At 46.6% G+C, this 115,546-nt stretch overlaps 4 protein-coding genes across 10 annotated transcripts; 2 read left to right on the top strand and 2 right to left on the bottom strand.

Annotated features, from left to right (window-relative positions):
- The first annotated feature begins 253 nt into the window (after positions 1–253).
- Positions 254–9,791, top strand: LOC108928791 (TRPM8 channel-associated factor homolog). 2 transcript variants are annotated; one of them, XM_018742932.1, is made up of 8 exons: positions 254–317; positions 4,387–5,074; positions 5,537–6,528; positions 6,636–6,730; positions 6,872–7,085; positions 8,015–8,251; positions 8,363–8,700; positions 9,089–9,791. In XM_018742932.1, the coding sequence occupies exons 2-8, from the start codon at positions 4,467–4,469 to the stop codon at positions 9,329–9,331; spliced, it is 2,727 nt and encodes a 908-aa protein (XP_018598448.1). In that variant the 5' UTR covers positions 254–317; positions 4,387–4,466; the 3' UTR covers positions 9,332–9,791. The 2 variants fall into 2 exon arrangements, with proteins under 2 accessions (XP_018598448.1, XP_018598447.1); XM_018742931.2 differs by lacking the exon at positions 254–317 and adding an exon at positions 1,410–2,837.
- An 8,391-nt stretch (positions 9,792–18,182) lies between these two features.
- Positions 18,183–51,585, bottom strand: dpf1 (double PHD fingers 1). 2 transcript variants are annotated; one of them, XM_018742666.2, is made up of 13 exons: positions 51,465–51,534; positions 48,063–48,153; positions 42,170–42,199; positions 40,920–41,080; positions 39,031–39,138; positions 38,799–38,929; positions 37,082–37,171; positions 33,722–33,800; positions 33,096–33,227; positions 22,109–22,228; positions 21,333–21,445; positions 20,089–20,170; positions 18,183–19,772 (listed from the first exon to the last, which is right to left on the bottom strand). In XM_018742666.2, the coding sequence occupies exons 3-13, from the start codon at positions 42,178–42,180 to the stop codon at positions 19,702–19,704; spliced, it is 1,098 nt and encodes a 365-aa protein (XP_018598182.1). In that variant the 5' UTR covers positions 42,181–42,199; positions 48,063–48,153; positions 51,465–51,534; the 3' UTR covers positions 18,183–19,701. The 2 variants fall into 2 exon arrangements, with proteins under 2 accessions (XP_018598182.1, XP_018598181.1); XM_018742665.2 differs by lacking the exon at positions 48,063–48,153 and having other exon boundaries at positions 51,465–51,585.
- Positions 51,586–54,989: 3,404 nt separating this feature from the next.
- Positions 54,990–64,678, top strand: LOC108928613 (zinc finger FYVE domain-containing protein 1). Its single transcript, XM_018742614.2, has 11 exons — positions 54,990–55,258; positions 55,965–56,469; positions 57,306–57,523; positions 58,534–58,640; positions 59,725–59,833; positions 60,080–60,177; positions 60,851–60,968; positions 61,411–61,581; positions 61,851–62,040; positions 62,430–62,528; positions 62,934–64,678. Exons 1-11 carry the CDS (start codon positions 55,112–55,114, stop codon positions 63,164–63,166), a joined length of 1,995 nt encoding a protein of 664 aa, XP_018598130.2. The 5' UTR covers positions 54,990–55,111; the 3' UTR covers positions 63,167–64,678.
- Positions 64,679–71,442: 6,764 nt separating this feature from the next.
- numbl (NUMB like endocytic adaptor protein) lies at positions 71,443–114,619 on the bottom strand. Of its 5 annotated transcripts, none has more exons than XM_018742892.2 (9): positions 114,330–114,619; positions 82,377–82,518; positions 80,922–80,996; positions 79,201–79,275; positions 77,463–77,603; positions 76,870–77,074; positions 76,280–76,552; positions 75,058–75,231; positions 71,443–74,932 (listed from the first exon to the last, which is right to left on the bottom strand). In XM_018742892.2, the coding sequence occupies exons 2-9, from the start codon at positions 82,500–82,502 to the stop codon at positions 74,148–74,150; spliced, it is 1,854 nt and encodes a 617-aa protein (XP_018598408.1). In that variant the 5' UTR covers positions 82,503–82,518; positions 114,330–114,619; the 3' UTR covers positions 71,443–74,147. The 5 variants fall into 5 exon arrangements, with proteins under 5 accessions (XP_018598408.1, XP_018598405.1, XP_018598406.1 ...); XM_018742889.2 differs by lacking the exon at positions 114,330–114,619 and adding an exon at positions 91,483–91,801; XM_018742890.2 differs by lacking the exon at positions 114,330–114,619 and adding an exon at positions 91,483–91,801 and having other exon boundaries at positions 76,280–76,549.
- Between the last annotated feature and the right edge of the window lie 927 nt (positions 114,620–115,546).

Raw genomic sequence — 115,546 nt, 5'->3', positions numbered from 1 at the left:
TGATCCAGGATCAGATGCCAAACGCTTGACGTAATTATTTCAATTCACCTCTACTTATGGCAAAGTTAAAAGGCTGATTCAGGATCAGTACCAATGTGATCTGTGTGTGTGTCAGTTGAAACTTGATACTGGATTTAGAGGAGAATCAGATGACTGATTCTGGATCAGTTCCTGTATGAGAACGGTATGGAATTTTAAATTTTTAATGACGTATTGAGGAAAGTTGACTGATCCGAGATCAGATGCTAAGCACCTGGTACAACGACTGCCTTCAGGGACGGGAAACGAGCAGGATAAACAGGGAAGCGTGGATTGCTGTAAGTCGTGTTGTAATGCTGTACAGCGGCCTACGAGACTTTCCGTGGCTTTTGGGGTCATATTATATCTATCGACTAGACCGTCTTTGTAGCCGCAGTGAACCTTATTTGGCTTTTAAATTAAGTTGTCCTTGTCAGTATTATGATAATTTTGTTCGTCTGTCTGTAACGACGTTCTCCATGAGTACTTACAAAACTATACTTAAAGAAACAACATGATTTGTTGAACAACAAGAATAATTATTACGTGAAGGCACAGGACCGACCTAGTGTTTGCCTGCTAAAAGAAAACGGTTTGGTGTCACGCAAATATCGACTGATGTTGTTGGCACTATATTCATGATTTAAACAGACAGCATCGCACACCTAATTGTACAAATTTACATTTGTTTGAACGTATTTGCATCGGTAAGCAAACTGAATTGTGTTCATCAGGTAAATACTTGGCCAAGTTCAGTTCATACTGGACTGGAGCAACTTCAAAGTCTTGTCTTGTAGCAAATTGTTTTCATCATATATAACAGCTGAAGGAAGGGGGGACATTTTAATTTTTAAACTAAGCCATAAATTAATATTTCTTTCTTTCTCTCTTTTTTAATCTGAAAAGTTGTTGTTTTTTTTGAATACCTGACTATGTAGCAGTAGTGAGTACAGAACTTGGGAGGGAGTGCAGTTGGGGGCAGTGATGGTAAAAAAAAAAAAGCAGTACCGTTACTGGACTTCTGTCTGTCTTTCTCTCAAATTGTTTTCATCATGTTCTCTGGCCACTATGCCAACAAAAAGCCAAACCGAACAAAATAAATCTCTTCTTTCCACAAAATTCTTGCCTTACTGTGTTTCCCCTACTGTCAGCATTGCCCAAAATGCTGTACAGATGGTCCCCGTTACACTGATTGTGTGAACCCATCGTAGGTCAAAAATATCGTAAGTCAAAAATGCATTTAATACATCTAACCTACGGAAGATCAGCCTAGCATACGTGCGATGGCCATTACGGGCTTGTCTCCTTCATGCTGGGCAACTATCTTGAGTTTCTCCTTAAGTTAAGAGTAATTTCCCTCCTCTTCTTCTTCCCACCAGTAGCAGGAGACACAGATGGACGTTTCTGTGACATTATGGATGCACAAAACACCCCCCGTATCTACGTTGTATCTGTACAGCGACCGTGTGGCAAGTGGGAAATGCGGATCGCTGCCGCTGTCCAGCACTGCGAGAGAGTATCGCTCCGCATATTGTTTGCACGGGGGAAAAAAAAATCAAAATTCAAAGTACGGTTTTTACTGAATGCCTATCGCCAGCTTACCATCGTAAGTCGAGGAGCATCTGTATTACTTTTTGACTTTAATATTGTCCCGTTACCACCGTGTCAAGTTCGAGTCCAAGTTTCAAGTTTAATTATGTGTACTCGATGAACATAATGATGTTCTTGTGCTGCACTTCTCTCTTCCTACAGTAATGTCCATTGGCAGTGGGAAGTACCAGGGGGGTGCAGTAGAGGGGTATAAACAACAAGAAACAAAACAACAGCGCAAAGACAGTATTTCCAAACATACCTGGCTATTAAACTGTTATTTTATGTCATCTAAATAGAAAGAAATGTTATCTCATATAAGGAGCCAAGGGCCAAACTGTGTTCCTCACAGCAGTGTGTGCGAGGATTCCAGAGACGTATCGGGGGTCTGTGCCCGCTGCGGTCTGAGAAGCTCTTTAGATCGGCCAGTCTGCTTCGTCCAGGTAGGATAAAGAAAAAACAAACCACCTCCACCTTCCAGCAGGCTGACTAACTAGCCTAGTGAGTCAGAGCGGGGAGGTCCCAAGGCAGAGGCGTCCAGCAATGTGTGACGCTGCAGTACCACAAACACCATGGGCAGCTGTTGTGGAGAGGAGCCATGGTTCAGACTCCTGAAGTGGATCACTGAATGGGCTCCGGGCCTGATACTAACGATTCGCACCGAATACCTATGTTTATCATGCGTATATTAAGTCCTGCAAAATTACTTTCCCAGTAGCTCTTGGATACAAAGCAAATTTTGAACTGGCTTCAAAGCAGGGAAAATACTCAGCAGTGGCTCCACAGTGAAAAAATTAACATACTTATTTTAAAATCTTTTAAATGAATGGTTTGCATGTAAGTAAATCCTAGTTATTCTCCAGGTTTATGACATTAGCTAAATTTAGTATCTCAGTTTTAAAAAACAGCTGGCATGTAAAATAAACAAGCGTTACATCAGCTGGAGCACAGCACTGTGTGCAGTACAGGATTTCTAAGTGCGAATAAAATGTAAATGTTTGAGAATTTTGAATGAAATGAATATGAAAATTTGTGCTGCGCAATCCATAAAATGTGCTTTTAGCTCAAATGACTGCCATTCCCACTACAGGAAAATCAGGTTTGTGACGTCATACAGAGCGACAGAAGTACAAATACTGCCTCGCACACAGCCGCAGTTATGTGTGTGTGTTTCGCTTTCTGTGGTCTGTTCAAACTAAAGAATCACACATAAACTTCAAAACTCTGAGGTAAGGCATCCTTTAGCTGCGTTAAAGAAGACTGACGGTCATTTTGTGACAGCTTGTTGTTCAGCACAAAGGTTTTCGCCTGTGCTTCTACTGCAGCACCACCTGGACTGTTGTGTAAATATGCTTTATTTGTTTTTTATACTGAAGCATTGTATGCATTTTATATGTATCATGTACAGGTCACATTGTAGGACCGAAGTTAAGGTCCTGAAACACTGAACATACTTGTTTTTGGTGTTTGAAAAGAGTGTAATAACTATTCATTTAGGTTTTACAGATGAGGGATATTACATTTTCTTAGAAATATTCTGGTGGGCCACCATGCCCTTGAACCATGTTTTACATTGTCAGGGAGAACAATGGAGCAGTATGTGAAAGAGAAAGGAGATGCTACGAAGTAAATAGCTCCATAGGAAAAAAAAAAATTACTGCACTCTCATTTTCTCTGATAATGGAAAAACTGATTTATAAAACAAAGAAAAATTACTGGAAGACGTGTGTGCTTTAAAGGAGTAACATTGCACTGAGTGATGTCTTGCAAGGGTGAGGAAGAATTTATTTGAAAGACTGTCAAGTTAGTACGAGGTGATCTGAAGCTAATCTGTTGAGCGACGAGTGTAAGGCAGCGTACGTGGCTCTTAAAAAATAGTCTGAGGTGATGCTTTTGTTCATAATTCTCTGACATGACAAAGGATTTGCTATGGTGTTGATCTGCATACAATTCAGTTATTCTGGTTCATAAGTACCTCCCCTTATTATTAGTCTCACACACACCTATTCGCTGATGTTGCAACTGCTGACTGCTCTTTCTGTCTCAGTTCTGTCCCTGCCTCACTCAGAAAAGGGGAAATACACTGCTTTGTGTGAGCTGTGCAGTCCTCCACCCTTGTGTTCCTGCTCTCTTTCACATGACTAATCCCTCTTCCCCGTCTACGATTCTCTCATGGTTCCAGAGTGTAATTATGGAGATTCTGTTTGTGTTTGTGTTCAAGGTGGTTAATGGGTGAAACCCGGCGGCACACCCATTTCAAATTTGTTCAGTCTGTCTGGGTATAGACAGGAGTCAACATTAAACACCTCACGTTAGTAAACGCAAAGTGTGTAGTGTATTGTCATCGCTTCTGCGTACTCATTGTTACACCTTTGTAATAACAGAAAAAATGTGTCAAAAGACTGAAATTTGGGTGTTTGTGTATTTAATACTGTCTTAACACGGTCATTTTTGTATCACTTTTATGTGGGTTATTATTGTACCATTTGCTTATTTTGCCTAAAAATGTTCTTGGTAATAACCATTATAGGATTTTGCACAGTTCCATTTTATACATCCTTTAATTATATTAATTTATAATATGCTAGCATTTTCTTGCATTTATAATCAGGCTGCAGAAGTTCCTTGCTGTGGTGATTCCCCTTTTCTATAAACCACAGGTTCAGATGTGACTGGACATTTTTTTGAATGCTGTGACAGTTATGTGCGTCGGATTTTTAATAGTGCAATCATTTGTCCTGTTGTATGTTGGCTAAACGGTCCTCTTTCATTCCACAGCGGTCCCAGTGACAGTATCCACATAAAACAAGTGGTAAATCCTTTAGCCTCTGATCGACCGTACCGCCCTTCTAAGCAGCATGGCCCGTGAGGCAGCTTACGCAAAACTCATGGAAGGCATCAACGAACTGGACTTCCGTGGACCCATGATACCCAGTGACTTAGTGCTAATTGGAGACCATGCCTTCCCTTTGGTCATGAATCCCCGTGGCCAGGTTCTGATGGCTGCCTCCAGCTATGGTGAGGGGCATCTTGTTGCGATGGGCCATGAGGGCTGCCTCACTGCCTTCCCCAATCTGGTGAAGAACACACTCGCCTGGCTAAAACCCCCAGGGGAGTCCACAGTGGGCATCCACCAGTCCTGCAAGGATGTGGCCAACAACCTTTGTCCTGGCCTCCAAGCAGAGGTCGGCGAGTTCCACAAAGGCCTGGGGGTCTATGTCACCGATGCCTACGGTGTAGGCCCAAAGGCACAGGATTTGGTGAGCTTCCTGAAGGAGGGAGGAAGTCTGCTTGTGGTTGGGCAGGCATGGCATTGGGCCCAGCAGCACCCAAAGAGGAGTGCCCTCAAAGGTTTCCCAGGAAACAAAGTATGCGGTGTGGCTGGGATCTACTTTTCAGAGCACCAGGGGGAGCTGGGTGTGTTCCCCATCCCCAGGCAAATTCCCTCCAGCTGGCTCGCAGTGTCGTAAGTGCTGGGGCTGTATGCATCCAACCGGGTGAAGAGTTGAAGGCATGAGGGTGGGGAGGGAATTTCTCAGCGTATGGCAAAGGCACCACAAAGGGATCATAATGCTTGGATCTGCTTGCCTGTTTTCAGTTATCTCTTTTTTCGAGTCAGGATACTCCTGATCCAGAGTACATTCTTGTAAGTGTAGTGCATAAGGTGGCGTATGCTCCAGGTTACATGCTAGCACATTCCAGGCCACTGACACATAGACACAGTCACTCTGGTGTTATGGTGTTCTCTGTTACCACATCCACTTAACACCTTTAAATTAGAGAAGAAAGTTTAACCCAACAACTCCTCTGCTTTAATTTGAACAAGGATTGAACAGGTGTAATTTTGCAGAGAATATTTTGTGTTGCTGCTGATGTACAAAATGAGGCTTCTTTTATGTGGGTTTCAGACCATATTTTCCTGTTCTAGGATTGGAAAGGACTTCAAGGAGGACCTGGAGGAACTTCTGGAGGGGGTGACTGAATTCAATATTCAAGGAGGTGCCATTCCCTCAGAGATCCTGGTTCACGGACCCCTGGCTTTCCCCATTGCCACCACCGATGACGCCAGAGCCTTTTTCGCCGGGGCCTACTATGGCCAGGGCCGTATCGTCGTCGGTACTCACGAGGGCTTTCTGGGCCGCCAGGAGCTGTCCCGCTTCTTGATCAACGCCTTGCACTGGCTTGACGAAGGCCGCAAGGGGTGCGTCGGCATCCAACCTCATCTCGACGGGGCATATTCCTTGCTCAGCCAGTCCGGCTTGCCCTGTGAGAAGACCAACATCAGGGAGGGGTTAAGTGTCTTTGTCTGCACCTCCTACAGTGATGAGAACTGTGCCAGAATTCAGGAGTTTGTGGCTGAGGGTGGGGGCCTACTCATCGCCGGTCACGCCTGGTACTGGGCTCAATGCCACGTGGGCCAACAGGCACTGACCGAGTACCCGGGCAATCGCATACTGAACAAAATGGGCCTCAGCATCTTGGGAAGCACCTTGAGCTCAGGCCTGTACAAGGCCCTGAAGCCCGATAAAGCCAGCTCGGAAATCTACCACTTCCGTCACATGCTGCACCGCTTTGCAGACCATGTGACCTGCGGAAGGCCCCTTGAACAGCACGAGGAAGAACGTCTGAAGCGGCTGGGTCACGACTGCGCCACCTATCTGCACATGCAGGCCCACGACTGCCCTTCCTACACCTCCATTTTGTCTGTGCTCACTGACGTGGTGAAGCAAGCTGGGGTGCCTCAGGTGGGCTCAAAGTCTCCTGTGGAGGACGCTAAGGACCATCTGCTCCTCAATGTGGGCTCCCAACTTTACAAGGTGTCCCCCAATCCAGACGAAATTGTGCCTTACATCATCCAAAATGAGCCCAGGTTTCCAGTGGTTGCGAACACCAAAGTTTGCATTGATGGCAATGCTGCAGGTACGAACGGGGTCTCATATTCGAAGCCAGCCAGTGGCACAGTCCAAGAGTACGTGTCACTTTGGAGCTGCAGGACACTTCTGTACCAGTTTGTCCCTTTGTTTCAGGTATGGGAGAGTGGAAGAGCACTGGCCTGTATCTCACTCCAGGAATGAGGACTTATATTTCGGTTCCTCCCCAGATTGTCGGGAAAGGCTGGGCAGTAAGCAGTTTGCACTTTGATAACGTGCTCATGCCACATATCACACACAACCTCTCACTTCTCTTGCCTTCGTGTGGAGACAGTTTCATATTTTTGCACTGCAATGACCTGAGCTTCCTCACACTGATGTGACTGCTCCAGGTCCAAGTTGGATGCCAGACAGACAACATCGGCAATTTGGGCCAGCTGAAGAGGGCACCGGTGGTGCACGAAAGCTTCCCCGTCGACTCGGAGATGATGCTGGTGTCCAATCTGTGGGGCGGCCTCCTCTACCTGGTGGCCCCGCCAAACAGCAGCGCGGGGGATCTGGAAATTGTTGTCCAGTGGGCTGTTAAGGCCCCTTACTACAAGTTTGGTAAGACACTTGCATCGCAGCACCAGAAAAGAGCCTTGGAGATGTATTTTTTTGTTTTTTTTTTTTTAGACAAAAGCAATAAATATTAATGTGCATAATGTCCCCAGTTGTTCTGATCACTTGTAATTGTCTATTATCAGGAAGGGACATGTCAGCAGCAGGCTGTCACTCTCCAATCAAACTGCTCCACCCTGTGGCAAATGTGTACACTTGCCCTTAAGGCCCTTTGGAGGAAATCCAAGTATTTGTTTGTGCAGGAATTGTAAGAAAAACAGCAGAGTTTCAGAACCTGTTGTCAGCTTGCTTTAGTGATATTCATTCATTCATTCATTCATTCATTCATTTTCATTTTCTTCAATTTGGCTTTAACAATTAGGATAAACGGTAATGAATTACTGAAACGTGTTGGTGAGACTAATACCCCCCCAACATTGTGCGCTCTGAAATAAGCACATTTATATTTACATTGATGGTTGGACCGCAGTCCTGCTCTCCGGTGGGTCTGGGGTTCGAGTCCCGCTTGGGGTGCCTTGCGGCGGACTGGCGTCCCGTCCTGGGTGTGTCCCCTTCCCCCTCCGGCCTTACGCCCTGTGTTGCCGGGTAGGCTCCGGTTCCCCGTGACCCTGTAAGGGACGAGCGGTTCTGAAAATGTGTGTGTGTATTTACATTGATGCTATTTTTTTTTTTTACACTTTTGCATTAAACTACTTCAAAGGAAATGCACATAACTACTGCGTTACACTGGTGTGTTATCGGCCTAACAGAAATCTTGTGGTTTCAGGTGTGAGTATGAGCAGTTCATTGTGTTGTACTTTTAGATGCTTGGCCAACTGTAGGAGAGTGAAATTTATTTATGTATTTATTCAGCAGTTAGGATGAAACCCCATCCTGTGATGGTCCTCACTGGAATTTCCTTATGACTTTGACAGGCAAGACCACGGTGGAGGAATGGGTGGGCGGCTTGCGAGATGCCCCAGCCCCCTGGGCAGAGTTGGAGTTTGAAAATGTCATTCTCACAGTGAAGTCCAAAATGGTCCGAAACCTAGACAGGCCCGACGAAGTGGCATCCCTGTGGAATGAAATCATGAGATCTATTGCTGATCTGGCTGTCATTCCTAAGTTCCCACGCAAGGAGCGCTTGGTGGGCGACGTACAGATATCGCACGGCAAGTGTCCACGTCCACCTCCATCACCCCCGTTACCAATTGCACCTTTGCTACACCCGAGTGATATTTACCTTGACGGCTGACCAGTGCAATCGACTGTTCGTTCACCAGGGTTCATGCACGCAGGGTACCCCATCATGATACACTCTTACACAGCCCCTGAGCTGCTGAACGTCAAGGACATTCGCAACGGTGGCATCTGGGGCGCCATACATGAGTTAGGCCACAACCAGCAGCGGAGCGTCTGGGAGTTCCCCCCTCACACAACTGAGTGCACCTGCAACCTGTGGTCAATCTACGTGCATGAGGAGCTGCTGAAAATACCACGACACAAGGCCCATGAGGCTATCATGCCAGATAACAGGAAAGAGAGGCTGCAGCAGTATGTGAATGAAGGGAAGCAGCTGGGTAGCTGGGAGATGTGGACGGCCCTGGAGACATACATGCAGGTGAGGAAGCTGATGTGTTGAAGAGATGAGATGTAGCAATTGTACCTGTACTGTATGGGTGACCTTCAGACTGAGGTACAAAAAGACAAGGGTAATATGCTAGAAACCTACATGGAGCTCATTAAAGATTGATGAGTTACAATGACATTTAACCACTTGAAGATGTGAGGGTTTCTGATTTGGACACTTGAATCTTGGCATGCATCACTCTGTACTGTGAGATTGTACATTCTGTTCAAGAAGAGTTGTTAAAGCAGGAAATTCCTAGACACTGTGGTCTGTATGTTTAAAATATAAGGGATACCCAACAATATATATTTGCAGTGAAGGACACCGGTGTGTCATCAGACATAAATTTGCCTTTTTTTTTTTTCTCTGTGTACACCAGCTCCAGGAGGAATTTGGCTGGGATGCCTTCAAGAAGGTTTTTGCTGCCTACCATGAAATGAACAACGTCCCCGGTGACAGGGACGGCAAGATGAACCTGTATGCCGAGACCTTCTCCAAAGTCGTTGGCAAGAACCTGGCGCCCTTCTTCAAAAGCTGGGGTTGGCCCATCAGACCCGACCTGGAAGAGAAACTGGCTGGCCTACCGGAATGGAGCAATCACCCCATGGCCCAGTACGCCTGAGGCTGATGCTAGAAGATGGAACCAGAGGCGTGACTCTTCAGCCAAAGTACAGGGATAAAGCAGGGGTCAGGTGTTAAAGAAGAAGCCAAGGGTCTGATCTACTGGGTCAGCGAATCAGTTGGGTGGTCTTGCCAGTGCTTTCTATCGTCTTCTGTTTCTAATCATGTCTTAAGAGTGCCCTTGGAAAGCATATGTGTCACTTGAAAAGGAAAATATTACTCATGTATTACCACTAAGTTTCTGATAAGACAGCAGAACTCTTTATGCGTAAAAAAAATTTTGTTTTCCAAAGGAAAATATATGAATAAACATGAGCATGAAGGACCCCAGGGGTTATCATTTGTAATTATATAACCATTCTACAATACGTTTCACGCCTTTTCCTCTATACGTGTATTTGCATCACTAGACATGGAAGAGATGACTTTGCAAGTGTAAAAGACAAGTATTGTGCAGACACTCTTTCCAAACAGCAGAAAGCAAGATTGTTGTGTAATATCATTGCATTCAGTGCTTGCACTCTTGCCCCTTTCTTTAATATCACACATTCAATAGTCTCGTGATATGTTATTAAAATGACATAAACCATTTTCTTTTTCCTATTTTCCAAATCCTACATGATGTTTGCACAATAGGCCTTTGGATCATCCAGCAGACTAGGCCACACCCCCTCTCTTTGAGTGACAGCTACACCCGCATGCGGGCTCAGTAATGGAAACGAGCCCAGTGCAGCCATTGAAGACTGATGGTTACTGGACTGTTAAGCCTTTTATGAGTTTTTGTTTGTGTTCTTCTGTTCTAGCTCATTCTATCCCAGGTACCGTTTCCCGGTGCGCTGAAAAAAACCGTCCTTTTGTCCTTGTCCTTTTCTTTGCTGCTTTTGTCGCAACTGTCAGAGTATTGGTTTCTTCTAGTGTTTCTTTGTTCATTTTTATTTTGTTAAATGCACTATACTAGTCAAAAGTTTGAACACACTTGCTGGAAACTAAATTTAATTCACATTAACAAGTCAGGAAATATGCAGACATCTTTCCCCAGCTCCTCTACAGGAATTTTTGTTGGGCACCTATGGGTGGCTTTACTTTTAACTCAGTTCATCCCATCAGTGTTGTCCATTATGCATAGGTGTACTTGCACTTTTGATTGATACTGTATTTATGAAGATTATATAGAATATACATATTTCCTAGATAAGATTAATTTGACACACGTGGCATTTCATTCCATGCAAATGGACCAAATATCACTAGCCAGAGCTTTTCTCACTGCTGTATTGCTGTACTGCAGAAGGTGAGTTGTAACCTCTGTGTGCGTGGGGTGGTTGCTCCTGTTCTTGCATTTTTGAGGGCAATCAACAGACCCATTTTGTTTAAATCAGTTGTCTGATTTCCAGTAATGATGCTCTGAGATGCTTGCTTATCTAATTTTGTTCTTGGAAAAGAACTCTAGTTATTCTTGTAAGCAGAAGGTATTTCATCCATCTGCATGTGGGGCTACAACACTAGGTATTGAAGAGGTCAGTGAGCTGAGACTGACAGAAGGTCAGACTGAGCCTGGAGCTTTGAAATGCCATCCTGATCATAGCAAAGGTGACACCATACGCTTGTGAGAGGATGAGAACTAAGATGACTGGCAAAAGCATTAAGACTCACAAAACTAAACAGATTAAGCAAATTAACTTTGATAATACTACGGTGTTGCATTGTTAATAAATACTGTAAATAAAGCCTGAAGCAAACTTTCAAAAGCTAGCCACAATGAGTTACAAAACAAAATTACAAATACAGAGAAATAAATTCAAGTTATTGCATGACCAAACCTATTGTAAGTCTAAATAATGGAGCCTTAATACTGAAAAGCCCTGCTGCTCTCTCTCTAGTCAGCCTCCTAAATAAATGCTCACTTAAAATTAGATTTAATCATAATATCCAAAATCCGTTTGGCAATAAAGGGGGAAAAACGGCTTGGAAACAAATGCAGGAACGGTGCTAACAGAAGAGCTGTGGTTCCTTTAGGGAGGGTACCAAGACTGAGGTGTAGGCCTCATAGAGAGGTTCACTCTGGCTTGAGTACCTGCCCTTGTATTGGCACAGTGAGACTATAAAAGGGCTTCTCAAAAGGCAGCTGTACAGCTCATGTGATGTAGTGTGCAAATCCTACAGGCCCCAGGAGGTCCCCAGCACATGCCGCTTCTTAGAATCACTTCTAACATCTGGCCTATTCAGAAACATCATCTGAGCATTAATCTCTGTATATTCTTTTGTATGATAAAGTAATAGTTGTTTATCTCTAAATACATACGAGTTTACAAAAAAAAAAAAAACATCTGACAAATTAGAATTAACGCCTAGGGTGCAAAAGTGAAAAGATCTTCCAACCGTGTCTTTGTTCAAATTATCGGGAACGTTATTTAGTCTTCATTCCCCTTTCCATTACATTTATTTAAATCTTGGGTTGAGCCTGAGTGAGATGACAGGATTTCCTGTGCACCATATGGAGAAGCTGTCAATGTGTCTAAGGCATGACGAAGTACCGATGAAGACATGACTAACAAGGAAATGCAGAACATGCATCATACGTCAGAGAGTCGTACTGTGGTTAAGGATACTCGCTTGTATCCTCAGGGTTGTCCAACCAGGTCTTTGGAATGAGCTGCTGTTGCACCTTAAAAGCACCAGAATTGCTCCAGCTCCATACCCACCTGCATAAATGCATCAGATTATAAGTTGTTTTATATAAAAGCATCACTTTGGCAACACAATAATGAGAACATATTCCTGCTGATAGCACTTCTTACTTACTCCTTCACTGCACCTCAAGCCCTTGTTATTACCTTGTACCTGGAAACATCCAAAGGCTCCAACTGCGGTTCAGCAGATGAACATGGGACGGGTGGAGATATAGTGGGAACACGCAGAATTTTTGCCATTTAGCAGAATCTCTTTAAGCCTATCTCACACATCAGCGCTTCTCCATCATGTGGCTATAGGCGGGATATTGGGGATGTCCCCAAAACCGCTTGTCCACCGGTGACAGGGCAGCAGCGGTGACCGCGCTGAATTACATAGAGCAACAATCGATTCGGACCGTTGTCCTTTCGTCCGAGTGGTAACTTATATTCTTACGTCCTTGTGAATCTGCTGGTTCACAAGGACTTCAAGCAGAGACTGGCAAGGGACAGCAGGTGACGTACACATATCCGATCTCGAGAAAGGCACAGATCCTGTGGCGTCGTCTCCGGGCCGCTCGTACTCCCGAAACGATGCACTGACATACTTGTGAGCCACGCTACTTCGATCGCCGCGCGCTCTTTGGGCAGCCATGGGATAGCCGTGATCATCACGCAGAGACACGGCGCACCTCGCCACGCATTTTCAGCCCAATTTCGGTAGTCTTTCGCATTTTTTCCACAAATGACTACGAGGAACATGAAGCTGAAACCTCTGCTAGGGCTACGGTATACATACAGTAATTCAAGTACAGATGTGGCGACAGATTTTCAGACTGGGCTCCTCCTTCATTCTTTTTTTTAACTCATGCTATTCCAGAAAGAGCCACTAGATGGACCAGTTGATTAGGTATTTGTGCCGCTGAGTCCAGTTCCAGAGACTGCACATCTCCTTCCCTTGATGAAGAAATTACTCAGGCAAGCATGGCATTGCATTTAAATTCTGCAAAAACTGTGGGTATATCTCACTCGTTTATTTTCGGCTGGAAAACCGTCCTCGAAATAGCTGACCTTTCCTAAAAGTCAGGGCCTCCTGCTCCGTCCAGCGTGAGCGCACCGCTGTGAATGACAATGAGTGTCTGTCACGTTTCACTGTTTGCATTTGTTGGTTCTGCAGAAGGTGGTGTTTGAGGAAAACCCAGAAAAGAGACGCTGCAGCAGAGCCACAGTAACACGCTGGGAGAGCCGTCGTCTTTTCTGCCGCACCGTACCATGCGGCCGAGGGTCACTCTATTACCCACAATGCTTCGGAGACGCACGCCTCCTCCGTATTTTTTGCTCAGAACCAAATCTCAGATCACGCTCGCGAAGGGCGTGTGGATTTGAAGGGCTCGTCTAGCACGTTTCCTGACGGGGACCATATGTTGCATCTGTCTTTAACTTTACGGCAGAAAATAGGCGCAGGAAGATAAAAATACAACGGTGATAAAAATGAATACTACACTGACGGCGCTCGTACGAAAAGAGGTGCGATCCCTGGTTTGTCTGATTTTCTCCACACTTTTTTGCCAGAAGTGAGTCACGGAGAATAAATTTTCACCTTTAGTTGCAAGGCATTAATTTCGAAGGCATTAAAAGCCTGCGCGAAACGAAATGCGTAGATCTCCGAGGTGACTGATCTGGGCACCGCGGTTCACTACGGACTGGGTACGGGCTGGACTAAACCCGTCTCTGGGCTTTTGTTTCCACAGCCTGAAAAGAAATACTCGCCACATGCGGCAGCCAGGTGTCATAGCGTTGCAGCTTTATTGGCAGTAGAATGGATGTGAAACAGTCGTGCAGTGTGATTCATCCTACTAAATGTGTGATAAATTACTCAATTTCACCAAATGTGCTGGGGGAGTGAGGCAGTGGGGGGGTCTCTAAAATTGGACGTGCACCCCGGGGACCGCAGAGCTACAGGATCATTCTAACCGAACAAGGCCGCGTTTCCGGCACAAACGTAAAACCAGGATGGCGGCGGGGCCTGATGGCGAAATGTGGCCATGGACTCAGCGTAGCTGCTGGGGGTACAAGCAGAAGCCCACGGACTACAGGGTTAGACCAGAATCTGTGTTTCTCAAGGGCAGATTTTGGAGCTGAAGAGGGTCGGCTAGTCACCTTGGCACAAAGGGCCCTGTCTGAATCCGAGACTTCAGGCTGTTCACTTTCTGTATCTCTGCTCAGCCTCCCAAACATCATGCATTTCAGATTTATTCATATATTTCCTAATGTATTTATTTATGATATTCGGTGCACCCCCACCCCACCCAGCATCCCAAAGTCCATTACCGTAATCCATCACGGTGGCATCCCCTGACACACAAACAGCCCCATTACCATGGCAACCACCTCCGGCCCAGCTATGCGCAGCTTCACTCCGATTGGCTGGATGCTGGGCAGTCTAAGCCCGTCTGGGAGAAGTGGTAATTGGCTGGGAGTCTCCAATCATCCACCTCCCCACCCGCCCCTTTCATGCTGTGGGAGAAGGGGCAGCAGGGTAAGGGTAATGAACCCAAAAGGGAGGTGGGTATGTGTGATAGGGGTTTGGGGGTTGGGGCTGCAGCAGGGTTGGGGGGGGCAAGATGTCTGTATCCCAGGGGAGTGGATTGTTATGTGTGCGAGGAGGGGTAGGGTGCCCTTTCTGTAACTGCATTTTCACTGTACCGCTTAAAATGCACCTAGAGTGAGAGGGGAGATACTGTACGGAACCGATGCATCACGGCGTGAAGAACTGCAGGGCCGTCTGCATTAGGTCACTCGCTCGAGACCCTTTAAGCATCTCTCCATGGACTCGCAATGGAACTCTAATGGAAGACTAAAGTACCTGTTGTCCAAACAATGCTGCGCACTTACATTCAAGTGCGATTTTGTTGTTATCGATGTTGTTATTGTTTGCGTTACACGTAAAGGTCTTCCGTATTATAAGATGCTGCTGTGTATCAGCTGATGTGCGTCCAAACAATCCGCACCAAATTCCTGGGCCCTCTCGGAGATGGGTTCAATACTCTCCTTCTGTCTGCTTTTGAAAGAGGATCAACAGTCCTGGATCATCGCTTCTGCAAAGGGTTACTCTTCTAGTTCACTTCCAGACAGAGTGCGCTCGTGCCAGCATTGGTTGCCTGCAAAAACACTGACCTGTTTGACCGTAGGAGGGAGTCCTATCATCTCCTCAACGAGCCACCGCTCCTCTGGCTATACAGGGCAGGCATCAGAGTAGGGTCAGGAAGCGTAGGCCAGCTGGTGCTCCCAGGCAGATGGCGATCCTCGAGCACTGATGCAGGATCAGCTAACCCAGCCCTGGGTGTGAAAAGCTGGACAGGATTCCTGGTCAGAGCTCAGGGGCGCTGTCTGGGCTTTGCCAGGGCTGGAGATGCCATCTCTGTGCCAGCTCCCATGGTGGCTGGCAGCAAAGCAGAGCCAGGGCTCTTCCTGCCAGCTGCCACCAGCCCAGTGCCCAAACCCCCAAATGTGTGGGCTAATAAAGATTCATTCTGCACTGCACAGGAAGGCCCACATACAGCAAACTGTCTCCAATAAATTTTTGTGGCTTTTCCCCCAATTAGCTACAACGGTTTTTAATTATCTAGCTTTCGAACCGAGGGCAAAGTTGTACCATTTCTAAGATTTGATTAAATCATTTCTAATGCACGTCAAGGTCACAACGAGGCTTTCTTCAGACTGGGGAGAGCAAATGAAATGAGAGTAAATGAAATGGCACAGGCTTGTGTTCTTAAGCACCATGACACCTGGTGCTTTAGACGCTCTTCCTGCGGTGGTATTGCGTCAGTGTAAACCTGGGAAATGACTCTCTTTCACCTAGTTGCCGCTACTGTCCCCAAGCAGCATACAGTCCGGCGGAGCAGAGTGTGGACCTACTCCACCCATAGACATAACCTCAGACTGCACAGGAGTAACAACTTTTATTTCTTGCTTTGAAATGGAAGGGCTGCAAAAAAAGAACAGGAGAAAGTATCAATTGAAAAAAATCGAATATTAGATCAAAAGACTAAATGGATTTACAAAGGATGATGATGATGATGATGATGATCAGGATGATGATGATGACAATTTATTCATTTGCAGTTGTCATTTCAAAGCATTCCCAGATAGGAGAAACAAAAGTAAGTCCAACAAAAACAAGGCAGGAGATTTGATCCCCCAGGCAGAATACAAACAAATTCACTTTTTTCCAATTTTCCAATTTTCCAACAAACAGTTACAAGAAAGTAAAATTCACACACGCTCACACACAGGAATTCTTTTTTTTTTTTTTTCTCAAAAGTGCAAGCAAGATATCACAGCACGATAATTTACAAGAAGACAATCCTCGCTTTTGCTGAGGACCGGGCACATTCGCCAAGATGCCGCCACCACCCCACCCCCCCACCCCCCCACAGATCCCCCAGCCCATGCTGCTCCATCAGCTCGCCGTGACCCACCGGACTAAAATCTGAAAAGAAGGAGAGAGCTGGGGTAAAAAAAAAAAAAAAGAAAAAAAAAAAAGAAAGAGTCCTGATTGTATTACAGGAGAGACGGAATGATGTGCTAGAACAACAGGGAGAGATCCACGTTTCCAAGCTGTGCCAATCAAACAGAACCGCTGCAATGAGCTCACGCACGCAGCATCCTGTTCCGCCTGATCCCCACCTCCCCCCGCTACTCTCCCATTCAGTACTCCCCCCCCCGACTCCACCCATTAGAATCTCATTATCAACATTCATATTAACAAGTAAAACAAAAAAGCATATTGAGCGAGACTTCTTATCCACACAACATGAACAGTAAGTGCTGGTTTGAGAATTCCCTGTCGGAAAGACAAACGACTCCAGCTCTCAGAGAATAGCTTAAAATGGGCATCGTCAAGAGGAAAACACGGCATTTCCCTCTAGAGAAATTCTTTGGCTCTCACGGGTCGTTCGAGGCAGATCCGGGGATGATATGGGATCAGCCTTACAGATGTTTTACGCCTTGGTTAGTGCTTGCCTTGTCTGTGATGTGTCCTACTGCCGCAAGTCATGGCAACGAGACCTTTCATGCAGGTGTCTATGGATCTACCGCATAGCCTACTGATGGCACTTCAAGGATTGTACAAGTTAACTGGGGATCAGTAGCAGGGGTTGGGGGGCAGGGACACATTTACGTAACCCACGGTAAGGATGGAAATCTACCCCTCCCTGTTGCGTGTTTCCAGAGAAGAGCTTCAAAACGTATTTCACAGAAACAAGGCTAACAGCATTAAACCTTATTAATGGATCTGCAAGCATGACTTGCTGACAGAGATGCAGGCAAAACTACTCGATCTCACCCATAACCTTTTTTGCACAGGTCTGAAAGGTACGCACAAAAGCAAACACACCCATGGAAGTACACTCCCAGACCCCACCCCACCCCCAGACCCACCCCCCGCCCCCAAACCCACCCCAGACAATCTCAGTAAATCTAAGAGAGAAGCAGAGAAGATCAGAACGTTCACACTGGGACGTAACACGTAAGCAGCAAAGGCTGCTGCTCTCGGTCCGTACAGCAGTTAGTGACGTATGTGGCGGGGATGCGTCAATGTTACAAGTTGCCTAGACGTGCTGGTTCGGATGTTTCTGGAATGATGGCAGTTGCTGGGAAGTGGAATCTCATCCATCAGATGACACCGAGACTGGGGAGCAGCACAGCATGAAGGACAGCAAAGTGTCATGATGCCCCAGGCCTAAGGGTTCCCATCCAGTTTTGTTTTTCTAAAGACAATTCTGGTCTCGGTGTTCAACTCCAATTCGGTCCCAGTTCAAAAATGACTTTTTTAAAAATTGTTGTCCTTTCCAGCACGAAACAACACGTTTACATCCCTCTTGCTCATCCCTCAGCAAAGCTAAAGAAAGCCCAAAAAGGGGCATATCAACTACATGTGAGTCACCTCTTTGGATGGCACAAAACACGGGAGATGGAGGACAGTCCTTTCAGAAAGGTCATCGAAACGATTGGGCTTTGGGTTAAAAACAGACTTGTTTCAGTGCAAGCTTGTAAACACATGCTGGCTCCCCCAAAAATACTCTTCTGGCTTCAGTTGACTTCTTTATATAGCACATTTTAATTACATGTCCTAGCACACAAAGCAGCCTGACAGATAGCAGTGAGCTCATTCTACTGTTATTATCGGTACATTTTTTTTTTTTTTTGCTTTTTTTATAGCAAAAAGTTGTCTTCCTTCAAGTTATCTTGGAAGGAAAACTGCACAAGCTGGCTTAAACTTCGATCTGGCTGACAAAAGAATTAAATCCGTTGTGACGGCACTGTTAAATAAACAGAATAAAAACAAATGACGTCATTTCTAAAATTCGGATTATTTCGGAAGCCCTCCCGCCCCTCCCAGCCCCGAATTCCCACAAAGCACCTGTATGACTACGACCTCTCTTTTTTCCACAAAGATTTAAGAATGCACTCAGAGATTTTTAAACTTCTCTGGAGCAAGTTACAAACACGTTATTGCAAATAAAGTGTGCTTTTTTTCCCTCTTCTTTTCTCCATAAAATGTCTTTTGTTTTAATAACACCTAACACCATGCAAAGAAAACAAAATTAAAAACTGTATGGGCTGTTTTTAAAACAAGGCCCAATAGATAAAAATCTGCATTGTTCACACGTGTATATGTACACACTTTCGCATACGCACAAACGAACTGAAGCATATTAAGTCCCCTTCAAGTCACAGCAATCCGATATTGGCTTTTTCAAAACAAGGCGTAAAATACAGTATGTAATACTCTGCTTGATGTAGAAGTCGGTCACAGAAGCTCACCCAGCTTGTAGGGTGTATCTCTGTTGCTTTAGTCTGCTGTCAAACCCCACGTACCAGGATCTGAGTGACAGGCCTACAGAAGGAAGTGCCCGTTCTGACTGGTCGGCACTGGTGACTGCGTGCGCCCACTCTGAACGCTGTGGATTTCATTATTTCGAGCGAGAACTCAGACTGCCTTTTTATGCTCTCCTACATTTCCTCTGCGCACGCCCACAGTTTGCCGCGCAGTCTTTGCCTTCGTTTCCCCACCCTCCACCCCCTCGCCGCTATGAGGGAGCAGGCGGCTGTGATCCGGCCTCACAGTCACCAGTGCCGGCCGTAAACACTCGACGCGACCCTGCCCTCCACACAGCTCGGTTCGGCGTCTGCCCCTGCACCCGGCCGGTACGAGGAGCACGGCCCCCCATCTCAAAGAGAACTAACACGGGAGTAGATGTAGCCCTTCAGAGCACAGCTTGAGGACACTCTGCCTGGTAAGACCCGCTCGAGTGCCCTTGTGCGCCTGGTGTTAAACGGCAGTTCGTTAATGGAGTGCAGGGGGCAGGCAAGCGTCTGTACCGGGCTCGTTTGGCTCGTTGTTAATGAATCGCAGTGAGAATCGCGGTGAGAAGGTGCTCTCCACATTGCCGCTGAAGCTGAGCACGGGTGAAAGAACGGAGTGCCTGTTTGAGGGGGCACCTTTAAAGCAGTGCCTTCTATGATATTAGCATGGGGGCACGCGCTGAGCGGTACTGTCGTTCTGCTCAGGAGGAGACCTGTGCGAACACGGAGGAGTTCCATTCGTTGAACAAGGGCAGTGGCTGGAGACGGAGACGGAGCCTGAGCAGGTGTGGCGGGTGGGACCAGGTGGAGTGGGTGGGGTGCTGGGCGTGGCTTAGGTCAGGGTGATGTAGGCTGAAGCCTTCTCTTTCAACTGCCGCAGACACAGATGGCAACTCCAGCTTCCTGGAAGACCGACCAGAGAAACAAACAAATCTGACCTCTCTGGTATAGGGGCAGATCAATAGCTGACTAACAGAGAGCAGAGCTTAATAAAACATCCACATTATCCTCATCCACCGCTACTCTGCCATCATTATTTATAGAGCTTGGACTTATTCATACTCGCATTTAATTAAACTATTTGATTGCAGTCCACGTCACTGTATGACTTAAGCAATCCACTATTACAACATTTCTTCCCTTTATTTGTATCAAATCAACCAGAGCTCAGAACCCTGATTTAAGCTCCGCCCTTTGCTCGAAAGCAGATGATCCCTACCTTCCGGGGGCTCGGCCATGGGGGGGCTCAGGCAATACATGTGGTATCCTCTGTCACAATCATCGCAGAACAGCAGCTGGTCCTGCAGAAATGGAGACACGCAAGCAGACGCCAGATGAAAAACGTCACCGACGATGTCTTTTATCGAATCGGTTGTGGGTCGACTGAGGGGCCGTGGCCTTGAAGAAGTTTCACTTTCCCAGAAGGCTTTCTGTAAGGAGCACTCCACAGAGCTAGGACTCGAATGACAAAACAGCAGCGAGTTCCCTTGGTGAATTGCTCTGTACTTCATTCGGCAGAACACACTGAACTCTGTCATTAACAGTCAAATGGGTCTCATTCCATCTGCTTTGCGAATTAAAAAGAGCCTTGAATTAAAATGCTATTCAGGCATCTTAACTTTAGTGTCTGATCCATTTATTAAACGCTAAAAGACATGAAACATCAGTGTGCTGGGCAGGCAATCCAGCAACCTGAAAGCACATGGATTGGGTTGCATTGGTTTTGAGGATGAGTGGAATATTGCAGGCTACAGTGATCTCTGATGATCATAGCTTGGTACAGGACATTGGATAGTGGCTGAAAGTAGTCTGGAATCAAATATTGTAAGCTATAAGGGTGACTAATGACCATAGTTATGTACAGTAGACTAGGCAGTGGCAGATGGTAGGAGAGGTGAAATATTGCATGTAAAAAATGAATTCCCATTCATTCTATATGCGGTTATTCATGTAATTTATGCAACTAAAACAGTGGTATTGGACCAATGACCTAAACTCAGAGAACTGCAGGCATATATCTGCATTACTCCATGTGTTGCTAAAATGCACTTTTGCTTACTCTGCTTACTTACTCTGAGCTGTACATCGCTCTGGAGAAAACTGTCTGCTAAATAAATAAATGTAAATACAAATATACATGGTTGCAGATGACCATCATTAGGTACAGTTGGCTAGGTAGTAACTGAAGAAAGAAATGGTCAAACATGGTAAAGTACAGGGTTTTCTGACAACCATATTCGAGTACATTAGACCGGGCAGCAACGGGGTCATCAGAGAAAAAGCAGTACGGAACCGACCTGCCATTAGTGCCTTACTATAGTGAATTATTGGGAAAGGCAGAAGGGAGTTTTACTGAGAAATGAACTTTGGGGGAAAGTGCCACGTTGGAGAAATGGTGAGTAGGTGAAGTAAAGGAGGACAGATGAGGCAAAGTAGGCATGGATGATGGCTCTGGGCGCTCACGTCATTCTCCGAGGTGCCACAAAGGCTGCAAGACTTGCACTCGATGCACTGCCAGCGGTAGGTCCGTACAGCCGCCGTCATGTTGACTGTGAACTGCAGGCATGACGGATGCCCTGAGAACAGAGAAAGAAACATTCACCCTAAACGAGGAACGACACACCCATCATCATCATCATCATCATCATAATTATGTTATCCACAACCTCTGTTATCCTAACCATCACTGCAACCATGGTCATTATCAGCAATCTCATGGACCACACTTATCACCATATTATTTTTACTACTCTGATTATTACTGATGCTAATACTGATTGAGGACTTATGGCTGGCAACTCTCTGAGCCCATGCACAGCTCTATTCCATTCTACAGCTAACTCAATTCTTCTTGATTCATCCTTGATAACATATTCAATAAATCTGCTCAGTCTGAATTATGTATTCCACTATAGCTGGGATGTGAGCCAGCATCACCCCACCCCCACCTCCTTAGCCCTCACCCCCACCCAAATGCACATGCCCAGTCAGGACTAGCCCTGTAGCTCTAAGGGACATGAGCTTGAGACAAGGCACATGAGCTTCAACAGACACAGGAAACACTATTTATTACCAGTGTTCTCCCTTCCGGGTCTGACTTCAACCTCCTCTTCAACCGACCCATCATGAAGTCTCCTCCCTGTTGAGAGGCTGTAATGGGCCACTCTGGACCACTGCCACCCCCCCCAACTCCTGGCTGCCTCCTACCCTGAACATTCGTACCCGCCCCAGTACCATACCTGACCGCCCACAGTCTGCACAGGAGATGAGGTCCTCAGGACATCCTGTCTTCTTGGAACCGCCCAGGCAGAAGTCGCAGTATCCATTGGGGATGACTGATCCGTCAGGGGCCTTCTTGGCTGAAGTAGAAGGACAGCGGGGAACTCATAAAGACTGGAGGAATTCCTTTGCTGTGGGGCAGGACATCACTTGTCTATAGACACACACTGGTATTCCTCCATACGGACCCTCAGGCATGGCATAGCTGGGCCAGCTATTGGCTTGACAGAAATGCCAAAAAATAGTCTTTTTCTTGTCACTTTTTCCTTTCTCCAAATACACCTGTAGTTTAACAATAGCGGGAATTGTGGTGAAAGGCAGAATCGACGGACGAGACATAAAGACACAGAGGTGTCCCTGACATGAGCAATATTATTATCCTTGTTCAGACACAACTTATTTGTCACAGTCTAAGTTTGTATGGAAGTATTACAAAGACCAAGGACTTCACGCACATGTTCTGACGACCCTGTCATGAGTCTCAAATTCCTTTATATTGTACTATAAGAGCCATAAAAACATTAAACAATTAACACGAGTGAACGTTACATTGCACCATAATGCTTTGTCATATTTTTTCACTAATTTCACAGATTCACATTAAATCGATTCTAATGTAGAATATAAACGCAGTGCAGTGTTACATTTTTGAGTTGTACTAAATCATTCTAAATCTGTCTTTCGTGTCTTCGTTTCAGCACCACCAGAACACTCGCTTTTTCACTTGCTATCCATTCTAAATGAAACGTAACTTGAGGGGAACCACAAGCTGGAAGTTTTGTAAAGAAAGTGCAATTGCTGCAAGACACCCAAACACAGACTGAGACCCAAACAATAAGAAATATGGTGCCCCGCGGCTGCACGGCCGGTCGATGTTATCGTACGGCAGATAGAGTGGCTGTTGTTCGATACCATGACCAAATGCTGGGACCCAAAAAAAAAAACAATTACCAGGATGGCTACAATAAGTCCAGGTTGTTGTAAGTTACATTTGTCATAAGTTACTTGTCGTAACCCTAAAAAATTTCTCCAGTAAAAATTACAAATTAAAAAAAAAACAAATTTAATAAATAAAATTTATTAATAAAATTAATACATTTTTAAAAAAATTTATAAATTTGTAAATAATTGTACATCACTTAGGAGAAAAGCATCAGCTAAACGAAGTAACGTAAAGATAAGTAAAGAATGAACTTCCTTACCTTTACTGAACAACATGACCTACGAATCTAAGAATTTTTACCACGGTCCAGTCATGTTTAAACGTTTCAATGTTTATTTGTGTCGTGAATTGTGATTAGGTTATAGAATCAGCAGGCAGGGAGGGGTTTTGCGGCACATTGTGAGGATGTGAAAAGTTGCTTCACAGAGAGCAAGTCCGGAGCTGTACGCTGGAGGTATTTGTGTTGGGGGTGTTGAGTTTTTTTATATGCGTAAATATTCATTCCACCTTGTTCACTATAAATAAAACAGTGACCCTCACTTCAATATTTACTGTACCCTTACTACGTACTTGGCGATTCCGTGTCAGGAAGCACCCGTATTAGTACGTTCCCACCGAAGGCTGGAACAGAACACGGAAGTCATTAGCTGCACCTTGTTCCAGTGGCGCTCGGCAGCCCGACCCGCCGCTAGCAACAGCTACGGCTCCCCAGCCGCCGGGCGCCAACAAACAGGCATGAAGAGTGCGCGTGAGAAGGAGAGATACGTATGCCAAGACGGAGGATGCGAGAGGGGGGAGAAAAATCGAGAGTGAGGCAGAGAGAGCAGAGTGACGCCAGAGGCAACCTAGCCTGGAGACGGAGTCCCTGCCGCACGGGGCTTTCCCCGGCCCATATGTTTGTTTTGCAAAAGCAAAGCGACGCCACCCCACGGAGGGCCGCAGCCCGGGACTCTCCTGTTTCCGCTCAGCCGGCAAAGCGTGCGGCAGGACGGGAACCGCGAGCTCCGCCGGGACACCCCCAGGCCACTTAAATATTATCACAGCGGCAGAGGGAGCCTCGCAGACAGGCGCGGGGAGACAGATGAGCCGGGCCTCGAGGGGTAGACAGCTGCAAGGCGTGACTCGCTGCATTATGGGTAAAAGGGAATGTGAACTTCTTTTTTTTCTTCTTACTTTTTCCCAATTTTATAGTGTACACACCCTATGAAGTAAACATGCTCAGTTTATTGAGTTAGACTGCATGTGCAAATGCCTGTTCAAATGGATTCCTTAACATTGCAAAACAAAACACATGAATAAATATCCACCTACACACAAATGCAGAAACATAGACAGCTCTGTCAGACCCATGTACACCTACCCAGAAACACACAGGAAAAGCAGCCTCACACCAAATTGCCCACCCCACTGACACACACACACACACACACACACACAAGCTTTGCGGCAGAGTCCTGTGCGGTACAGTAATCAGCACTGGTCTGGTTTGCGATTTGGAAAGCTCGGGGCCACTCTGAAGTGGTTATTAATCCCACTCTCCCTGGATGGTGACGGCCAGGGGGGATGGGAGAGCGAGGGGGGGGGGGTTGTGCTGGGAGGATTGTTTTTCTCCAGAGGGCTGCTGTATAATCCCTGAAGAAATAAAAAAAAAAAAAAAAAAAAAAAAAAACCAGCCCTCTGGTCCCGACTAACAGACAGGCGCTGTCCGTGGTACTAATGTACAGTGGCCCCCGAAGCACCATCTTACACACAATACAGAACAAATATCCCTCATTCATCATATACACAGATACAAAGTCTCTAACCTTTTACATGAAATGCCAGCTAATTATAAATGGTGAACAACAGAGCACTGCAGGGGTTTTCTATACATATATACAAAATATATGCACGCACACTTTTTTTTGGAGATGTACTATAGCAAGCCATTGGAAAGAAGACTACGAGATGAATTCTGAGAAGAGCAGAATGGAAATGACCTGATCGGACTTCAGCGGACAAAGGCGGCTGCGACCGGAATCGGGAAACACAAGCATTGCAGAAAGCAAGCGGCATTGATACTCCATACACAGCGGGAACTGGGAGCTGTTGGGACGGCACAGCTTACTTCGGGAAACAAACACAGCCCAAATGCTGGGCATTATGAGATCAAGCAGGACTGTTCTTTCGTCGTTCCGCAAGTGCCGTGCAGAGCACCCCTTCCCGGTCCTGCCCAGCTTCAGATGGAGGGATAAAAGCCAGAAGTGGAACAGCTGGGAGGTGAAGGCAGCGTGAGTGGGCACTTTAGAGTCGAAAGTGGTTCACAAGTAGACCAACGTAGACGGACAGACCATTATTCTACAAGCTGGGAGATAATTCGTATGAGTCGAGGACTTTCAACAAAGAACGCTAAGGTGAAGTCATGCAGTGGGGAACTACACAGAGGCAGAGCTGGGCTCAGCCCAACACTGCTTCTTTGTCAAGCCAGCATTGCACTTGAAGACTCTCAGACGGAAACGTGCCGCCTCAGAAATTGTTTCTCTCTCTCTCTCTCTCTCTCTCGCTTCTTTTTTCCTTTTATTTCAATGCATTCCTGCCAGCGTGTGTTCCAGCATCTCTGGGGGATGCTGCTTCACTTCACTGAGAGAACACCGACAGAGACACTTACATGCACACCCTAACACACACATACAGCCTTCTTTGTTTCTCACATATGTTCTCTCCTTCCTGGCGTTGCGTCTCTACCCAACATGCCCGTTGAGCGTGAGTCTTCAGCACCCAAAATCTCCAAAACATACTGGGCAAAAACAGACACCCCAAAAATCACAGGACGATGTAAAGGCATAGCTATGGCCATCTTAAAAACTGAAGCCTGGGTGTGCGCTTGAGGGTGGATTCCCTATGTGTCTCCTGGTTTTGAGCGAATGGCTGAAAAAGACTAAAGGAACGCAAGAGCCATGGGAAAGTAACCTGTTCTTTCCGGTCCAGACCAGAACAAGACACTTGACCCGCTCCGTGTAAGAAGCACTGATGTACAATGAGGTAAAGGATGTCCTGGGTTAAGAGCAAACAGAACCCACCACCCACTGACATCTGCCCCGTTCCTCTTTCGGTGCAATGTTCTACCACCATCCTCTGCAGTACCCCTCCAATTACTGAGACAATATAGTAAAAAAATGCTACACTTCACTGCTTTCAACAGCATCTTGGCCCTGCTGGGAGTTCTGGGAGATTGTACAGCAACTCCCCGACTCGCACCCTCCCCCAATCTACCGCATGCATTCTGGCTGCTTCCTGTCAACCTTTTGCTTCTGGACTCCTGCAGTCTGAAACAGTGAAGATTTGATTTTGTACAGTAAATAAAGTGGCCGCAGCATGAGTGAGTCAGCCATAATCCCACTCCGTGTTCTGTGCTTCAGCAGGAATTACCAGCCTGTTGCCTAGGCTCTCCTCGCAGTCGGACCACCGCCAGGCTGCCGGGATCGCGCCTCATATGCCTTATATGGTCCTCCACTGGAAGACCTGCCTTCTCTCCATCACGGTGCCTGCAATGTATGACAGTGGCCTGGGAGGTCACTTCCCGTTGCACGAAAGCATCTTGGAACCCGCCACGAGGGAATGATTTCCTAGGTAGAGCTCCCCACAACGCACCGTTCACACCCGGAGACGCCAGCTGACTCCAGGGCGCTAGCACAGAGCCAAAGACAGAGTGGCGGAAATGGAGAAGCCCAGGGACTCACGGCACCAGTAAATGGGACAGGGTCTGGCGGCGAATCGGGGCAGCGGAGTGTGAAAACACAAACTCAACACCACTTTCGTCGTGCTGCCTCATGATTAGAGCATGGTTCTTAAAACCCCCAATTTATAGCCCTTACGTACTGAATAATTGCTAGTGCAGTTCCAACAGCCTAGGCTCTCTATGACTGACACACACACAGTTAAAGTTCAGTTTAAGAAAGGAAGCCTTGCTGCCCTGATTCCTGAATACAGTTTTCAATACATATAATTTAAATCCAAATAATAAGTACCTTTGCATGCATATGTGAAATAAATATTTGAGCCACTTTTCTATATGCTGCGTTTATAGAAGTGGAGTACATTATAACCTGCATGAAAGATTTTCTGCATCTCGTGGCATAATACATCAAAGTGAATTATCTTCTGAAAATATTGAAAATAAGGTGTTTTATGTTCCCACCAAAACTGTTACATGTGACTACTTATGTATCCAAGACAAACAGATTAAGTGTCTTCCTCTCTACAAGCGCATTTTTTATTTTTATTACAAAAACTAGGTTCCTTACATAACATAACATGAGATTGGCAAACAATTACTAATCATTTACAGAATCCCGAGTTTCACCACACTGAGAACGTCAACAGAAATTGCGAATGTCTCGGTTCTCACAAAGCTGGCTTGCTGGAATTTTAATATTTTAACTAGATCGTGCTGGTTTCACCTTTTTTTTTTTGTCAGACAGCCTTAAAATGACAAAGGATGCCTTGGTCTCCTCCTTAAAGCTACAAAAAATGCTCTTCGACAGTTTGAAAATAAATTAAAAAAACGTTCATCTGTTTAGAAATTAAGACTTTTATTTTTGTCCTAGATTTTTAAGGTCTGAGAAACAACGGTGGAATTGTCAGGCGTCCTTATTTCCAAATTACGGAAGTACATTACTGAGCATCTCCCATTGTGTGTGCTGCCTGTTGTTAACAGTACCATAGTCACCCTCATCAAGCCAGATGGCTAAAAATAGACAGACGTGCAGACAGCCGAGGAAAAAGACACACGGAGACATGCAGACGCACAGATTGGCAAGCATACAGACACAGCGACAGACTATTAGGGAGAACAGAGTTTAACGGAGCCGCAGAGCGAACAAAAAATGACCAGTTAATTAAAGCACGAAGAAGAAAGGGAATCTGTGCTTCCTGCTCCCTCTCCCACTCCTGCGCACAGGCTCAGACACGTAGGAAGAACATCCTCCCCTGCAGACGACACAGAGAGAGAGCAAACAAGTCCCGATTGTGACTAACGCTGCGCACGCCGGCGAGGCCACGTGTCGGTGCACGTTCCCAGGGCGCGACGCGATAAACGGGGCCGCATCGCCCGACACGAGGCCCCCCGCCACCCTGTCCGGCGAGCGGCCTGCGTGACGCCCGGCGCTCCCCCTCGGCAGAGTGACATGGCCGGCGAGAGGCACGCTGGATTTGGTGCATAATAAAAGTTGATCGATGGCTGCAGCATGCTCCAGCTAACCTGACCGCGCCAGGCCAGGCTGCACTTGGGCAGAGCAGACCCTCCGTAGAGCTTTGGGATACAAGCATTCGTGCTTGCGCGCAGAGAAACATATTTAATGTAACATATTCAAGGCAAAAGCCTTGGCGAACCTTGACAATGTGACGAGCGACCGTCTCCAAGAGAAACGGACACCGAGGAAGTCTGACTGCACCACAGAATGCTGAAGAATTTATCTATTCTCTGGCACGGAGGGAACGGAAACAGGGCTGCGGTTTTACCCGGCTCGCGCACGTTCAGAAATATTCGGATTTAAATTTAATTCAAACGCAGTTTGACACCCCAAAAGCTGCTGTGTACAAAGTCATGCTACTTTTATGTTTTCTGCTCAGGCTGTCCCGCAGCACACGAGAGGGAGCGTTCGGCAGACATCAGAGACAGCGAGAGCGTTTATGTTAGCCTCGCACAAAGGCAGGGGCGGAGCGGACGAGGGAAGGTGACATCCACACACTAAAATGACATCTGTCAGCTAGAGCGAGCCAGGCCCCCAGTCCATCCTATCAAATGCTGAAATATTACTCAGCTGGCCCTCTTGCTGTCTGAGATAATTCAGACAGTAAACCCTAAAGAGAATTTTTAACTGCTTTTTTCCCTTTTCTCCAGCCTTTAATGAACCCCGAAGCTCCGCTTCCCTCCCCTCCCCTCCCCTCCCCATTCCCGCCCCACCCCCACCAACCACAAACTCTCTTCCCCCTCTGTGCTCAATGTACATAACAACATACTCTTTAGGATGGAGCTCGCCCGTCGCCATGACAACGTGATTGCTAGGCAACAGCAATTTCTCTTCCTGCTTTGTTGCCGAGCAGCAGCGGCGGTGACAGCAAAGCGGCGAACGGTGCCACGACGCGCCCGTCCGGGGCCTAGTACAGGAGGCCCGACGTGACGGGCTCTAGCAGAGCAGGGTGGGAGTTGGCAACGGGTGGGAGCACGTGGCACGACCGGGGAATCTCGACAAAGTGGGGAGAAGGCAACAGGCTCTAACTCGACATACGGAAATCCTCACCGAAGCCATCGGTGGAGTTTCACGGTGGAAGGCGGGACAGGCCAAAATAGACAGCTTCTCTTAACGCTTAGATGAGGGTTTTTATATGTCATTAAAAAGTAAGGTAAGGCTCTCCCTTGCAATACTTCTCTCTTACTGTGTTGAACAAAAACAGCCTCATAATGCAATCTTCCTCTTCTTCATAATTAGTTGTCAGCTGCCACAAAATGTCAAAGGAAGTAAAAGGAAAAAATATAATGAAGTAAAACCACACAACTAAAAAAAGAAAAAAAAAAGTCTCTTTTCAATGTAATAAATAGAATGTGACTATGTTATGTACGGCACAGGAAAGAGAGGGCAAAGGTTTCCTGGAAGATACACAGGCAGGAGATCAAGTTATTTTGTGTTGTCTCTGAACAAGTTAAAAAAAGGAGGGAAAAACAACAACAACAACAACAACAAAAAGCAGTGACCTTCAAAGACCCAGACTCCAACATCCCTCCCCCATCTCATTTTCACCCTCTGCCCGTCTGTCCATCTAGATAAAGGAGCGTCTGGATCTACATTGCGAGATCGGGGCGGACCTTAGTGTGGGCCGGCGCAGCCGCAACTATCCCTCTGTCCCCACAAAACCAATTTCAGGTGCACAGGAGAAAGGCCACCTCAAAAGCAAACAGCACCCTCCCCACCTTCCAGTGTATGACAAACCCGGGGAGCGGCCATGAATTTTAATGCGCTAGCTCGTTTCTGGCGCCATCCAATTTCAGCTCAGAAATAAGTTAATAGTGAAAAAGAGGGGAAAATAGATAAATAGCAGAAAAAAAAAATGAGAGAAAGAAGAAAATCTCATCTTCTGGTTGAATAATACATCATTTTTCAAATAAAAAACAGAGCAGGAGAGAGAGGGGAGAGAGAGAGAGACAGAGAGAGAGAGAGAGCGAGAGAGCGAAGGGAGTCAGGGAGGGGTGGAGTAAAAATTAAATGAAAAGAGGAGGAAAAAATCTGAATTCCATCAAAACCTGTACTTCAGTCGTTTGTGCTGGTCTGCATGGTAGGCGTAGACTGCGGAACGAGGGCTGTCTAGACACTGTAAACCCCCTCTTTTTGGCTCTTTAATAACACATGAATAATGTATGGCCAAGACTGCATTATTACCAATTTTATTAATATTTGTGCTGCAATCTATCTCTCTCCTCTCCTGTTTTCCGTCTGATCCATATATATGAATGAGGATCACTAATGTATTTCTTTTTTCTTCCCCCTCTCTCTCTCTCTCTCTCTCTCTCTCTCTCTCTCTCTCACACACACACACACTCACACACACAAGCCCTCATCTCCTTATCTCATTTCACCAAGACAAAAAGTTCTAAAGTCTTTCTGCATCATCAACACACACAGGCATTACAAACCAAGTTCTCATTACTCACAGGAATAAGGGGAAAATGCCCTTTGGAATGAGGCAATTTGCTGTAAAAGAAGGCGAGAAAATTTATCATAAATATAGATTTTGGATATTTTCGAGGAGAAATGCTTTGTAATGGTATCCATTTTGTGTCTGCGGGACAAAGTTTCCGATACAAACGCGGGATTAATTGAAATAATTTATAACGGGGCATCTGAATCCCTTTGTGGGAGGGGGAGCCTCAAAGTCCTTTTAAAAAGGCTTTCCCTTAGGGGTATGTCACAGCGAGTGACAAAACACCCCCCAACACATCCACGCCGCCACCACCATTGCCACCGCCACCGCCCCTTTCCCTTGGCTTCTAGAGACTCGCTCGGAGGGAATGGGCGCAGCACAGACACTGTACCTTCGTACGTGTGAAAGGGTTTGCCGTGGCCGTTCTCACACACAGGTCTCCTGTGCCTCTTTTCACCTTGGTTTCGTACTGCCGATGACACCTTTTCTCCTGTCTCCAAAGGTGAAACCACTACAGCCATGGCTTCATGCGATGCCACAACTCGACAGATGTGTTGATCGAATATTTCGCCGTCAGTCAGCATGCTCGCTTAATGCAAATTTCACACTGCCTGTTAAAACATCACATTTTTTCTTTTAAAGCTCATGCTGCAATAATGCCAGATATAAGTAATGCTTGGAGCTCAACTGAAAGTGAAATATTACTTCTGTTATACTGAGAGGAGGAATTATTTTTACTATTTATTTTATCAGCTGTCACCATGGTAACACCATAGTAACAACACAGCAAATGCTTTTTTCAAGGACCCCATTATGCGAACGAGTGAAAATGACACAGGTGGGGTATCGAGCACTGTAGAGTGTTGAGAAAAAGTTTTTGTATTAAATATTTGTTCTTGTAACTCGTAATCGTAGATCACAACTGACTATTGACTAATGATACTTTCAACGTTTACCCTTCCTCAGATGATTTTAAAAAAATTATTGAAAAATATCCAGATGTGACAAAGTATGTAACCCTTCATAGTCTAACTGGACAATAACTGTAATTATTGCTTCCTACTGATCTGTCTCTCACATCGGTTTTGATGAATTATAACACATTGCTCTTTCCTGAACTTCTGCTCAGTGTCAAAATAACGGAATGTCCATAACTATCATTGCAGACACCCTCTGATTTAGTTACATTTACATTATTTATTTAGCAGATGCTTTTCTCCAAAGCGACTTCCAATGAACTCTACGTAGTGTTACCAGCCCACACACCTTATTCACCAAGGTAACTTACACTGCTAGATACACTACTTACAATGGGTCGCTCATCCATACATCAGTGGAACAAACTCTCTGTGTGAACCTGAACAGCATGTCTTTGAGTGTGGGAGGAAACCAGAGCACCCGAAGACTTACACTGCTAGATACACTACTTACACTGGGTCACTCATCCATACATCAGTGGAACACAGCTCATAACCAATACTATTTCTAGCAAAGTGGCCGCTAGCTGGACCTCAACAACCAAACCACTGTGGTAACACACCTCATCAGTTCTTCCATCAAACATAAAAACAGAGCAAGTGACCACTTTCAAGAACTGTTCTCATGGCGCTCTTGACGCATGTGAATAAATGGGTGCGTGACACACACACACACACTTTCAGAACCGCTTGTCCCATACGGGGTCGCGGGGAACCGGAGCCTAACCCGGCAGCTCAGGGCGCAAGGCTGGAGGGGGACACACCCAGGACGGGATGCCAGTCTGTCGCAAGGCACCCCAAGCGGGACTCGAACCACAGACCCACTGAAGAGCAGGACCCGGTCCGACCCACTACGCCACCGCGCCCCCTTGGGTGCGTGACACACGTCACTAATACAATCTGTTGGAGTCGACACTGCGCTCTGTGAGAACAAAGCGAGCGCGCTGCACGCACGTTTACCTAAGAATGAATTAGGAAGGCCTACATCTTATTGAAGGCAAATTAATAACATCAAGCAAATTACTAATACAGAAAATTAATAACAGAGTTATATCCAATGCAAATTAAAGAGCTTTTTTTCTTTTTTGCACTTCGCTGCCCATTATACGGCTGGGGTACAGGTTGAAGAAATTAAAAGCGTGTACTGGATCTAGATAAGGAGCATAAGAAATGGAACCTTCCCCAGTATTTGAACCCAGAACCTTTGCCACGGGACCATTTTCAGAAGCTCAACACTTGTCCACATGGAATAATATGGCTATAGCATAGAGGTACAGGAAAACAGTGTTTCCCAAACGGTGTGCAGTGTGAACAGGTAGCACAGGCAGCTGAAGGAGGGACAACACTCACGCTTGTGGTTGTTTTTACGCTGAAAGGGCAGGGTGTGGCGCTCCGAGTCTTCCTCGCCCTCCTCATCCGCCAGGTGCGTGTGGGTGTAGTGGTAGCTCAGCCCCGGCCGGTTCTTATAGCGCTTCCCGCAGACTGGAGCATGGATATACACACACACACACACACACACACACAAGAAGTTGTTGAAAGACAAGAGGTCCAAGTTGATAAAAGCTTTGCCCATGCTAATGATTATTTTTGTAGTGCTAATAAAACCATTTTGATCTGAGTTACTGCATGAAAATTCTGAGACAACAAATTAAATGTCATTAGAAAGAAATGGAGGCTTTGTATTTTATATGCGTGTTACACATTCAGATGAAACCTAATATAATTTTCTGCGTATTCCGAACTGGCCAGCAGCATTATTTTGACTGCATAATCGCATACCTCACACAACTACTTAACCAATTACATTCAAATTATTCACAGCATAAAACCAGCGCAGTGTAAAATATCTGTGGTACGTCTACGACGGAATCTTAAACAGGCCATCGCTCTGTGAAACAGCGGCGCTACGCTGAATGGAGCGATGTTCTCGCTTAGATTTCTCAAGTTAGGGGTGTGTCAGCGCAGAGGGTACTCACTGTCACACACGTACGGCTTGTCTCTGTCCTCCACCGAGGCCGGCTCCTGTCTCTTCCTCATGCCTCCTACCCCACAGGCCTGCAAAAGGGGACAGGCGCTCGCAGAGTTCAGCTGATCCCATATTCCAGAAACACACACACACACACACACACACACACACACACACACACAGCCATAAGGTCAGTATATGTGGGAAACGTTAATGTGCCTTTTGAATTGAAGCATAGAGGCTCCCAGCTGGACAGAGACAACATTCCCATTAATTACTGTGCACCTGTGCATTTTTTCTCAATAATAAAATCAGACAAACACTAGGCATTAAAAGCTATTTGGGAAAGTTGTGATTTATGATATACGCATGTTATTTTTAACCCCCCGCCAGAAGTCCCCTGAATTAGCGTGTTGTTCGGAAAGTACAAATATATCCAGAAAATCTGCATTATTAATTGACGTTAAACAGCATGCCCAGTACAGTCTGAGGATTTACTATATCATAAAGCAAATTAATTTAAACCTCGGTTACTACGTACGGGGAAAAATGTTTGGGTTGCAACTGCGGTCAGATCTGTGGTTTCATGCAGACGTGTATGTACTGTTCTTTCCGCTGTCTAATTCGGTCTCAAGCAACACTGACAAACACCGCCATCTTTCCTCTCCGCTCAGCGCACAGGCCATTAAGAGAGGTGCACTGGTGCATCAAACAATATTTTTTAAGGAGCTCACGCAGCACATATGCTGAAGTGTCAGATTCAGCAGCTAAATTCAGGAAAGGCCTGTTGGAGTAAAGGTGGAACAAAAGGATATTTCATGACGGGTGTGGAAGTCAACATGTCTTATGACCGTAACCCTGCTGAAACGAACACGAAACACTCTACTTTGTTCCATACGATTCAATCTGAAACGTCGCTGCCTTCCTTTCAGGCGACTTTATCAATGTTGTCAAATTGCATCAGACTCCAGCAAATTATTAGGGACAGAAATATTCAGTGACTGCGTAAAAATGTCTGGTTCTTTATCTAAACTCGTGACCCTTGATCCACCTTATGACCGAGTCTGACAAACTAACACTTGAACAACTTCAAGCTCCAGTGCACTAAATTTTGACTCATCACCAACCAAAAAAAAATGCTAAAAAGGGACAGGACTACAAGTGTTAATAAGTAGTTCACTAGCGCTCCTTGGGACCAACGTGCGGCACTCTGTATCAGTAACCATAAATAAGGGCCCTTAAGAAAGGGACGATGAGTCGTTCTGGGTTACAAGTCATTGACATCGTCTCTACGAACATATGCATCCAAAGCTAAACCGCTATATTTAAACGGAGACAGCACCATTGTTTCATATGATCACAATCAACTTATTGGTGCTAAAATGTGGAGGAAAAAATGTACACACACAAACACACATTGTCTGAAACCGCTTGTCCTGAGCAGGGTCGCAGCGAGCCAGAGCTCAACCCAGCAACAGAGAGCAGAGGGCTGGAGGTGGAGGGGACACACCCAGGACAGCAGTCAGTCGCAAGGCACCCCAAGCGGGACTCGAACCCCAGACTCACCAGAGAGCAGGCACAGGCCAAACCCGCTGTGCCACCGCACCCCTCGGAAAAATTTATTTTTAGGCAAATCTGTGGCCCAAGAAGGAAGAGTGATAAGGGACTCTATGTGTGTTCTAACACATTCATAGCTATATGTGTGATGCTATAGAACATCACATCATCTGAACCGCTTGTCCCAGACGGGGTCGCGGGGAACCGGAGCCTAACCCGGCAACACAGGGCGTAAGCCTGGAGGGGGAAGGGACACGCACAGGACGGGACACCAGGTCGTCGTAAATCACCCCCAGCGGGACTTGAACCCCAGACCCACCAAAGAGCAGGACCTGGTCCAAGCCACTGCGCCACCACGCCCCCCACTTGCTATAGAACATCATCAAATTAAATCAGTGTCTTTACAAAGCAGCCATTGCTATAAAAATGGTACTTCAGTCGTGTTTAAAACACAACGTTTCTATTTTCCCCATTTTGACGCATGAATCAGTTACCATAAAACTTTGCCTTTCTTAAAACTTACAGAAAGTTACGAACTGATGAATCTATGTTCAGCAGTAATTTATTCGGTTTTGTTCGAGTTTCACAAAGGACCAAACAAAAGGGACAATTTTTATGCACAGAAAAACACCTGTAATTGTGTGTAATATTTTCATTAGTTAAGGTATTCGTCGACTATTCCGTTTCAAAAAATGTAAAAATGATTGCAGTTCAATCCTCAAGTCAACGTCTTTGAGTTAATGTTGATTTGAGGAGTGCTGTTTATTCAATCCACGGCTCAGTGAAGGTTAATTAATAAAGAGGATAGGTGGAGCAAAGACCAGCATGCCTTGAGGCTTGTGAAGACCGCACTTGCTTTACGACACCTGATGCATCATTTTAGAAGGATTCGGCCCTCATTTTTCCCCAACCAAGTGATCTTTACGGGTCACCGATCAAACGGATCGCGGCAGCGTCCGCCTGCGGATGCGTCTCATCTGTAATGCTTTAAGGCTGAGCACACAGTGGACCGGTACCTTTGGTGAGCTATACCCCAGATGCCAGTGCGCTGTCCCTGGGGCTTTCTGCAAGAAGAGCCCCACGCCAGCAGCACAGGACTCTAAATGAGATGGTAATTATCCGACTGTTAACCTCGGGGATTTTCCTCCTGACTGGGGTGGCTGAGGGGATGGATTGCTTCAAGAGGCACAGCCCTCAGGTACATATCATTGTGATCACTGGCACATGCTTTACTCATCTCACTGCCAAATGAACTGTTGCAGTGTTTTGATGAGTGAGTTATAGCTAACCGGATTCATCCGCTGTAACACAGTGTGGAAATTGAGTTTATGCAGCTAATTCTTATTTAACCAAGTCAATCTCTTGAATTAAAAACCTGTTTAACATTTATGTGGCCGTGACAGCAAAGCAAGAGGTGCGAACACTGCGGCACAAAAGCAAAAGACATGCGTAGTTTACGAATAACTCGGTTCCCGGCATATATGGAGGTTTTTCTATTTCTGTGCTATATTTTCATAGAAATACAGTGATATAAATAGCTTCTAATTGGCCCAATTAAACCAGGGGAATAGGCTTGGTTTTTCTCTAATTGCTTAAAAGCACTTTTTTTCTTCCCCCAAACACATCCATCAGAAACAGGTACCTAATAATGATTTGTGGCTACAACAAGTGTAACACAACAAGGAATTAACTAAGCTAAACAGAAACGGTGAGCAGGACGGAGCGCGCAGCTTCGGAAAGCCGCCGGCAGGCAGAACTCTACTTGGAACCGCACGCCCCAAGCCGACGAGGCTACGGAGGCAAGCTCTCCTACCCGGCCCTTGGTGCGGTTCTTGCGCTTGGGCACGTCGTCCTCCATCTCGTCCACCTCCAGCTCGTGAGGGAAGTCTCCCACGAGCAGCTTCTGCAAGAGAGCGGAGGGACCCCCCTTTCAGCAGGGGTTCCAGGACATACTCTAACCCACTGCGTCACAAAGTGTGGTTTAACAAAAAAAGAAAAAGCAGTACATGTGTTTGTGTCAGTGAGCCTATCTCCAGTGATCGGACTCCTCGCTGACTGAAATGACGCTAATCGCTTTGAACAGCGCTGCATCCTTCAGCATGTGTCTCAGTCACATGCATTAACCCTCCCGGAGCAGAAGTCCTGATGCCCTGTCTGTTTAAGAAAGCGACACTTCTCCCCTCCTCACCGCAGCAACTGCTCCTCATTTATTTTTCACAACTCTCAAATATTCCAGTTAGGAAACAGGAGCAAGTCACATGTTGTTCTCTGAGTGCATTTATGTGGTTAAAAAAAAAACATGCCTGAGGGCTAAACAAATGAGTGTAAGAGCGAAGTGTAGAGTGTATACACAGCCCCCCTGCCTGGGCATGCAGGGAAGAAATCCCCCGGCAGCGAGGCCTTGCTCCGCAGAGAGTCCCACGCTTGCACCCTTGGCCCTTAACCGCCACGATCATTTGCTAATTGACCTTTGGGGTTGTTGTTTTGTCTTGACCAGGAGGAGCCACTATGGTGATCACTAAATGGAGAGGCTGATGCTGGTGCGAACACCTCTCTCACACTGGCACAAACTCATAGGCTCCTCACTGGCCAGTCATCAGTAGCGGCACTACAAGCATTAGCCCGGGGGAGGGTGGTGGTCAGGCAGGGGAAGCTACCAATCCTGACCGCAGGGGGTTGTCTCGCTATCAAACAAGAGTCAATGAGGCCACAGAGGGAGGTGGGAAGGGAGAGAGGGGGAGAGGAAATGAATCAGGAGTTGGAGAAAGGAGGCGAGGAGGCCTATGTTTCAAGCCACTTCCTTGTTCCATTGCTTCTCTGAGTCAGACTGACGTTGGAAGAGGGGGCAAAGAGGGTAGCATGCACCCGATGGTGTTCCCAACTGTCAAGCACTGACCAGAAGTCAGTGACATCAAAAAATTAAGTTAAAAGAGGGATCTGTTGTGGACCATGGCTAGGGAGAGACCCATCTTTCAGGTGAACTGGGGACTCTAAATTGCCTATTGTTTGTATTGTAACGGTGCTGAGGGGGGCTGGTGTACATTAATGTAAACAGTTGGTGTTTCTGTCTATTTAGTACATAGTCCTGCGTTCTGTTCCGATTGGCTGTTATGTTGCTTATGCTCAGTTTGCCGCAGGGGAATTCTGGGGGTTCCAGGGGTGACCTCCTAACCATTGTGTGGAGAAGGCGGGCTTAGAGTGACCTGGGGGAACTCTCCAGTATTTGTGGACTGCTTTGTACTGTCCGGAGTGTTTTTGTCAAGGCTGCTATCAGGTTTCCCTTCAAAACGCTATCAATAACACACATACGTGGTCAATAAAGAGCAGTTTCCAGAAACCCTGACTCCTGAGCCTGTCTCCGCTAGCTCTGTGAATGAACGCTGCAGTACGTTTGTACATGCGTGTTGCATTGCTGTGGTGTACAAATGGGTCAATGACTGTTGGGAGATTTTAAATTAAATCCTTTTTTTTGCGTTGGGGTTTGATGTGTGAACTGCGTGCCTGAGTGCGGTTGCATCGCTCAGGCTCACCTGGCACTCGCTCATGGGCTCCTCCTCCTTGGTCTCAACCTTCTTGTCCAGCGTCTCCCCGCTGAGCAGGGACTCCAGCACGGGCCCCTCGGGAACTCCACCCTCCTTCTTCAAAGACGCCTCGTAGTCAGCTGTTAAGAAAGTCCATCTCTTAACACCTCGCAGTCTCCTTGGAATATCAACACCTTGCACAAAGGTGATGACTCTCTTTGTCTTGCTGAACTTCTCTTACCAATTTTGAACTCGATCGGCCCAAGGCGAGGGTCCTCTAGGATGTTTAGCCGTCTTTTCTTTCGCCAGCAGCGGGCAGGGTAGGTATACAGCTGACCGGGGGCCAACCCTGAAAGAACCGAACACAACTGAGCCATTGCTCTATCCCAAACAACCTCAAAAAAGCCTCAGTGAAGCAACCATCACCGACACATGATTGAAAGATTCAAAAGCAACATTAGCGAAGACACTGCGGGCAACGTGTGTGTGTCAACCACCGAAAACCAGCACTGAGGAAAACAGAGCCACACGCAGACATTAATGCAGGCACACTGCAGGAGAATTCCTTATCAATAAAACATAGACTCCATAAATCGGTGCACCTTTGAGTCCTCCAAAGTGTCTCAGCCAGCTGAGATGTTGATCCTAAGCACACGCTGGGTCCTATAGCTACTACACTGAGGATATTAGCCTGGGCTAAAGTACCATTTAGGTGGGACGGCACAAAACCTAACCGTTGTAGTCCGAGTAAGGTGGGGCTAAGGGAGAACGGCTACCTTAGCTTACCTGGTCAAGAATTGTGTGTTACCGTGAGAGATTTCCAAGAGATGTTCTGCCTTTCTGATCTAAGCAGACACATGGAATAAACTTCATTTCACAAAACAACAACAGACTGCTGTTTTTATTGACTAAGAGGTTTCGTTTTGCCCATTTTTGAACCCAGAAATGAACTTTAGGAATGCCAGTACTTTGCGACCCAAGGAAATACTATTTACTTGCTTACCTTAGCTTACCTGGTCAAAAATTGTGTGTTACCATGAGAGATTTCCAAGAGATGTTCTGCCTTTCTGATCTAACTAAAACTACATAATACTGTGTGGCACTGAGTGAACAACAGTGGTGAACTGAGTGAACAACAACTGGTCCACGTTTAGCAGGGATGTGAACCAGACACAATTCAGGCACTGAATATGAATTCTGAATAAGGCGAGGTTGAACGCTCTCAATCTCAGTTGAATTTTTTACTCCTTCGCAACTGGCAAAACAAGAAAATAAACATTTACATTTAATCATTTAGCAGACACATGGAATAAACTTCATTTCACAAAACAACAACAGACTGCTGTTTTTATTGACAAAGAGGTTTTGTTTTGGTTGTTTTTGAACCCAGAAATGAACTTTAGGAATGCCAGTACCTTGCAACCCGAGGAAATACTATTTACTTGCTTTCTTTAACAGAACAACAGGTTTCAGCTGTGCTAACACAATTAACAACGTTTTTCCTACCATTAGGACCATTAACATAAGGACACTGGAGTAATGGGGCTTTGTAGTCATATGTGAAAAATAAATAACTCATTCATTTCAAGCAATAATACCCATTTGCAACATTAGTAAAGATATCTTGGCTATATTTTTAAATCAATTTAATGGGACCTTCATTTAAAAAGTATCACTTCTTTCAAAAGCATGAACATTTCGGGTTCATTCCAAACTTTTGAATATTAGTGTATACAACAGTAGACTACCCCTGGTCAATCATCTAAGTATACACCAGAGCAACACACTCTTACACACTCAGAAAAGAGCAAGACGGATGTGCTATTTTACTTGTATGAAGATGTTTAAGTGCTATGTAGAGACTCATGACTGGGACAGCAGGTAGCCTAGTGGATAGGCCTGTTTCCTTGCAACCTGAATGTTGCCAGTTCAATTCCCGATTCCACTGTAGTACCTTTGACCAAAGCACTTGAACTGATACAGTAAGCGTGCCATGCTGCCAAAATGAGTAAATCAGCACAGCTGACAACTAAAATTTTATGTTAACTTTGACAAGGCCTCAGGTGAATAAAGATTAATATGATAAAATGATAACACCAAAGCAGACCTCTGAAAGGCACAGACACAGACCTGGCCCACGGTGAGTTTTCTCCATCCAGATGTAGCAATTGCTCTGGGCCACACCTGTCTGGGAGTCCAGGAAGGGCAACCGCATGGACCGCTCGGCACAAAGCCGGGCATTGTAGCTGCGGCAGTGCTCGATGGCTTCGCGGTAGAACTCCTCTCCTAGGCTGACGGGAGCAAACATGCAGGCAGAGAAAGAAAGGAGCACACAGAGAAAAGTCCAATTACTACACTACATCGCAAGACGTCCCCCTTGTTACACTCAATATCGAGGACAAAAGAAAGAGCGCAGCTTTCATCCCACCCTTGGAGCATATTCCTGTTTTGGACTTGGTTTTTTTTGTATCATTACTAGTTAAAACGTCGTTACATCCGAGAAATCTGACTTATATTTGCACTTATGTAAAGATTAAAGCAAAGCATCTAAGATATACTGTAAAATACAGAATACATAGTCCTAAATTTATAGTGTGTGTGGCATTGACAATTCATATATTGTATTGCATTGCCTGATTTCAACAACACCCATGGAATTAATGCGGTGAATCACTTTGTACGTTTTAATCCGCCCTCTGGCTTTGCGTGACAGCCCCAAAGATTTGCATTTTATTTTTAAGAAGGCAGAACGCTGCCAAAATTGAACTGAAAATGTGATCCTCTTCAAATTGCCTTTTCAAGATGGCTGAAAATGAGTCCAACCAAAATATATAAACGGGAACACACCGAAGTAAATAAGTAAAGCCATGCTCTCCCACAGACGTGCACCGTAGGAACAGAGCCCAAGGACATACAATATTTCAATATGCATTTACTTCCAGAATCACTCATTTATTCGCTTATACTTGTACATTAATTATCAGCTTGTACTTTGTGATCATTTCATCGTGTGCACAATGGATGCGATTATTTCTCAAAAGAATGCAAGTAAACAAAGTAAATGACCAAATAATCGCTTCTCGGTCTCTGTTACAGAAACTGGACAAAAGTTCATAGAGAACGTAAGGGGGTGAATGACAGTTCATTGGGAGACGTCTAGGAGACGCTTTAGTCATGTTGCACGTGATGTGTTCAAAAGGCAGTAGCTGTCTCCATCTTGCTCCTGACGCCGTTGACGCAGCACGTCTTGCTGGTCTGTCTGTCTGCCCCCCCCCCCCCACACACACACACACACACACACACACACACACACACACACACACACACACACACACACACACACACACACACACACACACAAACACACCGTCACAGCTTACCTGTTCTTCATGACTGTTCCGCTGGCTTGCCTGGGGAGACAAAGAGGAAACACAAGCAACCCCTGTGAGACGCTCGGTCTTTTCTTCTGCCTGCCTCCTTGGCTATTCTCTTTTTTTCACCAACCAGACCAAAAAACACCACTGAAATAAAAGAATAAACGACAGAGCTCAACCGAGCCCTTAAAGTCTGATTGACGAACACCAAACCCCATTTTTGATGCGTCCATGTAAAATGAGTTCTAAACCAAAAGATGACCATCCTCCTTGGCTTTCAGACATCTGAAGATAACGGTAAATTGTGTGAAATTCCTATATATAAAATGTACATTTTCAGTATAACTTTTAATTTTATTAAATTATATACAACATGGGGGTGTGGTGGCGCAGTGGGTTGAACCACAGTCCTGCTCTCCGGTGGGTCTGGGGTTCGAGTCCCGCTTGGGGTGCCTTGCCACGGACTGGCGTCCTGTCCTGGGTGTGTCCCCTCCCCCTCCGGCCTTACGGCCTGTGTTACCGGGTAGGCTCTGGTTCCCCGTGACCCCGTATGGGACAAGCGGTTCTGAAAATGTGTGTGTGTGTGTATATACACAACATATGTGGTGTAAGGTCAATTTAATGTTGATTTGGTCACTTTTGTTTAAACATCATAACGTTGCACCATAACACAGCCATAACATATACAGCATCACGTACTTTATACTCTCTCCTAAACAATGTATATGTATTTTAGACCATTCTGTAGCACTACTTCCTGAATAAATATGACTTCTGCTACTTAAATCACAAACTAGACATGAAACACCATGAGAACAAAAGCCCACTGTGCACACAGCTGTAAGGACCCCACGGACCCCCATGAACCAGCACTGGGGGGACAGGACAGAAAAGGCTTTGTACAAGGGGCACAGTGTGGGCTCTCTCCAAACTGAAGGTTAACACATGTATGCGGTGTAGTTTATGCATTATGAATCACGCTGTGGCTACTGTATAGGCTGCGAGGCCTCCTTGCCCTGCCTTCCGGAAGCACCGTCGGCCCAGATGGGGAAAAGCGAGCGAAGCAAAGGCCAAGAGGGATGCCGGGGGCCCTCCCTCCAGTGAAGTGGAGAGCTCAGCTGCTCACGGAGGATTAATAAACAACCCTGGGACCAGGCTGGAGAGGGGGTGGGGGGTATGACTGATCACCCTGCATGGACCGTGAACTGACCACTGATTGACCACTGCCTGCTCGCATGGAAAAGTGTTTCAGTCAGACCCAGCCTCTAGGTCAGCAGAGGTTGAAGATGCTAGGGACAGAACACGTCGCAGGGAGGTACGGGAGAAGTGCGATCCAAGTATGATTGACCAATGGAATCTAGGTAATGCTAACTGCATAGTATTCGTAGATCCTTTTTCAAAAATGTGAGAACATTAAAGGGTAGCTGAAAACTATTTTGCAAATCACATAAACAGAAGTTCCATCGGTCCAGAATACTGCGTTGAGGAATGTCACGCTATCCTGTTATTAATAGCATTCATCATGAATTATTTCCAAAAAAAATTCACTAATACATTAGCCAAATTTTCAACATGGTAACAGTCACAGCTACCCGTGTACAAGCATTACCATCTCCTTATTTCAGATACATTCAAGCGCACGCAGCTTTTAAAGTATTAAGTTAGTGATGTGAAAATAGGCCTGGGTATAAAAAGGCACACAAGTCCTGGTATCTAGAAGGAGGGGCGGTGGTGGGGTGAAAGAAGGAAAAAAAAATACTCAAAATGCAAAGCAGCTAGCCCCAGAGGTCTCACCCTCCCCCTTTCGCCCAGCCACCTCCACCCCCCCTTTCCCCTCATCCCAAATCCCTCCCTCGCTCCCCCCCCTTCCCACCCTCCCCCATTCCCTTTCCAAGGCACCGTGATCAGAGCTATCGAAATAAGTCAGCCTCTCAATAATAAGTTGACAGCTGTAGAAAATGGCTGCTTTCAATTTGGTCGCTTCTCCTGCAATCTCATTACGCTACGGCGCGGCTGTTCGCCCTTGAAAGCTTAAAAAAAGAGGGTTTTTGGGTTAGAGGATGCGAGGGATCTGGCTGGGCACTGCTTGTCCCTGAAAGCAGGCCAGGGTGGAGGAAAAGAGCCACTTCCACCACAATAAAGGTGGCTTGCGTCGTTCTTCACGTCCACGTGTCCAACCTGACTTCGGGGAGGGGGGGGCTCTGCGGGCCGTCCAAGCGGGAGGACGGGGTGCAAGCGGCTGTCTTGGGGACCACCCGCTTGTAAATGTTGGCACCACCGGGTTGGACCGACGGACGCTTTTCTACGACAGTTAATGAACGTGGGTCCAAATCCCAAGAGGGATGGAGGGAGAAGGTGACAGTCTGGAACGGACGTGCAGCTCAACTCACACACGCAGGCCTCCCTCACATAGGAAACGGGAGGAAAAATCACGGCGGAGTGCAGGAGGGAGCGCCATTTCGAATGTGCCAGCACGGAACGAGGGAACGAAATTTATGTCTCACAGATATTCGCATTCCACACACTCGCACAAAAATGAGCTCGTTCACAACCGCCACGCATCTCTGGAAATTCTGGGCACAGAGCAGCAGAAAAAAAAAAAAAAAAACAATGGAAGAAACAAGCGAGCAAACGAACGGGTGAACGAACGAGCCTGGAGCAGCAGAAGCCTTCCTCCCCCAATCTCGAAGCTGCGGAGAGTCTCGACACCAGACAAGCTGAGAGGGACGATCGGCCCGAAAAAAACAAAGCGCGGCACAGAAAAGAGCACATAGCTGGCGGCGCCATGAACTCGCAGACGACGAGAGAGAGTCCTCCAAGGTAGCGCAGCCCACACCATAACCCACAACCCCCTGCGTAACCTAGATTCTCGGGGATTAAGGAGGCCGGGGGTTCGAGAGGATGGGGCTCCGGTGTCAAGTGCGAAACGGCAGCAATCAGCTGCGAGTTTATAAACTACAACTCCTGCAACTCCATCTCCTGCCTCCAATTAGTCACAATTAATGGCCACCGTCGCTGTAAAGGAACCAGTGAGCTCCCTCTGCAGGCCACAGAGGCTAATGGGGAAGAGACGGCCGACACATGGCCTCGCTTAAGGTTAGAGATGTAATTAGCAGAGAGAAATTGATCATTAGCAATAAATAGTAATGAGGCTTTATTCTATGGGGCAGCATTCCAAAGCCCTTGTTGGAAAAACTACCAACGCATTCGCGGAAACACCACTTCTGTTCTACCACCCGATAACATGCGGCCGACGTCTCTCCGCACGACGAGTTTCTTTCAAATAATCGTACAGTTTTTTTCTTTCCTTTCGGACGGCGGGAGGCTCGCCGAATGTTTACACGTCCTGGATTAGCAAGCACTGAACATCAAATATTTTGCAAAGTTTTGAATTAAAGGTGTGACACCTGAGCCCCACATGTCCACGCAGCGGCAGGTCTGGATCCCTGAGCTGTGCTCCGTCTGCACTAGGGCGGCACGCTAAGTTGCCCGCGCCGACGAATGCGGTCGGGAGAGCCAGGTGTGCGGGCTGCGCAGGACCAGGCAGCAGCACGGGCGATGCTTTTAAAAGCCGAAAAAGGACCTTCTGACCGTGCCACCTCGGATGCCACCGGCCGGGACCGTGGCTTTTGTGAGCTCTGCTGCTTTTCGGATACGCAATCTGCACACCCATCCCCCACGTCTGCAGATTAGACTATGCAATATCACCCCCCCCCCACACACACCCCCACCCACACCCATACGCACCCCTCCCCTCTCTCTCTATCCCTCGCTCAACACCCAGCGAAATGATTTCTCTTCCTTTCCTTTTTTCCCCTGCTCCTACAGATGTGCCTGTGCTCTCGCCCTGCACTCTAAAGATAGCTGCCATGCCGTGGAGGACTAATCTGGAGCAGATCCAACTGCAGCCAGAGGCACGCTGGACTGAACGTGGGCCGCCTCCCAGAAGGCCCCCCCCCGACAAACTGCCCGAATACACACACAGCACCCCCAGCATAGGTATAGTCATGACAACAATTCCTTTCTTTTATCAACAGTGCAGCAACATGGTACAACTGTTGCCCCCAAACCAAAATCAATCACACGCTGTCTCTCCACGGTAGGTTATGGAAGACCAGATGCCCTCGGAACAAGTAAAACCATCTGAACCTTTGACTGTTGTGGTGTTCAAACAGTTGCTTACTGTTTGCCACACCTATATGAATGCAGAGTGTAAACTTTGCCGCGTTTACGTTCCACGGGGAAAAATGACGTGCCTCCCCAGTCCCCACGGTCGTCGGGTTGTCTCCGTTTATAAACCTCATGGCCTGAATTATAACCCTGAGGTTTGCGCCTCCAGCGCACAAGTTGCGCGTTCCTTCCGACGTCACGGAGAACGACGGCTAAACCCTCCTGGTAATAATATTTACACTGCCGTTGCGTTCCTGAGCTCAGACCCAAAAGCACGGGCCTCCCCGACACGTCGAGAAATTCCTGGGCGCCGCTCTCGTGCGGAATCCAGCACCCGTTCCCATGCCAACACCGTACCGCCGCGCCGACCGGATCCAGAGAGGCACAAGTGCGCCGTTTCCACAGTTTCGGCGAGAGCGTTAAGGGCGGCCCTGTCAGGAAGGTACGCCTGTCGGCTGATAGGCAGGTCTTTTCAGGCTAATGTGAAATAACGCGCAGAGATGAACAGATTGGAAGTGGCGCGACACAAAAGAGGAGAGGCCGTCGCGAGGCCCTTCACCTTCCCCAGCGCTCTCTCCTCAGATTCCAGAGATTTGAGCGAGAAAATGGCAGACGAGCCCGTCGAGGCTCAGGGTGTAAAATGAATATTTCTCCCTCCTGCTCCTTAATAATGTTCTGGAATCTTGTGAGAAGATTCGTCCAAGTAATTGGAAGAGCGGAGGGGCCATAAATCTCTGCCGAAGGACCTGTATCCTGCACGAGGCTGCCATTCACTGCGGCAGCACTCTAAATGTACCGTGCGCGCGCACGAAAACGAGAAGTCAAAATACAGACAGACACAAGAAACAAACAGACACCCACACGTGCCCGTACAAAATCAGACCGACGTAAAGCACGGAGACGCTCACGTGAAACATTAATGAACACGCACACGATCACGAGTGTTCCTAAATCCACCGCATCTGCATTTGCCACCACGGAAATGAACGCACGCAGAGGTTCATAAACCCGTAAGCAGACAGACAGACAGACACGGACACAACCACACTCCTAAATAAGATCTCCCAGCTAAGGACAGCTTTTATCCTTGTCACATTTTCTGCATAACGCAGCAGACAGTATCTTCTCCACTGGCAGGCACGGAACGCAGCGATACACGCTCTCCCGTGAAATGCTATCCAGGTAGAGCTCCTGCTGCAGTGTTCTGGTGGCGGCATCCACCGCAGCAAGTGGATCTCATCACTGCAAAACTTCAAACGGCCAAAGCTATTTCGCTCCTTCTACGCGTCCCTCGCATAAGCGCGCGGCGATCGAGAACGGAAAGAAGGAAACGTGACGTTTTGCCTGCAGAAAAACAATAGAAATGAGAGATAAGCAGGTGCGCTTTTAATTCTTTTCTCTGCTGCGTTTTCTTTCCGTCTCAAACCTTTTCCATTTCTCCATTTTCTATTTGTGAATTTCTACTGGCACTTTGTGACTTCCTCTGCCATTCGCCTCATTTTCTCTCTTGGTTTTCTTCCCTTCTCTCTCTCTCTCTCAGTCTGAGCGACTACAATCCAGTGTTCATAAAACAAATCCTGGAATGTTAGTCCAGAGACCCAATCCCTAATATTGCCCATCCAGGGACGGTTTGCCTCTCATCCGCCGCAAAGCGTTCACTCCCCTCCATTCCCGCTACTTCCTCTCTCTTTATCCATCACCCCCTGTTGTGACGGTGTGTTTCACCTACCTTCTGACCTTTCTGTCTGCTCTAGTTCTTGCAAATGTCCCCCACCCCCTTCACCGGCACTGCTGGGCTTTCCCAGTCCAGCACATAGATGCTAAAAAAAAAAAAAAAAAAAATCACTTGAGGTCAAAAGGCCACTATACTCTAAGGTTCGTAATTGGACACAACCATTATTTGGGATGGTTGGGTTGTCCTCACACTCGCCGTCTGGTCAGCAGTGTATTGCCCTCTGTGGAACTACGGTATGGTCACACTGAAGACGGCACTAAGTGGACCTAACGTACGATCACTCTGTGCAATCGAGTGACTGACACAAAGTTGGGCAGCTTTGGAGAAATAGGTCATAGAGCTAAAAATACCTATCCATGTCTCTCGTCTCTTCACGAGGACAAAAAAACATCCACTCTGTGGGAAGAGGCAGCAAGGGCCTTGCCTGCAACATCACCCGGCTGCTTTAGAAAAGCACTCTCCCAAGTGCTGGAGGATGATGAAGGAAGAAGAAGAGAAAGAAAAAAAAAAAAGTTTTTGTTTAAAAGCAAAGAACAATCTAGAAAGGAAAGGCTCAAGCTCCAGTGCATTCCGCTGGGCCTGCAGGAGCGCCGCCTGAGCACAGAATAATATACAGCTCTGTGGCTTCAAATCAGCGAGGCAAGACAGTAACTAGCAGATCAGTCGGCACACGGCAGGCTGCTCCGGGTGGAGTGACACCAAGAGTGGGGAGGAAGCAAGAGACAGACGGTAGGGGAAGACAGAGAACGAAACAAAGCGGGAAAAAAAAATGTAGGGTGAGAACGGATGGGAGCGGGAGGGGGGAAAAAAAAATCAGAACAGAGAGAAAAAGTAAGAGAGAGAAGATGAAGAAGGAGAGCGGCCGAGGATGAGGAGGGGGACAGCGATACTCGCGGGAGAACAGGTGACACAGAGAGACAGACAGCGTTTTGACCCTTTTGAAAGGAGCAGGAGAGCGAAGAAGGCGGAGAGGAGGAGGGGAAGGGGGCAGGAGGAATCGAGAGGGCTACGGGGGGGACTTTAAAGGAATGCTAATCCTGCGGAAAAGGTTAAGAAATGCTCGGTGGAACAGGCCCGATTTGGGGGTTGTACGCAGACGCTTGGCTAGGCCGCGCTATGCCGTCGCAGGCCACACCGGGCCTGGAGCACAAAGCCAGGGCACAGCTCACCTGGGGCCGCATCCTCTCTTCGCAGGGCGAGAGCAGCCAGCGCCAGTCCTATCGCAGCAGCCCAGCAGTGGAGCACTCACTGTTGTCTTAGAGATAAAAGTTGTGGCTGTACAGCGGTGATTTTACCGCGGTAACAAGGATCTTTAAACGAGGCTCATTCAGATGTGTTTTCAACGCACAGTTGCCGGTCCAGACTGCGCCACCACGCCGCGTACCTGCCAGCGATCACGTGGTCCCGGCCCTGTTCGTCGCCCCACGCTCACCACAATATCCATGTGCGTTTTTTTTTTTTTTTTGTGTTGCATCCTCGTGCAAAGAAGTTTCGCCGTTGTCCCCCAGACATAAACGGATTGTTTTAGCTCCCGCGAGGCTGCAGCCACCACGGAGGTCGTGGGTTCCGCAGAGCACTGAGGATGCTCCAGAGAAAGAGGCCCTCCTTCACAGGATGCCCACACACACACACACACACACACACACACACACACACAAGCAAAAGGGAGAGTCGCATGAGTGGATGTGTCTCAATTAATAATATTACTACACAAGGCACTGAAGTTGACAAAGTTCTGTCTGAGGCCAGGTTACGTCCCAGTGCCATAATAATATGGAGTGACCGAATCCCGTGGTAGGAACGGGCGACCGCTCGGGCTGCTTTTTGGCCTTCCTTTCTTCTCGCCTTATTTATTCATTTTTGATAAAAGCAACAGTTTGAGCAAACCCTAATTATCCCGCTTAAGTGCAGTTAAGTCGTTTTCGCGAAGAAAACCGCGGTTTTTCGCAACTTGTTCGTTCCCCGCGCTTTACCCAAAACTGTGAATGAAACGGGAGCATCGGGCTCCAGCTCATAGTCATACCCTCCCAAAACTGACAAGTTTCAGCGAGAGACCGAGCGCGCGCACACGCACGCGTTAGTTTTGAAGAAAAGGCACGCGAGGGGAAATGTCGTCCGCACGAATGTGTAACGGCCACCGCCGGTCCGGGTACGGCGAAGTCCCGCGCGGCCTTTCTTTGTTGCAGGTGCACGTTTCAATCGTATTCCACCTTTTGTGTTAACCTTTCCGCTTTATTTCATTTCACGTTTCACGCGCCCCAATGGCAGGGCCCCGAAAAGGGCGAGTTTGAGAGCACGCGAAGCGAGTCCAAGTCGTGTTCCCGCTCTCAGTCAGGTGTGTGTGTGTGTGTGTGTGTGTGTGTGTGCGTGTGCGCGCGCGCACAGTGACAGGCGCGAAGCCGCCTCTCGGCACACACTCCGCACCCGGGCTTCTCCGTTCCTTATTGTGTCGACGTGCACAAAGGACTCGCATTCCTACAACAACTTGACGGAATGTTCACCGCTGTCACGCGGCCGTCCGTCCGCAGCCCCGCGGCGCGCATCGCGACTCCGAGCTCGCGACCGAGGCAAGGACGCGCGCACACATCTCTCTCTCGTCCTCTCTCTCTCTCTCTCTCTTTCTCTCACGCACTCACTCACTCACACACACACACACACACACACACACACACACACTCCAAACGGCCCCGATGCCCATTTTCATCCTGCCGGACAAACAATTGGTCGTGTTGCTCTAATTATCTTTAGTTGACTAAATGCGACCTGCGCGCGCACAGAAGCGCAGCAAAACGACTTTTCGGTGCACATTCAGACTGAAGCAGCAACGAATGTGACTGTCTGTGCTTCATCATCATGTGCACAATGCATGGTAGAAAAAAAACGGCAGGCTGGCGGAATGTTTCCAGTTAGATCTCACTACCTGGTTAGTCTTGTATAGCCTACCGACATTCACAGGTAGGACTGAATTGAAAAAAATCCACATTCTTTCTGCAACCCGGAGTGCATTCCTGCAGCAAAGAGTGCAAGTACACGGTGATCTGTAATCTCTATATAAACATGAAACGCCGGGTCAACCAAACCGCACTTCTACATTCCTCCATATGTCCAACATGCACAGCTAGCTGCGCGAACACGCATCCACTAAACTGTCACATCTCACGCACATTTCTTTCGGCTCGTGCAAAAAAAAACAGCCCGCACTGTTACTTCCCTCCCTCGTCCCATCATTATTTAAATCACCATAGTTACACTGCCAGCGCTACCTTTGACACTTTTTAACGATGCTTTACAATTGTCAAGTGATCCTTTAAAACAATTATTTAAAAAAACTGACAACATGCACTAGTTGTGCAATATTTACCGAGAAAAAAACACAACGAAAATATGTTTACTTACGATTTCAAGGGGTTTTGAACCACTGTAGCCATTTTGATATAGTATGATACAATGTAACACTGCAGATCCCGGTATTGTACATGTAATATAGCAGCAATTTTCAATTTCATTCATTCTCTGGGGCTGCGGCTACAGCAAGTAGCCAATAGGAAAAGGACCGTTTCTGTGCGCCTCTTGGGAATTGTAGTTTATTAGCTGACTATGTGTGAGGCAAATTCAGTGAATATGGACTACAAATCCCAGAGTCTCCCACGGTTGACAGTATAGCGGTGCCGCCTTGGAGTTGGATAAGCCGGACCTTCTACTGTAATGTCAAGGTTGGGCCACTGGACTGTTAGTCTGTAGATGCCGATTTAAGTGAAGAAGGCACATAAGCATTGTTATTCACTGCAAATATAGAAATCGCTTTAAGGGTGAGGTTATATTCGCACCGTATTTAACATATCAAAGTAATGGATTGTATCAGAGATCATTGTAAAAGTCTCTGAAAATGAAAAGGGGGTCCTCTGCAACTTTTCTGAACAATAGGTTAGTACAGGTCCTGCTGTTGTTCGAATGCAGCCTTATTGGATTCCGATACGTTTTAGTCTGGTTTTTGCTAAAAGGCGTTTTTATATTTACTTTAATGATTGTAAAATTATTTGGAAAACCAGTAAAAACATCACAAATAACCACTAAAAATTGCAATATTATTGACTGTAGCAATTATTACTCGATACAACGTGATAAATATATTTGCCTCAAGATCAAAACAAACAATTCCTCTTAAGCCTTTTCATAAAGGTTTTTTTCTCCCTGTAGTGAATAGGAGCCTTTTAATGCACCCCTAGGGTTCTTTCTGTTGTGTCATGAAAGTGTTTGGCTCACCAAAATTTATAATTAATATCCTACCTTCAATTATGACATTGTATCATGGTCACAGTGTAACAGTGAATCGTCGTATTATACAGCTCCACAGAGTAGCAGCCAAAAGCTGAAAGCAGATCCTGTGCTGCTGAGCAGTATTCGATCGCACTTAAGCACAGGTGCCTGAGTATACAGGCACATCTTGGGGAAGCATGTGTACGAGCACCAGGGGCTCATCACACACACTGCAGCTCATGCATGCATGCAGAGCTGTTGAATGCTTGGCCAAGAACGGTGCATCCAGGGGTGCCATATCCCTTCCAAATGCATTCTGTTCATCTCAAGATCAGGCTCCCTCCAAGCTTGCCACTGCTGCAGTCCCGAAGAGCACTATTCTTATTAAAACAGGTAAATAGAAAAAGTGAATTCAGCATTAAAGATGAAGAATGCCTCATGGCCTATTAGGAAGTGTTTTGGACAATAGCAGCGAGCAGTTAATTAAAGCACTGTCTTAATGTCACTCAGGCAATTTACTTAAAGTCTGCTCCTGTATAATCTTTGGGAAAAATGTAGACTCAGACATTTAACACTTCACATTTAAGTGTTATTCTTTAAACTTTAGCTTTAACTCTGATGAGCTTAAGTAGATCAATTTTGTCCTCGTCACATGAAACGACCATTTTCACTGTTTACAATTTGATTCAATACAGCAACGCCTGATAATAAGCAACTCCAGTCTAGTTTATATAACGGAAATATTCACTGATGGCTTCAGTGACAATGTGTGCATGTAGTTATGGTGTAAATTTGTAAAGTAGAAGTCATCCTTCATAAGGTATTTGCTGAGCACCTGAAAGATCCAGTTATTAAATGGCACTACGTTTGTTACCTGACTATTCATCTTCCAATAATCTTGCCCCAAAGTTCTGTTATTACTGCTATTTTTGTTTGCATGGTACTCCTTTGTGGACATGGAAATTGACAGATTCCAAAAAATGCCTTTTAAAACATTTTAAAAAAAAAAAGGTTACTGTAATGTCCAGAGGTAAAATAAACACTGACGTGTTTTACCGTAGCGTCCGCACAGCGAGGTAAAGCACAATGACCCTAACTGCAGAGTGTAAATACAAGTGCATGGTTCTAACAGGGAATTAAAGTTTATCGGTGATACAGCGGATACAAAACAAAAGGCACACAGAGGGTTGTGAAATAAGGCATGCATGGTGGCACAGTGAATAGTGCTGCCGTCTCACAGCGCCTGGGTGGCGTGAGAGGGTGTGGGTTTGATCCCTGTTCAGTCTGTGTGGCATTTGCATGTTCTCCCTGTGTCTATGTGGGTTTCTTCGGGGTGCTCTGGTTTCTTCCCACAGTCCAAAGACATGCTGTTCAGGTTCCCCCATAGTGTGAGTGACAGAGAGGGTGTGTTCCACTGATCTATGGATGAGTGAGCCATTGTAAGTAGTGTATCTAGCAGTGTAAGTCACCACGGTGAATAAGGTGTGTGGGCTGGTAACACTAGGTAGAGTTCATTGGAAGTTGCTTTGGAGAAAAGCGTCTGCTAAGTGAATAAATGTAAATAAATGAAACAGTGTTGGGTGAACAGCACTCATAAGATGTGGGGTGAAGACGGGGTGGTGCACAGGACCCGGACCGGGTCACGACGGACAGGACAGGACAGGACAGGAACACGACAGACCAGTAACATGAGAAAAAAGGGACCGAACAGTCACCAGATGAGAGCAGTAAAAGCACCAACTAACCACTTCAACCGCTTTATAGAGCCGGGAAGTGACGAGGTTAGTCGAAAGCAGGTGTGTTGGCAATAGGCTATACTACCTGGCTCTCAGGTGGTGCCTCTGGTGGATTTCAGGCCTTTCATTTCACCTTCTGTTTGGGGCCCTTAAATTATGTCTGTGAAAATACTGGAAGGGAAGGCTCTATCATGTATAAGTTATTATATAATACAACGAACTTTGACAGTAAATAAACGGATTTCTACTGCATGCATACATAATTAATGATATTTAGCACGGTTATTCCACACCTTTAATTGCATAAATTGTATATCGCTGCCTCGATTTGATACAGATGCCGCGTATTATATAAATAAAACAACAGATGATTTTATTGCTCCACAATTAAGGTTTATCTCCAGCTCAACTTAGAAACTGGAAAGCTGATTCTGACATGAAGAAAATGTTAATGCGCCATTTGCTTGTGTGTTGCACCATTGAGTATATTATGAAGTAAAGGAAAGAAGAACTTTATGAAAGGCATTCAGTACCGTGTAACGCCGCTCTTTGGCGCGTTCTGTTTCTGGAGCGCTGCCAACAAATATTCCGTGCACCTTTTTTGCAATATCTAATCATTTTTCAAGAGCATCAATCGGAAGTATAGGAAAGAGGTTTTGACTTCATCAAAAAAAAAAAAACGAATAATGCCGATTATTATGGAAAATTGGAAATGAAAAGAAAATAAAAACAACAACAGTAATAATAATCGATACCGGCGATGAGTACGGTACTTTACTCTCGCAGAGTTCGCTGCCCGCGCTTCACTTCCTAACCTGGCCGCACGGTGGCACTGCTGCCTCACGAGTCGCGCGCAGCACGCCGTACGTGCGTTGTGAGCAGAAACCGTTGTTTTTGTTTTGTCCCGGAAGAGCGACTGCCGCGGTGGATTGTGGGAGAGAAACATGGGCGCTGCTCCCGTGCGCCGTGGCCGTTGTTACTGGGGGCCGTAGCCGTTCGCAGGGAGGGAGAGAGAGCGAGGCGGACAGCTATGGTGTGAGGCGAAACAACATGTCGGACCTGCTGCTGAAAGAGATGGACGAAGTGCCGCTTTCTGAGCCGAAAAAAGCGGCCAGGGAGAAGGACGTCGTGGAGCCGGAGGAGGAGGAGGGGAACGGGCTGAGTTTCCTTCTGGTGGACGAGCAGGAGAACCTGCAGGTGAGAGAGAGTTTCGCCTCAGGTGTGTGTGTTCTCGCTGTACCGGCGACGCAAATCAACATGGATGGATTGACGGATGACTGATTTAAGAACAGATCATCTGCGTTAGTACCTTAGACTAGTGAAGCCGGCCTCAACAGCACTGTGTGTGAGTGAACTTATTAGTTAGTTTGGGAAGCATCCACTCCCGCCCACTGACCGTCACCGTCTCCCAAGGGACTTACATTTATTTATTTAGCAGTCATTTCTCTCCAAAGTGACTTTCACTGAGCTCTGTGTAGTGTTATCAGCCCACACACCTTATACCAGGTGACTTACTGGGTCACTCCTCCATACGTCAGTGGAACACACTCTCTACTCTGGGGGAAGCCGAACAGCATGTCTTTGGACTGTGGGAGGAAACCAGAGCACCCAGAGGAAACCCACACAGCAAACTCCACACAGACCGAGCGGGGATCGAAACCACGTCCTCTTGCACCACCCAGGCGCTGTGAGACAGCAGCCCTGCTCACTGTACCACCACCGACTCGATCCTATTAGAGGTTGTTGTGCGGCTGTGAAAGTCCTGAGACTCAGTAAGCTGAGGTGTCCTCATAAGCAGCCACTGGCCTTGTTTTGTAGACATCTGGCTGGTTGGCTGGAGCTGGTGAAGTGTGTCATCATGTGGGATTCAGATCCTGAAGTGCTGCCCCTCGTCCTCCCGCAGGTCCACGATGAGACGGAATTCCTAGAGAAGCTGTCCTGCGTCGATGTCCCGAGCGTGAAGGTGCTGTCCATCTTTGGCAACACTGGAGACGGAAAGTCCCACACACTAAACCACGTTCTCTTTGGAGGGATGGAGGTGTTTCGCACCTCGAACCAGCAGACGTCCTGCACGGTCGGGGTGTGGGCAGCCTTTGACCCGGTCCTGAGGCTGGTGGTGCTGGACACAGAAGGTCTGCTGGGGGCAGCCAGCAACCAGAACCAGCGCATGCGGCTGCTGCTGAAGGTGCTGGCGGTTTCGGATGTGGTGGTGTACCGCACGCGTGCCGAGCGACTCCACAACGACATGTTCCAGTTCCTGGGCAGCGCCTCGGGGGCCTACCTGCGCCACTTCACCCCGGAGCTGCGTGCCCTCTCTAGTCGCTGCGGCCTGGAGGTGCCCCTGTCCAGCCTGGGCCCTGCGGTCATCATCTTCCAGGAGACGTCCCGCACTCGCTTGCTGGGCCAGGGTGCGCAGCCTTTCCTCGGTGAAAGCACACACACAGAAGAGTGTATACTTGTAGCCCTCTTATTTCCACTTTTTGAGGCACCAGTGAGGAAGGTGCTTGGATTTGCACATATCACAGTTTTGAGATGCAAATACAAAATGCTAATGATATGTCTTATTAAAAACAGCTAATTGCTGTAGAAAATGTGTAACTGCTTGAAGGTTTTTAATGGATTTTACAATTATAAAGGCATTTAAGTCAAGCATTGTAAGGAAGTTATCGTATTATAGTTACCGCTGTGTTGCTGCCAGGAGGCCCGTTATTATCCGGTGTGATGAGGACACTTGATAATGAAATGGCTCAGATTGACGTGATCTTAGTATCGGCTGATCCTCCTGGAGTTTCATTCTGTCCTGCAGCCAGAAATAAGTTTTAATGGAATAGGTCAATGGGGAACTAGTGCTTTAAAGGCCATTTTAATTATGCAGTTAATTCAGAAAGTTACCCAGGTAATACTTTCATCCAAAGTGACTTACTGTATTTATCCCATTTAAATGGCTCAGTGTTTCTTGGAGCAATTCAGGATAAGTATCTTGGTCAGACGGTCTGCAGTTCCAGTGAGGTTTGGACCTGCAACATTCTAATTACATGTCCTTAACTGCGAGGCTGACTGTTACCAAAGGACATAAACTTTAAATACGGAGGTTGCTGGTTCACACGAGAGGGGCCTACTTTATTAACATTGAGCAAGGTAGTTGACCTGCTACAGTGGACACTTTCAGCTGCATTTGGAAATGATAAAATTAAATATGGAAACAGCAGCGTGCTTCACTCGTCCCCCCTGTGTGCCACTACAGACAGCAACGTCCCTGGGGAAGCGGAGATCCTGCTGCAGAAGCGCTTTCATGACCTGGGCCTTTGCACAGAGGCCTTCAGCTCAGTGCAATATGTGGGCACAGTAACCATCACTCCACCCACTGACTACTCACAGCTGCTGGAGGCCATCCGGCAGCAAGTGAGGAACACGGCGTCGCGCTCGGCGCGACAGCCCGCCATCGTCTACAGTGCCCTGAAGGTGCGCACCGCCCTCTACTGGTTCACACTCATCAGTCACATCAGTTTTAGCAGAACTGTTCCAAAACTGAATGTTTTATTCATTAAAAAATATACTGAGATGCTGCAGATGTTAGAAATAAGCCCATGCTGTTGCCCCCATATTTTTACAGTTCAGAGCATAAACAACATGTTTATCCGCACAAATCTGTAAATTAATAGGATGCATGGATTTATTGACTTTAATTAATCCAATAAATCTATACTACATGGTCCAGTGAATCCGGTCTTTGTTGACACAAACTCGTAGACCGTCATGGTAGGATAACAGCAGCATGACAGAAAGGTTAACTTCTCACACAAGCTTTTTAGACGCCATCGATTTCAGTAGCCCCGTGGCTCAAATCTTGTTTTTTGATCATCTTAACAATCATATTTTACCCAAGTTTTTAAATATGTGTAATTTCTCTTGTGTAGTAAATATTGTAAGCCTGATGAGAGAAAGGTATTTCCAGTGTATTAATTACCATTCTCAGTTACTTCTTATTTACTGTTATACAACAAGGTAAAAGACTGAAAAGAGTTGCAGAAAGATTGCTGAAACAATACGGATTGTTCTGCTCATCTGTTATTCGTGAATTTTTCAGCAGGTATGCACTTTGAAGCCTGCAGCATCTAGAGTTTACATTGAGGTTACAAGTGAAAATGGTTTATTAAATTTACATTGTGGAAAAAGAAGGGTTCTAACTTTTCCATACTTGAACAGTAAATATGGAATTTGGAAGTGTTCTGCGGATTAATAGTAATAATGAAAGTAAAAGCAGCAGGATTGTTTTTCATGATGAGTCACCACTGAAGACTTGTTATGGGGAACCTTGTCTAAGTGTTGTGGGTGAAGAAGGAGTGAGGCATGCATCCTACGTTTAAAGAAAATATATAAAAAAGTCATGTCTGGAATAGGTGAATGTAATTTTCTGTCGCTGTAAAAGTCCTGAATCCATTTTGTTTTGTGTGTCATCCACTTTTTTCCAGGCCCTGAGTGATAGATTCTGTGGTGAGATCTCTGACGAGAAGGTCAGCCTGTACTCCTTCTTCCCCGATGAATACTTCACCTGCTCCTCTATCTGCCTCAGCTGCAGGTAAACAGAAGGCATGCAGGGTCTTCTCTTATATAAGGTTTTTATCAAAAGGCAGGCACCATTATTCCATCTGAATCAGTTCCATTTTGAATTTGTACTGTTGGAACTACAATATAACATACGATTATCAGTAATTAATTATATGTTATTGGTTTTTCCACAAGACTAAAGTTCTAGAATTCAAAAGCTTGTGTTTTGTAACTGTCAATACTATCAATAATGCTTCGTCTCATTGTAGGGTAGTTCAGGAGGATCATGAACTCAAACTACGGTGCTGCTTGAAAGTGTATGAACCCCTTGTGTCCCTTAGTTTTGCCATAGAATTCATTTAATGAAAAGAAGTGTTTCTCATCTGACATAGTAGGTGTGTAATGATCAATTACATTTCTTTGGAGGAAATCATGTGTGTAATAGAAAAACAGAAGTAGTGCAGGTACAAAACTGAGTGAAGCCCAAGCTGCACTGATTAAACCAAGTAGGTAAGTAGAATCAGGTGTATAAATCATAATCATTTATTCATTTGTTTTTGTACATTTAAGTGTTTTATATAAGAATAATGACTATCCCTTATAGGGTTCACATATTTTCAAGCAGCACTGTATGCGGACACATGGACTTTAAATGACTCCTTTCCATATTAGTTTGCACAATATTTCCAGTATATTATAGTGACAGGGATGTTGCAAAACTTTTCAATAACAAGGTTAAAAACATGACTATTTTGTTACATTTCTCACCCTTTAGAGTACAACATTTTTCATGAACGTACATTTGTGTCTTCCAATTCTGAAAGTTCTGGAGACCTTGAATATTAAGTGCAGTGGAAAAAACCACAGTAACGTAACATCAGTAACGACAAAAGCTCTCATTGTAGATAACTGCCTTTTTATGTTTCGTAATGGGCACGAGACCTCATACTTGCAGCCCTGGTAAAGAAAACAATTGTGTGTGTGTGTGTGTGTGTGTGTGTGTGTGTGTGTGTGTGTGTGTGTGGTGTTCTTTTACTTTTGAACGGTGTTTTTATCAGTTCCTGTGAGGAATGGGCAGTTTTATTTTTATGTCTTTTGCTGTATGACAACCTCAGTGCACGCTGCAAGAACGGCATGAACCACCAGAAGGATGGTGTCCCCCACATGGCTGATGGTCTGTGCCAGTACACCCACCAATACAACAACAAGGTGCTCATCTGCAAGGTAAGACCAGTGTGGCGGATGGAGTTCTGCACAGGGGGGGGTCATTGGTTCCCAACCTTAACTCATACCCAACCTAGTGTTAAACCTTTGAGTATTACAGCGTAAATCCAAAATGTGTTACTGTAATTCTGTGGTTTGAGGCAGAAAACAGGCCCCTTTTCTTACCCTAAAGCAGCATCCACGGGAACTTGAGGGAGGGTCTGCCGAGCTTTCATCACAGACACTTGGTTGTTTCTCCCCACTCAGCGGTGCTATGAAGCAGGCAGGGAGATGATTGTTGTCCCCAAGACCTCAGCCTCTTCAGACAGCCCCTGGATTGGCCTAGCCAAGTATGCGTGGTCAGGGTATGTAATGCCAGGAGCCTAAGGCCTCTTTTTCTCTAACTTTTTTCAAATTCTTCAGGAAGCCTGTTGAAGAATTAGCAGTTTCCCCTGACAAAAAACAGAACAGTTTGTTGGGTGAGCAGTGATGTAGGGTTAGCTGGTAGTGTAGTGGTTAGAGGTGCTGCCTTTGGATCTAACGGTCACAGGTTCAGATCTCACTTTTTGCTGTACCCTTGAGCAAGGTACTTCCCTTAAAATTGCTCCAGTAAAACTACACAGCTGTGTAAATGGGTAAGTAATTGTAAGGAGCTGAACATTGAAAGTTGCTTTGGAGAAAAGCATCAGCTAAATGAATTAATACCTGCTGGTGTGCTCCACCCTTTGTGGAGTTCATGTGTAATCTGCTGCTTTGTTTTTACCTCGCACATGTTTGCATTCATGTTATCTGTTTTCCAGATCAGTTTAGTTCACACTATTTGTTCTAGCAGGAAATGCATGAAGTAGATGTTGCCAGAGCAGAGTACTGCATCCAGATGTTTATCAATGTATTCGTTAAGGTTAACTGAAACAAACTGGAAAGACAGCATGAAACTAGATTTTTTTTTTTTTCTGTCTTGAAAACGAGCAAATGAATTAGCAATGAAGTACAAATGCAGGTTTATACAGAGCCTCTCTGCGTGTGGCCCTCTCTCAGGTATGTGCTGGAGTGCTCCAGCTGTGGGATCATCTACCGCAGCCGCCAGTACTGGCTTGGGAACCAAGACCCTGAGAGCAGTGTGGTGCGGCCCGAGGTCAAGCATGTGTGGCCAGGGGTGAGCGCCACTTATCAGCCCCGATAGTCCCAATCATCTGTCCCGCTTGACTCTTCATCTCTATCAGGCTCTGTCATTTGCCCCGGGGCCGTTTTTACGTACATTTGGTTTTTGATTCAGATTGTTTGTAGACTGGGATTGTTTTGCTAACAGAACTCAAGTGTGTATCTCTGATTGACGCTACAGTATAATAAGTTGTTCACATCTGAAATAACCTGTTTTATAAACCAAGACTACTACTTGTAGTGCAAACAGTTCTCTCTATATGTTAATATAATTCTTTATCGTTGCAAAATTTGACATTTCACTTTCCTGTTTTGCTCTTTGTAACTTTTCTTTTTTTTAAAGCTGAGCTGAGAAGTCAGGTTAAGAATTTAAGGTACTCTGTTATATGGTTTTTAAAACACAGAAGTTAATTTGTTGTACTCATCCCTGATGCCAGTCCGAGGCCTTCCTGACCGACCACCAAAACGCAGCTCAGCGGGTTCTGGACAGCATGAACTTTGTCATCCAGTCTGTGTCAGAGTACAGCACTGGCCCCACCAAAGCCGTCGCAGCCTGGCTCACTGACCAGGTGGCTCCACCATACTGGAGACCCAATGCTGAGATCACTGTGAGTTTTGCTGGCCCACAGCGCTTGCATACTAACTTAAATGCTTTGGAACTCATTGGTGCGTCCACTAAAATTTACTTGCGTCAGTTTACTTTGTGTGAGAGCGTGTTTACTTTGTGTGTGGAAAAATGCATGCAGTCATGCCTCCATTCCCTGGAGAATATATTTCTGTACGTCTGTATCCTTGTATTTAGGTGCATGTGTGTGTATGTGTGTGTCAGGCTCTGCGTTTGTGTGTTTTATGCTCACCATTTGACCTCTGCCCTCAGGCATGTCATGCATGCAGGAAGCCCTTCGAGGATACTGAGAGGAAGCACCACTGTCGTTCCTGCGGTGAAGGCTTCTGCCAGGCCTGCTCCACTCGCAGCATGCCTGTGCCTGAGAGAGGGTGGGGCAGCACCCCGGTCCGAGTCTGTGACGCCTGTCACCGGCAGGGCGGAGCGGTCACTGTCAACCAGGGTAATGCCCGCCGTGTGGGTCAGTTACACATAACATGCATCATGTTTGGTATTGAAACAAGACTTCAGTTATTTGAACCGGCAATAGTGTTTAGGGGCACCACCTACTGGGAATCTTCCACATTCTCAGCAGTTCCTGCAGGAGGAAGGTTTACAGATACATATTTATAATTTCCAAGGCCATGAGCCCAGTTTCTAATTCAGAGAAGCAGCAAAAAACAGGCCTGCCAAAAAGCTCTGAACCCTCCGATCCCAGTTTTGGGATGTAGCCCACAACAGCCCCAGAGAGCTGGTGGGGGGACTGGCCAGGTGCAGCCATATCAGGTGTGTGAGAAGAACTGGGACTGGAGCTGCTTTTCATAGACTAATTCTTAGGTCTACCTCCTGCAGTGACACAGGTGGAGCCACGTGGCCTGATGGCTCGGAGGGTGACTGAGGTTGCCCAGTCCACCCTGGAGCTGATGACAACTGCCGTGGACTACCCGCTGGGTGAGAGCCGCTAGTGAACGGCCCCTTAGCCACCTCTCACAGAAGGCAGTACTCATCACAAGGCTTTGGCTCCCTGATGGAGGTTTTAATGGAATTAATGTCTTTTCCCTTATTGTCTACAATTGTTTTTTGTAGACGAGCACCTGCTGTTACTTTACTGAGCAACTATGAAACATTTGCTGTGTGTTTGTGCAGCAGCAGCATGATCAGAGCTATTCACATGTAATGCTTAGCCCAAAAGAATGTGTTGTCCTACAAGTGGCAACCATATTTCCATGCATGTATTAATGTTACTATTTTAACATGATGACATATTTCCCTCTTTAGATATTATTGTTCATTTCCACTTGACAAATCTTGAAAGCAAGATCTCAGTGTAGTGGTGTACTCTGATTGGCTCTGCAGGTTTCGTGAAGGGCGTGGCCAAGCCAGACTACTGGGTCCCTGACCATGAGATCCTGCAATGCCACAACTGCAGGAAGGTCTTCACGCCTAACATGTCAAAGCACCACTGCCGAGCATGTGGTCAGGGCGTGTGCGGCCACTGCTCCACGCAGAGCCGTGCCGTGCCCTCTCGCGGCTGGGACCACCCAGTGCGAGTTTGCGACTGCTGCGCCAGCCACAAGGGTAGCCTGTAGCCTGTGGGATCCACACTCGCATCTCATCTTTGCATCTCGCAACCTGTGCCAAAAACCTACCTTAAAGTCTCAAATTGCAGTCTCCCTGCTAGCCCCCCAGCTGTCGGTCAGTTCACGGTTTGGTGTGTATGCAGTTGAAAGACAGCTAAGACAGCTTCAGAATCATTCAGCTAGGGCTGTGGGCATTCTGTACGCAGTGGAGAGACAACCTGTAACTGGAGTCTCCTGCATGGAGGAAAGGGCACAAGGTGAGGAGGAAAGGTTGAGTATTCTGAGCCAGAATGAGAGCCCACTTATCCTGCACTGGTAGTCCACTGCCTACGGTGTAACTGCAGAAGGAAACCAGAGCTCCTGTGACCATACTGTCTGTCTGCTCTTTATTAATGCTGTTTACTTAAATGTTTTTAACAGTGTGACCTACATAACCGTCTGTTCCACTGCAGGCTCTTATCCCTGTACTGCTATCATAGGCATCATCTTCGCATTCAACACACCCGCTATGCTAACGCATCTGGAAAGTAAGGAAAGCGACAGCTTCATGTTCCACTGCGGGGTTCTTCAAACAGGCAGGTGTTAAGCTAATTGACTTATATTCAGAGGTGATGTGGGACACAGGATGCGCCATTTTAAACAGTCTGATGGCTGCAGGGGAGTTTTTGAGAACGTTTCCTGTTTCTTGTATTGGGAAATGAGGATATATTAGAAATTGTATCACAATGTAATGAACTTAATGCAAATTCCAGAGCGTGGTAAAGCAGAGACAGCATGTCGTATATCAGAGTGTAATACAAACTCAATATTTCTCTTGGCTGGGCATTCCACTTTATTCTGTGTAATACCGCTTCAAGTTTTATTGCCCTTCACTCTTGAATCCTTGCATAGTCAGAATGATTGAATGTTTTAAATTTTGTACAGCTCTCAATTATTTCTTGACATTAAAAAAACACTATGCAGATCATTAATAGAACATGAAAAACTCTTCTACCTCCATGATGCATTTTTTTTATTTCGGTAATTTAGAACTGTCAGAAAGAATGCAAAACTAACACCTTCTTCAAACTGAAAATAAACTGTAGACAGTTGTTTTTAATTAGTTGTTTAATTAGGCATATTAATAAAAGAAGATTCATAATCCAAAGTGCTTGACACATTGTGAGTCACAAGGCACAGTGCAGACCTTGGAAACCACATTCACACTCGAGTTATCGGTGAAACTCATTACAACAGCAAGTTCCTATAATATATCACAGTTTTAATTAGGTACTAAATTATGAGGGATTGAAGATAATTTGGGACTCAAAATGCTTTGAAATACTGTGTTCTTAAAGCATCAAAAAGGGATATTTCTGTGAGATTATAGATTTGCAGAGCAGTTCTTTGACTGGATGCATAAGTGTTGTTCTTGTGTGTCAGTTCTAGCTGATGTTAAAGCAGTGCTGCACTTTTACAGTGTAGGTATTTTGCACTAGACAATCTTTTCTAATAGGTACTCAATAAAGAATATTGAAGCCCTGTCCCTTAGTCCTTCCACTTTGCTCTATATGTCCTCTGGAATCTTTTTTTGCAAGCGTGAAGGTCATCCCAAATGCACTTATGATCAATTCTCACAGCTGGAAACAAGTGTTTGACAGTAATTGGGACACTAACAATAAGCATGCTTTGTGTTCCTTTAAGCTCCCGTTGTGCCAGAAGGCCATTAGCTGAGCTCCTCTGTAATTTCCGATCCCTTTCGTTCGCGTCGACCATCTCCATCGATGTTCTCTTACAGTAATGCGGCTCAAGTACAGGGTTGGTCAGCAGCGAAGGTGAAAGTAACGGCCTTCATCAGCCGTCAAAGGCCACACCGAGATGGATGTCCCAGAGGCGGAGTGCCGACAGCAGCCCCTGGCACATGACTCCCTCCCATGCTCTCTAAGCGGCTGTCGCCGCTCACAGTTCGCTCACCTGAAGGTCAGATTGCAACAGGTGCTTGGCTCAAGGGCAAGATGGCTTGTGGGAATAGCGAAGTATTGAGGCACTATGTGTATGAAGAAGAACCCTCACAAAACAGAAGTCATCTTTTTGATTGTATTTCTGTCCATAGCAACATAACCTTGCCGTTTTTACAGTAGTAATGCAGGTGAACTCTTTCCTTGAGAGTACAGCACTACAGTGGAGTATCCTCTCTGCATGTCGGAGGGGGATGTGACTGGCTCTCCAGTTTCTAGAAAAGTCCTTTCCAAAGCCCCTTTCTTCCCCCTATGCTGTTGCTCCCCTGCCATTCATGGCCGTACAGTTACGCATATAACTGGGTGCTACTGCTCTTTGTCCCTTTATATCCCAGTGTAAAGGCTCCATGACAACAGTGCTTTGTATTCTCTCATCAGGGTATAATAAAGTACATTTGTCTGAAGTATTGCATAAGAAAATACAGCTTCAAGCGTTAGCACGTACCGCAAACAAACATTCAGATTCGGCCATTCAGCGCATTCTTCTTTGGGGAAAAGGGAAAGCTGGTACATTATTAAAGAACATAAAATAGTAATCGCTGCAGCAGAAAACTCTTCTGCTGTATAAGTTCAAAGCCAATTTTGGCATGAGCTGCCTTTCTCTCCACAGCCCTGCCAGGCTCAGTTTAGCAAGTCTTTAGTAAAGAGCACAACATACACCGATGCTGTGTTTATGTCTGCTCGGAATCCTCCAGGGAGTAAAACGAGGACAGCCCTGCATGTATGAAAGCCACCGTACTCTCAGTGTGGCATGAAACATGGTGTCCTTCTGGTACAGCACTGGAGATAAGTGCAGAAACACTTTCTGGAATTTAGTGGGGTTCCCCCCCCCCCCCCCCCAAGATGTTCAGTTAACAGTTCTGATCAGGAAATGAAGCTCCACGTCTGCCCAGTTCCCACGCGTAGGACACTTTGCGCGTTGCTTTGTTTTCACTCCTCTGTCCACTTCATCCCGTTCAAGTATCGCCCAGGACACCCTGGTTTACGAAAACCATTCACTGGAACTGCGTACTTACATTTGTATACTGACAGTGCATCTAAGTTATCGTGCTGTGCTGGTTGGTCAGCAGAAGCAATCGATTAAGCTGAATGAACAACTTTCAGAGAGCAGCGATAACCTCTGCATGGGCCGTGAAACTGAGGGCCCTCAGTGGAGAACCAACAGACAAGCAAACATTACAGGCCACCACATTATTTTTCCATTTCAAAAGCAGATTTTGAACATTGCCACCTGCTCGTACCAGGAGGGGGAGACACGTCTTCAGTTTTTGTTCCAGCTCTTCTGCATTCATTCATTGTTTCCATTTGCTGTAGCGCGTTTCCAAAGCTCTGCTTTCTGCATCAGCCTGTCGGTCTACCGCAGCTGACATGTAGGCCTACTACTCTGGCGCCATATATGTTCAGACTCAGTTTTGGTCCTTCTTAGTAACAAGTAAATTGCTCAGTGTGAATGCGTGGCTGGGGGGCACGGTGGTGCGGCGAGTTCGGCCGAGTCCTCTTCTCCGGTGAGTCTGGGGTTCGAGTTCCACTTGGGGTGCCTTGTGATGGACTGGCGTCCCGTCCTGGGTGTGTCCCTCCCCCTCCAGCCTTGCGCCCTGTGCTGCTGGCTTAGGCTCTGGTTTGCAGCGAGCCCACTTGGGACAAGCAGTTTCAGTCTGTGTGTGTGTGTGTGTGTGTGTGTGTGTGTGTGAGAGAATGTGTGGCTAATGCATCTTCCCCTATAATAAGAAGCCACGTGCAATGATATTATCTACTGAGTGCAGGAGCATCTCTCTTTTACGCTGTTGGGTTAATCATTCCTAGAGAGCTGTGTGAGAGCACTTAAATTACACCCCGGACTGAGCTCAGTCATCACTGCTCCAGCCAAGTGCTCTGTGTGTGCGCGCGCTCCCGCTAAAAGCAGTACGTGCACGCTGTGTAGAGGATGGTACGAGTCACGGTTAGGCCAACTGCATCTCTGCTCTTAGCGTGTGATTTTACCCTTGGGGGTTCCACAGTGTGGACGCTGACCGTCTGAAAGGCCTTTCGGCCGATGAGATTTTAACGGAGGGACCGAAGCGAAGTCCATCGGTTAAAGGATCTCTTCGGTGACGTCCCGTAGCGCAGGTACAGTGTGATCCACGCTGTCACACCGGTCCTCCTGCACACATGGAGATAAGGATGTTTAAATCAGGGCAAAGTGCCCTTAATGACATTACAGCGAATGTCGTTCATGGTACTTTCACAGCTAAAATGCCGTGACTCTGGATTCCATTATACTCAATTGAAAGACAGGAGGACTTGATTGAGTTACTAGGAATCACGTGCACAGAAAGAGTGTCTGGCTGGAGCTGCGCGCGAACTGTTAGGATCCACTAAGTTATTTCTCCACGTGACAGGCTGCCTCTCCAGCAACTGCTAGTTTGCGTTTAATACTCGAACATTTAAATGCAAAAGAAATTCACGTATCGTATTTGGAAAACAGCTACACGTTTGCTGAAACCGCACATTCTGATGTTAAAATGTGGTAAAACGATTAAGGCGCTTGAGGCGGGCTCTAGGATTTGGCAACAACGAACGGCTGTACTGTAGGTTTATTTCTGCGAGCTCCAGCAATATCAGTTATTTTCATAAAACATGGATGGTCCCATGAGCGCAACAATTACTCCTTGTTCAAATGACTCAAACTGTCGGGAAAGGACGGTGGGCTTTGTAACGCTGCCGCCGTGAAACGCGTCCGCACGTAGAAGAGCCGAGGCCCGTAGAAAAGCGCTCCGTACAAACGTTAGCGGAGCGCCTTCTATTTCAAAGCGCGCACTGATACCGAGGCGGAAGTGCCTGCGGTCTGAGAACCCACGGCGTCGCGCACGCTCCCTCTGGCGGTCGGAACGGCTCACTGCAAGTGCGGTTATTAAGGGGCGCGCGAATGCCCCCCCCCCCGGCCCCCTAGCCCCGCCCAGCGGTCAGGCCTCGCTGCGAGGCAGAGCGAGAGCGGCAGGGCGCGGCTGGAGGGAGATGAAGAAAATAGAAGTAAAGCCCCACTTGGCGGTCCTCCATACTTCTGGGAAGAACAATGAAGAGAAGCCCCTCCCGTGGAGTGGGAGGCGCCGAGGGCAGCGAGGACGGGCGACTTGACTTAGGAAAGGAGCCCAAAGATGTTGGCGCGTTGGGAAAAGCGCCGCAACCGGACCGTGTCTCTTCGCGGCCAGGAAGCGCCGGCACCGGCGGCTCGGAAGACGCCGTCCCCCGTGTCCCGCTGTCCTCCCGCTCGGGTCCCATCTGAAGGGAGCCTGCGCTCGGGTGGGGGACGCGGCGAAGGTCCTGCACACGAGAGCCTTTCCAACTGACATCTCCCGCCTTCCGGTCCGAGAGCTCGCGCCGCACGTCCGCAGACTTTCGAGGGATGTGGACGGAGCTTTCGGGTCTCTTGGGAAACTTTCTGTCCCCTTCCAGCTGGTTCGCGTCCACATTTTGCCGCCTGCTGCCTCCCCTGTGTGGTTCGAGGCGGAGGGAGGCAGCGATGCCGCTTTCGGCCTTTATACTTGGTGGTGGGCAATTGCGATAATGTGTTCTCCAGTGCGGGGACCAGGTTTGCTGATCTGGCAGAAGTACAGCATTACACAGTACAACAGAGTAGAACACACACAGTCTCATAGAGCAGCTCCAACCGGCGGCATCATCGTTTGCAGGCCCCTCATAACGCCGATGGGCTGGATGCCGGCCTCAGCTCCAGAGCAACGGCCTGTCGGTTTCTCCCATTTGCTGTCCTTCAACAAACACACACACACACACTCACAGAGACACGTCAAACAGCAGTTCCGCTTCACTGTGCATCCGTGCCGTTTGCACTCGATTGCTGTCGTCGTCAAATGACATCGCCCAGGTTTACCAAATGGTTGGAATCTCTTTTTAAACTTTGCTCTATTTACAGTGCATATAAGTTGCATATGTACTAAATCATAATTGTCAAAGTGAAACATTTTAAATGTACTTTCAGCAAGGGAGAACGTTTAGTTAAAAGTCCACGGCGGAGAATCCGTGCGATCCGACTTGAGGAAGACGTACGAAGACATCCGGTTAATTGATCCGACGAGCCCCGACCGGACGAAGGGAACGTCCCCGGCAGACGTCGTACCGCCGTGACATTTAGAGCAGAGCGGCGCGTCGCCGTAGCGCGCGAGGCCCAGGCGCGGGCCGGAAAACGCACTCGTGACGAGACGGAAGGAGAGCGGCGGACGCATGCGAGAGTGTGGAGCCGGAGGCGCGGTCGCCTTCAGATCTGCAGGCTAAGCTGATGCCATTAATCAAATGCGGCCGAGGAGCCATATCACGGATGCGGCAAACGTGCTCCAGCAAAGGCGTTCGCGCTCGCGCACACAATTAGCTGAGGTATTTGTGCTCTGTAGGGTTCTGCAGTCTTGGACAAATAGCCATTGGAGTAACATTTCTAAAGTATATGAAATAAAAGACAAAGGTAAGGCGCTACACTGCAGGACATCCCGCTGCTCAAATTGGTCTTACATAATAACCAATTTCAGAACATGCTGGTTGTATTCTTTTGAGAAAGCTATTTTCAGATAAAAATACAGAAAAACAGCGCTGAAGATTTTCTTTACCTTATTTCTGGTGGAGCCGCTCAAGCGAAATATACCTTTATACCCACACACTACAGCTTTTCTGCATAATTTGGCTTTCCTACTTGAATTTTTATTCATATACTCTCTGGCAGCTGTAGGGTTCGAGTCCCACTTGGGGTGCCTTGCGATGGACTGCCGTCCCGTCCTGGGTGTGTCCCCTCCCCCTCCGGCCTTACGCCCTGTGTTACCGGGTGGGCTCCGGTTCCCTGCAACCCCACTTGGGACAAGCAGTTTCTGTGTGTGTGTGTGTGTGTGTGTGTAGTTGAATTTGTGCTTGCTTAGGAGGGCTTTAACTATTATTACTATGATTGTCATTTTATTATTGTTATTATGTAGCACATGCCTTTGTCCAAGGCAGCTTTCAAAGTCCACATTGTTACAGTGTACGGTTAGGTTCGTACATGGAGGGTTGAACAGCAGTTAAAGGAAGAGAAATGAATAAATATGGTTTTTTTGGCGTAAGATGACTGGCGCACAGTGGACTTTGCAGTGATTGTTCCTGCTCTATGCCTTCCCCTTGGCAACTCTGCCTACTGTGGCGCTTTCTAATGTATATAAATTACCCATTCACCGCTGTATCCATGGAAACCCAACCTCTGCCTACTATAGGCCAGGTTCACGGGACCCGGGTAACTGTTCCTCCTCTTCTTCTAACTTCGCATTTTCTGGTATTCTTGCACTCCCTCCCCCAGCTTCTCACAGCCCAGCAGTAAGAAGTTAATACAAAAGCTTTACTAGTAAAACGCAGAGATTTCCTGGTAAAGGGGCCGTGCTTTACATTTACCTTTATGTTTCTGGGTAAGTCTTCCCTTCCGGTTTCCGACAGAGCAAACTGTCCCTCGTGCGGACCGACCCCGATATGACCCTGACAGATTCCGTTGATCGTGGGAAGGTTAGTTCCCAACATAAATTCCTGCACAGCGGCAAAGCCACGTGCACTCAGCTGAGGAAGGACAGAGATGTTGTGAAAACTCATCGGTCTGGAAAGCCCTGGTGCCACTGTAAAGTCTGGTTGCTGTAAACACTCAGCTGTTTTGATAGTGGGAACTAATAAACTGGAGATTAGCAAAGGATCAGAGCAGCGGCCAAGACAGAGCAGGAAAGAAGCCAACGAGGAATTAGAAGCAGGAAGCTGAGAAATGAGTACAGAAAGTCTCTGCGAGAAACTAACAAAGAGAGTTAATGCCGACTGGAGGGCTGGTGGCAAAACTATCCATTTGTTCGTCCATCCACCCATCAACAGTAAACGCTACTCTAGAGCAGGGTCGTGGTGGTCCGGAGCTTATCCCAGAAGAACGGGGTGTGAGGCAAGGTCAGGATGGACAGGACGCAGTCCCATCTCAAGGCCCTAAAACCACACGGGCCACAGTAGGGAGGAGGAGAGAATCATCTCACTGTCAGACAGCACAGGAAGATGGACTCCGGATCTGTTCGCGGTTCACATGCTACTTTGGTTCAAAATTGTCACACTTTTGCAGGCTTCTGGAGCTCTTACCTGAGCACAGGGAAAGGTCCTTCAAGACCCAAGCGCTGAAATCACCAGAAGCGAAATCAGACCAATAATTCTTAAAGGAGCCTTAAACGAAGGATGCTGCACATATCCATAGATAATATAAACATGCAATCAGAACATCGACACTTGAACGTTTAATATTATATTATTTATTTATCTTTGTACAATGTAATTACAATACAAATATGTAGGTTTAGATACAAAATTTTGTAAATAAAGATTAAAAATAAGCTTCACTGGTTTGTTATCACTACACTACAGTTTACAATCAAGTTTATGAGGTAATTTAGTTTTCTCGTTTTGCCATAAATGTAATCAACCTACATTTATATTTTTGAGGGGCATTTGTAGGGGCTGGGGAAAAAAGTAAATCGAACACGGACTCGCTCTGAAATCCATACAGGGAAAGGGTCAATTAAAAAAAACCAACGGAAATCGTGGCCCCTTGCTGGCAATTTTTGTCATTTGGTGATGGGAATGAGGGGGGATGTCAGCACTGTGCCACATGCCTTATTGACGGAGCAATTAGGAGTTAATGGCCAAGAATCTCCACGAAGAGCCATGAATGTTTGCAAATTGCTGTCCTGTCAGCCACTCGTGACCACAGTCAAACGGTTAAATGTAATGTAATGTACACCTACAAGTCAGGGACGGTTCTTCTAAAGCGCTTGTCCCTGCAGGGGGTTCAACTCGGCTCACGACGCGTGCATTTTCGTACCGGTGTGGTTTGTACTTCGTCTCTTCAGGAACAGATCCTCGATAAGCGTACCTGACCTTCTGTCTATCATGTGCTCTTTAACATTTGACCCGCCTCCCTGCCAAAAAACTCCTTAGCCAACCAACCACACGCTGAAGTCAACCTGCAGAAGCATGTTAAAGCCTTCGTTCTCAGCCTACGTAACGAAAGGTGTCAAACGGAACAGGAACTATACACATTCTGGAATCCAGGGAGAGGTCAAGGGTTACTGCTCTCAGTCAGTTCTGCAACAGGCAGCGTCTTCTTTAGCCACGGACACCCCGTCCTTAATCTCAAACATCAAAAAATCAAACTTCATCATGAACAAATTGCCTGCGCCCCTATGGTATCACAGGATCTGGCCTCATTCTCACAACCGCAAACAATTCCCACTTTCAGCCGTTCACATCCGGAAAACATTTTATAAAAGCTGTCCACCAGCACAATCCAAAACATCGTATGGCATCCTTTTCATGAACTCACATATTGTTTGCCCAAGAAGCCCATTTGTAACCTATCTCTATTCACTTCATTGAATAAAAAATAAGAAAAAAATAAGCTCAACACCCTGCCTTCAACATTGGGATCATTTTGCTTCCGACCTCCACTCTATGCTTCTCAGCTACATTCTTTCCCTGTCCCTTCCTCTTCCTCCCTCTCGCTCACACTCACACACACACAAACACACCCTGCCTTTGTGTACAGTGCCTTTGTCCACCTCTGCTCCTAGACCTTCTCCTTCCCCCCTAGGGCTTTGGGAGGCCAGGAGCACAACACCTTCTCCTCCTCCTCCTCCTCGAAACACTCCTCTTCAAAGGACCACTGAAAAAAACAAGTCAGAGCTGGAATCATGAACACTGGCCAGATGACAGCAGCTTACTGTAAAAACTTGAGTTGTGTAAAGAACCACTGTGTAAAAAAGCACTTCCTTAAGAGTTTATGATTCTGAGTGTTTGTGATCCTGACAAGAAGAATGTCCTTCATTCACCCACCCACTCTTCCACTATCAAGCCATTCTTGCCTTTACCCAACAAGCGCAAACCACTCTACAAAAGACTCACAAGTTCTGTGTCTCGTCCTTCAAGCTCAACCCCTCGGTACATCCTCTTCACACCTACGGAACAACTCGTTCGGTTCATTTTTGCCATGCGACATTTGAACATGCAACTATATTTGACTTTGGCTTTACAAAGTAGGTCTTCTGAATGCCCTGAACATTCCAGCGTCTACTTCAGGATGGACGTGTCGTTTCTACACGGGAAGGTCGGGGGGGTGGGGGGTGGGTGTCCATAGTGGTACACAAGTGATGCAGTCAGGTTGAATAGCAATTGACTGTCACACACAGGGCAATAAATAGGGGAGAGAACAAGCTATTTACACTCTCACACAAGACACACTCACAGCTTGGTCAACGAGGCTGTAATTACGCAGTCTTTCATTTGGTGAGTCAATCCTCCAGTCAGATCTACTAACAGCTGGCATTAATCACTTCCTTCCACCCTTAGAAACATAAATACAATAATATTCACAAAGGGAAAATAAGTTACAATGTTTTGGTGATTAAAATATTTAAATGATAACTGATAAATGATAACTTGACAAACAAACAAATTAATAACTTAAACATCATTTTGGCCACCAGAAGCTTCCTCCTTTTGTTGGTCATGTGGAACTCATCTTTTTAATGCCCCTGCTTGAGATGATGTCATTTGCTAGTCAACCAGAGCCCTGCACAGTTCGGCATCAGCCCGTCTGTCCTCTTTCCACTGCTGTTGCAAGTCCAGATGCTTTTGTTCACCCTCTGATGCTCTTCTACTACCTTATCAGCATCCATCAGAGTTTTTGGGGCCGAGTCTGGGGTCCTAGTTGTTCCTCGGTCCCAGTGCCAAGTCTCGGTCCCGAGCTGCGGCAGAGAGAAGACGTCCGCTGTTTTCCTAACTGGTGTTCTGCTCTGAAGGTCTGCAGTTGCCTGTCCAGTCGGAGTCAGTGAAGCTCGGGAGGGCAAACTGACAGGTCTCCCATGGTAACACAAAGAGACGGGAAGCAACAGTGATGGAAGAGAGGTGGTTCAATTCCCTGTCGATCTGCATCACAGTTTATGCAGGTGGGAGTGGGGACTGGGATGCAGTTAAAGCTCAATTTCAAACGTCTTTTGGAGATCGTTGGAGAACGGGTTGGAGGTTTTCGGCTGCGTTTTGGACTCCAAAGCGGCCCACTGGGCTTCAAAACGCTCAGCCTCCTGGGAATCAGCACTGGGGGCAGGCTGCTGGGCAGCCTCCGCGGGCCACCCGGGGCCATTACTGGTGCCGTTCTGGTTGGCGGTGGTGGCAAGGATAGGGTTGGGCAGGAGGCCATTGGTGGCCGCCGGGTTGGCAAAGTGCGGCACTGGGAAGTTGCCGGTAGGCACGGGAAAGGGATGCGCTCCCGTGAGAGGACCCGTCTTGCCCCCTGAGCCGCTGCCCCCCGCCGAGGCACCCACCCCCGAGCTAGTGGCCGTGCAAAAGACATTGGCCACCATCTGCGAGGGTGTGATACCCACCACGGGGACACTGCTGCTGGGGTAAGCCATGCTGTTGGCCAGGGCAGGCATGTACGCCTGCATGGGCACGAAGGTGGGCTGCAAGGGTGGTTGGCCAAACATGCCCACCGGTGCCGGTGTGGCATCGAATACCATGGGGAAGGGCTGCATGGAGGTGGGCAACGAGCCAGGCGCAGCGGGCAGCGTAGGCACCGGTGGGGCCTGCTGGGTGGGCACCGGGGGTTGTTGCTGTGGCTGGGCCTTCACTGCCTTGGCTACCTCCTCCAGCCAGCGCTCCGCTTCGGATGGCGTCCGCTTGTGGCCGCTCGTAACAGGGGGCGGAGACTGCACCACCTGCTCTGTCTGCACCCATGAGGTTGTAGCTGTAGGGGGCACTAGAGGAACAAAAAGGAAGGGTAAAAAAAAACAAATAAGCACAAAAATGAGATGTACATTGTGCTGGTAACAACTGCTCTCGCTTCAGACAATCCGCTCTAAATAAAAATGCAACCGCACTCACCCTGGAGAGGTACTGGAGGAGGAGGGATGGCGGGAGGTGCTGCGCATGCTGGGATGCCATTGGTGGCGGTAGCAAAAAGGTCATCAGAGGGCTTGGTGAATGAGGTGTTGATCTGGCTGCAGAGTGCATTGATGCTGTCTGCCTCAGCTGCCACCGACAGGTCCATCTCGGGAACTGTGACAGAGACAGCGTGAGTCTGCGCTGCCGCACAGAGAGCAAACATTCAGCTGCACGCTAAACAGTCCCTCTGTTGAAATTGTTAGACACATTATATTAATCAGCACTTTCTGTGCCTCTGTATGCATCCTTTGAAATCTTCCACAGAAAAAATGTGAGAAGACCCAGCTCTTCCTGCAACTCCACCACCGCAGCTGCAAAAATAGCCTATGGCTCATAATTCTGTATCAGTGTCTCATAGAGAGTTAAGTGGTCAAACAGAAGGAGCCCTGGGCAGTGAGACCAGCGCTGTGCTTAATCGAATGAAAGACGCCTGCAGGGTTTCACTGTGACAAACAGTCTCAGAGAAAGCAGCTGTAGGGTCACTCCAGAGAGGCTGGGAAGACAGGGTACGAGAGGGAAAGGGGGAGGGGAGAGGGGCTCTATCAGGCCAGCTGATCAGGGCTTGGATCAATATGCCCTTTGTGTGGAGAGAGTCCCAGGGTACTCAGGGCAAGAATGACTTAGATGCTGAAGTGTGTGTGTGTGTGTGTGTGTGTGTGTGTGTGTGTGTGTGTGTGTGTGTGTGGATGACAAAGGCAGCCTGCCTCAATACCAGCCCGTATCTCTTGTCAATATCATTCAGTCCTTAGGGGATAGAGCTTGCAGGCAAGGTAATGTAAATTTAAAGAAATGTTCACTGCTTTGAAAACAAAACACACAAACTTCATCAGCTCCTGTGATGTGGAAATATCAGCCGTTGCCATGTTTTAACAACAGTTAAAACAGCACCGTGTCTGCTAGAGCTTCCCGGATGAAAATTGCTGTAACTATCATGATTAGCACATATTGTAGCAGGGTGTTTGCTCTAGTAATTGTTATAATTATGATGGTGTTAGCAGTTGCCCCCAGGAACACTTTGAAAGGAGGTCCAACCAAAAACAAGGAAAATAATTATAACAATTATGGGAATTATGAGCCTGGTACAAGCGGCAGGGCGGGCCTTTGCTGACTCATGGTGTGACTGGCAGGTGAGCAGCTCTTGATGGCTCAAGTAGAGGCACACCTGGGTTCTTGGCCTGGAAGTCGGTCTTGCGCTGTAGGGTGGAGGGCAGGTCATTGAGGCGTAGCGACAGCTGCCGCTTGAAGGGCGAATTCTTCTGGCTGAGGGCTGGAAAACCACGGAAGGAGCCCTGGCGCACCAGCTGCTCGATGGGGGCATGGCGGCGGGGAATGGCGTGGGGCCCGCTGGACTCCGCCCGGTCCACTGGTGACGCCGCACCTTCCGGAGGAGAGGCAGTACCAGGAGGGATGGCAGGTATGGCACATGCTGGGTCTGCTGGACAGGGATGAGGGGATGGACATGTGGATCACAGCACATCAATAATCTGCCTCCATCCAGGGCTCCAGGAAAATCACACCAACACAGGTTAAACACACATATATATAGGGACTCCTGGCTAAACAGATCTCACGAGTGCTGTGCGAGGTTTAAAGCCACCAGACCTCCAGTAAGCTTAATTCATAAATAACATTCAAGTTGAGGTTATTTGCTTATTCAAAGAAAGAGTTCAAAATTACAACCGAAGAAGGTGTTTCCAGGAGATGGGAGAGGTGCCGAGTGGTGTTTCGCCCAGAAGGTAGAACGTGAGGTACCTTTCTTCTTTTCCTGCAACTGCTTCATGATGTCCTCCCGGTCACCCGGCTGGCTGCTTGACGTAACGCGGAAAGATCCCTCCCGTACAAATGAGGTGCGGCTCGCGTCGAAGGAGGCTGTGACGCCGCACTCCTTCTCCCGCCGCTGCTTGCGCTCGAGGCAGGCGGCGAAAGCGCAGCCCACTGCGTGGCTCAGGCGCTCCCCCTGGTAGACACAAGTCTGCTGTGTTACTGCCACCCCGTGTAAACAGCTCTGATTGAAGCTGCAATTTCTGCAGCAGTCTGCCTGGTTTAGAACACTCATACGCACACTGGGTGAATGTGCAATGGAGAACAATGTTGAAATTATATCAGAAATTAATGCCGTTCACATTTTTCCTGGTAGTGCGCTGCATATCGACCTTAATTTGACTAACTGAAGGTTTGTAAGAGATATTATTTTTATCAATTTTAAATAAGCAACTATAACAACCAGACCCGTAAATCCTTTCTCAATGGTCCCATTAGACTGCACCAATCAGACTCCTGATCTAGGATCAGTTACACCAAATCAAATCCGAAACCTGATCCAGACCTACTGGAAGTACACTCACTGAGTCTTTCAGCGCCATGAAGCAGTGGCAGATCCAGCGCCGCGTGGTCCCGTCGCGGCAGATGTAGGAGAAGGCTTTGTCATAGTTCCGGTCAGGTGCACAAAAGGACACCTTCTCTATGGTCTGGTCCACAATGAGGTCCTGTGAGCAGACAAGTCCCACATAGCAAGGATGAACCACATATTACCATATATTACCACACAAAGGCAATTTGCAAACTGGTTAACCAACTATTAAGAGCTCAGTATGAAATATAAATAGATTTGATTATATTCACGTTTAAATTCTTGCAAACAGACTTGAATAAAATGCTCTCTATGAAGTCCATCCACACACACAACTGTCACTGACAACGTATGAATGTGCAAGAATTCCACATAGAACGACGGTCCTGCAAAAGAGTGTATTTAAATCAACTGTGTCTGAGAGCATTTTTAAAATTGCACTTCTGACACCAACTGTGACCCATGACAACAGTGTCAAACATGTGCCAGATCAGCATTCTCTCTCTGGCACTCTTTCCAAGCCCACTGGTGACTAAGGGCCCATCCGAGCCTGCGGTGGGACGTGCCCCTCGTCTGGCGCCAGTGCCACCATAGGCCCCAGTCTGCAGCACAGGCCAAAATGGACCAAGTGGGAGTTGAGCGATGAGGGGGCCAACAAGACTGGCTGAGGAGGGGGTTACTCACTTGCTCTTGTTTCTTTCCTCGCTCCCCCCTCACAAGAAGGAAGAGGGGAAGAATGCCCCTTTCACTGAAAGCCAATTAGCCAAAGAGGGAGCCGGGTTTCGGAGGTGAAAGGATGGTCTCGTCGGATGGGGGCGGGGGTGTGAGTGTGTTTGAGTGTGTGTGTCAGTAAGGGGTGGATGATGGGCAAACAGTCCAAAGTGAAGGAAAATGAGTCAGATGCAGGAGGCAGAAAGCTGCATTTCTATAGCTCTTCTCCCCTTTAGTTTGACTTTGAGGAGGAAGGGGAGTTTGAGGTGAGGAGGCAACCGGGTCTGCTCATTAAGAGGAGGATAAGAGGAACCAGGAGGTGGGGGTGGGCAGCGACATCCATGTGGAGCCATGCAAGAAACAAAAAGACAGCATTGTGCTTTTCTCCTTTACTTCTCTTCTCTGAAAAGGGGGTCCAGTAATTACTGTCACGATGGGAGGTCCCTGGGCTCTGTCCCCTCCACTCCCCCCTAAATCGCCCCGCTGAAAACTGTGCCACGGCTGCCTGATGTGGCTCCGGAGAGATGCAGCAACTCCATCAGGGCAATGATGGCCTGAGCCTTAGAGCCAAGCCCCAAGCGTGACATCATCTACCTACAAACTTCAAGGAGCAACTTCTGAGTGTCAAGAGGCTGGAGAGCAGAGGAGAGCAGCTGATAATACAACTTGGCTTCAGGAGACAGACATGCTCACCCGCGGTATCTTCCCGAGCTCATCTTCACCTGCTCATCCAATTACATGCTCATTTGATAGCTGGGGCTATGAGTATTGGATTTTTGGTCTTGAGCAACCATGTATATTTCTAATAATTTGCTCTGGTTATCCGTACAAGAGAGCAGCACAGAAATCTTCACGAAACAGTCCATAAACATGAATTTTTGAGTTGCGACTGCATCTGTTTTTTGAAGCTGAAAAATCAGTCCGGAGCCCAGGGTCTGTTTCCTTCTCATATATGAACTATCTAACATTACAGAAAGTATGCCAAAAAGTGTCACTCGCACATTCCTCAGGTGCAAACTCACCTTGGTTTTGTCGTCCACGACTCTCAGGCCATCTGCAGACACCCAGAGAACAGCTTTGACAGATTTCTTTCCACTCTGAAACACGAAAATGCCAAAACAGAAGGGTTACTTTCTGATATGACAATGTTTTGAATCAGTATTTGACTCAGATATCCTATGCAAGGTGCCTATTTGACAAGGATTTGATCATCCCGAGACAGCAGGAACAGCAGTTAAGGCTTGCTGATCACTGCATCAGGGCCCTTCTGGATCACAGAAAGCAAAGGAAACTGTGTTTCTCAGGGATCACAGTCACAGTTGCTCATGTTGTCTCCAGTCTCTGTCCCTTTGGTGAGGAACACACATTGTCTGAGGTTCCGAGACCAGTCTTCCAACGAGCCTTACTGAACTAGCCTTAAACACTTGCTGTGAAGGAGGAAGAGAGCATCATGGTGCAGAAAATCCAGAGGTTCCAGAGAGCTGGCAGAGCCCGGGGTGCAGGTTGTGGGGGCTTACAACTGAGTGAGGCTAAAAATACCATCAAAATAAAAAGGAGGAGTCCTGCATGGCTGCTTCCAGCAGAGAGAGAGCTGCAGGAAATCACTCTGAAAACAGCCTAAAGGCCCTGTGAAGCAGCGAACAATTTGCATAATCCTGGATAGAGTGTGAGAGAGAGAGAGAGAGAGAGAAAGGTAGAAGGTTGAGAAGAGGATGAGAAGGTTGAGAAGTGGACCTCCTTCGTGCAGCTTATGCTAAGTAATCAGGGTGCCTGACGCTGTAGAGGGAGGACAAGCTGCTCTCCCCGCTCCTTCAGGGTGGTATAAGGGAGATGCCACTTGGATACAGCTTGGAGAGTGACGAGCAAGGAAGGCACGGAGAGGAAGGGTTTTGGGAATAAGAGGGTGGAAGAAAGTGCAGAAAGAACAACACAGAGGCAGAGGGAGAAGCAGCGATTCCATCAAAGCCTATCGAGCCTCGGCTTGAAGCTGGATACACGCTGCTGACCTTGAACCCACATACAGTCCCCAGCACGGTAACTCCATACAGTTCCAACACCCATCCAAACAGAGTCAGCGGGAAAACAAACGGGGGATAAACCCCTCCAGGGCTTTCAGCTGGAGAGCTCTGAGGACTGGTCCTGCGAACAGAGGTAAGAGCAGGGAGCCTGGGAGAAAACAAGCCTTCGCCAACATCCATGAAGAGCCTGGCTACAACCGCGACCCCAAGGCTAACCTTCTGTGCCGTGTTCTGTGTTTCCAGCACTAGACAGGGTAGCGGCAGTGAAGACACCATGTGATAAGAGAAGGCCTTTCCAAAGGCGCTCTTTAAGGGCCGGCCAAAAAAAATGAAACTAAACAGGAAAGACACAGAGAGCAAAAAGGGAAGCAGAGATGTAACAGCAGCAAAACCGAAGGAGAAAACAAAAAAGGAGGCGCAGGAAGCAGGAAGGGGAGTGGATACTGAAGATCTCTTGTCCAACGGCTGCACCACCACACTCATTGATTCGGATTTCCGTTGTGAAGCTGCTTGTGTGCCTACCATCTCTGTCAAATGTCAGCTGCATCCAGTAGATGTAGACAATTCCAGTCCCCAAATGCCACACCGTGTCTGGCTTCCATTTAGTCCAAGCACTGAATTCACACATTGGACAACAGGAAGTGTTGCTGGTGTTGTGGGTCTAAATCAGCTACAACATGACGTCCCTCAATGCAGCCTTTGAAATACAGTGGTGACGCACTCACCACTTTGAGCTTCTTCACGGCCTCCTCACACACGTGCATGCCCCGGGACTCCTCCACCTCCACCAGGCCAAGGTACTGTAGCAGAGAGGGAGACACGGGTGGACACGGTCACACGTCCTTGCAGCGTCACGATGCCCGATACTCACGCTCACGGCGACCCCACACGACACCACCAACAGACAGGTCCTGTGCTCAGGCACACAATTTCGAGGAAAAAAGAGAAAACGGAAAGCAAACAATAAAAGAGGATGGCATCCTAGTATAGATCCTGCCAATTCTGGGTCTTGCGTTCGCTGCGATGAGGAGGAGGTGCAGAAAGCAACAGTCAGCAGTGCCAGCTGACCTGGTTAGAACCACCTGCTGAAACTGCACAAAACAGCCGTGCCTTTCAGCCTTTCCACGACCCCCAGAATCCCTCTAAGTAAGTGGGACCAAGTTATAGGCTTAAAGGTTTCAAATAAAAGGCAATGTCATACAGTTAAAGGATTATCAGCGTTTAAAGGTGATAAGGAACCTATCAGACTCCAAAGATGCAATTAGTCTCCTTTTTTCTTCTCTTAGCTCACAAAAAAGACTCCATTGTCCTAGTTTTCCTAATGATCATAACAGAACTGAGAAATGCTGTGCAATCAGATTCTCTTTTAGTTTTCAGCAGAGGTCTGTTACAGGACATTTCTTTCACCGTACCCACATGGCTAACACGGCGAAAGGCCTCCCCTTGTGTGTGCTTTGGATCCCATCCAAATGTCGATATATTGACCATTGCTGTGGCACAAACCCTTTTAACATGGTGGTCCTCCTACTCCTATTTGGTGGGCTTTTTTGAAGCAGAGCAATTAGTTTCTTGGTCTTGGGTCAATTTCCATTAGATCTGCCTCCTGCCTCTCGCAGGGCACCCATGTGATCGCCACAATGAGACGCCCTATTCCATCGTCAGCAGGCAGCCCTGGTGAAGCCTGAACTCCCATGATGCACCTGTGCTGGAGTGCTTCCCAATTTGGCTGCAACGAAGCACTTTTCACAAATAAAAAAATAGCAAAAACGCTGAATTGTTATAGCATCTCTGGGCCTCCTCCACTCCCCGTGTGGCAGCCACCTTCTGCACAGTGTGGCTGCTCTGCCTGTCTCTACACTGGCTGCCACTCCAGTAGCTCCCCACCCTCCCTCGTCTGCTCCCATCAGCGGTGGGTATTCAGGCGTTTGCCTTATCACTTCCTCTCCATCCTACAGGACGAGTCTCTTGTAGGATCGGCAAGTGCTAGGGGAGACGGGCCTGGAGAGGGGCCAAACCAGGATGTGGTACCCCCACCTCTCCTGTGATCAGACAGGAAGCTAAGAGCAGTTGGGAAATGGAGGCTCTGAGTTACACAAGATGCTGCAACTCCTCTGGAAAGGTCATTCTGATCAGGCATTAACAATAACGTCCTGCTGGCCTGGAAAGGCAGGGGTCCTTACCCGTACTGGGAAGTTGCATTTGCCCTTGCGCACAGCCTCTTCGTCAGCTTGCCACTGGTGCGGCCGGCTTGCCTCGGGCACGTAGGTGGGCTTCTTTCTCCGCAGGCTCTGCCGCAGCTTGTTCATCTCGAGGTCCCGGTCACTATAGTTACAGAGCAAACAGGGGCGAGGGGCACCACGATCAGCCTTAAAACATTAATACTGAAGTCTTCACAAGCGCATCAGCTATGACAGCTTAGCTTTTTCCCACCTGTTTCTACAGAACTGGTAAATTACTGCCGAAAGCAATGCGCTCACTCATCACAAACGTGAAATAATTCAGTCACTTGTGCGTAAGCCGTTTTTTCTCCCCCAATTGCTCAGAATCACACAGGTGCATAATGTCGTTTACCTTCACAACAGTCTACCCACAGAAAGTGGACTTCAATAAATGAACGGAGAAAAAAAACGACGTTGCCTTATTTCACAACAAATGCAACACGATCAACAACAGATATACAGACTTGTCTTTCGACTGAGTTTGTACAACGCTTTCTCTAAAGGACCATCTGAAGTTGCTGCAGCACATTACCATTCTGCCACAGGCTGCCGCATCTCTGCCCGATTGTCTCTGCGGTTCTTCTCGGAATATGTGGTTCACTCCTGAAAGCTCCGCGCTCACAGAGGCTGTCCCGCTACCCGTGAACAAAGTCAGTTGAACTGCGTGCGGTACTCGATTGCCTACAGTTCTCTCATCAAATAAAGAGCCTCAAAATGCTACAACCTATCTGTCTGAACAAGTGAAGTTGAACACAGAAGATGATGTTGGTGGTGAGAAGATAACCGCCCCACCGGTCCAGCGAAATGAGTTGCGGAGGACCAGCTGGGGTGAGCAGTTATATAAGCACACACACCCACACACACTCTGGGAATGTGTGATCTCTTCATTTCCCAGACCTATGCAGCCTTTAGGGCAACAGGACAAGTGTGTCAGCCTTACGGCTCAGCGGAAGCGTGCGCGCGCACATACCGATTCGGTTATTGCTATCCTGAGAAGTGTATGAAATCAGTGGCACCATGCAGCCACCTTACAGGGGCTGGTGCATGGGCCTGACTACTTGTGCCAAGTCCCTCAGGGGTCTGCCAGGCGCGGCACCATTCCGGACTGAGACAACCCTCTAGTCATCTATTACGGGCAACGACTGGCTGATTGATGGGAACCTGAATTTGGCCCCGTAGGGAAATGAGGAGTCCAAGCAAGAGAAACACAGCAGCTGTGTTACACTCGGGGGAGGCAGGGGTTGGACTCCTCTTTGCTTTAGGGGCTGATCTAATCGACACGCTATGAAGTCATCTGATCTAATGGCTGACGTCCTGCCAGAGAAACTGCTGGGGAAACAGGAAGGGGGGAGAAGGAGGCTGAGTAAGAGAGTGAGAAAGAGAGCGAGAGGGACATTGGAAGCCCTTGTTTCAACTTCAACATCTCATCACACTGAGGTCACTTACTGCAAAGATGACTGTCATCTTTGTTGCACTTTCTTGGCCAGGGTGTCAGAAATCTTCATCGTCAACTTCAGCTGCAAATACTCCTTAGCCTCTCACAGGATGGGACTATTGTAATTAGACAAAAACGGCCTGTGGGACAGCACAGGGGACCACCACGACACACTGAATTTCATCACAGGGATACAGAAACACTCAGTGCTGAAGGGGGACAGATCACTTTGCGCTCCGGGTGGTCTTCTTGAACAAAAGCTCCTGGGGACGGCCGGTAAGCACATCGCCATGAGTTCTGGGAAATGTTGACTCCACCTCCCACAGCTTTGAGGAAGGCCTGTGCTTCTTCTCCCAGACCTTTCTATTAGCAGTCTGCCTGAAAGGCACCCCTTCTCCCTGAACTGAGTGTGTCCAGACCCACAGTCTGATGATGGGATATTCTAGACCGCGGAAACTACGTTCACAGGCGTATCATTTTGGGCCCTGCATTGCGTAGGGGTGTCGCTGGGGTTCAACGCAGCGCTGGAAAAGCCAAGATAGCACTGAACGTCTTCCCTCGCAAGGATTCCACCCTGCAATGAAAAGCAGCTGGAGTCCAATCTGCAGTGCAATGAGCGGTGGAGGAGGGGCTGCAGTTAGCCCTCCCTAAACAAACACCCTCCGGTACAAATCGCCCTCCCCCTGCTTTCCATTCCCCTTGAAACATCAAGCCTCTCGAAAACTTTTATTTGAAACATCTGGAATACATTGAGGGACATCAGCTGTTCCCTTCTTCTCATCCTGTCTTGTTTGCTCTTGAGCGGACACCTTAGTGTCCCACGCCTGCCTGTTACTCCATGTCTGTATTATGGCCCCCTGCTCTCAGAAGAGCCTCCGGGAGTCAAAAGCTTGTCCGAGGAAGAGTCGGTGGACTCTGTCAAACACTGCTGAAATCATCTACTTAATTAAGCAGACGACTGTTTTGCTTGAAATGCAAAAATGCAGATCGTCCATTTCTCACCACACCCAGTGTCCTCTCCACACCTCGCCTTGACCAAGACAGGTTTTTGGAGAGCAAACTGTCCTCACAAGCCAGCATGGAGATACAGTGTGCTACACTGGCCTCAGAGCTTCGAAGTGACAAACAGTTGGGCAGTATGAGGGCAACTTAGCTTTTCACCAGCAAAGTTTCTTAATCACAGTTAAACAAAACACAGAGAGGGACGGTCGCATGCAGACAGGCAGCCAGTGAAACTAGTGACTTTAAACTGGAAACAACAGCAACACCCGAGGACAGATCTCGTCACTGACAAGGCGTCTGTGACTGCCCGGCGTTCACGGATACCTTGGGAATCTCGGCCGAATCGCAGCGCGGTCCTGTCTCTTTAAGACTCGGCCCCGGAGCCGCGCCGAACCCGCCGCTGTGGAAAAAACAAGGCTGCTGCTTTTTCTCTGGGAATCCATCGGGCTGCGTGAGTCACTCTCCAGCTTTGCAGCAATCAGCTCCGTGAACAGGAACGGTTCCATGCCTGCGTGTTTGTACATGCGCACGTGTGTGCGTCCGCACTTGTGTTCTGCATGCGCGAAACACTGAGAGGGCTAAATGTGTGCGTGACATTCCTGCTAGTAAAAAGGATGACGGCTTAAGGGTACAGATGTGACAGCGCAGGGCAGTGTTCCTCTGCTGCTCACGGGTCATGTTCAGAGACCGGATCATAGTGTAGTACAGTGGTAAGAGCGCCTGCCTTGTATTGAAGGACAGGGGTTCAAATTCCACCTCCTGCTCCAACACTTGGAATCAATGTACCTGCACTGATTTGCTCCACTATAAATTATCCAGTTGTATAAATGGGTTGTAATAAGCTTTGCATTTTATATTGGTTTGGAGAAAAGCACCACAAAAGCAATAATAATAATTATAGAGGCTCCAGAGTAAAACAGAACACCCCAGACCGTAACACACCTACACGGCAGCAGTCGAACCTTGACCTCTCTGCTGGAAAGCTACACCTGCTTTCCTTCAACAAGTCTTCATTAAGCAGGTAATTTATTTAATCAAAATGTAAAAATTCAAACACTTCGAATCAAATGTAAGATCCACAGCAAACTCATTATGCCTGGAAAAGTGCGTAGTCATTAGTTTTTTTTTTTTTTTGCCAAAAAGTGGATCAAATGCCTTATTGTACGTAAGGAGGCAGAGGAGGGAGAGGTCAGAAAGAAAGCCGACATCCTGTCAGTCACCAGCGAGAGGGCTGGCGGCCGTGACTCTGCAAGATGTTGTGACTCATTATTGAAAAATACGGAAAGCCAAGTCTGAGAAACAGCACAATTCATAGAAGAGCAAGACAAACACAGAAAAGCCACAGAACTGCAGTCAAGCTGACAGTTACATTAACTGCAGCCATGTTGTGCAGTTATTGTTTTCATTGCAGAGCGCGTTAAAAAAACCTGCGGTACAAGATGAACGGAACTGTATTTCAAGGCTCTGAAATAATAAAGAGCAGGAATGTCACATCTCCCACGGGAATCCAATCTGGCTGCGCATCTTTAGGTTTCGCAGCACGCTCTCAAGCACCTGCGAATAGTTTGTTCTGGAAAACACACAAGTTCACGAGTGTTTCCCGCAGTTTACGAGCACGGTCTGACAATAAATTGGTCAAGGCTCGGGCGCACGCACCCCAGACCCTGGCACCGATGGGTCACTTGCTCCTACTGGGCCGACGGATCAACGACGAGGCAGCTCCAAGCGGAAGACAAATCTTACCTTACGCGACATTTAAACTGGGAGGTCAAAACCAGCACACGACGATGGGCAGTAGACAGTAGAAAGCCTAGAGTGCTGCTTGAAAGTACGTGAACCCCTTGTGTTCCTCGGTTTTAGCACAAAATTGTTATTTAACGAAAAGAAACTCTTTCTCATCTCATATAGTACATGTGTAACGATCAATTCCATGTGTTGCTTCGGAGGAAATCATGCGTGTAATAGAAGAACAGAAATAGTGCGGGTTCAAAAATAAGCGAAGGCTGAGCTGCACTGGTTGAACCAAGTAGGTAAGTAGAATCAAGTGTGTAAATCATAATGATTATTCGTTTTATACATTTATTTTAAGATTCAAGATGTTTTTTAAGTTTACTTTAATATTTTATACAAGATTAATGAGTACTCCTATAGAGTTCACTTATTTTCAAGCAGCACTGTAGCTGTTAGCTAATACTGACTAGTAACACGAAGGTTGCTGGTTCTAATTCCTCTTCTCTACTGCCTTGGGGCAAAGTATTTACCATGAGTTTCCCCAGTGAAAATACCCTGCTGTATAAACATGTAAATAATTGTAAGCTAAGTAAATGCATCAAGGGGGGTGCAGTGGCGCAGTGGATTGGACCGGGTCCTGCTCTCCGGTGGGTCTGGGGTTTGAGTCCCGCTTGGGGTTCCTTGCGACAGAGTGGCGTCCCGTCCTGGATGTGTCCCCTCCCCCTCCAGCCTTACGCCCTGTGTTGCCGGGTTAGGCTCTGGCTCCCCGCGACCCCATATGGGACAAGCGGTTTCAGATGATGTGTGTGAGGTGCGTAAATGCATCAGCTAACTTAGAAATTAAAAAAAAAAATAACAGGAAATGCCCTGCTATAGTACCCTCAAAAAAGGTAGGTAATTGAAACAATAATCCAGTGGCATGTATCAATGAGTACATAAGTGTCAGCTAAGCAACATGATAAATGTATAAAACAAAACATTGATTCTGTGCTATTTACACACATCTGCACACCTCTATTAATGAGATGGCACCTCAAAAGTCATAGCTCACAAGCACAGTACCATCATGGTATCATCTAACCTCTTCAAAGTTGTAGCTCCCCCGTCATCGGAGAGACAAGACAACTCCTGCCCCCACAGGCGCCGGCTGCTCTTCACACGCACACCCACACTCCCACAGTTCCCATAAAGCTCCGCCCGCAATCCAAAGCCCCTCCAGCCATACACACACATACACACACGCCGTGCGCATCACCAGACGCCACCAGATTGGGGTCATCAGGACATACCATGACACTGCAAACAGGACAGACCATAAAGTAAACAGTCTGGATTTAAAACACACACAAGCACACACACACACACTGCTTTACCACACAATGGAGTGCAGTGCATCAGCACAGGCCTGGTCAGAAGTCAACAAGGCTGCTTGAAACTTAATGACCGAATGCACTCGATACGTCTCATTTATACTCACACACAGCTTAACTGACAATGAGCAAGATTCAGCGGGACTACGAGGTTTTGAATTAATCAAGAACCCGGTTCTGCAAATGATACTCTAAACTATTTTTAGAGCCGTTTTTAAACCGGGGAAAATAATTATATTTTTCTTTGCTGAAATACACCAGGGCACAGTAATCATGATTGTGACAATATACTGTCATCCACAAAAAAAAAATTGCCTTCCATTAAAATTCCATACCTTGGTACAATAATATTTAGACCTGTCTAATGATTTCATTTTAACTCACACTGCTATGGCAAAACTGGAATCAATTACGTTATCCTGCATTAGACTTAGCTTTGCAGCTCCGTGTCGAGCACCACAGGCCCAAGACACGATTTTGGAACTTTTATCATCTTTGAATCTGTTAAAAATGATAAGTAAACGTACAAAACACCAGACTACATTCACGCTGCAGTGATCCTGTACGGCTGTAGACACAAAGCACGTCCATATGGGAGAGGCTGTTAATGCCTCACAAAAGCTTTGGCTCCCATCACAGAGACGAACAGCAGGGGACAACTCGGGGGGTCCGAGACAGACACCCGGCGGAGTTGACCGCACGGAGCTGCAGAGTCTGAGAAATAATCCTCCAAGATGAGTCCGAGTCAGCCGCAATGGGCTATTAACTAAAAAGCACGGTAAGTTAAGCCGGAAATGGGTCTGCGTTCAACCCCTAGCGCTTGCTCATGTCTAGTTATCAGTTTTTAAAACCCTTTGTATTTTCCAGCTGCACCATTTTTATTTGGCTTTGTCAAGCAGGTTTGAATAACTGTGCTCGAAACGCAGAGATGAAGAGTTTTGAGGTTGGTGACAATCTTAACCACCAAAGCCGGACAGAGCGCAACCCTGACGCTTCAGCGCATAGATGACATCCATGGCGGTGACGGTCTTCCTCTTGGCATGTTTGTTGTAGGTAACGGTGTCACGAATGATGTTCTCCAAGAACACCTTCAGGACACCAAGAGTCTCCTCGGAAATCAAGCCGGAGATACGTTTCGCAGCGCCACAGCGAGCCGAGCAGCAAATAGAGGGCTTTACGATACCCTGGATGTTATCACGAAGAACCTTCCTGTGGCACTTAGCGCCGAGACCTTTGCCTCCTTTCCACGACCAGACATTGCATAAGCCGACAACGTACTTTCTCACTCCGCGGAAACATGCGAAGTCACAGAGAAAGAGACCGTACAAAGGCTGCATGTCGGTGAAGTCTTCTATCAGATTTCTCCTTAATGATAAAAGCCAAGGCCGTCGAACACAGATGGCGGTGGCTGTAGGTGTGCTGGCCACGACGGGGTGGAGAAGTGGCGACATCCGCACCCACTTATATGGAGAGACAGCTGGAAAGGGGGCTGCCGCATCCAGTCAGAGGAATCCCCTGCCCAGCGACTGACATAATCCTTAACTGGCAGTGACTCTCCTGACCTCCCTCCATAATCACCCACAATGCACTTCTATTACCCTATTTGTCCATTCCTTCCCTTACTGCAGTGCTGCACTGTGCATCACCGCACAAGAGGACGAATTTCCTACAGCCGCATGACACAGAAGACGAACAACGAAACATCTGCTCACAACTAGAGTTGCTTCTAACATCTGCCACTGCCCAGTGAAAGAGTCTAAAATTATAGCATAAACACACTCTCCTGAGAGATCACTGATTCTAAACATGCAGGCTTGAGATTCAGCTAATGTGACCCAAAGGGAAGGGAAACTCTGTGGGAAAATTCAACATAAGCATCTTTATTAAGTAGGCAAGTCACACCTCAGGGCTTACCATAGGCTACAATGTTGGTGAAGCACCCTAATATTGGAGAGAGACGGCAGAAGGGGAACATGAGGCAGAGGATGGATTTAGAGAGGCACTGAAAAAGTTATGAAAAAACATGTAATCGAACAGATCCCCCATAGGGTGGAATGAAAACAAATGGCAGATGTGGAAAGATAACTGGATTTTTCTTACTACAACAGACCCTGCGCTTCCATTGTCTACAACCGCTTGTCCTGAGCAGGGTCGTGGCGAGCCGGAGCCTACCCGGCAACACAGGGTGCAAGGCCGAAGTGGGAGGGGACGCGCCGCGGACGGGACACCAGTCCATCACAGGGCACCCCAAGCAAGGCTCGAGCCCCAGACCTGCCACACAGCGGGCACTGCCAAACCCGATGCACTGATGCGCCCCCCCCTACAACACAACCAGAGACCTGAATGCTGTATCTGACACAAGGTTTACAGCTCCACCGAGACCAGCACATAGATCCAATTGCTTCTCTCATCCCAGGTCAGCGGGCTGCTAACGGCTTCATGAGAAGCCCACAACGAGCAAGATCAAAAATTATGCGAAAAATAAGCCGCAGAAGTAACTGAGGAAGCACTCGAGACAAGGGAAAGACTGCAATGCGAACATTGCTTCCTGTCAATTTGTTTGTTACCTATCGAGACAAGCAGCACTCCCAACTGTGCAATGAAAATTTGCCACAAATTACGGATAATGAACCTCCCGGAAATCGGAAGCATCGAGCATTGTCTTTTATACAAGTCACGGACCACGGGGCAATACCGAATTGCATGTGATGGACCTTTTGGGAACTATCACTTCCGAATACCCATAAGTTCCCAAGCAAACATGTCCTTTTCAACAGGTCAGGCATGTGCTGTAAGATCAGAACACCTCACAGAAAGTGCACCTTCTGACTTAAGTTTTACCCAACTCCTTTTCCCAGTTATGGGATGATGTATGCTGTGCAACACAAAAAAAAATTACAAATGAGCCCAATTTTTTGCAGACTTACTGGCTTTTGAAGAGAAGTGCTGGCTGCACAGCCCAGTCACCCCACCACGACAGAGCTCGGGTAAACAGAGGGCAGCGAGGCATGAAGAACAGTTCGCATGCCTCTTTTGATGTTTTATCAGTTTCCCCCTCCACAACCAATTGAATCAGCAATCGGTCCCGAGACAAAACAAAATTATTCCGTTTACACTGAACGAGGCGTCATCGCTGAGGAGCTGTAGGTGTTGCACTTCAAAGTAGCTTATTTGGGATTAATTTCAATTCACAATAGGTGATCCAATACAACTTCTTTGGCATGGAAAACATTTTTCCCTTTATTTTCCCTGACAACATTACATGGCAAATGATCCGTTAGGAAGGCGAGAATAATAAATGCTGGAATTAACCCGAGCACAAGGCTGACAGACATGAAAATCAGCCAGCGATGTATAAAAAATGTACCTGCAGTCGACCGGTGACTCAAAAGTTTCAATAATTCTGTCTCTGTAACTTCAGCAGTGTTGAAAATTTAGATATGAAATCGGAAGGCTGCTGAGTATGCAAATTCCAGTCACATAAAACAAACAGTGGTTTGTGCTGAAGATCTGCATTCATATAACTCACCTCAGCTCTATAGCCTCCACCATCTCGCTGCTACAACTCATTGCTCGGGAAACAGGCAGCCTTGGTCTTCGATTCAAAGAGGGTTTCGAAAAAAACACAGAACACCACGTTCTAGACCTTCAGTTAAGCCCGATCCAGAAAGGGAGGGGGCGGGATGAAGGGGAAAAAGTCCACCTCTTTGCGAATGGCTTGCTTTGCCGACGGCAGACGACACACGATGCAAGCTCGCTCGGTTCAGCCACCACGCGTGCGTCCGGAGCTGTCGGCAGTGCTTTCCTGCAGGGCTCTTCTGACTCCGCTTTGGGCTCCTCGCGCCGCGGTGCTGCTGGTAGTGGTCAGGGGGAACAGGAGGGGAAGAGGACGGGCAGGAAAGGCGACGTGGAAGGAGAGCGGAGAGCACGGAGGTGATTACGCCGGGGGGACGTCTGTGACACAGTTTCAGAGCTCCATCTGCGACTCCGGTCGCCTGTGCCGCTTTTCCCCAGCTGTCCCGGAGCCGTGCAACGAGCTCACCTCACCCTGCGCTCTCATCCGATTAGCGCTTCAACACCAAAGGAAAAAAAAAAAAAAAAAAAAAACACAAAAAACAAACACCCCCGCAGCGGAGGCCCGCCCGCCTGCCTGCCCACTAGCCAGCATCTGTTCCATCCCGCTCGCTCGCTCGCTCGCTCGCTCGTACAACCACTGATGCACCTGCTAAGGTAGGATAATTCTAGAGAGACGGAAACGGAGAGTACGAAAAGAAAGAAAAAGACAGAGAAAGGCAGAAGACGAGAGGCTGAATCTGTTGTGTAATGTTCGCAGATTAGCCCGGCATATTTTCTGTGGGCAACGCACTGTTGGCGTATCCGCCTATAAGCCTATTAATGGTATAGCAATAGAACACAATGACCTCACGGGCTGTGGACACTGCTTACTGTTCAAGACTGATCTTACGTAACAATCCTCTAACAACGTGCCCTGTTGTTCTAATCGTTGACTCGACGCATTACCTAATGATGCAATTTTTATCATTTACCTTGCGTATTCAATGTCTTCAGTTATCACTGTATATTATACATTAAATAGGATGGATTTTATACCACAGGATTCAAGCAACGCACTGTACTTGCTGCATAAATACTATCCTTCTGAAAAGGAGTAAAACTGTTCAATTTTGAATTTTTTTAGTTATGTCTTGTATTACAAAGTAGATATCCTGCAATTCTATCATGTTACAGACCTCACAACGAATAGACTGTGAGAGAGACCAGTACAGAGAGGCTATAGGATTGAACTGATTAGCCTCTCAAACAGAACCGATCCATTCATAGTGCTCAACATAAGTTCAATGACATTCAAAGGCTTCCCGAAAAAGAGGAATACAGTGCACTTTCTTACAAACATACACTCCTGGAACGGCAAAATCTGACTTTGCTTTTGCATAAAAACACAAAAGAAGACAATGCACACATAGATATGCTCAGCATTACGGAGAAGACGACACACCAAGCATGAAGCGATGCTGTGAGACCATGTTTGTGTTGCAACTGCATCATGCAGCAACAGGCTCTGTTTGCATAATCTCAGTCAGCCATGATACAATCCATCATCCATCCTTCAATCCTTCTCTCCATCTCGAGCTTCAGTGTTACAGGGAATTCTGACAAAGAAATGATTCCGCTTTTTCATTAAGAAATCGATGGGAAAGACTGATGGAACGCATCTATCATGTGCCATTATGTACATTATGTACTACCACATAACCACTACATGTTTGCAAATTACATTTCAATGATACAAATCTATTCATAAAAACGAAGACTAACATTTTTTTTTAACAAAACCATAATCTTGGTTACATCTTCAGCCGCATAACTACATGGGAAGATGTCAACTAGAGCATGCAACATCTTCTGTATTACAATATTATCACCATCAGTGAGCCCACAGCTCACCCTGTTTAGATGGCAATCATCCACACAAACTTTCAGAACGTACACAGCCAATTCAGGGCATCTTCTTGCCGCAATCACACATAATGTTGCTTCCTAAACAGCCTGTAGTTGGGATGTGGAGTAGGTTGAACACGCCAGTTACATACACAAACACTGACATGTACACTGCTTTGGAGAAGAGCGTCTGCTAAATGAATAAACGTAAACACTACAGTTTTGCAACTGATGTCTTTAATGATCAAACACACCTAAAGAGGGAAGAAAAGGAACAAGTTGCGCTGATAGAGAACGCATCTGACAGAGTGTGTGTGTGTGTGTGTGTGTGTGTGTGTGTGTGTGTGTGTGTGTGTGTGTATATATGAGTGGTTTGGCCTTTGCTGCCATGACGTTTTGCCCGAACAGAACACAAGCCACAGGCATTTCCTCCTGCCTCCGAGACAGCCTGCTTCCAAGGATAGAGGGAGAAAAAAACTTGTATTCCAACATAAATACTCCCACACAGCACTGGACGCTCACGCACCAATGTACAATAATAAGGGCCATATGCAAGAAATGCTCTAAATGCACAGTGAAGATGATGTGCTCAAACATTCAGTTTGCATTTCAGATATTTTCATTGTTTTGTGTGCTTCTCTCTGGTATGTTGGCTTGCTTGCATACAGCTGTGTTTGCCAGCGTGTTTGTGTGTTCACAGGCGTGGGTGGGTGGTGTGGTCTGATAAGAATCAGAACGTGCACTATCCACCTGCCTTTAAGCGTGATTAGGATTAAGGCCGCTGTTATCCTTTACCTGTGCTTGTACTACGCACGTATGCGCATGCATGTATGTGTAAGTGAGAGGACACACGGTGACCTCATTCCTACGGCCGGCGGAGTCGCTCATGTGACACTTTGGTCTCACTCTCCCACAGGTGGCAGTGTCAATCTTATCCCAGCATGTCGTGGGCAGGCCCACCGCTGACTATAGTGCGATCAGCCTCCCTTGTTGACACGGACTGAGATCGATCGCTGGATTGGCGGCATGGCGCGGGATCTCTCCCTTCAGTTCTGACCCATTTACAACCACAGTATGTTGTGTCACAGCGCAAAACAGGAGATAATGGGAGACAGGCTTGATTAGGGAGTCTGTTACCGTGAATGGGTTCCTGTCTATCGGTAGCTGTAGCTGGAATCAGCACTTCCATACTGCACTTTAAGACAACACAGAAGCCACAGCCCACTTCCTGGTGCATCCATCACCATCCCTGCTGGGAAATCATTTCAACAGAGGGCAAATCAATGGGTGACATCTCTCTGAAGCATGTCACATGTCTGGATGATCCACTCGCTGGTCGGTGCCAGCATTAACCCCTCCCCTTCCCTCCACTTCTACCCACTCATTTTGGCAGCTCCAGCATTAATACATCAGGTCAAACAGTGTCCCAGTTAACCCAGAAACAGGGTATTATATGTGCTCAGTCTCAGACATGGAGAGGATCAAAAGGCATCAACAGCAGCAGGCCTTTGACCTGGAAGTCCTACTACTACTGTATATGCATCTGTGCGGGCTGTTATCAAAGATAAGTCGCCCCATTTACTTTGAGTATTCAAAGTCAAGTCAAAGTGGCTTTATTGTCATTTCAACCATATACAGCTGGTACAGTATATGGTGAAACAAAACAACGATCCTCCAGGAGCATGGTGCTACATAAAAATCAACAAAAAGCTACCTACACGAAAAATAGAAGATATTACAATATAATAATCAATAGTACAGATATAAACGTACTAATTAGCAGCAAAAAGTACAGCTGGTCAGTACAGTAGAAATTGGACTATTAGTACATAGAGGCACAAAATAAGTGCGCAAATTAACCTTTAAGGTGTGTAAAGTAGCCAAAAAAAAGACAAGTGAGCACTTGGGATTCTATGCAGAATACCGTATGTGTCCAGGGCTCTGACGGTCTCTGCATGCAGCACAGCACAGCACAGCACAGCACAGCAGGGATGTTTCAAGTGCTCCTCTGCCCATTCAGCTAGATCACTTTGGAGGGAAAGCCACTGGCCGAGGCTGTTAAGGGGGTTCACATGCTTGCTTTCACCACTTGCAAACTAGATTGTTAAGTCCTACTGCCAGCCTTCTACCAAGGGGGTACAAGGGGAGGCATGCAGTCAATACAGGAAGGAACAGCTGGGCTTTACAGTTACGGTTAAAAGCTATGAAGGATCCTGCTTTTGCTGTCTTCCCAGTCTGTCTGTCGCTGTCCCTCTCTATCTGTCTGCTTGTTATTTTTGTTCTTCTAGTTGTAGAGTTGTCAAGAACCTATGTGCAATCAGAGCAGCACCCGGGGTCCGTCACGCTTACGACTTCTCCCTTCTTCTCATCGTCTACGCCGATCCATACCCCGCCAACCTCCTTCTGCTGCCTAGCAACCAGCTCCCATGGCAACTGCTTCTACCAAGGGTTTAGAGGGGCAACTGACAGTGGCTTTTTGGGAAATGAGCTTTTGAAAGCACACAGAAAAAAAAACAAATCTAAAACAGTATGGTCGTATACTCATCTTGTTTTGGGGCAATAGATCTCATCTTAGCCAATTTGTTGGGCTTTTGTAACTAAAACCCCTGCTTTCTGCTTATTGGTGTGAATGATGTTTGCACTTACTCCCTTGAGAATGAAAAAAAACAATGAAAATTTTGTGACACGAGATGTTTGGTTCTTCCGGTTCTCCCACATTGTTCTGGATTGGTCAGAAAGGAGAGATGCAAAAACATACGTGTGAACAAAGTAAGCCTCTCATCGTTCAGTATCACAATGGTCGTCAAAAGGGCCACAAATGAAGCACCACATACACAAAAGGTATACCCTGAAGCAATGAAAGCTGTGAAACCTGGTGCAAACAGAGGTGATGGCAAGCAGCTGAGAGTGGGGCACTTGCTGACAGTGCAGAGGAGAGAAATGGAAGCTGCAGCAGAGGCTGCAGGGCTGCGAACTGACCCCGGGGGCTGAGGAAGTTTGCAAGACGCACTGTTTACATTCCGACTGCCCACCCACACTCTCCCCTGTAGATCTGGACCCTCTGTAATATCTGATGCCTATTTTTAAGGGCACAGGTTCTCATGGACTGGACAAAGAATAAATTAACGGAATAAAATAATGGGGGACATCTCAGCATCTGAAGTGCAGAGTAAAAGGAGACAAACAGTTCGGTCTGCTGGTGTTTGAAACCACCGCCTTCAAACACTGAGAAAGGAGGTGTTACGAAAACGTGACATGCTTCATAATAGGCTATGGCTTGGTAAGTCACATTCATGAAAACATAACAAAGGTGCTAAAATGGCTAGTTCAAGTGAAGTGTTATTTTTACATTAACCTTATTGCCATTATTCTGAAGTACTTTTTTAAAGCTTCCCAAAATCAGTCCCTTGCACATGCATACAACACATGTATGATCAAAATGCAGCTGACGTTAAGTTAAAATACTAAGGACTACCTGGAGAGACCTTGTTCTTTCAGTAATCTAATCCAAAGCCCTTGATGTCTGTCATCCTAAAACTGCATAATGCCAAAATGTGCCCAAACATGCTTCTACTGTTCGTACACACACAATTCCTCAAGTGTGGCTTCATGAATCACTTTTGCCCCACGTTCATCAATCCCCTCAAATGCACTATCCCACTTGATGGGGTGTGGAGCATCTTGCAGATGGCCTGCTGTAGGCAGGCCAAGCTGGAAAGCATCTTCAGGATAGACTGCTTAATCAGCGCAGGACACCGCATGGGTCACACTTTGTCATGCTAATAAGTGAGGTAGGGAGGGTGAGGGCAGCTGCTGAGAGGCAGGGGTTGGGTAAAGGGTGTACGCACTGGAGGAGCTCGAAGGAAACTCCCCTCTCAGCCCCTCACCAACTGGCCGTTGCTCTTTCCCCTTTCCCCAAGATGCACCCTTATACCGAAAGCAGTCCAGTCTTGTGATTCAGGATATCTCCACTTATTGAAACGCATCACAACAAAGAAAATGTGCTGCATACCTTCCACGACCATTTCTTCAGCCAGAGTTATTGAGTTTGAGATGGGAAACAGCCACATCAGCCCTGGTTCTGGTTTCAGGGCCTATTCTCATCAGCCTATGCCTGCAGCTGTGTGCTGCGCCATGCTTGTAGCATTCATCCCCATTGGAAGATGTAAGACTGATCTCATTCACTTCACTAGTTAGTAGGCCTGAGAAATGCCTAATTGAGATCAATAAAGCACTTTCAGTAGTATCTTCCGCTGCTGGAATTGCAGTAGATGCTGCTTCTGTGGCTCAGGACCAGCAGCAAACTGACTCCCCAATCTTTGCAGCCGTAAAGGCTTCCGGGAAAAAAAAGAATGGTTTGATCTCTAAAAAGGACTATAGATCAGAAAATGGTCATCTATAACATACATCAATATTCAAGGCAGTCTAGGAGCTGGATAACATTGGTAAAGTGTTGTTTTAAAGGAAAATATACACACACACACACACACACATTTTCAGAACCGCTTGTCCCTTACGGGGTCACGGGGAACCGGAGCCTACCCGGCAACACAGGGCGTAAGGCCGGAGGGGGAGGGGACACACCCAGGACGGGACGCCAGTCCGCCGCAAGGCACCCCAAGCGGGACTTGAACCCCAGACCCACCTGAGAGCAGGACTGCGGTCCAACCCACTGCGCCACCGCACCCCCCTAAGGAAAATATATTGTAAGCATAATACATCATTTTTTTGCCTGGTTGGTTTCTAACATTACACGTTGAAGATAAAGTATAAAACATACCGGATAGTCTGGTTATTGCCACATTCTCTATATTTCATAGTTCAGGAGGACAAGCAGTTCGACAGATTCTCTGCTTCATGGAGTCCTGGCAGCAGAGCCAGAAGGAGATGCATGTTTGTCTTGTTGCCATAAAACAAGGACTGGAAACCAGGGCTGCTTCTTCACTTCAACAAAAGGGACATTCAGCCCTGCAAGTCGCACAGAGTGGTCTCAAAGAATGATGAAACTCCTCTCTGACAGGAGCGTGAATGCAGGCTTGCGGTAAACAGCTTAGAGGGAAGGAAACAGACCTCAACGCCTTTTAACTCACTTCTGAAACGTGAAGAAGGAGGCAGGTCGAAACAATGGAGACAGCCGAAGAAATGAACCAGGGGACAAAAGGGGAGCTTGGTAGAGGCTGCCGGGGCTGGGGGAGGGAGGGATGGCAGAGATTAAAGTAACAAATCACAGATGGCGATCGCAACTCGTCTTTTCAGCGGCCCCACAAATAATTAACAGAAACAACTCTGGGTCCCTTTTGTCTGGGCGTATGTCTGTCAAATGAGAGCGTGTGTCGAGAACAATGAGTGGTGCACAAAAGACACCTCCCCAACTCATTCTCCCTGCCACCACTCTGAATGGAGGGGCACGTGCAGCTTGTCATACATCGAACAATGGGGCGGCGGGAGTGGGGAGCGTCAGCCGGCCACCACATTTCCCACCCCCAAGACACTGGGCCAGTCTCTGGCGCGCTCACAGCCCCCCAGCTTCTCAAGAGGAGAGGAAGCCTCAGAACCAGATTGTTGACATTTTAGGCACGCTTTGCAATGACTGATCAGGCCATTGTCTCGGGGCTCGTGCGGGGCATGTGCTGCGGGGTGTGGTTTTGGGGAGGGGCAGACAAAGTCAAACTTTGGAACAGCTGGGATGGGACATGGGGAAACAAAAGCAGACAGAGAGAGAAGGGAGGAAGACATAGAAAAATATGGCCCAGGCAGGACAGCTTTCTAAAGGCAGCAGACAGGGCTCTTTTGTGACGGCAGCTGGCTGAAGAGTAGTTAACACCAGCTGTGTGCCCTTTGACCCCCCAGGAGACCGCCCCGGTGCCACATACTCGTGACAGAAGACAACCAGCTGTAGACCGAGAGGGAAAATTCGGGAGCGGGATCGTCAGAGGCCCAGGAAAGACCCAAAATGAAGCAGATCTGTGGATTCAGCTGCCTGCAGATAGTCACATCCCTGGCAGGTAGCAGCAGGGGAGACGGAAGAGGGGGGACTGCTGAGGTACGCCATCCCACCTGTCCACAGTCGCAAAGGAGCAATGAAACAGGTGGACGAGACAGACAAGAGGTGTGTGAGAGAAACAGCTGGTGCCTGTGAACACAAAGTGACTCTATTTGAAGATGCACAGCACTGAACAGCTCCACCTGTGCTGTCTCTTAAACACACATATGGCAATAGTCAGAGTAAAACACAAAGACATGCGCGCACACGCACACACACACACACACACACACACTCTCAACATATGAGAGATTTGCATTAGACTGCTAAAGATGTCCAGTTAAAAGAAACATCACCACAAAATTTGTTGCGATAAGTTAACTAGTAGTTAAATCTGACTATTTCTGTCATGGACATCTTAAACAAAGCTGAACAGAACACAGCCAGACTCTATCCTCAGACTGTGTATAATACACACACACACACACACACACACACACACACACACAAAAACTAAGACAATGAGGACAAGACCAGGGCACATTTCACAGCAACACCTCCATGGGTTGCCATTGTTGTGTTAATCAAACATCACATCATCACATGGAAGATAAATGTGAGGCAAAAGAGGTGAGGTAAAATGGCTAAAGATCAGATCTCTGTTTCTGCCTTACCAACTTAGTATTCAGATGCAGAGTACCACCAATCTACAGTGTCCTGGAGGAACCTCAAACTGCCACACTGGGGTCTTGGTTCAGGACTTGCTGTTCTTCTAGACTGAGGGGGCCAAATAAACCAAAACCTTTGAGGGCTGAGTAAGTTAAAGGCAAACCAAAGCACCATGAACTGATATGTGATGTTACCTGGGAAAAGTCCATCAGTTCCATTTTAGGAGCTTTAGATGAAGACAATTCACAAATTTAAAAAGAGAGGAATTAAATTCAACAAAAACACTTTTACTCTACTTTAGGTTCTTCTCTATAACCCTGTAGGAGTCACTGTAAGCATAGCTCTGGACTTGGTGTCATAATTCCTCTCTGAAGACTACAAAAAACAGCATGAGGCACAAAAAACTAAAACATTCAGTCCTGCCTGGCATCACACAGGTGGACAGCATAAACACTGGTCATGTAAACAATGAATTGAAGCACAGAGAAAAGGGCAAATCCAAGAGTGACCCTACTTCTTTCTATTACAGCCCCACATCTTCTGCATTTGTACCACCTGACAGCTTTAAATTCTACAATACATACATACACAGACATTTATAGATATACATGTACATGTACATACAGTATATAGATACTGTACTGCCCATCGCTACTAATACAGACCCTTTGACTACTTGACATTTTCCTGTGGCCACCTTTATCACTGTAGAATTCATGCCACAATACACCACAACAGAGACACTCCCTTGTGGATGCGTTGCTTAGGATGAAACGCTCAACACCGGTGGCCTATTTGCCTGTGAACATGAACTCTAACATAAACCTGAACATCATAGCCTCAGAGCAAAGAGCACACATCTCTGACTACTAAAGGTGACTATCTAAAGGTGTGAGTATCACCACCCAAGTTGAACGGGCTTATTTCCAGTGCAAGCTGTGAAGAGTGAAATAGAAGAGACATCTAGAAAAGTCACCCTAAAGCTACAAAAACACAAAACAGATTGCATCAAGGAGAACAACAGGCACAGCAAGAGAAATGTGACCTAATAAAGACCAGGGCAGGTAATTTATTGGAAGACATAAATGTCATTATGTCACAGACATAAACTGATTTTCATTATGTTATTCCAGAGTGTGAGGGAACAAGTCTGGCCCAAACTGGAAAACAATGACTAATAGGATGTAGGCTTACATAAGTATACCCGTATCCAATCGTTTTGTTTACTTCATGCAGCGATAATCAAGTTGAGAAATACAAAAATGGTTCCCCATCAATCCTTACACCTAGGAAGAAAGGAGCATGAATTGCACAAGGGAAAGGCATGAAAGGTGAACATCCAGTACTTCTCTACATATAGAAAAACACCACTGTAAATTCTCTTAACATACTGTTAACAATTGAAATCATAAGCCAAATTCAGAAATCTACACTGTGACAAATTCTGACTATTCAAGAGATTTCAATTTTTTAAAATCAATTTGCCCATACATGAATTTATTCCTACTAAGTTGAAAACACACAGGTTCCATCAAACTATACATCATCAGTGACAGCTTGCCCAGTTGGTCTGGAGCCTATCCTGGAAACACAGGATGTAAGGCAGGGTATGCCAGTCTGTTACAGGGCAATCATACACTTATTCACTCATACAGAGATAAAACTCAGACAATTTAATGTTCCCCCAAAATACAAGTCTTCGGACTGCAGGAGAAAGTCTAGAGTATTTGTTGGAAACCCACGCAAACTTTAGGAGAGCATGCACGCTCTACAGACTCAACCAGATTTGAACCCATGTCTAAACCCACAGCCCAGGCCCTATGAGGTATCAGAACTATACATTGCACCTCTATGGCACCTCTCACCACACAAGTTATTAAGTCAAAATAAAAATGCAGGTGGTGACTTTCGACTGCTCTTCAGCATCCAATTATTCTGAAATATCCTCGGTGCAAAAATATCCCTTACTCACATAAAAGGCTATCAAAAGTCATGCAGACTACTGCTAATTAATCGCATTCAAAGACATTTTCCTATTCTTTACCAAACATGAAATGTGATTTACACTATTTCACTGCTTGAAACAGTCCAATGATCCATGCACAAACCTGAAACACTGAAGGCTGCTCATTAAATCCAAACAGCTGAACTTGAGAGAGTTAACAGTCACTGCAGGGAGCGCGAGTCAACAGCAGTCCCCCAGCCTCCCTTGCTGACACAGACGACCCACAGGGCTTGGGGGAAGGAGTGGGGGTGGCCGTAACAAGTCGGGTGGATCTGACAGCTAGAGTCTACAGCAGTCCCGCATGGCAAAGGAGACAGGACACAGTGGGGCTGTCAGTCAAGCAATCCTCAGAGGGAGAAGAAGGAGAGACGGGTGCCAGGTAGACAGAAGGAAAGATGGGGAAAAGCATGCAAAGAGAAAAAACCCTTCCATTGCTTTCAGTGAACGTTGTGAACTCCATTCCAAAAACAGGCCTTGTACTCAAAATCCCAAAACACTTTGAATGTACAGCGCTCGCCTTGTTTCCTAAACTGTAAACATTCCAGGGACACGAACTTGGAGGAAAAAGGAGCTCATATGGAGCCAGTAGTGCAGCTGGAAACTGTTCAGTCGAGTGCTGGGGCAGGATTTTCCTCTGGGTTTCTGGAAAACCACAAGAATGCAAAGCCGAGGCAATAACAAATTCTGTATACGGGGCTGAATCAGTCCGAATGAGAGACATGCTTGCTCTAGAAAGATTCTGATGTTATGAAGCACTGAAAACGTAAGTAGTACACAGCATTAAGTTTTACCTTACACACTCATTCAGCCAATCAAAAATAAGCAAGAAATAACACATTTTTTACAAAATTTGCCACCCATTAAATTTAGCCAAACCATCCACTAAAGTTCTCTCAAACTTTCCACATTTGATCCAAATGTTCCAGAGCACAGAGCTATAAATAAGCAAAATATACAATCAAGTGAACTGACAAGCCATTTGAACAACACTACGACCGAATGGCTATTTCTGAAATATATGTACGGTGAATCAGGGCAGTTCTCTCAGGTGTTTTATCACTAAAGCCGAGTGAAACAACCCCCTATCTTCCTGGCAGAGGCCGTAGCCCATGCGGAGGTGGACATGAGCAAAAAATGGTGTCAAGAAGAGGGTGGGACAGGCAGTCAGGGACACACAGATGCAACTGGTCTTTAGCAGGGGCCCTGAATATTATGCTAAACCTTTAATTAACTTCTCGTTCTCCAATTTCGGCCTGTGATTCTTTCCCAGTGTCTCATCATACACACACACATTGTCTGAAACTGCTCATTCCAAGTGGGGTTGCGGTGAACCAGAGCCTAACTGGCAACACAGGGCACAAAGCTGGAGGGGGAGTGACACACCCCGGACAGGATGCCAGTCCATCGCAAGGCACCCCGAGCAGGACTCGAAGCCCAGACCCACTAAGGAGCAGGCCCTGGCCAAACGCGCTGTGCCACCGCACTCCCTCCCAGTGTCTCCTGGTTCATTTTCCAGGCTCTCTGATGCTTGGCAGAGAGACATGTATGGAGAGGTAGATGGTAAGATAACAAATACAGAGGTGGCGGCTGATAAATGTAGAAATGAAGCGCCAGACAGAAATATTGATTCGGAGCAGAGAAGTGCATGTAGAGACAGCCAGACTGATATGAATAGAGAGAAGCAAAAGAAGGCCAAAGGATTTTCCCTGGGGCCTCTGTTGCCCCATACTCTCTTCTCCTCTGATCATCAATTCCCCCTTGTGCCCCCATTTTTGAGATCCCAATGTCTCTCCCACCCTCTTGGCAATTTCCAGGCCAACAAACCAACTGGATCATGGTAACCTCTGTCATCCCCACCTCCACCTCCCAGCACCCAACCGAGCCTTTCTCTTTTCCCTGTTTTCCATTGCATCAGAACATGAGCCTCTGTTCCTGCTCAGATCATAAGTATCTAAATCTGATCTGCCATGTTTCACTAGGTTTTTTAATGTTTCATGGTACATTAAATCACAAAACATGCTTTGCGACCTCTGCGCTCTGACAGTGACTACAGTTGCAACCAGTTGGCTTCATTCACTTTTATTCTGGTTTTTAAGTAAAGACAAATTACAGAAGATCAAGAACCCTAGTGGAACTTAAATGAACAACTCAGCACACTGTAAGCCCACTTCTGTAATAACTCCAGGCCACAATTTTTATATTTAATAAATTGTTATACAGCCATACACTCATTTATATAACGACTGCCACTTGGTCATGCACCCCTCACGCGTGAGGATGGATCAGATCTGTGTAGCCATCACTGCCACTACCACAATAAGGAGAACAGATAAGTGAAATTCCACCATATTCACGTACTCCACCATATTCTTTTGCTCCAATCAAAAACTGAGACTGCAAAGCTCACTGATGCCTGTGTCCTCATGCATCACTCCCCTATCCTAACAGAAATACCAGTTTACACCTAGTAATGTCTCAAAACAGATCAGAGCAAGGTTACTGTTTTCCAATTTCCAATTTCCACATACCTAAACCACTGAAGACAAAGTAGTCTCTCTTCAAGGTGGATAGCTGAAGACAGTGGAGTACCTACAGATTAAGTGAACTTCAAACATTGTGTCTTTGTTAACAGCCAAAACGATGTAGCCCATAAGGTCAGAAGCAGGTTTAAACAGATTTCTGAAACAGTTCAAAATCTCTGCAGTATGAGGTCAGATCAGAATTTGAAAATATCTAAAGTAAGTACTTGCAACCAAAGAAAAACTGCTTGATCACTTTGGAAATTCAGACTGATAAAGCCAAATGGTCTATCGCCACACTTGCTTCATCCTCTGACACCAATTTTAGCTTTGACTGCTTCATTAGTCCAACAATTCATGGAAACAGCACACCAGAATGGGGTATATCCACCCCTGCTGAGGAGATTGAATCTGTGAGAGAACACCGCAGAGCATTCCTGGTGAGTAGCAAAAAATAATTCAGTCTGGGCAGCTTGGTAGGACTTCCCTGATGCACACTGACCCAGGAAGACCATGCACCAAACAAGCCTCAAGGGTTGAAAGCATAGAAACTCAGTGGAGTAGAGTGAGCCTGGTATATTAGTGGTTTAATCCTGGCAAACAGAATGCATACAGCTTGTATGTCACAAAATAGTTTTACTTGACTCACCACATTAGACTGTGGATTGCAATGGAAAGCAATAGTGATGCATAATGAAGTTACATATGAATGTGATGTATAAAGCATCTTGCTTAAAGTAATAGTGTGGCTATCTGCAATTATTATACATTTACAGCATTTTGCAGCTTGAGTCAAATCACACAGAATCTGTTAAGCAGCACAACAGTTCTTGGGATGGCCCTGGAGAACTTCCAGTTTAGATAAGGAATGTCAGCTCTTAAAACATCTGTTAAAACCTACCTAGTAGGAAGCAGATATCACTGGAGTACACAGGGCCTGGTGAGTAAGGACTGGAAGGACCCACCAACCTTTTCGGAAGTCCATCAGACAATGTGACGTCTGTTCGTCTGGGAGCACAGATGCACTGTCTGGAGACCCCCACTACCCCCTGACCAACGGAACGAGGAGCAGAGTAATCTTTAACATGAATGGCTGTCACTGGTGGGGCTGTGTGGGGGTGGGGACAGCACTTCTGCAATCATTCATCCATGGAGAGGCCACCCTGTTCACCATCAGCTATGAATACTTACTGAGGGATTCATTCATAGAGATGCAACTGAAGGTGAAGCAACCAAAATGACTACATCCTTATTATGAACTAATAAAGGCAGTAATGAAGTACATGACTGTTTGAGATGACTTTACCGTAAACAAGAAACAAAAAACACAAACTGGAAAACCATTAACTTAATAACCTAGCATACACTATACTTAAAATCATTAGTTTTACTGAATTAAACAAATGGATGACTGAGACAGCCTTGTCAAACCCTTAGACTATCAGCCTACCTTGCAAAGGAGCTTTTGCATTTGGATGCTTCAGACTGATAAGGGTTCTGTCCAGCTGCACAGCTCAAAGCTTTCAAAATATAATGGACAACTGTTTACATCAAATAAAAGATTAATAGTGTGTTAGCCAAAAAGAGAAACAAAGATCATCTGATGAAATGTGGATATAAGAACTTTAGCTGTATTAGATCCTGGATATACAAACTAAATAGTGTTAAGTATTCTTGTGTAATTAGACTTCTAATCTGTGTCTTTTCTACACTGGAGCCAACACGGCACGACACGGGAAAAAAAACATTCAATGCTTCTGCGTCAAAACATGGGTGCTAAATTCTACATCCTCTTCACATAAATAAACACCACAAACTGAATGTCAGTAATGGCAGGCAGTTTGTCTGTGTCTTGTACCACCTTTCCTCCGCCTCTGCAGATTACCACCTTCAAAAGCTCCACCTCTCCCCGGGGTGTACCCGGTCATAGCCGGCTTGCTCTGCCACATCTGCTCAACAGCTGTAGGCTGAGTCAGACACACTCCAGCAGAAAAGGGAGAAAGAGAGAAGAATGGTTTGTTGGTAAGACCCTCCTGTGTCAAAATAGAGCCAAATACTGCAACCAGTATTGGTGCATGGTTACACCAACACAACACCAACAATAGCAACAGTCCGTACTTATTGTAAGAGGGCTATATGGTGTGCAGAAACCACCACCTGCACCAAGGTAGAACATGAGAAATTCCCTAATGAGGAGCATTTCAGCTGGTTTGTATCTGAACACTGACCTACTATTTCATTAAACAACCGTATCCGCATATTTTAAGACTCCCAGGACATAGCCCCTTACCAACATAATATTTACCCAATAGTTATATTATAGGTAAACAAACCAGTTGAAGCTTACTTTCGTCTCAGTCTAGTCTGCTGAGTACTGTACTTAGCGGTTTTGAGAATCCAGCCAACACACACGTTGACCAATAACCATAACTGAATATGTGCTTTTGAAAACAGCTCTATTACACTGACAACAGTCATCAATGGGCTTACAAGGAAACTGACCAGAAAAGGTCAATTAAAGTATTGCAGTAGAAAACCTCTCAAAGATTTTGGGGTTCTTGACCCGAAAAGGAGTCTGTGATCATCCTTAAGGATTTAAGTTGGCTAAACAACTCAGTCAAAGGTTGAAGGCCCATTACCAAAGTACAGTCCAACATTCTATGAAGGGTCACCTTCATAACAGCCCTTAAAACAAGGGAGCATGAACACATAACAGATATGCAGCTAGTGTTTGGCTCAGGACCAGTGCAAGCCAGCCCTTAGCTGAATGACAATGTTGAACAGAGAAAAGCAAAGGCTTGTTCCTATGACAGCAAAAGATAGCGACACAAGGAACTATCTCCTCAAAAACAATGCAATTTGAAAACAACATGAGACTGTTTATCCAAAAAGTCAACTTCGCGGAACCCGGATGTGTCAAGTGGTCCTTTCTTACTGTGTCTAGCAGAGTAGCCACTCGCCATTCAAGCGCTCCAATTTGTCTCCTTCACACTGCCACAAAGCGGGGGTATGCTGTCCCCGGGCAATGCTCCTAATGTGATTAACAGCAATGCCCGGCAGAGAATACTATCTTACGCTTTAATCACAGAGCTCCAAATTAGACTCCTGAGTGTCACTGTGCATAGAGCAGAAAGGCTTCCTCTGAGATCCACACGCACGCTTCACTGAGACCTGCTTCTTACTGATCATAAAGGAAAGGAGCCTTTTCTTCTGAAGCTGTTTCCATGTTGCCCAGATGAGTGTCTTTAGCACACCACTGCATATTCCAATACCTGAGGCCTGATCCACACACAAGCCTGTGTTTGCTTTGTTTTAGTGTTAGTTGGTAGTGTAGTGGTTACAGCTGTTGGCTTTAGGCACAAAGATCACAGGTTTGAATCCCACCTTCAGCTGTAGCACCCTTGAGCAAGGCACTTACTCTAAATTATTCCAGCAAAATTACCCAGCTATATAAACGGCTAAATAATTGTAAATAGCTTAACATTATAAGTCACTTTGGATAAAAGTATAAATAAATGTAAATTTATATCCTTAAAGGAGAAAGAAAAACTACATAATGTGCGTGAGCAATTGGAACTCAGTGGTTCTGAGGTGCTTAATCAACCGGAGAGACGAGCGGGCGGTTCCTCTCACAGTTTGGTGATATGCCTACAGATATGGGGCCACATGAGAAGTACTCTGCAGGATGAAAAGCAGACAAAGAGCTAGTTGGAAGCTACACTGTATGCCTGTGGTTCAATTTTATGACTGATCTGGATGGAAGGTCAAGTTTCTGCATATTACAGTTCCATTTCCCATGCAAACGCCTGATCAATGAGAAAACACTCTGAAACAGTAGGTGAGGTGGTGGTGCAATGAGTAGCGCTGTTGTCTCAGTGGCTGAGCAGTGTAAGAGGACATGGGTTTGAGCTCTGCTCGGTCTGCACAGAGTATGTTCTCCCTGTGTTGGCATGGGCTTCCTCTGCGTCCTCTGGTTTTCTCCCACAGTCCAAAAACATGCATTACAGCCAAATTGGTGACTCTAAATTGCCCAGTGTGTGAGGGACAATCTGTTCGATTATGGATGAGAGACTCACTGTAGATACTGTATCCACCATTCTGAGTCAAAAGGTGTGGGCTGAATACTACACAAGGTTCAAGTGAAGTTGCCCTGGAGAAAAGCGTCTGCGAAATGAATACGTGTAAGCTTACATTTACTCAATGCATGGGACAGCTGATAGCGTAGTGGTTAGAGCTGCTGCCTTTCCATCCCCAGGTTCAAATCCCACCTCCAGTATCCTTGAGCAAGGTACTTACCTTAAATTGCTCCAGGAAATTAAGAAGCTGTATAAATGGGTAAATAACTGTAGGTAGCTTCACACTGAGTCACTTTGGAGAAAAACACCAGCTAAATGAATAAATCTAAGTTCTGACACCAAGTCTGAATTCATTCTGTACATCTGCATATATACATTTTTCCTACACAAAGTGAAAATCACACACACAATGTCTACAACCACTTGTCCCAAGCAGGGTCACCGCCTGGAGCCTAACCTGGCAACACAGGGCATAGGGGACACACCCCAGACAGGACGCCAGTCCGCCACAAGGCACCGCAAGCAGGACTTGAACCCCAGACCCACCACAGAGCGGGCCCCGGCCAAACCCGCTGCGCCACTGTACCCCCTAATAAGTGATAATTCCCAATAAAAATACACCCAACAAAAAAATAATGATTGTCACATGCCAGTTCTACATTTGTTCATCCATTCCCTATTTCTTCCACCTACGTTTAATATCTGCACTTCCCTTACCATATCCCTGTTTCTAACTCATGAACTTCTTCCACATCTCAGAGAGCTGCCAAGCACCTCTGCAACAACTTCTCAGGTTTAGGGTTCAGCAAACAAAAAAGAACAAGTATAAAATTCCCTTCTTCCAAGCCAAGGGTCTACTTGATCTGACAGGGCCAAAATTTGAGCGGGCAATTAAAGGGTAATCCACTTAGTTCCATCTTTTCATCCAGACAGAGGAAGTGAGGCGGACACATCCTCATGCTAGGCTGTACCGAGATGCGAAGAAGACACGTCTGCCTCATCCACCCTCCTGCCCCTTATTCACTGGCAGCAAAAGCAGCAAAAAAAAGCAAGACTTTCCACTAATCCTGAAAAACAAAGCCTTGTTAAGAGACCCACAAACAATCTGAGGCATACATATCATATCCCATATAAGCTGCCTCAGGCCATGCCAAATGGCTGATTTGTTGGCTATGTTGCTAACTGACTGCTACCAGAAATTCTGTCTTGGTGGATTTTATTGAACATTGTTAAACTTGAATGTGTATGGCAGCTAGTGTTGCCAATCAGAGGAATGCATACATGGTGTGTTTGATGACCCCGGGACATACATGGCATGACATATACATACAATACAGTTGCATATAACCACACTGTGAAGAATTTATTGGCACCTGAACAGCTATATGTTGAGGTACCGTCATATCCTGAGTATATGTGTAGGGCAGATGTGTAAGACAGTGGGTTAAAAGACCACTCTTCCAATCCTTCACAATGATTCAATAAAGTCAAAATTACTCCAGGATATTCAACAGCAGTACAGCAAAACACAAAACAAACCAAAATGTTCATATTCACATTTCACACAAAAAAAGCTCCCAAAGACATCCCTGCAGTCTCTGTACGGAAGCAGGTCTTACAGGATAGAAACGACTGAAAAAAAGGGAAACCACTGTTTTTGTAAAGACACTCATGCACCCCCATCTCCCTTCTCTCAACAGTTCTTCACACATGCAACACATTTAAGTTTACCACCATAAAAGAAACATTTTCTTGGGAAAATACTGCACTGTACTTTTCAGGACAAAGCATGAAGCCTGTGCTGTAGCTACCTTTTTTTCTTTTTTAAGGGGATGGGATGAAGGAGTGGGGGCTGGGGGACAGTGATTGTTTTAAGATTGGTAAGATTAGAAATGCGAAGGCAAAGAGACTGACATCCGGATCATCAGTAAGGCTGAGCCTCCAGCTGAAGGCCTGACCTTTGACCTCCTCATTGTGGCCCCAGCTGCTGGGCCGCACGGTGTGTCCGTCTGCTGCGTGTCGGCAAACAATAGGCTGCCAACTTCCAATCTTGTCCTCCAAGGGAGGGACTACTGGAGGGGCCTTGGCAGAGACTCCCTTAGCACACAGGAGCAGAACAGCACAATGAGCATAACAGTCAAGCACTAGCTTTGGTCTGAGCGTAGTATATTATGTAAGCCTGCCGCTGGTTTTATAATACATTTAGGTCACAGATTCACACAAAAATTCAATACAATGCTGTAATTGTGTTGAGGGCTGAAACAGAAGTCATTTTGAAGCCTTTCTATTAAAATTGCTCATTTATATCAATTGCCTTCATAAACACTGAGAGAACAGGAGTTCAAGCAAGAAAGAAATACAACAGCCAGGGCACCATACAGTATGTTTCGAGTGTTCATGTAAAAGTTGCATTTTTAGATTGAAGGAAGGTTCTCAGAACTCCCTTATAATGTTTATATTTATGACTGCAAAACCCTGACACACACAGATATATAGTCTAATTGCTCATGCATTGATCTTAGCATAAAATACCTAATGATACACAACCTATACATACCAGTGCCAAAATATAGTTGTAAACATACTTTCCATATACATTATCATGCCAGAAAGTCTCATATTTCTGATCCACACACATGTTCACAATCCAATAGTTAAACATACAGCAGATCTACAATGAAAACATATCTGCATTAATAAAGGAGATTTCTGAACATTACAGCATGGGACAGCTCCACAGCCTCGCTGGGACAATGGGTATGGGTCAAAGTCTGGACCTTTTAAGAGCAATCTGTTCCTTTGTTACTCTCCCGGCATCGCAACAAGTGCAATCAATCCTCCATACATACACCACCTGCCATTTGATAACCACCAGATGACTCACCCATCGATTTCTCTTGGAGCCCAACAGGTTAAAAAGTGAGAACTAAAAGGTCCGTGTGGCTTACAAATGGGGACAATCTCTCTGGGGAAGTGCCTCCCACACAGCACAGCCACGCACTGCTTGGTGCAAGATGCAAGACACAGGGTGCACACACTGAGAGAGCAGACATACTCTGTACTGCAGAAAGGGTGACAGTCCACAAACTCAATCCACAAGCTCATCTGGAAGTCCATGATCACGACAACCCATGTCTAAATCCTGGGTGATCGCTGATTTGTGTGCCTCCCATTTAGGATCTCTGGTGCCTCTGGAAGATTCAGTTTGCATTCATTTGTCATCCATTAATGGATGCGGTGTAGCTTTAGGGGCTTTCTGCTGTGGCCTCATCTCTGCATTAAAGTTCGTTTCCTATAAGTTCTCAACTAGAAGTGCTGAACATCTCCAGCAGAAGTGCATTAATAGAAATTAGTCTGACATGGTGGTGTTCACAAATGACTGCTCGAGATTAATCAGAAAAAAAAAAAAAAAAAAACAAATTTATGTTCACAAGTAAAGAAAGGTAGTGGCAGTGAGCCAGACAGCAGATGTAAAATTCTATATCCTGGGACAAAATGAAGACAAATACATCAAATACAAAAGCATCACCTTACTATTAGAATAAGAACTACACTTCTGACAATAGATCGAAGCAGAAAGTGCCCTACACATTTGCTCTTACTGTAACCACAATACACAAGACTGTTCACTTCAAAAGAATCGATGAAAACAAAATTTGAAATATGACGTGTGGGTTTGTAACTTTGTCAAACATGGGTAGAGAGATGAATGGTTTTTAGGACAGCTAGTCGACCACAACACAGGAAATTGCCTTCCAGCAATGTATGAACTCTGTGCATTAAGTTTAAAAGGCTTCGTTACCTCTCCTTGCTTCTATACCAAAGCGCAGCACTGTTCCCATTCCCTGACAATGCTCTCGAAAGGAAGCATTTGACTAAGAACCTCCAGAATATACTTCACTGACAGAAAAAAGCCAACTTGTGCTGCACCACACTTCTGCTGCACAAACAGAAAAGATTTCACTGGGGTATTGGGTCACTGAGTCGCATTCATACTGTTTTCATTGCGTTGCATATAGAGGGATGGCAGCGCTCTAACTGGTACTGAAAAACAATGCTCATGTACTGAAATTAAGTATAACAAGGTATTTTTTTTCAGTACAGGCTGATAGAATGACATTTTTCAGATTATCTGGGGAATTTGTGGCAGTGTGACATAGTCAATACACACACATTTTCAGAACCGCTTGTCCCATACGGGGTCACAGGGAACTGGAGCCTACCCGGTAACACAGGGCGTAAGGCCAGAGGGGGAGAGGACACACCCAGGACAGGACACCAGTCCATCGCAAGGCACCCCAAGCAGGACTCGAACCCCAGACCCATCGGAGAGCAAGACTGTGGTCCAACCCATTGCGCCGCCGCACCCCATCTTCGTGTAGTCAATACCTTACTACAAATCCAGTCCTTAGGAGAAAGAAGAAAGGTTTGAAGATCTCATATGAAAAGTGTCAGCAGTCACAGTGATTTTGTAGGTAATTATTTTTTAACATGAAGACTAGATACTGCACTGAACGAAAAGGCTTGTATAAAATAAATTCGATCTGGTAAAACTATGGATGCATTATTAGCTCTTGTTGTTGTAGTTTTATTCTTTTAAACAGAAGCTCCTTCCATCAAAAAACGGTTTAGGAAACCACTCCACAAAAGGCAAGAGTGACCTATATTTTGAAACTGCAAAGAAATACATGGCATGGTGGTGCACATGGTTCAAAGCATGACACATGATGATGATTCCAAAGAGATGCTTTGGCAGCAACTGGCCCAGAGTTCTGCACGACTACTGCGATGTGAATGTGATTGCATCCATCATGAAAACTCCATCATTATCATCAACATCTGCAGCAGCACACGCAGCGCACACATACTAGGCATAGCGCACACATTGCGATTGCCTGGCTGGAACCCCCATGGCACCGAGGGAGAAGAGGCAAAGTCAGAAGAAAATGAAAGAGGCCTTTATGCTGCCACATGTGATGTGTTTTTCAACCCCGTGCATTAACAATGTTACTGCAGTTCATTAGTTATCCTAAGGAGCGCTCTGACACGGGCCGGGACGTCCAGAAAGGAGCGCGGACGCGATGGGAGCGCGCGGGCAGGTGGCTCGCGCACGAGCGGACGAGGTCTACCGCAGACACCATAAGCGTATTAAAACACAGGGCGCCTTTTTGAAATGTACCTCCCTGCATAATTATGCACCTTTGCTCTCACAGGCGCAGTTCTCTGCACACTTAAGACGCCGAAGCGCACAGAGATGATTGATCGAATATCACATATCTGTTAATATAATAATTGCATTGCAGTTTTTTCCCCTTCTTTTTTCCTTAGCAGTACCGAAGCGAAGATGGTACATGAAACTAAATAAGCATCCAGAAATGTTGCTTTATATACAAACACCTCACCATAAGGACTGTTTGTTATTTTAGTGTTAATTTTAAAGCATGATCATTGATGTTGCAGGAATGAGCGGTCCAGCAGTGAGTGAGAGAGATTCGAAGAAGAGTCAGTCCCTCAGCAGCACACACTCCCGGGACGTTGTGCTCCGTCCGTCCTCCGTGTGTCTCTCGCCACACACGTCCAGAGACCGCAGTGACCATTTAAATCCCACTCACTGTCTACACAAGTGCATGCAATCGTAGCAAAAACTATTTACAGTAAACTCACCGTAAGAATAGCGCGCTACAGTCCCCAACGCCGCGCCAATCCCAATCAAATTTTTCTGAGGAAAAATATTGACTGTGTCTGTGTATCAAACCCAAAAAACAGGAGATGGCGGACTCCTCTGGGACAACGGTGAGTCTAGCACATGTGTGGAACAAAAAGCGGCCAGAAATTAAAATCTTTAAAAATTTAAAAAAAAAAAAAAAAAAAAAGAAGAAGACGAAAGAGATGATAAAAGAAACGCTCCACTTTGTCGCGATCTTCGGCGCTTTTGTCGTCAACCGAGCGGTCGCTCGCGCACACAAGAGACGGGAGTGGGGTTCGCGCGGCGGCTCCGCCCGCGCGCCCCGCCTTCCGCGCGCGCCCATTGGCACGGCGGGTACCGACATGCAAATAACGTGTAACGCACATCTTCTCCATTGATCTTCAAAAAGAGAAGAAGGGGGAGCCGGTCGGTTAACCCTCTCACCGATAATGGCCTCGAAACGATAAGTAAATCACATGTCATTATGAACATTAAGCACTGCCTCCGTGGAGCCACCGTTTCCTGTTACTTATTTGACCCCCTTGTTGAAAAGATTTTCACCTCATAAAATTACATTTAATCGTTTGTGTTATCTAAATTCGACAGGAGATTTTCAGTAGAGGTATTATTATTTCGTTATTAAAAGTACTGTTCATTGTTCAGTTTAACTTGTACTCTGGAGTAGCTTTCAGGAGCAGGTTTCACGGGACGACTCGACTGGTTTGTCACTTCAGCAATATCATCCCGTCACTGACTGTGCACTGGGTGCCGGCCCAGGTAATACTTCTCCAGCCAGAGACTCGAATGAATCAAACTCTAAACATAAGCCGAAAGGACACGAGCGGGCGGTTAAGAGAAAATAATTTAAAGAAATAGACGGAATTAACTTCTGCAGCACGACCACTTCAGGCTCAGTCTAAATGACGAACGACTCTCCAGCACGTGATTCGCTTAAAGCCGGATTTGTGGAGTTTCTTCTGAATTATGTTTTACTTTGTCTACAAAAGCTCTCCCAAATACAGTATTACTTGTTATTAAAAACGATAAAGTGCCGATATATTTGTTTTACGTGGGAAATGAGCGAGGCGTTCGAACACAATAGAGCGCGCTATCAGTGACCCCTGACGCAGACCCCCGGACAGCAGTACTGTATGTTCATACGCAGCGCCACCGTGCGTTTCCGCGCCGCTACGAC

The sequence above is a fragment of the Scleropages formosus genome, chromosome 10, assembly GCF_900964775.1.
Source record: "Scleropages formosus chromosome 10, fSclFor1.1, whole genome shotgun sequence".
Taxonomy (NCBI): domain Eukaryota; kingdom Metazoa; phylum Chordata; class Actinopteri; order Osteoglossiformes; family Osteoglossidae; genus Scleropages; species Scleropages formosus.
This window is presented reverse-complemented; position numbering and strand designations above follow the sequence as displayed.

What these genes read in the sequence shown, in the direction of transcription:
- LOC108928791 (XM_018742932.1), top strand. Translation starts at nt 4,467, where the DNA reads ATGGCCCGTGAGGCAGCTTACGCAAAACTCATGGAAGGCATCAACGAA. An exon ending in TCCAGCTGGCTCGCAGTGTC is followed by an intron (nt 5,075 to 5,536) that starts GTAAGTGCTGGG and finishes TTCCTGTTCTAG; the next exon opens with GATTGGAAAGGACTTCAAGG. An exon ending in CCCTGGAGACATACATGCAG is followed by an intron (nt 8,701 to 9,088) that starts GTGAGGAAGCTG and finishes TGTGTACACCAG; the next exon opens with CTCCAGGAGGAATTTGGCTG.
- dpf1 (XM_018742665.2), bottom strand. Translation starts at nt 51,574, where the DNA reads ATGAAATTGAAAATTGCTGCTATATTACATGTACAATACCGGGATCTG. An exon ending in TGCAGACTGTGGGCGGTCAG is followed by an intron (nt 21,446 to 22,108) that starts GTATGGTACTGG and finishes CTCTGTTCTCAG; the next exon opens with GGCATCCGTCATGCCTGCAG. An exon ending in CATGGCCGAGCCCCCGGAAG is followed by an intron (nt 19,773 to 20,088) that starts GTAGGGATCATC and finishes TCGGTCTTCCAG; the next exon opens with GAAGCTGGAGTTGCCATCTG.
- LOC108928613 (XM_018742614.2), top strand. Translation starts at nt 55,112, where the DNA reads ATGTCGGACCTGCTGCTGAAAGAGATGGACGAAGTGCCGCTTTCTGAG. An exon ending in TCAAGCATGTGTGGCCAGGG is followed by an intron (nt 60,969 to 61,410) that starts GTGAGCGCCACT and finishes CCCTGATGCCAG; the next exon opens with TCCGAGGCCTTCCTGACCGA. An exon ending in TGCCGTGGACTACCCGCTGG is followed by an intron (nt 62,529 to 62,933) that starts GTGAGAGCCGCT and finishes TTGGCTCTGCAG; the next exon opens with GTTTCGTGAAGGGCGTGGCC.
- numbl (XM_018742889.2), bottom strand. Translation starts at nt 91,523, where the DNA reads ATGAGTTGTAGCAGCGAGATGGTGGAGGCTATAGAGCTGAG. An exon ending in TCGTGGACGACAAAACCAAG is followed by an intron (nt 77,604 to 79,200) that starts GTGAGTTTGCAC and finishes GTCTGCTCACAG; the next exon opens with GACCTCATTGTGGACCAGAC. An exon ending in GTTGCAGGAAAAGAAGAAAG is followed by an intron (nt 76,553 to 76,869) that starts GTACCTCACGTT and finishes ATCCCTGTCCAG; the next exon opens with CAGACCCAGCATGTGCCATA.